We start from the raw sequence: 144,179 nt of genomic DNA, 5'->3' as shown, positions 1-144,179 counted from the left end.
CCGAACTTCGTCATCGAGTCTATTTTCCAGAGTTTTATTTATAATACCACTCAATTCCCTTTATAGATTCCATTATGATAACTCCCCCCTTTTTTCTTCTAGCTGATATATAGTTATCCCCTTGACATAGTAAATTATAATTAAAAATTTTAAAACATAACTATGTATAGATTACGTAACTATTAAATTAATTTAGTAGAATCTGTTACTTCCTTAATAATTTCCAAACGATATTTACAATAGATCTGTAACGGGAAATCACACGCCGAAAATAGAATCAGTGTCTAGATTCAAACACAAAAACATATTCAACTTGCTAGAACAGGTTTACATTGGCGAAGAATTTGGAATATATGTTTTCCGGGTTTCTGATTCTAATATATCATAATACCAGAAAGATCTAGATATTATTAAAATATTTCGGTTCTTCTGCCTGAAGGTTATATTTCAGGATTTTGAAAAAAAGGGGAGAGGGAATAGAAAGCGACTGTTTGAAGTGATAATTGAAAAATTCTGTGCATTTAACATATGAAGCTCTATAAGGGAGACTTGTCCCCCTCCCCTGTAAATAAGCGACTGTCTTAATGTTATATTGAAGTACATTGGAAATTTTGCAGTTTTAATTGTTCAATAGGTGAAAATCAATAAGCCCTGGAATTTTCAGAACAACCCATTATTGGGTTGCTGCCACGGAGTTGGTCGGGTTATTAAACGAAATTTTGCAGTTTTGTTATTATTTTAAATATCATCTTAGATAGGTTCAAACTGTAAAGAGCAATAAAGCTCAGCAAAATAAAATCTACAAAAAATTATTATGACCAAACTTGTCAATTGATGTCTTTTAGGAGTTATTGCCCTTGAAAGACAATTTTACACAATTTGTTAATCAAGTTGCTAACATTAAAAACTCGTTTTAATTGCTAAATTTTTCTGTTTTTGTTTTTTTATATATATTTTGTCCCTTTTTAATGGACGGGAGTATCGGCCCTGCTCGACCCTTTAGTTTTAAACTAAATTGATTTTGTATTATGATTATAATATTATAAAAACAAGAAAATGTCCCTAGTACACGGATGCCCCGTCCTCACTACCATATTCATATTCTAGTTAAGTGGATCGTGAAAATGGGGTAAAAGCTCTAATTTGGCATTAACATTAGAAAGATCATGTTATAGGGTACATAGATATAGGAAGATGCGGTGTGAGTGCCAATGAGACAACTCTCTATCCAAATAACAATTTAAAAAAGTAAACAATTATAGGTCAATGTACGGCCTTCAACACAGAGCCTTAGCTCACACCGAACAACAAGCTATAAAGGGCCCAAAATTACTAGTGTAAAACCATTCAAACGAGAAAACCAACGGTCTTATCTATATAAAATAAGAAAGAAAAAAAACGAGATATATACTAAGATTGGACTTCAACTTCATCAAAAACTACCTAGACCAAAAACTTTAATCTGAAGTTGGACAAATGGACGTATGGACGGACGAATGGGCGCACAGACAAGAAAACATAATGCTCATATAAATGTGGCATACAAATGTATTGTTTATTTCAATTAAACACTATTAAGTTAGTCTAAGAATCTTTTCACTTTCCCATCGCACTTTGTCCAGTCTTCAACAAGCATGCGCATCCTTAATAGTCACGTCACAATGTAGTTGACGTCAGCATTCAGTGCATGAGATTAACGACGTAAACACTGACGAATCAAAATGGGAGCTACTTGTGGAAAGAAATGCAATTCTGACAGGAAGCAGCAAAGAAAAGACTTAGAGATTGCTTTGATAAGGTTTGTTCAGAGACTTAGAAACATATTTAATAAGAACAGAGTTGTACCTTTCAGTGAGCCAGGATCACGTTCTGTATCAAGTGTAATAATAAGTAACTCGACAGTAATATCACATATTATAAGAATACGCCGGAGCATACATCTCTCCACGATAGAAATAAAATGTCAAATGGTATTGAACAAGCCCTGTATAGATCTAAATCCAACACCACTTCTTGATAATGTTGAGTTCAACAACGACGACTTATCTTCCGCCAGTGAAAACCCGAATCTTGTACGAGACATTCAGGGAAAAGGAGGAGAAACAAAAGAGACCAAGGTAAAGGAGATAATCAGCGATATAAATACATATTATGAAAAATTTGAAAAAGACGTTGATGTACTGTTGTCTGGTACAAATGATACACAGGACAGAGCCCGGAGACCTAAAGCAGCGAAGGGTGAACATTAGAACAAGTATGACTATAATGTTGGCAGTCAACTCAAATATGGATATTAGTTTACCGTGAGAAGTTATCCCACCCTCAAACACATCCAATGCCTCAAGACCACAGTTGACAGCCCCTGAGTTACCAACTAAAGAAAAAGTTTATTTGGACAGTTGGATTGACCTTCATCAAGAAAGATAATTTGAAAAAATAAAATGTTATACTTTAATACCTTGTTTGTCTAAGTTTGTATATATATATGTAAGAAGATGTGGGAGGAGTGCGAATGAGACAACTCTCGATCTATCTCAATCTCGATCTCAGCGGCTTTAAACGTTTTAAAAGATAGGTACCAACCTTCATCCTTACCGTGAACATTAGTGTAACATCACAACATAGAAAGACACAGTATAAAATATCACTTGAAATGGCTTACACTAAATTAATAGACTAGTAAACAAACAAGTTATACACTGAACGAATACATTTGATCTATGACACAATGCAAAAAAATACAAAATCAATAACATAAGAGGTGAGAAAATAAACAATTTCAGAATCTCAACTATAACGTAACGGTACCCAAATTGCACCGAGTACCCAAATTGCACCTATTTAGCAAAACTAGCAGCGAAAATCTTACAAGATTTTCTAGAGACTAAACAATTTGTTTTTTTTATGATTTGATACTAAGCACATCTTTCAACATAGGTAAACTATTTAGATATGCACAAAACGTGCACAGTATCTTTCAACAGATGAAGTATTTACTGAAAAAGCAAAATGTACTGAAATGTCGCCATGCGACGTCATCAAAACGTCATTTTTTTAAAATGAGCAAATACAATATATGTTACAAGTATCCATTTAAAAAATAATGAAGAGTAATCATGGACTAATATCCAATTGTTCAAAATATTTAAAGAAATTAAACAAAAGCTCTGTTATTAGACTTTTAACGATGTGAATTTAAGCATGGAAGCAATTTGGGTACTCCTCATCTCAGAATCATTGATGGTTTGGAGGTCAGTTTAGACCAATTTTTCTATGATTCCATATGGAATAAAAATCAAATTGGTGTACCTTTATAATAAAGAAGGATAGGGCTACAAAATAAACACAGAATGGACATTTTTGTTTTCATCATAAAAAAATGTTGATGAAAAAACTGTCAAAATAGGTGCAATTTGGGTACCGTCACGTTATCCTTGAAACTGATATAACGATGAAAACCTTGAACAAAATGCCGCCAAATAAAATAATTTGCACAGGCAAAAGAAAATTATTTTGTAGAGTAAATTTATCAAGGATTACAAATAGAGAGACGGGATATTACTTTTAAAAAAAGGGAACAATAAATGACAAAAAAAAACAACATTACAAATTGTATCAACAGGTCAAATTATTAACACGAAAGTACGATTTGGAAGTACTCGCAGTTACTGAAAGCTCTAGTTAGTATAGCCTGGAAACCCAATCATACTGCGTCGATAGCGGAGCTAATCAGTAGCCAGGACCCCAGGCTATAGTTAGTAATAAAAAAAAATCATCCATCAGACACTAAAATCACTAATAAAAACACATCCAAGGGATTTAATATATTAATGCCAATGACAGTCAAAGAAGACAACATGACTTGTGCAATGCCAGGAATAAATGTATCAACCGACAGTAGGATCGTTAGGAGCTTATGGAGCAACCATTTGATTTTTATGGGGGGGGGGTTAGGATGAAAAATTTTGTCCTGCATTTTTTTTTAGCTGTAATCTCTGTCCTGCCTTTTTATTTTTTTACTCTGTTCGGTCCTGCCTTTTTTTTTTTAGTTTATCCTGACTTTTTTTTTACCTAAATTGTCGTCCTGACTTTTTCTTTTTGCAAGTGTCTCATCCTGCCTTTTTTTTTCAAAACTCCTGTCCTGCCTATTTTTTTTCAAATTTCATCCTAGCCCCCCCCCCCCCCCCCCCCCCCCCCCCCCATAAAAATCAAATGGTAGCTCCCTTAGCTCATTTTGAAAAATGAACGTGAGTGTGTAGTCATTTATCCCGATTGAAAAGAATACTATAATTTGCTGATTACAAAAATCGATATTTTTGCCAAAGTAAACTATATTCAAAGATTTAATTACAACATAAGATAACCTTTACTAATAAGTGTGTTAAAAGGTAAATTAGTTTACACAGATCACATAAGTAGTGATTTCCTCATTTTAAGTACAACATTACCGTAAAATTTAGGATGTGAAATACCGTTTTTAATAATTTATCTATAGGAACAGCAAATATTTGTATCGATGAAAGAATTTAGTTTTTACGTTTTTTATATATAAGTATATATTATTCTGAAGAACCTATGTTGATACAATGGTATACAGAAATACATACACATACATATATCATAAGACAGACGATGAGGTAATGGCAAATAGAGAAGAAAAGAATGCATAGGTTGGAAGGCTTACACTTTATCCAGAGATAATCTATTTGTTTATTTATGATTCTGATGACCTTACACAACTTTTTAAGTATTGATTGTTCTGAAAAATTCATAACTGCTCTGAACTTTGGAGTATTAATGTTGGTACAGAACTTTTCATCTATACATTCTTAACTTTCTTCTTAAAAATATGTACATTTTAAAATATAGTGAAATCCATCTCTAATTTCATTTCTATTACACAAGTTACATGTTCGATTTTTTTCTCTGGGTATGTTTTCCATCTACCAGATTCAATTGCGAGCTTGTGATTTACGGTTCATAATCTACAAAGAGTCTTTATCGTCTAGCTTGTTAAAATAGTTCTCGAAAACAAAACTTTCTTTATAAATGCAAAAAATAATCGTTTTTAAGTACTGTTATTAATATTTGAACTCCAAGTTTGGATAAATTGGTCCTGGAGACTCTAATTGTATATTTCAGCCAATCATAATTGTAAAGAAATTAATAAGTCCATAGGTAGGAAGGACCACATGCATTACAAATGTTGGGAATATAATTTAGTCATGAAGATCTTTGAATCATTTTCTTATTTCAGCAATAGCTTAAACACAATGTAGCATATTTTTTTCTTGTTTGCCTTTTAGTATTGTTATCCAACATGATATCATTCTGATTATTATATCAATATTAAGAGGGTATCGACCGAATTCATTTCGTAAGATTTCGTGCATTGCGTTAGTAGCCTTTTCTGCTAAATAACCCGTTTTAAAACTCCCAGTTCTTAAGCAATCTACCCCTTGATAATTAAAGTCTTGAACAATATCGATGTTTGAGTTATCTATACTATTAAACGAGAAGACCTCATTTTGTGTATCGCTTCTCTTCCTTCCACGATAAATTAATCATCATGCCTCTGTGTTCTATAGGTAACATATGTAGTCTCATTTGTCATCCATTCTTATGATTATTCAGATTGAGATATATTTGGAGAAAAACGACAAAAATGGAGTCCGGATATTGATTCCGACATCAGACTGACTTCTCGTCATAGATAAGACTTCCGGTTTGAAACATCCACAAGTACAACCAATCGTATGATAGATAACAAAAATGAAAAATAGATAAGCCAATCAGACCGTTCTCCATATAATGGTGTTTAGATCGCAAGAACCACAACTATTATATATATCTCCTTAGATCACCTTATCTATACGTAAACTACGATTATACTACTTTAATAAATAGAGACTCTCTGTATTCTGTCTACTGTTTTCTTTGAAATGTTTACTATTTAAAAGGGGTCATACCAGTGATTTCGCGGGTGTGTTCTAGTTGATTTTATCAAAGGAGGCCTGGAGATCAGTCGCCGTTTCGCCAAGTATGATCGTGCCGTCAGCATAAAGTATAACAAATAAATTCAGATAAATATCTAACTTTGTTTCAATGCCTTTGCTTATTGTTTGTATTGTAAAAGTTTTTAGTAATTTATAGAAACGATATCCCTGACTCAATAATTTATTGATTGATTACTAGTTGCTTAACGTCCAGTGGCAAATAGTTCATGCATTTTCAGGACGAGGACAAATTAACAATAAATACAATAGGTAGGTAGTAATAAAAGAGACCATCTATAGGATGATGGTCGGGGCAATTTGGACTGCCACTTGAAAATGAGGATAAATTGGATAGGGACAGAAATTCTGCCTTGCAACAGGTCACCTACGGATCCCTAAAATAGCTGTCGCAAGGGTTCTTAACGTACAAAGACGGTGGCACTCTCTTTACACGAGGCATCGGATTTAATATGTACACTATTGATTGTGTTCGTTAAAATCATCTCTTTTCTGGTAAATTTTAGTAGGGAGTTTCTCTTTAGAAAATGAAATATCAAAATCTAGAAAAGGACAACTTCTGTTGTTTAAGTAAGATTTAGTTAGAGAAGTTTCCTTTGTGTAGATTTCGATAGTATTGATTATTTAACGAAAAATTTCATCAAGATAAAGGTAGGTATTGTTTATTGCATCAACAAAGGTATCAATGGTGCGTTTTTATACGCCCGTAAAAATTTTGACGGGACGTATTATGGTATACAAATGTCCGGTGTCCGTCTGTCTAGCTGTCTGTCCGGCGTAAACATGTCGCACCGTAACTTGAGAACGACTTATCCAAATTTCATGAAACTTAATATAGTTGTTTCTTATGATGGTCAAATGATCTGTATATTTTTTGGTGAAAATAAGATAAATACGTTTTGAGTTACGGCACTTTGTAACTAAAACCAGGGGGGGGGGGGGGGGGTCACATGTCGTACCGTATCTCAAAAACGATTCTTGATTATGGCTTAAAACTTTAAACACTTCTTAGTTATATTAATCTTAATATCTGTATACTTTTTGGTGATGATTCAAAGTTTCATTTTTGAGTTATTGAGTATTTTGTAAAAAAGGGGGAGGTTTTTTTTACATGTCGCGCCATATCAATATCTCAAAAACGATTTATGATCATTGCTTAAAACTTTACACATGTCTAATTTGTTATATTAATTTAAAGATCTGTATACTTTTTGGTGATGATTCAAAATTTCATTTTTGAGTTATTGAGTATTTTGTAAAAAAAGATGGGGTTTTTTACATGTTGTGCCGTATCTCAAAAACAATTTATGATTATTACTTAAAACTTTACACACTTCTTTGTTATATTACTCTTTAGATCTGTATACATTTTGGTTTTGATTCAAAATTTTATTTTAGTGATATTAAGGTTTTTGTAAGAAAAAAAACAGGGTGGGGGGTTTCACATGTCCTGCCGTGTCTCAAATAGAATATATGGTTATTGCTTAAAAACTTTCTCAGAAACTATTTATGATTATTGCATAAAACTTCCACACAAGATATCGGGCGTATCATGCGCTCATGGCGCAGCTGTTTATTTTTGAGTTTGATCATAAACTAAGATTCATAGCAATCCAGGAATAAATCTGCTATTAGAGGGGCACATTTAGTACCCATAAGAATACCTACTACCTATCGATACGCTTTATCGCCGAAACGTACATATATTGTTCAGGTGTTTCTGGCACACTTACCTTTTTTCTGTAACGTCTTTAAACGAGTAACAGCAAATAAATTTGCAAAAGATTTTTCAAAAGACCATTTTATTAAGTATGAGAACTCAAGTTTTCCTTGATAAGGTTGTGTGGAAGCGTAGTGTAGAGAGTAGAAAAATCAAAACTCAACAGAACAAAAAAGACCATCAAAAGCATGTATTTTATCTAAAACCTCTAACGAATTTTTAACGCTTCAAAAAAAATAATATCATTATGTGCATCAGATTTATTACAAAAGTTGATAACACGTTTTTTGATAGTATGAATTGAAGTAGTCATATAAAGCACTAATTGATTAGTAGTAGAACACTTACAAGATACAGAGACTGATAATGGGTCTGCCATGAAAATACTTCAACAGAAGCCATACAAACAAGAAAACTTATTTAAGATTATATAAATTATTGTATTATTTATTTTGCATTTTTTTTACCCAGATATTTTTCTTTTCCTAATATTTGTTCGTTCACTCTACTTGTTTTTCACTAAAATGTAATTTTTTTTATGTAATGTCACTGGAAAACGGGAGAGTGAAAAGGCTCTCCCGTTCACTGCTGACTTTACATTATTTTGTGAAGTTAATATAAAACAGGTTAGTCACTTTTTGGCATTGCACAGAACCACTTGTGGATATCCAGGCGCATTTTTGTCAAACAATCTGGCTGCAGAGACATTATAATTGTTTACCATATATTTGGTAATTTATAAAATTATAGAGAACTTGATCTAGTATTCATATACTGAAAAATTGCACTAAAATGAATGGCATTATTGCTACGACTGGTTTTAACTCTTTGCCATAGAAATCGTACAACTACTCGAGTTTGCTTTTGACATTTTGAATCTATGAAAATTTTCTGAAATATGGTTCCTCTATGAAATAAACATAATAGTTTTTGAATAACTCGTCATTATCGTGATATATGGACTGTCCGTAGGATAGTGGTATTGACTGTGACAGCGATAATGACCTCACCTTGACTCAGTCAGTATCACTACCTTAGTCAATACCACTGTCACGTGGGCAGTCCATATATAACGATAATGACCAGTTATTCAAGAACTATTATATAAATATATAAGTAAAACATCATTGTATCTCTGTAAATTAACCTCAGTTTTAGGCATACCTAACAAATGATCTTTTTCTAAACCATTAATGCTTTGCAAATAAAAACGAGTAGAACAAACTAAACAGCTAAATAAAACAACTTTTATTTACCTCGAGAATGTTTTTGTAGAACTGAAAACTTAAGTTTTCGCATTCAAACTTACTTTACTTTTTCTCAATATCAAAGGGATCGTTGTTTGTTTGTTTTTTTTGACATTCTGAAAATTTAAAAGTAAAAGTTCCCAAAATTTCTGAGCCATATGTTGAAATTGGCTGTATTGTGTTGTCAAAGATATATAAACAACTATCAATTTTTGGGATGCTTTCACCGAAAGTACTTTTTACCCCCTCTGAAAATCATTTTTAACCGGATTTTTGTGACAAAAGTATCGGTTATTGATTTTAAGATGTACGGCGGTCGGGCGGGTGGGCAGGCGGCCGGGAGGGCGGCAAACAAATGTTGTCCGTGCATTTACTCATTAACTATTCAACCAAAGCTTTTCAAATTTTAATGATGACAAAATTGAGGTCAAGTTCAATAATGGCGATTTTCACTTTTTCTGTTCAGGAGTAATGGTTCTTGAGAGATTGAAAAATTGTGTTTCCAGTCATGTTGTTGCATTTACTCATGAACCGTTCAACCAAAGCTTTTCAAACTTTAATATGTTGTTACTGATGACAAAATAGAGGTCACTTTTGATATTGACGATTTTCACTTTCACCGTTCGTAGCGTTCGTCAGTTATGGTTCTTGTGATATTAAAATGCCAGGACACAAATAAATGTTAATAAATCCGGTTTGCTGTCGGTCTGACAGCCTCGTGTTGTTTTTCGTTTCTTGATTTGTGTATAAACCAGGCCGTTGGTTTTATCGTTTGAATTATGATACATTATTTGTAATTTTGGGCCTTGTGTAACTTACTGTATATGCAGTATTGGTTTTGCTCATTGTTGAAGGCCGTGTTCATTATGACCTATAGTTGTTGAATAAATGTGTACAAAACAACAGCAGGTGTTTCCAATTTCCACATACAAGTAGTAAGTATGAAAAACATAAACAGTCATTTTTTGATAAGAACACTTTCCAGATGGAACAATTCAATTAAAATATTGATCTCTGATTACGTATGACGAAATCAGAGATCAATATTCTAATTAGATTGCATATGGAATATACTATCAGACAATATCGGTGTGCCAAGACAAAAGAGAGCTTTAAACTTTTGGTTACACCGTTTCCATTGGTGCCATATAATTATTCAGATGCCGCAACAGCATTTCAATAAATGCTATACAAGTAGCTCTTACGATTAATATGAACGGTGGCTAATATTCCACTGTTTCATAACAATCAAGACTTTATTTTTAGAATTTAACTTCTAAGAACAAACGTAATAAACCTGAATTTTATGTTAAAGTTAGTCTCTGGTAAATCTTTTGGTGAAATTAACCCCTTGTTTAATGGGAACTGAAAAGCTAAGTGGCTGGGGTTTTTTTTGTGTCGTTGGGTTACTGCATCATTATCGTGTATAATTCTCGTTTTTTTTTTCTTCATAGAAACTTACTATAGTTTTTTTATTTGATATTTATTGCCTTTTTAATGAACGGGATATGCTCGATTCTTTAGTTTCAATCTATATTGGTGTTTTGTGATTATAAATTGATTTAGTTAAACATTACTTTGGTCACATTATCTTTAGCTTTTCCCGTGTCCCATTAATCATTGTCTGTCCAACCTTCAACAAGCATGCGCATCCTCTATAGTCACGTTACAATGCAGTTGACGTCAGCGTGCAGCAACAGGGAGCATTTCGGGATCGCGCAAAGCTCGATCTGTTGCATGAGATTAACGACGTGAAAAACTGCAGCATAAAAAATGGGAGCTAAGTGTGGTAAGAATTGTAAATCAGGCAGAAAACAACAAGAAAAGGAGATTGCTTTGATGAGGTTTGTACGGAGACTCAGACGTATCTTTAATAAGAACCGAGTTGTGCCCTTTAGTGAGCCGGGATCTGTATCAAGTGTTATAAGTAACGCAACAGTTATAACACGAGATAATAAGAATAAGAGCAGACGTCTCTCTAAGGAAGAAAGAAAGTTTCAAACGGCACTGATCAAGCCCTATATAGATTTAAATTCAACACCACTTTTAGATGTTGAGTTCAACAACGATGACATGCAGGGAAAAGGAGGAGAATTAAAAGAGGCCAACAAAAAGGAGACAATCATCGATATAAAAACATATGCAAAATTTGAAAAAGATGTAGATGAACTGTTGGCTTGTACAAATGAAACACCAAACAGAAGTCGGAGACCGAAAGCAGCGAAGGGTGTCAGAACATGTATGACTGTAATGTTGGCAGCCAACTCAAACATGAATATTATATTACCAGGAGAGGTCTTTCTATCCTTAAACACATCAACTGTCTCAAGACCACAGTTGACAGCACCTGAGCTACCTACCAAAGAAAAAGTTTACTTGGACAATTGGATTGAGCACCAGAACAAGAAAGATAATTTGAAAAAATAGAATGTTATACTTTATTCCTACGTTTGTCTAAGTTTGTATATAATTGAAAACAAATAAAATGTTATGCTTTATTCCCTTGTTTGTGTAAGTTTGTATATAGATATAAGAATATGTGGTATTTGTGACAAGTGCGACAATTCTCCAAGTAAGTCATCATTTGCAAAAAAAGTACACCATTATATGTCAAAGTATGGTCTTCAACACGGAGTCTTGGCTCATACCGAACAGCAAGCTATAAAGGGCCTCAAAAATTACTAATGGAAAATCAATCAAACTGGAAAACCAACGGTCTAATCTATATTAAAAGAAGACATGACTTTGAGCAGCAACCTAACATAAAGATAAGCACATCTCTTCGTAAAACAGAGTTTGTGGGAGTAGATAAAAAGGTTTACTACATTTGTTCGTCAGGCTGTCATGTACGGTTGATATAAAAAAAAAAGTGGTATGCTTGTTTATAAAACTGAACTCTCCACAATAGACAAAATGACACAGACCTTAACAACTATAGGTCACAGTACGGCCTTCAACAATGGGCAAAGCCCATACCGCATAGTCAGCTATAGAAGGTCACAAAATGACAAACGTAAATTATTCCAAACGAGAAAACAAACGGCATATTTTATGTACAAACAAATGAACGAAAAACAAACAAAAGTCATGTAACACATAAACAAACGACAACCACTGAAATACAGACCCCTTACTTTGGACTGACACATACATGTGTACGTACAGAATGTGGCGGGTTTAAACATGTTAGCGGGATACCAACCCTTCCGCTAACCTGGGGCAGTGATGTAACAGAACAACATCGAACTATAAAAATCAGTTGAAAAAGGTTTAACTCGTCAGATGGATACAAATATAAATACATCAAACAAAAACAGAGTGAACGTGGCCGGGTACTTGTATATCCCAACAACAAAAAGACACTAAGTACTGATATGAGAGTACTCGAAGTTACTGACAGCTATTTCAAAGCCACTAACAACTAATAAGAAAATAAATCATGCATCTAAGTTTTGCATTTAGGTAAAGATTAAAACAAACTATGAGAAAAAAAGAATGATTTACTATTATTGGATAGTTATGATTGTCCTTGAAAAAAAAGATTCATCTTGATGACCTAAATTAATTCTTGTTTAAGTTTTGCATTAAGATACAAAATCTAATCAACTACAAGTCTTAGAAGAATGATATCTTTTAAATCGCACATCTTTGATAACAAAGGACCTTGAAAAAAAAGCTGGTCGCCTCGACCTCCTTTTTACGCACAATTAATTCTGATTAAAATTTGTGTTAAGGTCTAGCTGAAAGCAACAACACATAAAAGAGCATTACTGTTACTGACCATTTCTTTGATTTTATTGATGGTCCGCACAAAAATTTTGTCACCAATACTGAAGCACAAAAAACATGACACTCGTTATAATATCATTATATGATTGTAATATAATTATATTAATGGAGAACTACTCTTATACTTGTTTTAACGTGAATTCTTCTCGTTGTTATTATTGGCGTTCTTATTCTTCTCACATACAAGCTTGTCTATAGTCGTTCTGGGGATTTCTGTTGGTTTTTTGGCAACTAAATACTTTTCCATATCCCATGTGATAATCAATGCCGGAGGTGGACAATTTCATATCTAAATATTTTTCGTTATCTGATAAGGTTACAGTTGACGGTGGATTTTATTGTTTTTTGGAGGGCTTCAGTATATGGACCACTCACGGGGTAAAAATTGGAAAATTGTCGAAACAATTGGACGTTTATGTATAACATAGTCCTAATTATATACTCAAAAGGATTTAATACAATTCACAAAATAGTTTTTGCACTAAAAATTGCTGTGTCATGCCTTTTTTTTTTTTTTTTTTAAATTGATTATCGTATATATATTTAAGTAAAACATTGGTTTTGCTCATTGTTGAAGGCCGTGTTGTGACCTATAGTTGTTGAATAAATGTGTACAAAACAACAGCAGTTGTTTCCAATTTCCACATACAAGTAGTAAGTATGGCAAACATAAACAGTCATTTTTTTATAAGAACACTTTCCAGATGGAACAATTCAATTAAAATATTGATCTCTGATTACGTATGACAAAATCAGAGATCAATATTCTAATTAGATTGCAGACGGAATATACTATCAGACAATATCGGTGTGCCAAGACAAAAGAGAGCTTTAAACTTTTGGTTACACCGTTTCCATTGGTGCCATATAACTATTCAGATGCCGCAACAGCATTTCAATAAATGCTATACAAGTAGCTCTTACGATTAATATGAACGGTGGCTAATATTCCACTGTTTCATAACAATCAAGACTTTATTTTTAGAATTTAACTTCTAAGAACAAACGTAATAAACCTGAATTTTATGTTAAAGTTAGTCACTGGTAAATCTTTTGGTGAAATTAACCCCTTGTTTAATGGGAACTGAAAAGCTAAGTTAAGTGGCTGGGTTTTTTTTTGTGTCGTTGGGTTACTGCATCATTATCGTGTATAATTCTCGTTTTTTTTTCTTCATAGAAACTTACTATAGTTTTTTTATTTGATATTTATTGCCTTTTTAGTGAACGGGAGTATGCTCGATTCTTTAGTTTCAATCTATATTGGTGTTTTGTGATTATAAATTGATTTAGTTAAACATTACTTTGGTCACATTATCTTCAGCTTTTCCCCGTGTCCATTTATTAAAAGTCTGTCCAACCTTCAACAAGCATGAGCATCATCTATAGTCACGTTACAATGCAGTTGACGTCAGCGTGCAGCAACAGGGAGCATTTCGGGATCGCGCAAAGCTCGATCTGTTGCATGAGATTAACGACGTGAAACACTGCAGCATAAAAAATGGGAGCTAATTGTGGTAAGAATTGTAAATCAGGCAGAAAACAACAAGAAAAGGAGATTGCTTTGATGAGGTTTGTACGGAGACTCAGACGTATCTTTAATAAGAACCGAGTTGTGCCCTTTAGTGAGCCGGGATCTGTATCAAGTGTTATAAGTAACGCAACAGTTATAACACGAGATAATAAGAATAAGAGCAGACGTCTCTCTAAGGAAGAAAGAAAGTTTCAAACGGCACTGATCAAGCCCTATATAGATTTAAATTCAACACCACTTTTAGATGTTGAGTTCAACAACGATGACATGCAGGGAAAAGGAGGAGAAACAAAAGAGGCCAACAAAAAGGAGACAATCATCGATATAAATACATATTATGCAAAATTTGAAAAAGATGTAGATGAACTGTTGGCTTGTACAAATGAAACACCAAACCGAAATCAGAGACCTAAAGCAGCGAAGGGTGTCAGAACAAGTTTGACTGTAATGTTGGCAGCCAACTCATACATGGATATTATGTTACCGGGAGAAGTCTTTTCATCCTCAAACACATCAACTGTCTCAAGACCACAGTTGACAGCCCCTGAGCTACCTACCAAAGAAAAGGTTTACCTGGACAGTTGGATTGAGCACCAGAACAACAAAGATAATTTAAAAAAATAGAATGTTATACTTTATTCCTACGTCTGTCTAAGTTTGTATATAACTGGAAACAAATAAAATGATATATGCTTTATTCCTTTGTTTGTCTAAGTTTGTATATAGATATAAGAATATATGGTATTTTTGACAAATGCGAGAATTCTCCAAGTAAGTCATCATTTGTAAAAGTAAATCATTTTATGTCAAAGTATGGTCTTCAACACGGAGCCTTGGCTCATATCGAACAGCAAGCTATAAAGGGCCCCAAAAATTACTTATGGAAAATCAATCAAACTGGAAAACCAACGGTCTAATCTATATTTAAAGAATACATGACTCTGAGCAGCAACCTAATATAAAGATACAAACATCTCTTCGTAAAACAGAGTTTGTGGGAGTAGATAAAAAGTTTAATACATTTGTTCGTCAGGCTGTCATGTACGGTTAACTGATATATATATATATAAAAGTGTTATGCTTGTTTATAAACCTGAACTCTCCACAATAGACAAAATGACACAGACATTAACAACTATAGGTCACAGTACGGCCTTCAACAATGAGCAAAGCCCATACCGCATAGTCAGCTATATCAGGTCCCAAAATGACAAACGTAAAACATTCCAAACGAGAAAACAAATAAACGAAAAACAAACAAAAGTCATGTAACACATAAACAAACGGCAACCACTGACATACAGGCCCCTGACTTTGGACAGACATATACATACAGAATGTGGCGGGTTTAAACATGTTAGCTGGATCCCAACCCTTCCACTAACCTGGTACAGTGATGTAACAGAACAACATGAGATCGAACTATAATGATCAGTTGAAAAAGGCTTAACTCGTCAGATTGATACAAATATAAACACATCTAACAAAGTGAACGTGGCCGGGTACTTGTATATCCTAACAATAAAAAGACACTAAGTACTGATATGAGAGTACTCGCAGTTACTGACAGCTATTTCAAAGCCACTTACAACTAATAAGAAAATAAAATGTTGATGAACTGTAGGCCAGTACAAATGAAACACTGGACAGAAGACGTAGACCTAAAGCAGCAAAGGGTGTAAGAACCAGTATGACCATAATGTTGGCAACCAACTCAAGCATAGATGTTAGGTTACCGGGAGAAGTCTTTCCACACTCAAACACATCTACCGTATCAAGACCACAGTTGACAGCCCCTGAGTTACCTACTAAAGAAACAGTTTATTTGGACAGTTGGATGGAACGCCAGATCAAGATAGATAATTTGAAAAAATAAAATATTATACTTTAATACCTTGTTTGTCTAAGTTTCTATATAGATACAAGAAGATGTGGTATGAGTGCGAATGAGACATCTGAGCTCCCGTTACGTTATGCATTATTTTCCTTGTTTGTCTAAATTTGAGTGCCTGCTTGCAAATACCACTTCGGAATTTTAGCTTTTATAACTGTCTTGCCTCTCCGAAAAAAATGTGTAACCCTGTCACAGTAACACATATCTATCCGAAGTATGTAGTCTATATATAATTCAGTGGTTAAGTTTTCTAAGTCATATTTGGGTTTTTTTTCGTTTATTGATTTGTACCAGGCCGCTCGTTTTTTGTTTGTTCGGATTGTTATATCGGGGCTTTGTGTTGCTTGCTATGTGTTGTTGGTTTTGTTCTTTGTTGAAGAGTTACTAACATCTTTATAATTTGGTCCTTGGTGGCGATTTTTCACATTTGCAATCTTACCCGATTTCTTATTTCTAAAAATAATATCCGTGAACGAGACATCAACCTTCAAAATGCTTAAGACATATAACACAATTCGAAGCAATGAGATATATGTTACGATGATTGCCAATGAGACAACTCTCCACAAGAGACCAAATGATATAGTACATGTAGCTTTTTTTTTTTATTAATTTGACATGGTGGTTATTACATTATAACATTTATATATAGATGAAATGTTATGCATGACTGTTGATTTTTATCTTTAACTTCGATTTATGCATAAATGTTGTTTTCAGAAACAATCATCGAAATCAGTTCTATTTTATTCAGAATGGAAGGAGCACACTCATAGTTAAATCAACTAGATGAATTTATAAGTATAATAACAAATGTATACTCTAAATGCATCATAATAGTTGCGGAAACAATCTACTTGAAACAAGGGTGTATCCCCTTAAATATTTTTAACAATGGATAAATGAGGCTGCATATTTATTTTCTCACGCAGATAAACAATTAGTTATTTAACATGTAATTGAACTAAATGTTTGGATGTCGGAAGTAACTGTCAATGTGTTTGTAATAGTGGTAAAATGCTTGCTTTTAGCAAGATATATAAGGGTAGAAAAGTTGAACACCTCTAAGATGGAATGACACAACACCAGTCCATAGATTTAATCACATAATAACACTGTCACAAAATGAAAAGATAGGATAAATGAGTTTTAACTCAGGAAGAATATTTTATATATATTGAGGTTATTATGGTAAAAACTGATGAACAACTTGCTACTAAAAGCTGACACAAAACCAATAAGATAATTATCTCTACTTGAACGATGATGCATATAAAAATTCTAGTTTTGATTGATGGTTGCTTAATCAACGTCCATCGGCAAGTATTTCATGTATCTTCAAGACGATATAAACATAATGCATGATTAAATTACAAGACAGAGGATACTTGTAATGAAATAGGAAGAGTAAAATTGATGTTTCGTAGCTGCTCGAATTATTTATCATTTAATCGTTACCTCTTTTCGTTACCTCTTAGACACTGACAGGTAAAAAAAATTCCAACCGAACCTGAATTACTAGTAATTGTATCCATTGAAATAAGAAGATGTGATATAAGTGCCAATTAGCAATTAGACAAATCTACATCCAAGTCACAAGTTATAAAATTTTAACAATTATAGGTTAAAGAACGGGCTTCAGCACGAAGCCTTGTTTACCATTTTTATTATTTTTTTAGAATATATGAATATTTTTGCTCCCCGCTTTAGTCTGACTGAAAGAAACAACCACTTATTGCAAAACCAGTCTGCATTAAATAGACGTGCAGATCATTTCGAGGTAAAATTAACTAAGAAACGTTAGGTCTCGCACAATAATTCGATATATCAAACTTGTACAAAATGTAACTACTAGTATATACTATAAGACAAATCTGCCACATTTCCGATTTTTTCTACTGACTGTAATACTATCATTGGCATGGTCATTATTCTGTTAAGTTTGTATGTAGCGGCTAATTTCGATTAATTTAAGTCACCTTTTCGCATTTACATCTAAAATGGGTAAAAAAAAAAATCCACAATTTTAAATGCTATGTTCGATGATACTTGTCCATCATTATTTTTTTTTTAAATGGAGACATCCCATATATCACTGCATGTGATACACTGAAACCAGTCTCAATATTCTTTTCCCCGTGCTATGAATTCAGCAAAGTCCGTGCCAATTTTTTTCAGACTTGTAATAAGCAAAATTCAAGATATATCTTGCTTTGAGCCTCTTGTTTATTTTTGAATAAACGACAAACTTTAATATTGATATCTGATCAACTATTTTCACTCGTTTCGACTTGTCATTTAAACTCCACACTTATATTTACATATTTCAATTTAATATATCTATTTATATCTATTGATTTCGATATACACAAGACATATATAATTCGCTCGCATAAATGAACCTTCTGCGTAAATAAATGTGTGTCTACTAGTACTACTACTGACAATTTAAAGAATGGATGGTCATTTGTCTGCACGCTTAGGTACAGTGAGATGTAGCAATCACAGAGGACAGAGACCGGAATATTTTTGTTGTGAACAACTCATCTGTAGCCTTTGTCAGGTAGGACATTCAAACCACGAATCACTTTGTACAATTGAAACGAAAAGAAACGACATTCAAGAAAGTGTACCTTATTTTCTAACGAAACTTGGCGAAGTAAGAGCTAATACAGATCGGCAAATTTCGAACTACGAATCCATGCTCGAACGGAACTCAAGAGAGCAGACGAACAACAAGAAAAATATTCATAAAAGGATACAAGGAGTAATTGATTATTTAAAGAAAATAGAATCTTCCCTAAAAGAAGACTGTCAAAAAAGACACGAAAAAGTGAGTGAAATCTTGAACAAGATTATTGACGAATGCAAAACAACTTTGATTGAAGTTCAACAAATAAAAACGTCTTGTGACCGGATTCCATCGTTTAACTCTGCTTTAGAAACTGTCCGTGTTGGAGTTCGAGTAAATCAGCAGTTGGGAGAACTCGATTCAAAAGACAATCATCAACCTCTACCACAAATCCCAGAGTTCATATCTCCTCACAATCTGCCAGGTAATGGATTACTCAGAAAAATTATTGGAACTATGAATGATGGACTTGATATGGATTCTGACTGGACAACTGATGAAAATGAAAAATTTGAGATCAAAGAAAAATTCGAATGGAAGCAGAAACGTATAGGAATATCACCTCTAGGAAGAGATAGGGCGTGGTTGTATCCTATGGATACCGGTGGGAATATTTTCTTAATTTCACAAAAAGGTGAATTGGTAAAAGAAATAAAAAACGAAAAACGCAGAAAAATAGAGAAAATTCATACAACGAATCGTATGAATGCCTGGGTAACAGACATAGAAAAATGTAGCATTAAAGTATTGAGAGAAACCGGCGAACTTGAACATAGATTTCATGTTGCACCTTTTCACCCATTTGGAATATGCCCCACAAAATCTGGGGAGGCAGTCTGGATTTGTTTGGCTGATAAATCATCGTTTATTCCAGAGTTGAAAGGACGGACAATGGTAGCAAAAATGACCACTTTTGGGGAGAAAGTGTGCGAAATTGAATCTCCTGGCGGCAAAACACACTTTACATTTCCGTATAGATGTACTGAAAATATTAACGAAGATTTAATTGTCGTTGATCGAATCAAAGAGACTAAAGGACAGATTTTTATTTTTGATAAGAGTTGCCAACTAAAATGCGGTTACATTGGAACTTCTGTTGATCGGGAATTCGACCCACATGACGTTTGCTGTAACAGTAAAGGGAACATAATCATTTCGGACTATTCTAATCATGCAATACACATTTTGTCACTAGATGGGGTTTTAGAAAGACTTTTGAAAATGGACTCAAAGGAATTCTTACATCCGTTGTCAGTAGCTACTGATGATATTGACAGGGTCTGGATAACGTTTCACGATGGGAAATACAACGTAATAATTATCAACAATTATGTTAATTTCCTTGAAAGAGGAACATAAAATAATAATGTAATGTTCTAGTAAAACAATTAATATTTGGCCTTATTCGGAACATATATAGTGCAATTTTAATTATTCAATTAGCACCTAAAATACCCTTGATAACTTTCAAACTATGTTTTTGTTGTTGTGACAATAACTTCCCTGCATCCTGTTAATTTTTTCAAACATTATTAATTGCAATTCCTGGTACAATTCTCAATAAAAGGCCACATTTGAGATCTTCTACTTCAAATATATAGTGGCCGCTTTCAACAAACTGAAGAGTATGTCACAGGATGATAAATTAAAACAAGACATATTCATTTTATAGCTGGCTATGCGATATTGGCTTTGATCATTGTTGAAGATCGTACGGTGACCTATAGTTGTTAATTTCTGTGTCATTTGGTCTCTTGTGGAGAGTTGTCTCATACTAGCAGAAAGTGTGTTAAAAAGAATATGTCCCCGTCTTAAAACAGCTAGATGAAAACAAGGGATATAAAAGGTTCCTCTGTACAACTTCACAAATACTTTGAAACTATATACTGTTGACCAGTAGTCTTTAATTGGCGAATCAAATAGTTTTGTTTATTTGGTTTGTGCTGATCTGTATTTTCAATAGTTTTTCTAGTGATTTGTGAATTTGTTTGTCAAGTCTTTTTGCTGTCATAGTGATGCCAATTTATCTCGACTTATTATATAGTTGACTATGCGGTTTGGAGAGTTGTCTCATTGGCAGTCATACTAAATTTTTTTATATTCAGAAACCCATGGTACCTTCATATCTTCCACCTCTTTTTGTTTAAGTGAAAACATACTGATATTTGGAAGACTTATATATCATTATGAATCATAAAAAAAAAAGTTTTTAAAACCTGACAAGAGAGATAACCATTATTAACAATCAAATATATACTGCATGTTTATTATTCCAAGAGTAAACCAGAACTGTGTCCTTGTACATTATATGGCAAACTTTATTTTTCTGTGCTTGCTACTAAGATTTCATAATTCAACAATTTTCATTTCACTGCGATGTGCTGTTCTTTTATTTTAAATTGAGATATATGGAAAAGAATGCGAACAACCTATGACACGTTCATCATATTATACAAATTTGAAATCATAGGCGGATCCATATGTTCAATTCCCCGTTTTCGACCTGGACATGTTTCCTGAGAAGGGCAAAAACAATGCACCAACTTACTACATAAGAAATTAAAAAAACAATTAAAAGATCAACAGACCAGGTGGTTTAGAATTATAAATCGATTCTTAAAAGAATCAAGAACTGAACAAAAACAAAACAATATCTTTATATATATAAGAGGATTAAATAATGTTTTGATAAATCGAAGAAGATAGGGATGATTCTGAAGGAAGACTGTACATATTAATAACGGTATAAACGGTACCAATTTTGCTGCACCAGATGCGCATTAGGAAGTGATGCTCGAGTTCAAAATATTTGAAAATCCAAATCTTATTTATAAAAACTAAACACTTATAAAAGTAGGATTATTAAATGCAATTCATCAAATACTAATATTTTTAAAAAGGTTGCAATCATAAATTTGTCAGTAATGGAATAAAGGTCAACCAACATATATAGGAAATTGAAACAAAAGAAACGTAAATCTATGCAGGCGCGGATCCAGAGGGGGGGTTCCGGGGGTTGGAACCCCCCCTTTTTTTGGACGATCAATGCATTTGAATGGGGACATGTAATTGAAACCCCTCTTTGTCCTGGGTTAGGACCCCCCCCCCCCTTTTTAAAATAGCTGGATCCGCCCCTGCTATGTATCAACCACATATAGTTTTTGAAGTAAAAATCATGTATTAGAAATAAGTGATTTGATGACTTTAAGAAGGTGTATGTGCTTTCCGTACAAATGTTTCCCTATTTTGAAAGAACTCAATCAGTAAAATATCAAATGATAAAAGAGATAAGTGTATAGTTCAACAAGCCAATAACTAAATTTTAGCAAAATGTGTGACGTAGCTCTCATACATATTAAACTTGACCTTAAATGTTATAGATGTAAGAAGATGTGCAATACAATGTAATTGTGATGGGACCACCTAATGTTGACGTATTTGTTCGTTTGATTGGTTTCTTATTGATGTTTTCCCTGCATTCCTCTGTATCCATAACAAATTAGACCTGACCATTATTAAACCAGGACAAATGTCTAACACCTCTTAACTAAACATTGCTGTTCCTATGGTCAACATATCAAATTGATACAAATGGATATTGTTTTGTTCTGACGTTTGTGCTATTGTCACATCTTGTTATCTACTGACAAATTATCCATATATTATGGTGTTTAATTTCTTTTAATTAAAAATCGATGATGTTATATATATGGAATCGATGTATTCTTGTTGGGTTTATTATGTATATATACTATATACTTTTAATGTAAAACAAGGCGAGATAAAAATTCGGGATGATTTAGATCCAAAAATGTTATTTGAGACTATTAATTAAAAATTAAAGATGTCACACTTTTAAAAACAGTTCCTTTTCTTTAATAACATCAGAGACATATATATTTGTATATATTGATAACATTGTATGCCCAAAGCACAATCATACATGCAAGACTTGTTTGGCAATACGTTGTTTCAACCCATATATTTTCCTTTAAAATTGGAGCTCACAAAAGACTTACAGCACACATAAATAAACGAACTTTGATTTTCAAGTCTAAAAGATGTTTACTACATCATACTGGACTGAAATCAGGAAATCAGGAATTACAACATGGGATTTAGTACTTTAATATCAATTCAGCAAAATGAACGTATATATGCATTATTATCACATATTTTGTACTGATATGTACGTTTTTGCATGGCCAATAATAGCCGGAAGTCAAGGTTGGTTATCAGCCCTCGGGGCCGATATCGATATCAGCCCTCGAAATCCATATCAAGCCCCGAGTTTAACTTCCGCTAATCTGTCAATCAAAGGCTATTCGTAAACAAGTTGAACACAATGAAAAAATTTAGAAAGTAACAAATGTGCTGTAGAAGAAAAAAGTAGAAATCAACAGTGCAAATCACAAAAGTTCCCGTAAAATTTTGACGTCATGTAGAATTTAGAAAATATATGACGCCACACTGAGTATCGATATCGGATTCTTCCTAAGCATTTTTTTAAATTTGTAATGTAAAACTTTAAAGTCGTTTAATATTTGCAATTCTTAGAATTATATATTTATTGTTAATTATTTCTGAAACTTTTCACAAAACGTTGTTAACCTACTGTGATACGAACTTTTCTTTAACTCACATTGATATATTTATTTTTCAAGTTCGTTGAATATCTTTAGATTTTTGATGAAATATCAAACATAATTTGGTGTAAGCTATTTGTTTTCTCCTGCTTGAAAATATGTGATAAATAGATTATGACATGTCATTTTCCATATGGCCCTGGTATCAGCCCTAGACTCCCATATCAAGCCAAAGACATTTTAAACTATATGTACCGTAATAATCTAGAATCCTAGTTCTTTTTCGATAGGTGAATATGCTGTTTTATTCAAAATCCAAAACATATAGAGAAATATACATTTGTACTCAATTTATATCAATATGGAATAATCTTTTACATCTTATCTGTTTCTTGACATTACTATACCAGCACCAAACGTCTATTTTGACAATGAACGTTTCTCCATTTGTGTTCCAATACGCAATTAAGAGTCCAAATCTAATACAAAAGATTGAAGGACAAATAAAACAAAAAGGACCAAAAAAAATCTGATATGCAGGAGAGAAATGTAAAAAATAAAATATGACAACAGCAAATTTCATTAACCAGATATCAACAGTTGTATTCCAGAACCAAGTACAGGCTACTTGGCTTGTGTTACACTCAGGGACTAAGGGTCTACCAGCAGAGCTATCTACTCAATAATATCAAAAAAATTTACAGTACCAATTTGACTGACTCTTCAGTTATGCAAGAATCTAAAACCTAAAAGAGCTGATAGCCCTCCCTCCCCCCTAAAAAAAAATCCTATAGATTTTGACTGCATGTAAAAGAATATTCCATTCAAATAGACAGAAGGGGAGGCAACCAAAAGTATTCCTTTCATGAAACCTTCATGTATGGGGTTACATGTATAAAGGAGGGACAAAAGATACCAGAGGGACAGTCAAACTCGTAGATTGAAAATAAACTGACAACGCCATGGCTAAAAATAAAATGAAAAACAGACATATAATAGTAGAGAAGACACACATAGAGAACTAAAGACTAAGCAACACGAACACCACCAAATCTTGGGATGATCTCAGGTGCTCTGGAAGGGTAAGCAAATCCTGCTCCAGTGGTTCATTTTGTTGACTTTGTATATCTTCATTTACTGTGGTATCAATCATCAAGCCAAAACTACTAGTTCATATGTTTTATTAACTGAAAAAATAGTAGTAAAATAACATTTGTTTCTTGAATTGGAGACCAAGGATGTTTTAACTTGTTTGGTAAAAATTGGTCAGAATTTGATAACTTTATTCAGAATTTATCTGAAATTACATGCTTGCTTTTCAATAAGTGTAACAACTACCCTTTCCAGGCAACTTTAGTAAGGTTTTAATGCATATTTTTTTCATTTCTCCCCTGGATGAAGTTTGGATTCTTTACTGACTGCTCATCCAGTCATAACAAGACTGGATACAAAGGTCAAATAACTAAAAGCATATATCATAACTACTACATTTATTAACAAAGAAATAATTAATAATAGCTACTAATAACAAAGACAGAGAGGATAATACTACTAATCTGAGAGATCACAGAATATGTATATATATAGAATATCAAATACAATAGAATATCATAAACAAATACTATATATTAGAAATATTCGAACCAATTGTCTTTTTTTGATGAATACACCAAAAAGTGACCAAAGGTAAAAATAAAATATTTGACAAAGGCTTAACATTTCAATAAATATGTTTCATACTGTCTAAATAAAGGGAGGGTTTATACTACTAAAGGAAGTCTGGATGATGACACATTCGGAATGTAATAAAATTAATACATTGTTTGGTCCGTGGTTGCTAAATTATGCCGCCTCAGCACAAAAAGGGTATATATCCATGATATTAACAAATCCATATTGAAACAGATACACATCACAGAAGAAATAGGATGATATGCACACAGCTGCATTTAGAGATTGTGTGATAAACCTAATGATATCTATGTTATCTTATCATCTTATAGTAACAAAATAGTGAACTTTGCCACAAAAGAAAATGTCATGTATGATTTGTCATATGCTGATTATGTGGTAATTATTAACAATTGCTGCACACACTTTTTTTTAAAAAGCAAGAGGAAATGAGACAAAAATAGTAAATTATACATATGCATGATGGAATAAAAGAAGTTGTAGGGTGTAAATAATTAACATAGCAACCCATCATAAACAAAACCATAAATGATAAGGAATTGTGATTGTGAAGTCTTTATGAACATATGGTCTTTGGAATTTGTATTTCTTTATTTTTATTTTTGAAATGTTTATATGCCTTTGGTATTTTTGTAATTCTTTTCAAAAGGTATAAATGCATTGCAGAGAACATTTTTATTCTACATTTAAACTGACAACAACATAAATATTAATCTTTTTTAATTTAAAAACTTCAACAACAAATCAAGTCAATGATTTCAGAATTATCTTCATGAATATTACTACAATAAGCATGAACATTTGAGATTTCTAGAAACAACTTACTTTTGCAGACTTTTTTTGGCATTTAAACATTCTATTTGATTGTGCAGCAATTTATGTTGTCTTTTTTTAAAGCTTTGTTCTTGTATTTATATAAGACCAGCTCCAACTTTGACATAGTCATGATGAAGCACATATATATTATTTTTATACTTGAAAGTTTGTAAAATGAATTGCTAGTCATAATTAGTTGGTTAGCAGTGTTACAATAAAATAAATAAATATTGTTACTGACACTAATACTGCTAAAACAAAATTAATATTTGCAGACTTTGAATTTCAGTTACAAACAAAAACAGACTTAGTTAATTTCATCAAAACATAATGTTCTTACATTAAAGTTGCCACATACAAAACAGTATGTGGCTTGCACATATAAGTTGCAATAGCAAAATGCTGTAAATGTTTGTTTATTTTTCCAGTATCCAGTTTCCACAAAGTAAGTCACAGCATATAAGCTGCTATTAAATTTTCGCTATCTTTTTATAATTTATATTCCTAGTATTTCGCTATATCTAAATGTATTATACATGTTAATCACTTTGAAGATGGTACTATTATTCGTACTTCTGATGTTCTATGGCAACCCAATATCAACTACACTTAACCCAGCATTATAAATTGCTGCCTTTCACTGCCGGCCAGTCATACATCTGTGGTATAAAGCTTTCATAATCTGTACTATACTGGTATGCCCGAATGGATTTATCAATGTCTTCAGGTTCAGGGTACTTTAAAGCTAAACCATTTTTGTAAGCATATTGAGTCAGTCCTACGGCTAACTTTGTAGAAACTTCTCTGATCTTAGATAATGGAGGATACACTCTTCCTTGAGCAAGTTCTTCATCTTTCACCATTTCTGATAACATCTGTAATAAAAAATAGGTTAGTTAGAACTTATTAGTAGAAATACAAAATCTTAAAAGAGGCAGAAATCTGAAACAATTCATGATATAGGTAAATTTCCAGAACTGAAATCGTGCAGACGTTTCCTCCTTTTTTTCTTTCACATGTTTGATATTCATTTTAGTTAAAAACATGTTCAAGAACTGCAAAGTAGAGGTTCATGAACTGTGTCTCATTCATAAGGCTAGTGAAAAATATTTACAAAATTCAAAATAAAAATAGCAATGCATACCTCTGCTGACTTAAGAAATATTTCCTCTGTAACTTTTCTGATGTCACTAAGAATGATAGCCAATGCCAATCCAGGGAAGATATAAGCATTATTTCCTTGGCCAGGTACAAGTGTTTTACCATTAATTGTAACTGCATTGAATGGACTTCCACTGGCAAAAACACATCTTCCCTGAAATAAAACAATCCAATAAATTTAACCATGTCATATGTTAATGAGCTTTTTAGATTTATAAAATCTTGTCATGGGATTGCCAAACTATCCATCAAAGTTTAAATGAAGTGGATGTTAGCAATTTAAGGCAACCAAACAGGCTTCAACAATGAGTAGACCCCATAGTGTAGTCGGCTAAAAATGGCCCCTGACAGGAAAAAATAAGAAACAATTCAATCGAGAAAACTTAGTTCTAAAAATTTGAATAATCAAAAGTAAAATGCTGATCCAGAATATTGATTTTAAGGTTCTCTGATGAGTATCCAACAATATATTTTATCATTAGTCTTAAAGTTTTATAGTCATTCCTCAAATATAATTTGTTAGGTACAGTAGGCATCAAATGCGGTAATCAATTTATCATTCACATCATTTTGATTAATTTTAACATCATAAATCATGTGAGATACTCCATTTCCTACCCTCTGAACTAGTACTTTCTCACCTGTGTAGCTGTATAAGCCTGTTCTGCAGTACATTCAGCTTTACTGGTAGGATTACTCAGGGCAAAGATGATAGGTTTATCATTGACCTCTCCCATAAATTTTAATATTTCTTCTGTGAATGCACCCGTAACTGCTGCTGCCCCTGTTAATAATTATTGTAGAAATACAGTAGACTATTCAAAACAATGCTTAAGGTGGTACCTAATACTACAGGGAGATAACTGTGTAAAATAAGCAGAACGTTTTAATTAAGTTGTGTTGTAAAAGGAATACTAAGTTTCTCAATGATCAAAATTGGTGTTTGTCAAACTGCTATATAACCAGTGTTTTTTTTCTGACAAAACGGTTGGTTCAAAACTTTTGAAATTTTTTCATATTTTTGTTAAAGGGTCAAGGGTCAAAGTACTTTGACCAAATTTTATGATAATTGAACGAGCCGAATAAATTTTAGTGAAAGTGTTGGGTACCACCTCTATATTATTTTTTTTATTTTTTTTTTGCTATTCTCTGACCCTATTTAAAGGATTAGGGGAAGTAAGTGGTATTTTTTGCTGCTTATTGAAAGGTTAACCAAGAAATTAGTCACCATATTGGGTCAATAACAAAAGAAGCTGTTTTCTCCATGAGTACCTGTCTATATGGAACAAATGGTTTCAAGGTGATTAAACAAGGATATTCTACGCCAAGGTATAGAATGCTTTTTGGAACTTTAGCTTTTCAGTGCTCTTTAATTTCATGCAGAAGAAAAGCGACTCTGGCATACATGATTATCATTGATAAGTTTAGTATGATCAATACCCTGGCTCATTGAAATATCACTGACAATAAAACAGGATTTTCACTTAAAAGTTTGCTACCTTTCAGGAAGTTTATCCTTTCAAAATGGGAGATGATAAGTTTGCTTTAATACAAGTCAGAAGTTGTTGTATGTCATCTCTTTGGTGATTTTTGAACATATTGTTTTTTAATCATTTTTTTTTTAACTTTTGTGTGACCTAAGGCCTTGACTTTAGGGAACTGTAAGATGTAAGATAAAATTCACAAATTATGGGTCAGATTATAATAAAAAATAAGGAAACCTTAAATAAGCAACCTCATTTACCCAACAACCTTGTATAAAGTGACCTTATAGTGGTTATATGTTGCCTGCTGGTATAGTTTCTGTTTACTTTCTGGTGTGATTATGTTCTAGCAATATTGTCCCACACAAAACTATTGTTAGTACTCATGACCATAACCTTAGACAATGCAACCTTAGACAATGTGACCTTAGACAATGAAACCTTAGACAATTTGAATCTTTGGCTCATTATTGTGATAAAACTCAATATTGTTACAATCATATAAGAAGCAATTAAGAAAGCACCAGAAAACCACTCTTTTCACGAATTTCAATTTAATTTTAGCAACCTAGAATTTGACCTTTGACATTGTAAACTCATAAATAAAGGGACCTTCTTCTGTTCATATGTGACCATATATCTTAGTCGTATGAAGTATTTCAGTTATAAAGCATCCAGTAAAAAAAATTACTGTATGTCAGAGACAGACAGGGAAAAACTTGACTTTTCCTGTTTCTTTGTTTGGTTAGAATATATTCAAATCAATATTTATGAATATAAAACATTTATTAAACACTTAAAAAGTACGGAATTGAAACAGGATTATTTAACAATGATAAAGCTTTAATTTTTGCAGATATATCAAAAATACTAAAATAGCCCTTTCAATTTTGAAAATGTTAAACTGAGCACTTCTATTGCAAGCAAGCAGGTTATAATGACTAACCAATTATTGCTGTAGATTTTACTGTTTTAATTACTAACCTATAACTGCTGTAGGTTTTACTGTTTTGATTACTAACCTATAACTGCTGTAGGTTTTTACTACATGTATTTTAATGACTAACCTATAACTGCTGTAGGTTTTACTACATGTATTTTAATGACTAACCTATAACTGCTGTAGGTTTTTACTACATGTATTTTAATGACTAACCTATAACTGCTGTAGGTTTTACTACATGTATTTTAATGACTAACCTATAATTGCTGTAGATTTTACTACATGTATTTTAATGACTAACCTATAATTGCTGTAGGTTTTACTGTTTTAATGACTTCTGTTAATGTGCTGATAGGTTTAAAGTCTCGTGCAAATAATTCTTTGTGTCCAGTTACACCACCTGCAGGTCTGTCCTGTAATTTAAAAACTTGGAAGTAAAATAAATTCAAGATGTGGTATGGCTTCCAATGAGACAATTATCCATTTAAAAGACAAAGATATATATATTATTGTTCACAATAACACCATAATTAAGATCAGTTGCCACTTGTCAAAGGTCAACTTTTGAGCAAAAAATTATCATAAGAAAATATTTATGAATTTGTATCCAACTTTACGATTGAATTTGATAAAACCATTCAATAAGTATCCTAGTTCTCCAAAAGTTTTCAGTGTTTAACACTTGGCACTGATATCAGGCAAGCGTTGTTGTGTTCATGCTATTAAGTGAACATCTGAATTTGTTGATTTTAGTTTTTTAAGGGGAAATCAAAATATTCTATAAAAAATTTAATTACTACATGGACATAATTTAAGCAGCATATAACAGCTGAATAATAAGAGAAATTAGGTTTTTTTTTTTGCACTTTTCATGCCAGCTTGTTTTATTCCATAAGAAAGTATTCATTTCTACTCATATTAAAATAAGAAAATGTTAATTTCAAAATGACTGCCAAAGAGAAAAATGATCCACAAGGAATCAAAGGAAATAGATGTCAACCGTATTCATATCATAAAACTAGAGGCACTTAAGAGCCTGTGTCGCTCACCTTGGTCTAAGTGCATATCAAACAAAGGACAAAGATGGATTCATGACAAAAATTGTGTTTTGTCATGAATCCATCTGGTGATGTGTTTGTAGATCTTACCTTACTGGACATTCTTGCTACTTACAATTTGCTCTATCCATAATAAACTTACCCCTTTAGTTACAGAGGAAAATATTTTGTAAAAATTTACAAAAATTGACCAAATTAATGAAAACTGTTAAAAATTGACTATAAAGGGCAATAACTCCTAAAGGGGACAACTGACCAATTTGTTCATGTGACTTACTTGTAGATCTTACTTTGCTAAACCTTATTGCTGTTTACAGTTTATCTCTATAATAGTATTCAAGATAATAACCAAAAACAGTAAAATTTCTTTAAAAAATACCAATAAGGAGGGGGGGCAGCAATCCAACAACCAGTTGTCCAATTCATATGAAATTTACAGGGCAGATAGATCTTGACTTGATAAATAATTTAACCCAGTCAAAATTGCTCTAAAAGCTTTGGTTTTAGAGTTATAAGCCAAAATCTACATTTTACCCCTATGTTCTATTTTTAGCCATTGTCGCCATCTTGGTTGGTTAGCCGGGTCACCAGACACATTTTTTTAACTAGATACACCAATGATGATTTTGGCCATGTGTGGTTAAATTTGGCCAAGTAGTTCTGAGGAGAATATTTTTGTAAAAGATTAAAAAAAAATTAGGAAAAAATTGGTAAAAAATGACTATAAAGGGCAGTAACTCCTTAAGGGGTCAACTGACCATTTTGGCTAGATAAATTATTTTTAGATCTTACTTTGCTGAACATTAATGCTGTTTACAGTTTATTTTTATCTATAATAATATTCAAGATAATAACCAAAAACGGCAACATTTCCTTGCAATTACCAATTCAGGGGAAGCAACCAAACAACCAGTTGTCCTATTCATCTGAAAGTTTCAAGGCAGATAAATTTTGACCTGAACAACAAGGTTACCCCTGTCAGATTTGCTCTGAATGCTTTGGTTTCAGAGATATAAGTCAAAATCTACATTTTACCCCATTGTTCTATTTTTAGCCATGGCGGGCGGCCATCTTGGTTGGTTGGCTTGGTCATTGGACACATTTTAAAACTAGATACCCCAATGATCATTGTGGCCAAGTTTGGTTAAATTTGGCCAAGTAGTTTCAGAGGAGAAGATTTTTGTAAAAGTTTACGGATGCTGGAGCAGGACGACAGATGCCAAGTGATGAGAAAAGCTCACTTGGCCCTTTTGGCCAGGTGAGCTTAAAAAGCAGTTATTTATCCAATAGTTCTCAATTTTTAAACTGCTTACTTTTACAATCAAGCCTTTAGAATCTACCATCCATATTTTTTTCAAACCCTCCTCTTCAGGGATGCCTTTAGCTTTCATTGCCATCACTAGCAAATGGGCTATTCCTAATGATGCCTGAAAAAAAATTATGTGAAAGACAAGTGATCATAGAAAAATAGTAAATAAATCAAATAAATTTCTTGTAAAAAAAAAATCTTCATTAAATATTCTGTAAGTTATAATTTATACATGATTTATTATATCATGATATAAAAATTTACTTGATACAAATGCTCTGAGTTAGGAACAATTATATATTAAAATACTCAATTAATTTTATTGTGTTGTGTAATATGTAGTTCTGTCATTAAAAGAAAGGGATTTAATATATTATAGTTACCTCCCCTTCCCCTTGGAATACAAATACAGTATCTTTAAGTGTTTTCTTGTCATTAAAAGGAAGGGATTTAATATATTATAGTTACCCCCCCCCCCCCCCCCCCCCTTCCCCTTGGAATACAAATACATTATCTTTAAGTGTTTTCTTGTCATTACAAAGGAAGGGATTTAATATATTGTAATTACCTCTCCTGCCCCTTGGAATACAAATACATTATCTTTAAGTGGTTTATTGTCATTAAAAGGAAGGGATTTAATATATTATAGTTACCTCCCCTGCCCCTTGGAATACAAATACATTATCTTTAAGTGTTTTCTTGTCATTAAAAGGAAGGGATTTAATATATTGTAATTACCTCCCCTGCCCCTTGGAATACAAATACATTATCTTTAAGTGGTTTCTTGGTGATTTTGATAGATGACAGGATACCAGCTACTGCAACTGATGCTGTTCCTGTAAAACGAAATACATATATATTTATTCTTATTACATAAAACCCCATCATTGCTTCCAGTAAATGTGATGATAGTATAGTTAATCTAAGAATTCAAATATTGAAAAATATTCAACAAGTGACCAAACAACACATTAATTCATGAATGCCCTTATAAACGTATTGAAACGCCTATTTTTGTATGACATTAGAGAGTTGAAATAACCATGTTTTTTCCATATTGATAAAATTTTAGTAGGTTCTTTTATTTGAATGGGATTTTGAATAAATAAGCATATTTACCTGCGGAAAACGTATATTCACCGCACAAAACATTGCATGTTTTAGGTGTATGATTTGAAACATTTGATGTACAATTGGTTTTGGTAAATAATTGCCATAACATACATTTCTCTCGGAATATGGAATAAAACAATTACTGTCTTTTGTTTCGGTAAATATGTGGTTTAATTGACTTTTGACAAACTGATATTCAAGCTGGCTGTTGGCCTCAGTGAATATCAGTTTTTCAAAAGTCAATAAAACTACTTATTTACCTCATCAAAAGACAGTAATTGTACATTATTTCACACGTGAAATTATCAGTTTTTATTTAACTGGGAAATAAATGTAATTCATAGCAACTAATTTAGTTATATCATTTAAATTCAGTATAGAAAGAATCTGCTATTTTACTTTAAAAGACCTTGTGGTCATGAAAATTTGAGCATGATTTGCAAACTCAGATTCAGAAATCTACCTGTCGAAATCCTGGATTTAATGTTTCAAGCTCAGACTGTATTACTGAGTAAAATTTGATGAGCAAAGACCCTATAATCATGTAGTTTCTCGAAACAGACTAGTCCTGAATATGTATGAATTATATCTCATGAATGATATCCAATAGAATCACAGATTACAAAACAATCATAATGACCTGAACGAGACTTCAAGAAACACTGTACTTTTTAGTATTGTATTTCAGAACAAGAATGTGTCCAAAGTACACGGATGCCCCACTCGCACTATCCTTTTTCATGTTCCATGGACCATGAAATTGGGTAATAATCTAATTTGGCATTAAAATTAGAAAGATTATACTATAGGGAACATATTGTACTAAGTTTCAAGTTGATTGGACTTCAATTTCATCAAAAACTACCTCGACCAAAAACTTTAACCTGAAACGCCCACTTTCATTTTCTATGTTTAGTGGACCGTGAAATTGGGGTCAAAAGTCTAATTTGGCTTTAAAATTAGAAAGATCATATCATAAGCAACAAGTGTACTAAGTTTCAAGTTGATTGGACTTCAGCTTCATCAAAAACTACCGTAACCAAAAACTTTAACCTGAACTGATGCACAGACGACCGGACGGACGAACAAATGGAGCCACAGACCAGAAAACATAATACCCCTCTAGTATTGTAGGTGGGGCATAATAAAAATATAATGAAAAGTTTCAGAAAGTGTGGCATCTAAAAAATATTACAAGTCATTTGGGAATTGTTGCAAATAAAGTTTCATAAGCCATAATGACACAAATTTGACTTACCTTGAATATCATCATTGAATGTACAAAAGTCATGTCTGTATTTTTCAAGGAACCTAAAAGCATTGTGATTGCCAAAATCTTCAAACTGTACCAAAACATCTCTTCCAAATCTGAAAAATTAATTAAACAAATTGTAAAAAACAAGCAACAAAAGTAAAAGTTAGCAGATTTAAGGTAATCATGTTTTGAAACTTAGTTGAAACAGGCAACTTTTTTATTTTGAAGTTTAACTTGGCAAAAATGAGAAACTTTTTGATTTTGAAACTTAAAAGTCACACAACATTAAAAGAAAGCGAGTTTTTATAAGGGGAGATAATTCAACATTAATTTTACAAGTTTAATTTTAGTGTCTTTTGTATGTTTTACATGAATCATTTGTTTCAGATAAAACTTTAATGAAGAATTTAGACTATTTTATCCATGTAAATCGTGCAATCTTTAATTAACTATTGCTTTATCTATTATCCAGTCAGATTTATTTTCTTACTATTTTAAAAATTCTGGACTTTACATTTAATTTAAATGAACAAAACAATTCAAATGAAATTGTAAAAACAAGAATGTGTTCATAGTACACAGATGCCCCACTCGCACTATCATTTTCTTTATGTTCAGATGACTGTGAAATTGGGGTCAAAACTCTAATTTGGCATTTTAAGATCATATCATAGGGAACATGTGTACTTAAAGTTTCAAGTTGATTGGACTTCAACTTCATCAAAAAGACAACAACTGCCTTGACCAAAAACTGAAGCGGGACAGACGGATGGACAAACAGAAGAACAGATCAAGGATGCACAGACCAGAAAGCATAATGCCCATAAATGAGGCATAAAAATATTTGATATTTATCCCAAGATTGAATAATTTATGAATATGCATATATATATATTATCATAAACAACTTAATCAACTGTAAAAGATTAAAAGTATATTAATTTCAAAACAGCCTTTACCTTTTTACAACTGCGTCCATGAACTCATCAATAAATTCATCATATTGTGGACCATTATCCCTCCTCATTCTTAGGCCAGTGTAGAGAGGATCTTTTAGGAGACTCTTTTAACAAAAAAAAGAAAATAATTATATAAAACATACTTATTCTTTTTTAACTAATTGATATATTTTGCATATCATGCTTCTTAAGGGGCGACATCAAAAGTTAGATGTAGGATGAAAAACTTTATTCAAATAGTTTTTTCACTGATCCCCTAACCCCCTCAACTTAATATGGGAAAAATTGATTGGCCATAAGTCTATATATAAAATCGATGTCTATTTAACAAAACTTGCAGCAATTTTGACCCCCACCCCAAACTATTTGAATTAAGTTTTTTATCCTTCATTGATTTTTCGATGTTGTCCCTAAGTGATATGGGATTTTCACAGACAAGTAGAAAGAGAATGTATGAGCCTATATCATTGATGTTGCATTGGAAAACAGCGATAATAGATTATCAATGTTTCAAACTTGAGGATGTTTTACACTACATTTTATAATAATAATGTCCTTTTATGAGATTGAAGTTGAGAAGCTATTAACCCACTTAAAATCATTCCAGAGAAAAAATAAAACAATGCCAATTCTCAATTCAATGTTATTTCTTAATCAAATATCAATTATGTGTTTCAATCTTATTAACTGATTGTTGGTTGTTTAACACCCAGTGTATGTTTCAGTTAAAAATAGCAATCATATATAAAACTGAAATTCCTGACAAAACTAAAAGATTGTGTTCATAAACTAAGGAAAAATATAAAAAAAATACTTAATTTTTATTAGTATTTTTATCACAAAATATATTATGATTACATATTTCAGCTAAAAATTTGATTTATCTCCCCTTGCACAATTATCTGCTTTAGCCATGATTTGAAAAGTGTTTATTTTTTTGTAGGTCAAGAATTAAATAAAAAGAAATTATGCTGTTATCCTTGGTTTAAGAATCCATTTTTTCTTTTATTTTGGGACTTTCTTCATCATTTGATATATATTTCACATTTACTGACGAGAAATTTTCAAATTTGTGCACATGTAATTTACCCTGTTATTCAGCAGTAGTTTTTTTTTAATTTGTTTTATTAATAATTGCTCATTGATCATAAATTAGGCTGTTGGTTTTCCAGTTAGAATAGTTTGATATTTTATAATGCTGTTGTCTTTTATAGCTTACTACATGTAAATGGGATCCGTTTTTGTTTGTTTTTTGGCTAAAAAATTGAGTACCACTGTGTGACTGCCACATAGATGTTAACATCCTTGTACTGTGGTCCCTGGCAGATAGTTCTCTCATTAGCAATTATACAAATGCCATATTGCTTTATTTTCATATAGGATGCATCTTTTACCATTTTCTTATTTCATACTCTACCAGAACAAACTATTTATATTGTCCTACCTCATTATTTGTTCCTACATCTAGTAATATTGGCAGACATTGATGTGGTTGTATTCCAGCTAATGCTGTGTAGAGTGACAGCTTTCCAACTGGTATACCCATACCATAACATCCTAGATCTCCTAAACCTAATATTCTCTCTCCATCTGTTACTACTATTGCCTGTTTTGGAAATAAACACAAATCATTTGGAAGACTTTTTCTCAATAAATTAAATTTAGCTACATTATATGTAATGTCAATATTGTAGCATAAAATGTAACGGAATGAGTTTAACAAATAATAAAAACTCATTTTAATTTCTGATACTTTGTGTAGCAGTATTTCCCTATAGCATTTAGGAGTAGATATCCTTTATAAAGGGTTGCATTTTACAGCATATCAAAAGGTTATTTTAACTAATATACTAATAGCTTTTAGGCAATGTTGATCTTGTTGTTTGTTGATCTGTTTAAGGTCATTTTAAATTTTATATTCTCAGCATAAGATTTTAATATTTGGTCTGTAATAATTATCTAAAAAAGTTATTTGAAAAATTTGGAGTAGTAACACAAATATTTGCATAGCCATACATTGTACAAACCTTCACATCGTCTATAGGCCAGTTACACATTACATCATACACATGTCCTTTGTCATTTATTGTGATATACAGTCCTCTGAAATCAAATAAATAATATATTATATGTACATGTAAGAATTTTCCAAATCTGTTCCAATCTAATATGTAAAACTCTGTCATATTTTTCTAACATTGCAAAAAAAAAAATTTCCTGTTTATAAATCAAGTAATGTAAAAAATAAATGAAGAATGTGTCCATGGATGGACAAAGAAATGTACAGATAGACAAAGGTAACACTTATTGCCTCCCTCTGGTGGAGGCAGACATAGAAAAGATGAATTGAGGGTAGCATGAATTTTTTTCAACCTCCTGCTTGAAATGGCCCCTATTTCAGAATTCCACTATTGTGCTGATTGTATTGTATGTATTTTTGGTTAATAACAGGTTATCAAACATATGCATACAGAAAATAACAAAATCTGAGCTCCATATTAAAATTTTCTATTGCTTGTAATATAGTCATCTTTGTATTTTATCTTATCAAAAGACACTAATTCATAAATACCTTGGTTTTCTGAAAATTAGGCCATACTTCAAACAAGCTAAACCAACAGTTGGTGTATAAATAATAGGCATCATCAATTCTGTGTGTTCACTGACCACTCTGTAAAACAATTTCTCGTTCCTGTCCTGAAGAGCCATCAGATAAATGTATCGGTCAAGGTCGTTCTGCCAGCGATTAAAGTTCTCCATAATGGTGATTACTTGTTCTGGTTGGTCCATCACTCTGGGAGGTAACAAACCATGAACACCAAGGATTTGTCTCTCTTGTAGAGTGAATGCCATACCCTGAAATATATATGACACTGGAATCAGAATATTCAAATTTTACATAGATTTAGAAATATTGCGGAGTCTGCATCGCTCACCTTGTAAAATATGATATATAGATATTTACTTAAATACCTTTATTCATTCAGTTATTTTTGCTTGTAACAATTAATTTCCTATGTAGTGCCAATTTAAAGGGTTTTGCATTGATGATCATTATTACTTTCTTGTAGATCCAATCTTGCTGAATATTTATTCTTTTTAAGTTTTTCTCTATAGTTTTTGACCCCAATTTTAATATCTTGTGCCTTTTGTGGTGAAGATCTTTTGGCTGTGAAATGTCTCCCTTTATCTTAAATATCTTGGGGTCTACTGAATATTTTGTTAATGAGGACTTATTTAAAAGGAGTAGGTTCAGTAAGACCCCTTTTTGGCCCCAAAATATAGCAGTTTTACAAAATTGTTAAAATGTATACTTTTAGTGATTTATTGGACAGTAGAATGCTTCTGCTACATAAATATGGGCTGTTTTTGACAATACGATGTTCATATATAGAGTACTAGCACCATTAAGTCATGCTAAATTACTGAAATCTTCACAATTGTAACATTTTGGTTAAATTTTAGACGGTTTCCGTGTAAAAAGAAAGTGGCCGCATTCATGTTCATCCAAAATATTTAAATGTAAGTTGTATTTGATGATAATTCATAACATATTTAAAGGTTGAGGATGAACACGGATGCGGCCACGTTCATTTTTTACAAAAACCATCTCAAATGTGACATTTTTCAGCATATTTGGTAGATTTTTCATATTTGAGCTTGAATCGGAGCGTTTTTAATGGCTAAATTAGTTAAAATCTTTCACATAAATTAATTGAATCAAATAAAATAGACACTTAAGTGTTTAAAAAGTGGTCAACATCTTTCGCCAGATGAACCTGACATTTGAGGCCAAAATTGGTCCTTACCGGACCTACTCCTTTGTACTTGTAGATCTATATGTAATTTGCCAAAAGACTACATAGAATTTTTCTATTAAGTCTGTAAGAATACAGACCATTGTTTTTTCCATCTACAACTTTTAATAGGATAGTTTTCCTAAAACAAAATCGTGTTTATACACTTCGTCAAAAAGTGCATATCTTTCATTTTAGCCGTGAATTGGACAAAATGAAATAAGTATATGCATTACCCTAACAAAAGAATATTTTGAAAAATGTAGTCTTGGACCCGAGTCTAAGATTTGCCTCACATTCAAACTCATAGGGCTAAGTCTGTTAAGAAGTACACATAAAACTGATTTTTGTCCTTTTGTAACATATATGAAGGTTTAAATATTAATTACCGGTATATTGACACTGTCTGTCCGATATGTAAACTTTAAACATCATTTTTCTCTTTCTCAGTGACAAAAAAATGAGATATCTGACACGAACTCAATTATATGTATACAATGTACTAGCTTATGACTATAATTGAACTACATATATATACATGTATATATTTAAAAATAGCAGACAAAACTTTCAAAAAAATAAATGTTCAGCTAACATTGCTGACATGGCTAATGAAAGTTAAACTGACTGATTCATGACAGATCACTTTATTTTAGAATTAAACATAGCCAACGATTTATTGCTTTGCCAGTCCAATAATTACTTTCTCAAGTGCTAAGTATCAAATTATTTATTTTAGTATTGAATGGCCAAAGAAAATCAATTTTTAAAAGATTTTCACATTTTTTGGTGGCCATGTTAAACAAGGTGAATGCATTTAATTGAGACATCAATTGCTTGATGCATTGATTTTAAATAATTTTGGAATATAAAGTAATATAATTGGTCTTCAACAAATAATAAACTAATTTTTACTGAACTCTAAATACTATAAAATTAAGAAGTTTTGTATCATCTGATTAACTAGTTTAAAGACAATTCTTCTTATATTTTGTTATTTCTAGATTTTCTTGCTATCAATTTATTGACAAAATAGCCAAGAAAATTTCAATTGACCAGTATTAAACAGTGTTGACCACTGTGTATTGACCAGGTCGGTAAATACCATTGGTAAAATATTGGGGGCAGAAATTAAATTTTCTTGATTAATATTATTTCTATTTCTAGACAAAATCTATATCCTGATTTTAACTTTATAATTATATGTTTAATATACATGATATATGTTATCATTTATGCATGAACTTGTTATTACATATTAATATTCAACCCTACCTTAGTAACAGATATATGTTTAGTTTATTATTTATCAAATTTACCATGCTATCAATGGAAATTACACCAATTCAAATAAACATCTCTATAATTATCTACTGCCTAAAAAAACCTAGTTAAATTCTATAAAAATTCTGTTTTCTTATTCTTTTTGAAAAAAAGGAGGGGCAATAAAACAAGAGCTAGTTTGGTATATTAAATCATTTGTTTGCCTAATGAAGACTGAAGCATGTATACCAGAACTTTCCCTTCTCCTCCAATTTGCACCTGCACCAAATCTGATCATATATGCTAAATTATGTACATGGATACCATTACATTCTTTTGGATATAGATCTAGACATATGTCATGGTGTGTTATTTGGCTTACATTTGTGTTAGTGTTATTTTGGATAAAAAATATGTTTTATTTTAAGAAAGAAAATTTTATGTTTGTATTTAGTAAAATTTTATTTAATGTGTTTATTTAATTTTACCTATGCTGTGGCATTAGTACTCAAAATGTCACAGTTTGCTCAAAGCACTTTATTTTGAAATATTAATTGTAATTAGCATATATGTCACTTTGAAAGTTTAAGATTTTATCAAAACATTATAGGATTAGGCTTTGTTAATTAATGTCTATTTTTGCTAATGAGAGTATTATTAACGTGTCGGGACAAGTTGAGTTATTTCGGATTTTAGTATAAATATTGTTGGGAAATTTTGTAAAGGCAGTCAGTGTTTCGGAAGCGTAACCTCACACTACTCATGTCATTATACTGGACCTATAAGACTGTCTACCAGTCTACCAGTTACCGTGTAGTGTGAGACAAAATTTATCTCCGACTCATAATTTAACTTTAGAAAATTATACTTTTGAGAAACTTTTATTTTGAGACTTTTACATTCTGAAATTGATATTAAGTACATTTTATGATTTAGTAATTTTGGCATTTATTTTATATTTTACATTTTTAAAGAGAAATAGTTTTACTTTGGATTTGTTAAGATAAGATAAGATAAGAAATTTTATTTTAAGTCGGGTTACATTAAATACAAACATAAGCTCTGTAGAGCTTTTTGCCGACATTAATAACAATAACAACACACATATTAAGATACATAAAACACACATATGAGACATACAAAAGATAGCTATATTGCAAGTAAAAAGTTCATAAATAAAAAGCATAGCACATGCAAGCAAAGCACTAAAACTGTAACATAAGCACATGCAAAGCATTTTTTTTGAATTGATACTCTGTACTTTAATTAGATTATTATTATTTGGCATTGTTTATTGATTGATTTGTTATCATTCATTTAAATCGTTATCGTTAATTAAATTATGAAAACCTTCCTTGCGTTTTAGCTATGCCTATCAGAACATTAAGTCTAGCGATAGACTGACCCCCTGTCCCTTGGTTCCAGCACATACGAGTTAGCTCCCCCTTATCTAACAGTGCTCTCGAGTGGACCTTGGTGACACATACTTGTATACAATTTTTTACATGTACATTTTTCAGCTTTTTTTCCCTACAAATTAAAATTATGATGCAACATTTTGCAGAACTTATATGATTTTATGTATATATAATGGCAGACAAATTTGCCTACAAATGAACATTTTATACTCTTGGCAAGTCTTGCTTATTATGGAAACAGGAAAATCTAATGGCTAATTGTTAAACATGTTAAACAGGGTTTAGTGACATGCAAGTACATATAAGTCAGATACAGACAGGACATATTGAACTATTGAACCATATCTTGTTTATCTATTGACCATTTGGACATAAGAATGACCTAGAAAATTGACACACTGATTAAATTATATCATTAAATATTATGATACCAGCCTAGAGGGGGGATAGGAGGGGTCTTGATCCCGAAATCCCGGACTTGAAAAAACGAAATCCCGAGGTCCCGAATTTAAATAAAGCAAATCCTGACATCCCGAAATCCGAAAAAAAGGATTCCCGATCCCGAAAGGGTCAATCCCGAAATCCCGAGCTTAAAAACACCCGATCCCGGAGTCCCGATAAAGGTCCTATCCCCCCTCAGCCTAGCCCTAGCAATATATTAAAGTGGTCATTGTTAATTTTACTGATGCATTTAAATTCAATATCGGTTCATGTTTCTTGTTTTTCAACAATATAAGCATAACAATATAACATTTGTTCTTATAGTTCCATTCATTTTTTTTGCAAATTCATCTCGGATGATATTTTTAAAAGTCAAAATTGAGAACAAGAATGTTTAAAGGGTATTTTGCAATTGCCATTGCAATAAGCGACTGATAAAAAAGAAAACTTCCGCATTAAACACAGAATATTATATTGTACCTTATTTAAAAGAGGGTCTCTCAACAAATCAACCCCTCTGACCCTGGGTCGGGCAATTTTTTCATCTGTAGCAGACGCATTTTTGTCCATGTTGTTTGTAAAATCAGCTGGAAATACTGCCCTCTGGAAATAAAGAACAGATAACTCATTTCCCGCGAATTTTGTAACATTTATCATAACCTAGTACCATGACTATCTTAACACAATAGTACCACAGGAATAAATATTACAGTATATGTTTCTAACAGAATAAATGGTATAGAATATTTGTTCCAACAGGAAAAGATATTATGACAATGTTTACAAATAACGAAGTTTCCATTAGAACTTCTGTTAGGCCAAGGTTTTATCTAACAATACAAATCCTTGGTTAGTCGGAACAAATTATACGTTGACACTGACGATGGTTTGAATATAGGGTCTACAGAGCAGAGAATAACTGAGGGCAAAAAGTATAGGTCCTACACTGAAAAAATATGATCTACAAAAATAAATATTTACGGCACACATAAATGAAAGGTCACTGATAGCTTACCATATAACAAAGGTCGTTTTGCATAATTTTAATGTCCAATCTTATCTTTTCTGTAAGATGTTTTGGATACTGTTGTTTGTTCATTACTAGTATATATATATTTTTTTGCCTTCGGTGCTGCCCTTCTTTTTTTCAAAGTTAATTTGTTTCTACTTTTCAGTGTTTTTTCATCATTTATTTCCCTTATATCTTTTCTTTATGTTTAGTTATTTTCGAAAAAAAGAAGGAGATGTGAGTACATGTACGTCAACGAGACGGCAACCAACTTCAACAAAAGCCATTATGAGAGGGCAACCCACGAAAGACAGGTCACGTGTTTATACAAAATTCAAGCCAGCCAAAATGGTCCACAGTGTCAGATGTCAAACTAGTAAAAGTCGTGCATACCAGAGTTAACAGAAACAATCAAACTGATATCTTGGATTAAAATTGATCAATTTTTTATTTCCAGAAATGTTCTTGGAAATTTTTACAACCGGACTCGTAAACTTAAAAATGCCAACATAGCTAAGTAACAAAATAGACTGTTTTTATAACTGTGCTGTGCCGTGAAACCCATGCTTAGAATGGTGACATAAATGCACTAGGTGTCACGTAGATGAATTTATCTTGTAAATTGATATGAAGATAAAGTATACTATTCAGGAGATCGTGTTTTTTTCTTTCATCGGCTTTAATTCATCCCTGCCGGCGCTCAAAGCAACTGTTCAAATCTATCGTTATTAGAAGTAAATAACTTTGACAGGGACCCCGGTTTCGATTCCCGACTGGTACATTGTTGCGTATATCTTGAAAGGAAAATCAAGCCCAGCTAGCTGTTATATTCGGCATCTAAACTGAAATTTCCGCGTTAAATAAAAAGGACCACTATGACAAGCCTTTTCAACACAAGATTTACTGTATAAAATACGCATTTGTGCAATGTATACATCATATATATTAAGATTCAACCTTGAAATAAAAAATATAAAATCCGACAAGAATTGTATACATAAACGTATTTTGGTAATTAAATAGATATAGGAAGATGTGGTATGAGTGCCAATGTGACAACTCTCCATCCAAGTAACAATTTATAAAAGTAAACCATTATATGTCAAGGTCTTCAACATGGAGCCATTGGCTTACACCGCACAGCAATGGGCCCCAACAATTACTCGTGTAAACCCATTCAAACAGGAAAACCAAAGGTCTAATATATATAAAAACGAGAGACGAGAAACACTTTATATGAATCAGAATATCGCATCTCTAGCTACCAAAACTGACAACTAACCTTGATCAATGCTGCTCCGATTTATATCCCGTGTCTCCTTTACTTTATTTTTTACACAGTCGATGACTAAACAGTTTTTAAATTTATACAACAGATTGCATGACTATAAACTATAAAGATACCACTGTAAGATGGACGGATACTCTCAAGTGTCCAGGAAATACTTTTCACGGTAAACTGTGACAGACTGAAGTAAAATTGAATAATTTACAATATACGATTGTTAATTTATATAAACTTCCTTACTATTATTCATTGAAATCATAATTTACATCAACTATTACATTAAGGAAAACTTTACTAAAACCATGATTTACATCAAATAAAATTTACTGAATTCAGTATATATACAACAAATATTACAACAAAGAAAAACGAACGAGGGTGTCTGTGGAAAGGAATGAGAATTGTCCTTCATTTCTGCATTCTTTATATGTATAGGCTAATTTTTGTTTATTTTTCCCGCTATGTTTTGCCTATTATTCTCTTTTCTTTATAAATCAGCACCCCATTATTCTGTACTCTTCCGCCGGTATTTGGTCCATATTACTGTTATACTTTTTTAAATTTTCGTCCGTCCGATATTCTCTGTTCTGTGACCCTCTATACAGACCCTTGATAATCATGAATATAAATGAAGTTATCTCGCTTTATCCAGTTCTTACAATGAAATTTGGCTATAGAAGGTCCCGAAATGATTCATTTTGATCAGTGCATCTCCGTTTTGTTTGTTAATAAATTTTTATATAAGATCCTAAATTGTAAATAATTGTATGCACACACCCTATTTTGGCCAAAAGTGCATCAGAAATAATGACCATTACTTGCGACAACCATGCAAATGGCATAATATTGAGCAGAATACTTCAAATCGAGTTTGGCTTTGACCTTACCATCACAGATACAAGTCTAACATTTTCAAAGAAAGTGTGTTTCCACAATTCTGCTAATTTCAGAATATTATAAATTTTTGTTAGCATCTGTCTGTCTGCCATGTCGCCATTACTTTTGCTATCTTTTGTCTGTCCGGCATGTCACCATTAATTACAACTATGACGTTACCGTGATTTTTAACCCAAACGTAGGTTCTTGAAATTTACATGACTCACCGGTTCCCTTAAATTGTCTTTTTGAAGAAAGAAAAAGCATGTTGGGTATGAAAGAAAAAAGGAGTTTTTGCGACACGTTAGATTTGTTACTTATCAAGTTTTCTTTTAACGTGTGGACAGCGTATAACACACCTGCAAGCGATCCAAACCCGAAACTGTTTTTGTTAGATATATTTCTATGTGTATCCTTCTGATGAGTTAACCGTGCCTTTTTCAACTGATTTCTATAGTTGGTTCTTATGTTGTTCTAATACACCACTACTCAGAGTTAGGGGAAAGGTTTGAGATCCCGCAAACATTTTTGACCCCACCACATTCTGTATGTCTGTGTCTGTCCCAAGTCATTAGTCTATAATTAAGTGGTTGTCGTTTGTTAATTGATGCATGTGTTACATATTTGTATTTGTTCCTTTGTTGTACATAAATAAGATCGTTAGTTTTCTCGTTTGAATTGTTTTACATTTGTCATTTCGGGGCCTTTTATAGCTGAATATGCGATATGGGCTTTGCTCATTGTTGAAGGCTGTACGGTGAACTGTTGTTGTTAATTTGGTCTCTTGTGGATATTTGTCTCACTGGCAATCATATCACAGCTTCTTTTTTTATATAGACGTGCATGCCCCTGAAGGTATTTATGTATCCTGAATAATGAAGCGGACACCCCTTCAGTTGGGGTAATCTAACCAAACGAGAGAAGTCGCTTTAGCGCCTACAGTATTTTTTAAGACTGCCATCTTTGTACATATGAATAGATGTAAAAATAACTTACCATTGTGGTTTCAAAAAATATTCCTTCTTTTAAACACCACCATGTAAACTCTTACGACGGATTAAAACAATTGTTGATACCAGTAATAGTGTGCATTGTAAAGATTAATTATTTGTACTGGAACTAGAGCTTAATGTCACTAAAGTACTACCATAAAGTTGTTTTATATTGATACATTTTTCGCATGTTTTGATATTTAGGAACGATTCTTGAGACATCCAATATTGAAGCATTGCTATGCTTCAACTGTCCTGATATTAATAGTCTTCCTTTATTGGAAAAAATCTTTTCATGAAATTAATTAATTTTAAGAAACTGATTTCAACTTCTTTTTCTCCTAGGAAATTGTTTTGCTTTTGGATTCATAATTAATTAAAACGGGAAATATGTTTGATCTAAATTAACGGAGAAAATAAGATAATAATAAGGGATATTTGGAGGTTATTATTTGTCTGTTTGTCTTTTTCTTTTTTAGCCATGGCGTTGTCAGTTTGTTTTCGGTCTATGAGTTTGACTGTCCCTTTGGTATCTTTCGCCCCTCCTTTAATGATACTGCAAACCAACGACTCGAGGAAAATGACAAGAACCGCCTATTGTTCAACATATTGCCTTCAACATACTGCCTTCAACAATAGATGCATGTATATGCAAACGGCAAACACTAAATAAAATTAAAAGGTACAACAGCGTTTTTAAAGTTGGTAAGGTATTGATGGCGATAATATTGTCTTTGTATTACTTACATCTAGTTTGAAAAAAAACACAAAAAAAAACCTGACTAGATGTCAGTAACTGCGAGTACTCAAATATGTATATTTGGTGTCTTTTTGTTGTTGGGATGGACGAGTACAGGGTCATATGTCCACGTGTTTTTGTTACATGTACATGTATTACATTATTTGTATCCATCTGATGGTCTAAGGTAGGCTAGCAATGCACAGTTAAGGGAAAAAACTTTAAATCTACACTCATAATTTTTACCCACCTCTTTCCCTTCCTTTATGACAAATACGGCTTTATAGTTGTGTTATGCATGTGTATACTTATGGAAAGAGTATCTTCCATATGTTTGATATCCAATAGTTATAATGGTGAAGTATATTCTCTTTTTGGTGAAACAATCTGCATTTATTTGAAACCAAATATTGCAAAAAAGGGGGATAAAAATATCTAAAAAGTCCCCAAAATTATGTCCAAAAGACAATTTCTAGAGTGATAACTTTCCCGAAACCATAGACATTTATGTATCAAGAGGTAAAACAAAATCATATACATTTCTGTTTTTTTTTTAAATGTGAACTTGATGATTTTTCTTGGATTAACGTTAATTTTAAAATAAAATGAAGAAGAAACTATGCTTAAGCTTACCATCTATAGTATATTACAGTAGCACTTAAAAGTCTGTCTATAATGATACAATGACTTTCAAGTGTATTTGAATGTTAAATATTAGTAATAAAAATTGTGACAAATCTTGTTAAACATCACTTTTTATTAATTTTTGGATACATGTATTAGTTATGTTTGATCATATGAAAGTAATTCAACGTGATTAAACATTTTGAAATATAAAATTGCTTGTTGTCCTATTCTTAACAGGGGAAATCTGTCTTTACTGATCAGGAAAGTCACTTGAAATTATATTAAAAAACACACATATGAAGTTGTCCACTGGCCCAAGTGAGCTATTGTAATCACTTGGCGTCGATCTTCATCTTTCATATACGTCGAAGTTTCCCTTATATACCTTTGTGTTATATTAAGGTATATAGGATAATTTTTTTTTTGGAGACAAGTGCCTGTGTGTGGACGCTATAGCTAGAACATTGAGCGTTCGGGTTAAATGTTTCTAGAAAACAGATAACCAGAAACTAATAACAGCAAAAACATCCCATTTGCAATCATACCACATCTCCTTATTCTTATATTGAATTACTTAAAAGTGCTACATCATGAGCAGGATTTGCTTACGCTTCCGGGGCACCTGATATCGCCCCTAGTTGTTGGTTCATGTTGTTCAGTCTTCAAGTTAGTTTTCTATGTTGTATTTTGTGTACTATTGTTTGTTTGTCTGTTTGTCTTTTTCTTTATTTAGCCATGGTATTGTCAGTATATTTTCGACTTATAAGTTTGAATGTCCCTTTTTGTATCTTTCTCCTCCATTTTTTATACAATCAACAGACTACTGACTTTTATCTTGAAAGCTATAACAGATAGACAGAAACCGTTAATAGCAAATATGAACAACAATTTACTGAAATATTTTTGTTCAATTTTTATATTTATTGTCCTTTTATTAATTACAATTCTCAGTGTGTTGTTGAGCTACTGCATTTAAATGGGGGTTTTGTTATCAAAAACTTAGCTTTAAACCCTGTTATCTAGAAAACAAAACTAGAAGACACTGCAAGTGAGCACTATGGCAAAAAGAAATAACAATAAGTCATATGATCAGAATTGTCAACTGATCGCTCAGTGGAGTAATGGTCCTTTGATGATTTGTGTTTTGTGTGTTTACTAACATTTTTGTCTATATATTATCTTGAAAAATATGGATTGATAGATAGAAGATATGACCAATTGAATACTTACTTAATAAACACAGAAATTTAAAATAAATCGTTTCATTCGTTTTTGGTGTGATGATGGATTAGTGATGAGCCATGTCATTAAAAAAAAAGGGGGGGGGGCTTTGAGAATGTTCTGATATAATTATATCCTGATTTCTAATTTCGAAGATGACTATCATGATCTGGGTAATGAAGAAAAACACAACTTAATTGCTTTGATTTTACTTAAATTCACTGGAAAAACTTTTATTTTTGAAAATAAGTAGCTGTAAATATATTTATATGGACTTCATCTTAAAACTCACTAGATCTAATCATATAGTAACCGGATGTTTTATTCGCATAGAAACAATAGACAATCAATGTCTTGAATCTTATATGTATCTGAGATATGTCAACAAATTTAACAGTTTTCACAACATCGATCTTTCGTTAAACTTTCACCATTCAGGAATAAATCGTTAAAGTAAACAGTATTTGGTATTAAAAAGATTTACACATATCTACAAATTTCTCCCATTACAAGACAATTTAATCCCTTACTTTTCCATTTATCCTAGTATATCTTAAAATAGTCATAGCCGGCTAGTAATGGCCACGGAGGCTTGGAAAAATCATCTTTATGTCCAGGATTTAAGACTTGCATCTGAACTATTCGCACTTGAACAGGTATACTTTTTATCTAACATATTGACATTTCAGAACAAGTCGGTCTTTGTAACACACAAGGGTTCGCGTTTGATGTTGTTTCCTCTTATTAGTTTTTCAGTATATATGGCCGTATACAAAATATAGTTTAGCCCTTGTTATTTTCGTTCAGTACAGTATATATTGAAAATATTTTTTTTAAATGTTTAAGTAAACACTTTGCATTAAATCACACCGTCTTCCAAAACAATGTCAATGCAAAAGAAGACAATGTAAAGATTTTAGTACAGAACATCATTCCTTATAAAGATCTTTCAACTGTTTCTGTTCTCATGCATCCATGGCTTTTAAATATCCAGCGTTGTTCGTTGTTAGTGTAGGTATATCCAGAAAGCGCTTCGGACGTATGACATTTATAAAATGTTGTTTTCATTTTTATTTTAATAATTACTCAAGTTTTTGATTTGATCAATATTGCAGGTTTTAGTCATAAAAATGCATTGATAACATTGTAAGATGTTCAAAGTATGCCAAAACAATGTTCAGACAATATAGAGTACCAGAGACATATAATACATGTATTTCTCTGAGAGAGAGTACTGATGACTACTGATATGATGCCTCGTTCACACGTTTTTTCAATTTGAATTGAATGCGAATCGAATTCGTTAATCGCGTTCACACACTCTTCTTTTTTAAAATTCGAATCGAATTCGAATTGGCTCATTCGCACTATCCAATTCGCATTAGAAATGCTTTTTCGTCAATACGAATTAAACTGTGGTGTGGAAACTTTCTAAATTTTAATTCGAATTAAATCATAATAAATAAATTGATAATGAGAATTTAAAGTTAAACGGTGTTTCCGGACAGTAGAACGAATTTCACGACGAGCACTGCAATTTGAATTTGAATCTACGTTCGGACATAAAGCGTTTCGAATGCGAATCAGTTAATGAATTCATGCCTACGGTAAGGCTGATTATACTTTGAGAAAATCATGGTAGTGTGAGATATAAGAAAAAAATAATCAGGATTTATACCAGGATTAGGAATAATTGTGTGCGTCAGCCGCGTCAGGTTTCGTCTACAAAGGACTCACCAGTGACGCTTGAATGAAAAGAAAAGTTAAAAGGCCAAATAAAATACGAAGTAATTAGTTGAAGAGCAAATATACTGAGGACCAAAAAATCCAAAAGTTTTTGCCAAATACAGCTCAGTAAAATTCAGTGTGAAATAAGTTCAACCGTAGGCTTTTCATAATTTTCCATTTTTAGCCTTCCTTAATTTTATATTCTCGTACATATCGTGATGCCAAGAATGGTCATGGCATCCACGATGATTAACCTTAGTGTTTACAGAAACATTGAAAAAATCCACCAACATATTAAGCTGTTAGTCTAGAGGTCAAAATTCTGACGATCTGTTACCTTATTTAGGGTATAATATCTCTGTACCATGGATTTTTGTTTATGAGAATAAATATACATACAGATCTACAATGACAGATGGTCAAAATATGTTTAGCTCTAAATAATTCGACTTGTAGTTTTTACTGTGATACGCCACCAATAACAATTCTACATTTGAAATAAAAAAGTAAAAACAAAAATTAAATAAATATGGGACAATTCTTGGTGACAGAATATCATTTCATAATATAAAGTCCTGGATTTATATTCTTACCAGGGGTTTGCTTCAAATCATACAAACTGGATCTCTGTTTATTCATGCAAATTATCAGAAAAATATCTTGCCTCCATCAATTCATATCAAGTTATGAATTTCCAACGGCCTTTTCTTTGGATTTTCAAAAAAGTAAAACTATTAATTCCACGTTTGGCCAATATAAATAAATACATTTTCCAGTCACTGTTTGGTGTTTTGTTATTAACTTTTATCTATTTGATTTTTGATAACATTTTGCTTGTTCTTATGCCTTCTTTTTTATATATACTTGTGCACATTAGAACAGAACAAAAAACAAAGACACAAACGGCAAAACAAAAACACAAACAAAAAACTTATAAATATACAAACAAATTTAAACGTGACATATAATTGTATTTCTTGTGACACAGTTGTATTTCTTACATCAAGTTGCTTCAATGTGTCTAGCGGTTCAGTTAATTTTAATATTCAGTAAAATAGTAGCAAAGTATTATATAGTCAAGATACTTCAGTCACGTTCATGTATACAAGTCCTTCATCAAAGTAGTATGCTGGTACTGTCACGGAATAGAAGTTTCTTCATAATAAAATTTCCAAAAGGAAAATATATTCTGGAATATTATTTCCACAGGAATAAATATTGCATTATATGTTCCTAACGGAATAAATGGTATAGAATTATATTTGTTCCAACAGGAATTATAGATTATCGTTGGTTATCTCAACGAGATTGCCGGATTTTCTCGCTTGAGCCGGTCACGGCGAAAGCGAGAAAAGCAATCGAGTTGAGATGAACAATGATAATCTGTTTATCGCTATTTTACCTATGACGATGTTGTCAATGTCATGTCAATTTCATGTCAATTTCATTAGCAACGCCACCTGTCTCTTTAGTTTCTAGCGATAATTTTCCATCTCAAGCGAGTAGCATGATATGAAAATTATCACAAAAAAAGATCAAAGGAAAAATGCACAAAATAGCGATAATAGATATTATGACAATGTTTATAACAAACTTTCCATTGGAACTTCTGTTAGGCGGAACAAATATACGTTGACATGCGCAGCAGTCACCTGTTGACAGTACACTACAAATGATGAAACAACATTTCAAGTCTCTTTATACTATTTTATGGATAGCAACCTAAGTTTTCCAGAACCCAAATGTAAATTCTATTTTTCTTAAAATCCATTTACATAATAATACTGCGAATTTGGCTATCCATTAAAGGAACAATATATATTGATACAAGAATAATTTCAGTATATTATCACTCAATTGCTAAACGGCCATATTTACGTTCGTACAATCTCAAAATTTAAATTTCACGATTAATTAAAAGACATAAGTACCACTTATTAAAGTGTGCATAATAATTGGCAATTTGCAAAAAACTTTGTGAAAATTTAATCACTATTGATTGCGGATTTCAAGGCCCATTAACGGATAGATTACTTGGCTTATTTAATTTCTTTTATCACATTTAAAACTTTTTTCATTTTTATTAAGTTGTTTGGAAAGATTATAAGTAACATAAATATTTACAACTTAACCGATTGATAACTGAGATTTCGATAACTAGGAAAAAAGTATTGACATCATTCTTTTACTGAACACCATTTCCCCGCGGAAACGTCACAGCACGCGATGAAAAACTGGAAAATCTAACCGGAAGAGGAGCACGTTTTCACATGTCACCTTGGGAAAAACGACGTTAGAAGATGATTCTGTGTTATTTTAGATGAGTGAAAAAGTTTTATAGGTATATGGCGTTCATATCAGCACCCACACTTTGTGAAATAACTTATGATATATCCGAAGAAGAGAAACGTTACACACCTTTTCGATATCAATGCCGGTCCGCTCCTGGGACACGGACAAATGTTCAAAGCCCTTCAGGGTACAGTGAAGTAACTAACTATAGTCTTCCAACAGGATTGACCGTAACCTACTATGAATATCTTCGTTCTCTCTATGATTCAAGGATACACAGTGCAAACAAGGCAAGTAAACGACATCTAGGTTCGCTCCTAAAATAGTTTTTACTCGATACTACAATAAGATATGACTGTCCACTTTCAGTTTTATGAATGAACTGCATTAGATAATTTGGGATCATTGGGGGAAAGAAAGAAATTATGACGTTACGGGGGTGGATCCAGCCTTTTAAAAAAAAGGGGGGAATTCCCAACCCAAGATAAAAAGGGGGTGTTCCAACTGGTTCCAGGGCATTTGTCCAAAAGATTGTTAGTCTGAAAGGTCATTGGTCCGAAAGGCCGTCTATTTACTATAAAGATTTGACAAATCCGTAGGGGGAAGTAGGGTATGCCGAGTACTAAATATTCGGTTTTCTCTGGTTAATTTCGGCCATAATTCGCGATTATACGGCTTCATTTCGGGTGCACCCTCATTTTGGCACAACACGGCCGACCTTTCGGACCAACGAACTGATCCCATTCCAACTATATGTTTATGTCCCGGTTCAAATGCATTGAACCTCTAAAAAAAAAGGGGGGTCAGACTTCAATCCCCAGTCCCAGAATCACCCCCCTAGATCCATCACTGCATCATTTTTTCTGGGGGGGATGCTTAATTTTAAGGACTCTTCACTTAAATTCTAAGAGTTTATTAAATTGCAATACATGTAGTTTAAGAGTTGATCTGACATCAGTGGCGCATCCAGAAATTTTCATAAGTGAGGGCCAACTGAATGCTTAAGAGGGGGCCCGCTCAGGTCATGCCTCAGTGATTCCCTATATAATCAACAAAAATTTTCCCAGAAAAGGGGGCCCAGTCATATTCAATTATTTATATGATTGTTTTGAGAGTTGATGATGAGGCCACAATTAAAATTATTTTGGTTTGCCCAAACCCTACCCAAAGGTTGAGACAGTGGGTAGGTAGGTAGGCATTTTCTTTTTTTTTCAAAAAAAGAAATTGAAGTATTGGGTGTTTATTAGTATTCATGCCTATCTGATTAAAAAATAACTTCTTCAAATCAGGACAATAAAAGAATTTGAGTAGGCAGCTTTTTTCTGGGTAGGTAGGGTTTGGGCAAACAAACCTATTCTTTTTTATGGCCTGATCGATAAATTAAATTAACAATCTCTTGTTTTAGATGGTCACAACTGTATCGGTCATATTCAATTTTCAATAATACTTATATTATAGTTACACAATTCAATCAACTGTTTAAATCTCATTTGCATTGAGACTCGGTTATATATATAAATACCATCATATTATGATCATTTGAGAGTTCATCAATCCAATGAGTTGTCAGGACAGATAATAAGATACTTTTATTTTATTTGTTTATGTTGTTAGGTTGCATACCCATCAATGTGCATCTAAAATATCCTAGATATGAAATTTTATATCAATAGAATTATCAAATTGTTGACCTATGAAAAAACTGATATTGAAATTTTCAGGATTTGTTTGGAAAGAGCAAACATGGTTTTATCTTCTGCCAAATCATTAATTTAACTTGCATGTACAGTGTTTTTACAGACTTCTTATCAATAAAACCTTTTGAGTTTTTACAAATGTGACTTGCAAAAGTTGAAAACTATATTTATTTATAATGAAAAATCAGATAGTTTTATTACAGCAATATTAGGATTTTGCTTCTCATTTCTAAATTAGACAAATATATATCATATAAATAAAAAATTCAAGGATCACAAATCTATGGACACTTACGGATATTCTTGAAATAAGCAGAAAAATTAAATTCATTTGACTTGATGAAATGTGTGTTCACATTTTTATATTGACTACATTGTATGTTGCTTTGGACTGTTCATTTATTCTTAAGTTATTAAGAACAGCATTTTGTTTTACTGAAAAATCACATGGCTATGAATTTGAAAAAATGTATATATTGCCCTTTAAAGTTTGCTGTTCGGTGAAAGCCAAGACTCTGTACTTTGACCTGTAATCATGATAATGGTTTACTTTTACAAATTGTGACTTGGATGGAGAGTTGTCTACTTGGCACTCATAATATATATTCTTATATCTACATGTATTATATATATATATAGACAGCTAACAAATAATATCAACCAGCAAATTTAATGTGTAAGTAACTGACTGGATCATCTTGAATAGACAATTCTTTGCAGATAAGATTTTTTTTAATAAAAGTCTTAAGTCATTTGCTATAAATATGTTACAATTTAATTCTATTCATGTGCAAAGGCTCCTAGCTTAGACATGTATTTACATTTGACTTTAAATTCAACTGGACAGTATTCATATATTTAATTGCAAGTTGTTCATGATTTAATATCATATATGTACATAAAGTCAGCTTAAGAAGTTCTTACACCTTTCTTTAGGTGCTTTATGATTGAACAATGGTCAGATTTAATACATTTACTGTAGAATAATTGTGTAATGTTTAATAAAAACCTTGAAGTGCCCTGTAAATATTTAAACTTTTAAATTGATGTGATTATAAATGAAAAAGCAATGAATTATATGTGTAATTATCAAAATAAATACACCTTCTGTATATTTTAATGTTTAATTGGTGTATTTGATTTTGAACATTTTTAGTTTTTATTTAGAGTTCGTGTTCAGTTTTGAATGATCTTGTAGTGCTTTCATTTTTGGTCTTATTTTATTATTATGAAATTGAATTTATATAATGAAGTGTCACTTTAATTTTTAGTCTGGTTCATATATATGGTGTGGGGTAAAACATGTCAAATGGCGCAAAAGATAATATCAGTTTTCAGTTTTAATTAAAAAATATCCTTCTGATTTCTTCTTTTCTTTAATGAAATACATTTAGTGCATTAAAGATGGATTATGTTGATAGTACCGTACCGTCTTGTAGTCTTCCTGATTGTAAAAAAATCAAAAAAAATCAAATGAATTTGTGACATTTAAAGAAACAATAATACGGGTCTTACATAAGAAATTTTAAAAGTTTAAAAAATTTGTAAATTGAAATGTACTTGTTTTCTATTATCAAGTTTGGTTGAATAAGATTAGTTACAAATGACAAAGTATTTTGTAGTATATCCCTGTTTACTTGTACCTACATGAAATAGTTGATATAAATCCTGGTCTTTGTAGGAGTATTTTGACTGTTATTTTTATTTGATAATTGAGGTCATTTTTCAAGAGGCCAGTGTGAGCTAATATTACCATAGGTTTGCATAGATCTATAGATGGAGCTAGGTTATAAATTATAGATGAGAGAAAACTGTATAAACTTATGACTCTACTTTTCATCTTTGAATCTATACTGTAGAGACAAAAACTAATTAATGGAGGAAAAATTAACAACAAGACAAGATTTTGGCTCTCATGCAAATATTCTTGTTGCACTGATTAAGTAATTTTTGTTGATGCAAAAATGCTTGGTGAGCAACCAGCTTCATTTTAATTTCTTTTTAATCATTTAAGTCTAGAACTTAAAATTGATAAGTATAACTAGAAGTCAGAACAGCAATCGTTAAGGAACAAAATAAGCTATAAATATTGAAATGGTATTGCTCTTATTAATCCTTTGAGACATTTGATTTTTTATAGGACCGCAAAAATTAAAAAATAATTCTGGACGTTTTTCGACAGCGTCCTCAGCATCGTCAGCATCGTCCTAAGACACTTAGTTTTCAGACATTGACTAAATTAGTTTAAGTGAATAGATCTCTATGAAATTTAAAGACAAGGTTTGAAACCACAAAAAAAAGATTGGGATTGATTTTGTGGGTTATGGTCCCAACAGTTTAGAAACAAGGGGCCCAAAAGGGTCAAAATAAGTATTTTTCTAGTTTCCAGACAATAACTTGTGTGTTAGTGCATGGATCTTTCTGAAATTGTACCACAAGGTTCCATACCAAAAGGTTGGGATTGATCATGGGGGTTATGCCAATATGGCTTAAACTGTTCAGGAATTAGGGGCCAAAAAGGGTTCAAAACAATACTTTTGAAGTTTTCTAATACTTTGTATTAATTGCTTATTTCTTGACCAATTTCAATGGGCTTTTATTCTTGAATTTTTTGGGTTCATTGTTAGATGAATTTTACTGTGTATAAAGTTTTTGGAATTTGTGCCAAGTTTTTAAATTGGTCCACATGAGGTCCGAAGTGTCCAAAATTAAACTTTGTTTGATTTCATCAAAAATTGAATTTTTGAGGTTCTTTGATAGGCTGAATCTAAACATGTATTTAGATTTTTGATTATGGGTCCAGTTTTCCAGTGGTGTAAAGTGGGGTCCACAAAAATTGAATATATGGGGTTCTTTGATATGCTTATTCTAACCATGTATTTAGATTTTTTATTTTTTGGGCTCCATTATTAAATTGGTCTAAATTGAGGTCAAAAGGGTCCAATATTAAACTTTGTTTGATTTCATAAAAAATCTAATTTTTGGGGTTCTTTGATATGCCAAATCTAAACATGTATTTAATTTTTTGATTATAGGCCCAGTTTTCAAGTTTCCAAATTTGGGTCCAAAATTTAACTTTTTGTTTGATTTAAAAAAAAAAAATGAATGTAAGAGGGCTCTTTGATATGCTAAATCTAACCACGTATTTAGATTTTTGATTTATTGGCCTATAAATGTTATTAAATTGGTTAATACTGAGGTCAAAAGGGTCCAAAATTTAACTTTGTTTGATTTAAACTAAAATTGAATTCTTGGGGTTCTTTGATATGCTGAATGTTAACATGTATTTAGATTTTTGATTATGGGCCCAGTTTTCAAGTTGTTCCAAATTGGGGTCCAAATTTAACTTTGATTTCAACAAATATTGAATGTATGGGGTTCTTTGATTTTCTCAATCTGACCATATATTTTGAATTTTGATTTTTTGGTCCTGTTATCAAGTTGGTCCACATTGAGGTCAGAAGGGTCCAAAATTAAAATTTGTTTGATTTCATAAAAAATTGAATTCTTGGAATTCTTTGATATTTTGAATCAATCCACATGTATTTAGATTTTTGATATTCGACCATAATAGGTAAAAAAAAAACAATTTTAAGTTCATAAGACCTCATTCATTCTGTGCCAGAAACCTATGTTGTGTCAAATATTTTATCACAATCCAAATTCAGAGCTGTATCAAGCTTGAATGTTGTTTCCATACTGGCCCCAATTGTTCAGAGTTGGACCTCTGCTGTCGTGTCAAGTTGCGCCAGAGGAGCATTTTATTTAAAATGGTGGGAAATTGAGGCTGATTTAGACTTTTACCTAAATATAATTTCCATTTTTATTATTTGGAACTCAAATCAAAAGTAAAGTAAAAAAAGAATTTACGTAAATTTTGGTAAATTATATGACCTTTTATTAGCTACTATTATACAAAAAGAAAAATGGGTATCATGGGGCAAAGTATTTCACCAATATAAATATATCATAATCAGGTTATATAAGAAAAAAACAAAGAAGTCAGAACATTTGACAAAAATTCTTAAACCTCAACTAAGTACATCATTAAGTCGTGTTCATTGCCTCAAGATAGCTAGCTGTGAACACTGTTATGGTTATACATGTTATAAGAATTAATTATTGTATTTATTGAATAGAATAAATGGAGGTTGTGGTTTTTTTCTTGAGAGAAACTTTATGTACAGAAGAACATGATTTTAATTTTTTCTCAAATGGAAATTCTTAATATGTAATTTAAATTGGACAATTTAGCTTTTGAAGTAACAATGAGTTGAAAAAGGAAATAATTATCACACAATTATGTTTGTCATTGTTAAAAATCTTTAAAAATTTGTTATTTGTTTAAAATGCTTTTGACTTTAAAAAGTGAATAAAAACATTTTGAGAAACAAGACATGATTAGGAGTAATACTTCGCCAAGCTTTCAATATTTTTATATAATAAATCCTGGACATATTGAATTTTGTGCCGATCCTGATTTTCCTCAGTTTGAAACAAAGGTAAGAGTTTTCTCCATTTGATTTCCACATTAGACCACATGTATACATGTACAGTGTATGTGGTTGTCAATGGTTCATTATAGTATGAGTTTAATCCAGGAAATTATTATTCAGTATTTTTTCTTATACAATTTTTTTTTCTTATACTTATTTAATTTCTCCAATGACAATGTGGGGACGTGGGGTATGTGAGCGTGCTCACTAAGGTTCTTTAATTTTTTTATGAAATTAATGTAGAAAATGTAAGGAACTATATCTTTTTCCTACGCATTGACAATTTGTTTTGATCCGACGTTATCGACGTCTTGACAACGCCTATTGTTGTATGACGTCAGAGAGTGAAATAACCACGTTTATTTCACATGTGAAATTATCGGTTTTTTATTTAACTGGGAAATCAATGTAATTCATTGCAACCAATGTAATAATGTCTTATATTTGTTTTATGTAAAGAAAATTTCTATAGAGTTGTCACGAAATAGAAGTTCCTTCATAATATTAGTTCCGAAGGGAATAAATATTACAGTAGATGTTCCTAACGGAATAAATAGTATAGAATATTTCCAACAGGAACAGGTATTATGACATTGTTTGTAACAAAGTTTCCACTGGAACTTCTGTTAGGTGGAACAAATATACGTTGACAGAGTAGGCTGTTAGTTTTCTTGTTTAGATTGTTTCATGTTTATATGTCAAGGCTATTTATAGTCAACTGTATGGTATGGGTTTTTTTCTCATTATTAAAGCTGTAAATTTGTTATTAATTTTTTACATCAACTTATTTGAACTTTGGTGGTTAGTTGTCACATTGGCAATCATACCAGTTATCCTAATTTTAGCTCACCTGGGCCAAGGGTCAAAGTGAGCTTTTCTTATCACTTAGCATCCGTCACAATTTTTGACTTGTTTCTCTAAAACTAAAGTAAAAGTATAATGATTGCATCATTTCTAAATAAAAATATCAGGTGAGTGGCTCCTTGGAGCCTCTAGTTACACAATGTGATTCAATTGAAAAACTTCTCTTTATGGTGATTTTTCACAGTGATCTCTCTGTATACACTGAACCACAATGATTTATTTAAAGCCCCCCCCTGAATGGTGGTTGCCCTATAGTGATCATGGTGAGACTGTCTGTCCATCTGTAACAAATTGTGTCTGCTATATATCTAGAGAACCTTTATTATTTCATACTTTATACTTGACATGTATATTAACCAACACCATGAGAGGGTGTGTCATAATGTCTGTACAACTTCCTAAGTCAAAGTTTAAGGTCAAAAACTTTGGTTTCAGTTGACAATTCATATCCTATGGGAAAGTTTGTGTCCATAGATATAGGAAGATGTGGTGTGAGTGCCAATGAGACAACTCTCCATACAAATAACAATTTAAAAAGTAAACCATTATAGGTTAAAGTACAGCCTTCAACATGGAGCCTTGGCTCGCACCGAACAACAAGCTATAAAGGGCCCCAAAATTACTAGTGTAAAACCTGATAATAATTCAAACGGGAAAACCAACGGTCTAATCTATATAAACAAAACGAGAAACGAGAAACACGTATATATTACATAAACAAACGACAACTACTGTACATCAGATTCCTGACTTAGGACAGGTGCAAACATTTGCAGCGGGATTAAACGTTTTAATGGATCCAAACCTTCTCCCTTATTCTGAAACAATAGCATAACATCACAACAAAGAAAAACATACGATAAAATATCAATTGGCAGACTTAACTCAATCAAAAAACGTATGATTAAACAATGAACGAATAAATTTGATCTGCGATATCTGAATACAAATGCACAGTTAAGGTTCATCATAACCTTTTGGCTAAAATGGCCTTATATGGCTAAAATGGCCACTCTATATAGTGAAATCGTTATGATTTCAAAGTTAATACTTGACATGTATATCAACCAACACCAGAGGGTGTGTCATTTCATGTATGTATGTACAACTTCCTAGGTCAAAGGTCAAGGTCACAAACTGGGTTCAGTTGACAACCCTATGCCCTATGGCAAAAATAAAAAAATATTACCACATTTTATACACAAAGAGGCCTACAGAGATGGTTCCCATCTCAATGTATAGTATAGCAGTGTTATAAATCAAAGTGCCATAACTCTTAATTACTAACAATTCACCCTGGTTCACAGTGATTCATTCAACACCAGTAAGAATAATTACTTGATTTAATCCTCTTGTGTCAACTGTACATCACAGTGATAAATCTTGTAAGGACTGATGGTATTCTTAATGAAAAATTATTAAGAAAAGCAGTTTGAAAATCAGGAGTGTCCAATTTAAACAGCTTTGTCTGATTTTGCTGCTCAACATCATGTAAGACATATTTGAATTTAAAATCATCAATAAAATTGAGAATGGAAATGGGGAATGTGCCAAAGAGACAACAACCCGACCATAGAGCAGACAACAGCAGAAGGTCACCAACAGGTCTTCAATGCAACGAGAAATTCTCCCACCCGTAGGCCCATCTTCATTTTTCCTGAACACATCTTTTGGAAGATGAATGTGTGAAAGTGAAAATATTTTGTATTTATATCCACAGGTTTTCAGCTTCAATAACTAGTCTGTTCAGTTTGTCGCTGGATATGAAACAGTCATCCATGAGATTTCATAAGTTTACTGTTTTTGTTGTATCTAAAGACAATATTGTTTTTTTTTAATTACAGAAGGCATACAGACACAGCAGTGCACATCCTTCTTCAGGATCTCATGTAGGAACATCTATAAGTGGTAATACCACAGATGGCTCACGTAGGACTGGACGACCTAAGACTGCTCTGCCTTATGTATCTCCAACATTACCCACAGTTCCACAGTCTCCTGGGAGAGAAGCATGGGAAGATGGTCATTCACAAGATGATAAGCTAGTGTGGTCAGATGCCCTGAATAAATGGCTGCCAGAAAACCAGGTATGATTGAGTTGTAATTCCAAGCAAAATTTATTTTCTTTGACTGTTTTTTTTGGCTAAAAGATATATCCATACATTTAATCATGTTTAAACAATATCAAATCAGTGAGAAAAATAAAAAAATAAAAAGTCTACCAAACATAAAAAAATTGTCAACATGCAGCCATCTATTAGTTACAGAAGAAACCATACATTTGTTACTCAGTTACAACTTGTTAGTTGAAGAAGTCAACTATAACAAATACTTTTTGAACAACAATGTGTTGGAAAATCCTTTTTGGTTCTGGTGACTGTTCAAGTTCAAACTCTTTCAAATGTGTTTTACTAGATTAAACATATCTGCCTTCTGTTATCCTTAAATAATAACCAGGATAGCTGTCTTTAACTTGGATCTTTCGGCCAGAATGAGTGATAACAGAGATAACAGAAACCAGTTTTTAAGGAATAATTGAATCAAACTTTCTTACACAGTGTAAATGGATCTGGTTATAATACAAATTGTATTTGTTTTTAAGGATTTCATCATTAGGCCAAAAAAAGATATTCTGTTTCATGTCTCCCTACTCGTTTACACATTTTCTGAACATTTTTGGTTAAGCAAAGTTAAAAGCCAAGACATTTCCATATATCATGTACATGTATGTCTACGTGAAAAAAAAAGAAAACATGATTTATCATTGAGGCAGAAAACCTGTATATATTTTGTATATAATTAAGACCTGCAAACATAAAAAATCATAAAGAAAACGTTTAGTCAAGGCATCTTGAGATAGAATAATTCAATAAAAGGGAAGGTAGGTTAACACAAAACACATTTAATTTTTAAAATTTGGCCTTACTAAGTGACTGCTACTGTTTTGCAGATTACCAATTGACAAGACATTGACAATTTATTTACCTCAATTGATTAATTGTTAAAAAGACAAATACATGTACTGAACACAATTTATCAAAAACGATTAGCTTCGTGAGTACAAGATAAAGAATGCTTAAAATTGATAAATGTCAACATTTTAGGGATAAAAGAAAGATTTTGTTGACATTTTTGGATAAAAGAAAAGATGATCAGTTATCATGTTCCGATCACTTGGAAGTAATACTACCAATAAAATATTTTTAAAGCGATTGAATGATTTAAATTCTAATAAGACTTTTGTGATATGTTGTTAGGCGCATTCTGTTGTATTTGTTTTAGAATAGTTTTGTATTTGCACTCTTATGTAAATGAGTTCGTTTTGTGTAAGGGTCATAGAAAATAAAGACCAGACGACAGTCAAATATGTAATAATGCAGGTGTGTGTTTTCATGGTGGGAGATATGAATTAAAATTATGCATTTCACATGTTAATTAATCTTTATTTATTGCATATTTATTCTGACGAAATTTGAATGATTAACGAATCTGGGAAAGAAAGTGGTTATGCCTTTTCAAGGTTTTGCATGTTTTGTGTCGAGAATATTTTATTATATATAACAAGTGGTATGGTTATAGAATTATGCAATGAAGAAGACAATATTATTTGAATATACAATATTTATGAGCTGAAAATGGAAATATTTGCTGAAAAGGCTGTGATATTATGTATTTTAAAGGGGATGATAAGAAAGTATTTTTACTTTTAAGTTTGTTTTTTCCTCAAAATTTTAACTCTTTTTTCCAAAGACCAAATTTTATAGTTCTATAGCACTTTTTATAGAATGGTAACAGATCTTTTCTGTGTTTCCACACTAATTAATTTGATTTAGCTGTATTTATATTGAAAGCAACATTTTTTCCAAATTAAATACTCTAGATTTCAAAATAAATAAGAAAAAAGTGTACACAATCTAAGTATGGTAAATATATGGATAAATAAATGCAAATAAATCTGTTAAGTTAAAAACAACATAAAAAATCCTGTTCTTTGAAAATTATAGAACTCATACACTTAACATGTATTTAGATAGTAACCAGTACTTTGGTTTTAAATTGGTTTAAGACCAATTGACATTTTACAAACTGCGCTTCTTTAAACAATGGCATACTAAGTATTTGCAAATCCTTATAATTTATTTAAAGAACGATCTATTTATATTTTAAATGGTGAATTTCTCTTGAAAAATTTATGTGATGTTTTCTTAACTATTCATTCATTTGACTAATCTTTTAAAACATCATAAAAAGGGTTCTACTACTTAAGGGTTACCAGGCTCTATCATTTTTTGGACCCAGCAGTAATTAATTTTCCTTGCATTGCATAAATTATTTTTTCCCCTTTACCAATCCCAAGAACCATTAGTTCCCAAATCAAATTTCAATTTATGTAAAATTTATTTAAATCAATTAAAATTCAATCCTCAAAAAAGACAGATTTCAGATAACGAGATAATTGTTTTATGAGATCTCATAGAAATAACAGACCGTTATTGTGACAAAATTAATTTCTTATAGATGTGACGAATGTTTATTTTCACATAGAAACACTTAGATATGTCTTCGAAATCAAAGCTAGTACATACAATATCTTTTTCATCTCGGACAACAAATAAATTTAAATGAAAAGGAAATTAAAAGTTTGCATTTAAAATTTATTTAATGTTAGGAGCAAACAATATGAAGAAATGAGAAAAAGTGAAATTGTAAGAATGACATTACAATGAATCTAAACTAAATAAAATTTTATTGTTTGATTTAGTTCTGTGATACCACAAAAATTTTTGATCATTCACAATCGAGGATTTGAGATCTATTGTGTGCGAGTCTTTGAGGAAAAAGATAATTAAGTGATAAAATTTTGATATTAATCAAGATTCCAGTGTCATCCTTTGTAGGGGACTTACGAAATATCAATGTCTTTAATCCGTACTATCTTTATGTGTGTTGGAACATCTTGTCCGTTGTTTAGGATTGTATAGTGAAAGTTAATAATACAAACACTAACTTTGTTTTGACAATAGCATTTGAGTGGCTTTTCATTACTGCGGTACCATCGTTTACTTTTCACTAGTGATATTAAGGGTCTGAGAACAAATACATGGACACCGATTTAAATTTAAAAAAAATGCTGGTTTAATAATTCAAGTGTTACAAATAGTGGTTTCATGCATTAGGAACATGTTCCATTTGTTAAAGGAATATTAGATTGATATCTTACTTTTTGACTGGCAAGAAAGTTTTTTTCTATTGTCATTTTAAATCATAATGGGAAAGGGAGTTAATTGCGAATCGAAAGAGGAAGGTTGGATTCCTACTAAGCACAGACACAAACATCCAACTAAAATAAAGAAGAAAACTTTTGGGTCAACGGAAAATGTCCAGATTAGACAATGCGGGACGCTTGATGGTATTCAGATTAATGGACAGAAGATGACCACTCCTCGGACGCTGAATGGAAATGAATATGAAGACGATAGCATTGAGGTTGTTAAAAAAGAGCAACAGTTTTCTTCTTCCTTGGTCACATCTATGCTTTTAGCCAGTATAAAGGAATTAGCTTCAGAAAAATATAAGAGTGATACGGATTTAACAATTGATCATATGCCCTGTGCAGTCTATGGAAGGGTACAGTACTTGCTTTCTTTTTCTGCTTGTTTTCTCCTTTTCTTCATTTTGCAAACTTTTTTTCTTGCATTGCATTTTTTCTGCCCAGTAAAGTGAAGGCACAGTATATGTAATTTGCCAGTATTTCTGTATATGAACTTTTTTTTTCCTCATATATAAATATATATATATATATATATATATAGCATTTATACTTTCAGTAACAAAAAATATGAATAAGTTGGAATTTCATAAAGTTGTAATTCTTTTTCTTTTATTAAGATGATACATCAAATTTTATAAAGTTTGAAAAAAATAGAAAGAAGCATGAAAAAATAACAAGAAGCATGAAAAAAGAATTGCAAAGCATTTCAATTTGAAAATTTCTTCTCTAAATTGGATGGTGAAATGGTTTTTTTAATGAATATGCTGTCCTTCATTATTATTTAGGCTCTAAATTTGGTCAAAATGTTTTGCCACAGTGTTGTCCAGTTTGTTGTCTGAATTCCCTAATTCTAAGCTATGAATGTGGATTGTGCTTTTGGTATTTCCCCCCTCGTTTTTAGGCAAGAAGAATAGCAATTAATAATAGCCCTGCTCCTTTTGTTATAATATAAATTAATTTCAAAAAAGATTTTCCTAACTTGTTAATGAAAAAAAGCAATGTGGAGTAGAGGTCAATTAAACAGCAACTAAACAACATTAAAGACCAAAAGACATCTATACGCCAACATAAAATCTCAACAAAGACAATTTTCATCACAATTTGTGAAGCCTTAAAATCTGCCTTATCAAAAAAAAAGAGTGAATAAATTAAGCAAAGGCCAACAAAGTTTGCCTTCAAACCAAAATCTACCCCTTATCCTTTCTTTTCCTTTTCAGAAGTGCAAACATTCCTAAACTCAACAATTGATTCAATGGTTGCTTTGATTTTCAAGTTACAGAAGTCTGTTTGTTTTGAAATGTTTCAATATATATATTGAACCTAGAAATATTTATTGTTAAAAGATTTTAATATTAAGGGTATATATAATTATATAAACTTTAAACTCATTATAAATATTGAGTGGAATTTAATTTGATACATTTAAGACTATTAATGTTTCAAATTGGTGTTGAAATTGAAATTTAACAGTTTGAAAAGGAAGCCTATTAAATTTTGTTTGTCCTTAGGTTGAAGCTGATCTCCAACTTAATTTAAAGTCATCAAATAATTAAAAGATTTCATAAAGGTCAATAAACGCATGGAGACTGTCTGCAGATGGTCATAACAATTCTATGAAAAAGTGCAATTCAGGTGGAAATAATAGTTTTTTGTTTGATATATTAAAAGTGCATGTGAGTAAATTCTCCTGGGAAAATAGTTTCTTAAAGTAGGGGTTTTATCAAATTAAATTTATTGACATTTTTTAGCTAACCTTGACTAAAAGGTCAATTGAGCTTTTCTCATCACTTGGCGTCCATTTTCTTTGTGGTTGTCTTCTGTTAACTTTTACAAAATCTTCTTCTCTGAAACTACTGGGCCAAATTTAACCAAATTTGGCCACAATCAACACTAGGGTATCCAGTTAAAAAAATGTGTCCGGTGACCCCCACCTGCCAACCAACACGGATGACATGGCAAAAAATATGACATAGGGGTTAAATGCAGTTTTTGGCTTATATCTCTGAAACTAAACCATTTAGAGCAAATCTGACATGTCGGTGGAAATTTTCATCAGGTAAAGACCTATTCGCTCTTAAATTTTCTGAAGAATCCGACAACCGATTGGTGGGTTGCTGCCCCCTGAATTGGTAATTATAAGGACATTTTGCAGTTTTTGGTTATTGTCTTGAATATAATTATAGATAGAGATAAACTGTAAACAGCTATAATGTTCAGCAAAGTAGGATCTGCAAATAAGTCGACATGCCAAATTTTCAGTCGACCCCTTTAGGAGTTATAGTCAATTTTTAACAATTTTACGCAAATTTTTGTAATTTTTGTCGAGCCTGTAACCTTTGTTGCAGAAAGCTCGACATAGGGATAGTGATCCGGCGGCGGCTACGGCGGCGGCGGCGGTGTTGGCTCACTTCTTAAAAGCTTTATATTTCAGAAGGTGGAAGACCTGGATGCTTCATACTTTGTATATAGATGCTTCATGTTACGAAGTTTCCATCAGTCACATGTCCAATGTCCTTGACCTCATTTTCATGGTTCAGTGACCACTTGAAAAAAAAGTTCAAATTTTTTGTAATGTTGAATTCTCTCTTATTATAAGTAATAGGATAACTATATTTGGTATGTGCGTGCCTTGCAAGGTCCTCATGTCTGTCAGACAGTTTTCACTTGACCTCGACCTCATTTCATGGATCAGTGATCAAGGTTAAGTTTTGGTGGTCAAGTCCATATCTCAGATACTATAAGCAATAGGGCTAGTATATTCGGTGTATGGAAGGACTGTAAGGTGTACATGTCCAACTGGCAGGTGTCATCTGACCTTGACCTCATTTTCATGGTTCAGTGGTTATAGTTAAATTTTTGTGTTTTGGTCTGTTTTTCTCATACTATATGCAATAGGTCTACTATATTTGTTGTATGGAATGATGGTAAGGTGTACATGTCTAGCGGGCAGATGTCATGTGACCTTGACCTCATTTTCATGGTTCAGTGGTCAAAGTTAAGTTTTTGAGTTTTGGTCTTTTTATCTAATACTGTATGCCATAGGTCAACTATATTTGGTGTATGGAAATATTTTATGATCTTTATGTCAGTCGCGCAGGTTTTATTTGACGGTGACCTCATTTTCACAGTTCATTGCACAGTGTTAAGTTTTTGCGTTTGGTCTATTTTTCTTAAACTATAAGTAATGGGTCAACTATATATGTTGTATAGAAGCATTGTTAGCTGTACATGTCTGCCTGGCATGGTTCATCTGACCTTGACCTCATTTTCAAGGTTCATTGGTCTTTGTTTAGTTATCTTGGTTAATGTTAAGTTTATGAGACAGTTGTAATAAAACTAAGCTTTATACTTAGGACTATCAACATAATATCAATGATTAGTATAGAAGGCGAGACATTTCAGCGTGTGCACTCTTGTTTAAAATCTTCTTCTTTGAAAACTGAGACAATTTTAACCATACCTGGCCATAATCATTATAAGGGTATCTAGTTTAAAAAATGTGTCTGATGACCCCGCCTTCCAACCATCATGGCCCACATGGTTAAAAATAGAATCCAGGGGTAAAGCACAGCTTTTGGTTTATATCTCTGAAACTGATGCATTTTGAGCAAATCTGACAGGTGGCAAAAATGTTCATCAGATTTAGAGTTATCTGCCTTGAAATTTTCAGACGAATCTGACAACCTGTAGTTGGGTTGCTGCTCCTAAGTTTCTAATTTTACAGAAATTTTGCAGTTTTTAGCCCCCCTTGCCCAAAGGGCAAAAATTTTCTCCATTGAAACTACATAAACAGATCCAACCAAACCTGGCCACAATCATCATTAGGGTACCTAGTTTAAAAAATGTGACTGATGACTTCGCCTTCCAACCATCATGGCCGACTTTGTTAAAAAATAGAACATATGGGTAAAATGAAGTTTTTGGCTTATATCTCTGAAATTGTGGACTAATCTGACAACCCTTGTTTGAGTTGCTGCCCCTGAGTTAGTAATTTTACGGAAATTTTGCAGTTTTTGGTTATTATCTTAGATGTCATTAGAATATTTAATATCTAATACTATTAATTATGATTAACCTTAATTTACATGATTTCCAAAGCATCAGTAAAAACAAGTCAGCTACACAGGCTCTTGAGAGCCTCTAGTTTTGGTTTCCTCAGTAAAGTTCAAAAAGGTATTTATATATACTGTTCAGAAGTCTGCTGTCTTCCAAAAAAGCATTTTTGATGTTTGCCAGCCTGGTTTTTATAGGCTGGTAAAAACATGGGTATATGGGGGAAAAAGTGTAAAATTTTGGGAAACAATTTACCAAAAAACATGATTTGGGAAATGAGCTACTCAGAGCATTCCTAAGAGCTCAGAGCATTCCTGTGTCACCCCCTTTTTTCATATTGGGTAATCAATATTGATATGGAATACTTTTTTCTTCTTCTAAAATTGGGAGTGTAGAAAAACTTTTTCTTGTACAACAGGTTTTATATATATCAAGAAGAAACTGCATGTAAATTATAAAAAAGAATTTTTTCCTGTTTCTGATTTGAAATAAGTTTATATATAGCCACTTGATACTGGTAATAATAACAACATTTATGTTTTCTCTTAATATCCCCATAATAAACAATTTTAGATTGAGTTTGTTCATGAAAAAAAATGAATATAAGCTTTTTAGTGTAACTCATCAAGATCAAGAGGAACATGTTTTAATGCCCCTGTTCCTTTCATTTTGAAATATTGACAGTCCTAGAATTAAATGAGATTTCTGTCAGACTTATATAAATAAAAGGAGAAAGACAGTTTTGTGCACACCAAACACAGCTACCCAATAACAACAATAGACATCTAGATGTATCTTATGGTCACAATTGGTCTTGAACAACAAACAACTGTCTACTAAATGATATGTTAAATTCTAAATCATACTGAATTAAAAAGAATGTGAATAAATTATAACACGATACAATGAAAGATCTCCCATGAATCAAAATCAGCCCCACAGATTTTCTTTTCCTTTTCAAAAATCCAAACAATGCAATGCTTCTACTCAAAAGTATTTAACAGTTGCTTTGATGAAGTTTGTTTGTACTTAAAATGTTTCAATATATTAACCCTAAAAATGTTTATTGTTACAAGATTTTATTATTAAAGGTATAGAACAATTATGTAAACTTGGTAAACCATATACTCATTTTAAAAACTGAGTGAAATTTGATTTGATACATTTAAGCCTATTAACCTTTCAAATTGCTGTTTAAATTGAAATTTAACAGGCTGAAAGGGAAGCCCTTTAAATCTTGTTTGTCTGTAGCTCAAAGCTCATCTTTCTCTTGATTTAAAGTAACCAAATAATTAAATGATGTCTTGAAAGGTCAATAAATACAGGGGTTATTTGCTAGAGTGTCATTTTAGCTCTTGAAGGTGTCAAAAAGACAATTTGGGGTGAAATTTTTCATTTTTTGTTTGCTTTTTCTGAACAGTATGTGAAAAATGATGCTGAGAAAAGTTAGTCGAACTGTTATTCAAAAATACTTTAATGGCATATTTTTTACTTAGCAAACAGAAAAAATTTAAGAGTTGCTAAAAAGTACAGTTCACATAGTAAAATACTGTCCTCAACAAAAGCCAATAATTTGAAATAAGTCTCAATTCATGTAAAACAATATTTTAAAAAGTGACCCTAAAATGTATATTGACACTTCATAATGATATCACTTTGGATTTTTATTGTAAAATTCAACAAATTGGATATTTGAAAAATTAACTTTTTTTCAACTTGTCCTGCATTGTTAAAGGTTACTTATAGGCTTTATTATATGTATTTGAAAGTCTTAAAATCAACCCATTGAGATAAAAAAATAAATCTTAAATATTTTTATGTCATTTCATCCTATTACTGTAATTTTTTTTATGCCCCACCTACGGTAGTAGAAGGGCATTATGTTTTCTGGTCTGTGCCTCCGTTCGTCCGTTCGTCCCGCTTCAGGTTAAAGTTTTTGGTCAAGGTAGTTTTTGATTAATTTTAAGTTGAAGTCCAATCAACTTGAAACTTACTTAGTACACATGTTCCCTATGATATGATCTTTCTAATTTTAATGTCAAATTAAAGTACTGACCCCAATTTCACAGCCACTGAACAAAGAAAAAGATAGTGTGAAGCTCAGGTTAAAGTTTTTGGTCAAGGTAGTTTTTGATGAAGTTGAAGTCCAATCAACTTGAAACTTAATTAGTACACATGTTAACTATGATATGATCTTTCTAATTTTAATGCCAAATTAAAGTATTGACCCAAATTCCATTGAACATGTAAAATGATAGTGCAAGTGGGGCATCCGTATACTATGGACACATTCTTGTTAGGTATTCATTTTTTCATTGCTATAACATTACATTTGAAAGACAAAATCGTTCATTGTTTGAAATTTTTCACTATCTGTTTAACATATTTTCTTCACCCAATATCTTTTTGATTTTAGACAATGGGGTTCTGGATTTAACTTCATCTAATTCAGTTCACCATTTCAGAATCTTCAAAGGAGAGTGAATCTTCAATTGATTTGCATTTTTTCCAAAATTAGAATAACATTACATCATAAATTTTCCATTATTTATGATAATGTTGACTTATAATGGTTTTTTTTTTAAAGTTTTACCCAGTAGGCTTCAGATGCTGAAAATTTGAATTGGAAATAATTTCTGTTCATTATATATATCTAATGTTATGATTATTTAATATATTTCATAGGCAGAATTTGAATTAATGGTTGGTATATTAGTGTCATGAGAGATTTTGTGTATAGCTATCAGATCTACCCTCTTGTTGCCATTATGAAAAATTAATATCTTCAACTCATGTTGTAGTAATCCATCTAATTTTAGTTTTAGATGTAACAATAGGTAGATAGATTTAGATTTAGAAAACATATTATATTCTTGCTTAATTTAGATCACATAGATCAGTTTTCTTCTTTTCTAGTGAAAGAGAGGTGTGCACAAGGGAGAGAATATTTTGATTAATGGAGAGACACACTAGGTTTCATCTTTGCAAAATTGTCATCATATGGATTTTAAAGCTATACAAACTTTTCAGTTATCTGTTTTGGTATGTCGGTGACTTACATGTTTGCTGTATTTTTATGCCCCACCTACGATAGTAGAGGGGCATTATGTTTTCTGGTCTGTGCGTCCGTCCGTCCGTCTGTCCGTTCGTTCGTCCGTCCGTCTGTCCCGCTTCAGGTTAAAGTTTTTGGTCAAGGTAGTTTTTGATGAAGTTTAAGTCCAATCGACTTCAAACTTAGTACACATGTCCCCTATGATATGATCTTTCTAATTTTAATGCCAAATTAGAGTTTTTACCCCAATTTCACGGTCCACTGAACATGGAAAATGATAGTGCGAGTGGGGCATTCGTGTACTGAGGACACATTCTTGTTTTCATATCTCATAAATCTTCATAAACATTGAGTACATCATACATTGGAAGTTTTTGTCATCTAACTGTCTAATGGAAAAGCAGAGTGTATCTTTCATCACTAAGGGAGATAATTTGTAATGTACCGTTAAATATTATCTCCCCTTTATAGATTCATTTGGTATTTCTAATCCAGTAATTTGAAGGGGGAAATTGTGATACACCAATCCTTATACAGCTATTTCCATTTTCAGCATTACTATTGCTTATGTTTTCACAATATACATGCAAGAATCTTCCAGTATCTTTTTGAAACTGTGTTTGAAGTGGACATGTTCTATAAAAGAGGTCACATTAACTTGAAACTTGGTACACATGTTTATTTTATTGAACTACATGTGCGAAATTTGGTTTTTGACCAAGATTTCAATGTTCAATGTGTCCGATTATCTTTCTTTATGTATTAAGATTATAACCAATGGCTGATTATAATGAGATTTCATTTCAGTTAAACAGCAGGCCGTATGTAAGTTTTGTAGGGACAGCACCAACAGTGGAGAAACTGTATACCAATCTAAGAGAGGTAACCAGATAATTTCTTCCATCACTCATTTGCTTCAAATATTTAATACCTTTATGCTAACTCCCTGTTTAATAACTATTGCCAGTTATATTAGTGTAACATTATTTCAATGACAAATTACTAATTTTGGTTTAATGGTGTTTCAATTGATTTCTAGAGTGTACAGGTTATGTTTTTCAATTTGTATCATCTCTATGCATCTACCCTATCAGTTTGTTCATCTGTCCTCCATGATGTTAAATTTTTGGTTAATGGTAATTTCTCCATATATGTTGTGTCAATTTAATTTAGATAAAAAATAAATCCTATGCAAACTTTGATATCTTAGTCCATCAAAATTTTCAACAGTTTACTAAACTGGAAATATATATACTTTGAAGATGTCCTCTGTAGGGGAAGAAATGTATTATACCTCAATCATTTTGCAGCAGAAACATGAAGGACCTGATGGTGCTTGTTGTGACAGATATGACGATCATATGAAATCATATGAACAAAAAGCCAAACATGGAATGGCTCCTAAGCAACTACATCCAGAAAATTCTTTTATAAATCGTCTAATGGTAGGAGGAGCTAATGCATGCACATTTTTGTTTTGTTCACAGAGAGTGGTTACCAGATCTAACAGGACACCAGTACTTGTGCAATTCAAGCATATAAAACAGAATTCATTTTGTTGGAAATGTAAAAGAACAATTAAAATTTAGTTATTGAAAATGCAGTAAAACTTTAATCCTACATCCTATCATATTTGACATGACTTTTTATCTTTAAATGTCCATATTTGGGGATTTTAGTAAAAATCATTGTCAAAAGCAACCAAAATTATCACTTACCAATAGTTCAAACCAAATCAAATTTCTGTTCTTATGAAACTAGATAGAGGCAATAGAATTTTTTTTAACCTGAAAATTGTGCAATTAATCAAAATGGAACAAATAGTATCATATAATGAATGCACAGATTCTTATTTCAAAAATAAAGATTATAGTTAGATAGAATCATTGGTGATAATTATTCAAATTCAGGGTTTTTTTTTTTTTTATTTGTTGCAATGATTTGAAAAAAAAGGTAATGGTACAAACAATATGTGACCTGCTTATGACAAACCAAGTTAGAATCTTGGTCACGGCACCATAAATATGGTGATGATTTCTAATTATCTGACTCCAACAGCTATTCATGTTGTACTTGTTTCCCACAAAAACATAAGAGATGTCACCCATATGACATTGATCTTGCATATTTGATAGATCTGTCACCTTTTATGTTGGTATGTAATAGATACAATCATAATCTGATGACATGCACAAGTCTGGTGTTCTGATTGGTCAGTTACTTTAAGATTGAATGTGGTTATTTCACTGGATTTTTTTTTAGTTTATTGATTGCATGTTTTTGATTTTAGGTAGATGTTGTATTATCACACATTTTACAGAGGAACCTTTTATAGATTATTCAAACTTTTATCCTTTTGTTGATTAAAAAAATGTTTAACAATTTTATTGCAGTATACTAGTTGATATTAATTGCTTAGAAATGTTATTGCTTTATAGACATACCACTTGCACTATTGTAGCTAGAGTCTAGGCAAAATTATTTAGTCATAAGCAAAAAAATTAGTATTTAGCAACAATAATTTATGATTAGCAAAAATAATTAGTGATAGCAAAAATAATTAGTGATTAGCCAAAATATTAGTAGTGACTAGATACAGTTTATATTGTTATTTTTTCTACACAACTATGGCCTGTTTGTAGATCATGTTTTTTTTCAGGAACAAATGATGTTTCTCTACTTTCAAAATTAATGTACCTTAAATATGCATCTTTGGAATCTGTTGTTGGATCAAGAAGTGTGTATGACATTTATTTCAAAAATACACGTAACATAAATAAATAGAATGAGGACATTTTCATTTTTGAAAAAAGGGGTTTTATGCCCCCGCTTGTTTGTCCATCCCATGAATATTTTTAGTCGCATCTTTCTCAGATACTACATTACAAGGATTTCTGAAATTTGGTTCCAGGGTTTATATGATTATGTCAGCTATTCTGTGTGATGTGTTTTCAAAATAATCGCTCAACAACTTCCTGTTTACCTTATACCTTTAGTGGGGGGTCTCATCACGATTCACAAGTTTATTTTTTTGTCAATACAATTTTACAGAAAAAAAATTTCTATGATCATGGATCACCAAAATATATAAAAAAAAAATCTGTAGAAAAACGAATCATTTAGTGAAAATGCGCCGATCATGAAGAACGAAAATAACCCATCAGACCCCTCAACTATGATGGTTCCTGAAATTTCGGGAAGATAATCTCAACTTTACTACTTGGAACACTTGATACTTGGAATTTTAAGGTCTTTTCCTATATAATGATTAATAGTTTAAAACTTGAGTTCATGTTAAAGTTAGAATGGAGAATCTTAATTTATTGATTTTATCTTTTAAGAAATTAGAAGGATTTTGATAACAAAAAAAGGTTGGTTTCATACCGAAAGAAATATATAACTGCCCTGCAATCTTCTTTTTTTTCAAAATTGATCATTTTTATATAAATGGGAACTAATACACAGGAGAAATGCAAATTGGACTCCATGTTCTCAAATTGAGAGTTTTTGTAGTAAAGCCACTGTTAATTTCTTATGCATACAATGTATTTGTATTTGGATTAAGTAGAATTTTCATTTTGACAAAGTTTGATAAAGTGATTTATTCTTCCTTGATAAGAGAATCTCACAAGTTCTACCATATGTTTCTTTTTTTAATGTATATAACTTATTTTATGAAAGCTTAAGCTGATAAAAATATTTGATTTTTTTGTAGCAAATATTATAATATTTATATTAAATTAAAGAAGGATTTCATTGAAAAAAGTAAAACCTTTTGTTTGAAAACTGCAGCTAATAAAAATACAAGTAATACATTTATACTTTAAAAATGATGTCCATTTGTAAAGAATGCTTATGCAGATAAAGCAGTTCTGAGAACAATGTATTTATTGATTTCAGATTTCTCTAAAGTCAGTAAAATTTTTAAAGTTTTCAAATTATAGAACTTTAGTAGATTCAAAGTATGAAATCCAATTTATTAAATTTGCAATTTAAATCTATAAATGGCTAATGTTATATAAAATCTTTGAATGCTTTTTCAGGCTTTGAGGAAAAAAGAAGCTCTACGCAAAAAGGCTCAAGAACAGTTGGAACAGCGACGTCAAAGAAAGGCACATTCGTCACCTCTGCATTCATCTATTAATGAAAGGAGTAAGGCTATTTTTTTGTTAAAAGTGAAGTATACATAGATTGAGTTATTTTGGTTTGTTATGAAAGTTTGTATTCATTTAGCATAATTTTGAGCTGTATCTGAATATTGAAAAGGATGCATGTGGATTCACCTTTTGATTTCTGTAGACAACCAAAAGAATAGAAAGTATTGGCAATGTATTTTTCTTTCATGCACCATCCTAGGGGGGGATAGGACCTTATTTGGGACTCCGGGATCTGGTGTTTTTAAGCTCTGGATTTCGGGATTGACCCTTTCGAGATGTCGGGATTTAAATTATTTAAATTCGGGACCTCAGGATTTCGTGTTTTTAAGCCCGAGATTTTGGGATCAGCACCCATCCTACCCCCCCCCCCCCCCCCCCCCCCCTTTTTCATCCTAGTCACATACTGTAATTATTACTAACTTTACTGTGACAATTAGTTTTGAATATTTTAAGATTTGGTAATAATATTGGTCATTTAGAAAAATCTGAAATGTCAAACTAGTTAAATTAAAGACACACTCTCTAACGTAAAATTATGATGGTATATTTTATTAGTTAGAATTATCTCCCCTACACCTGCATGATTTAATCATTTCTGACATTCTCCTGAATAATGAAAGTTTATGGAGTATAAAAAAAGCATGAATTTGAAAACCTATTAAAACCAAGTTATTATATTAATATTTATTTTTGTTCAGCTTTTTAGCTCACCTGGCCCGAAGGGCCAAGTGAGCTTTTCCCATCACTTTGCGTCCGTCGTCCGTCGTCGTCCTGCGTCCGTCGTCGTTAACTTTTACAAAAATCTTCTCCTCTGAAACTACTAAGCCAAATTTAATCAAACTTGGCCACAATCATCATTGGGGTATCTAGTTTAAAAAATGTGTCCGGTGACCCCGCCAACCAACCAAGATGGCCGCCATGGCTAAAAATAGAACATAGGGGTAAAATGCAGTTTTTGGCTTATAACTCAAAAACCAAAGCATTTAGAGCAAATCTGACTGGGGTAAAATTGTTTATCAGGTCAAGATCTATCTGCCCAGAAATTTTCAGATGAATCGGACAACCCGTTGATGGGTTGCTGCCCCTGAATTGGTAATTTTATGGAAATTTTGCTGTTTTTGGTTATTATCTTGAATATTATTATAGATAGAGATAAACTGTAAACAGCAATAATGTTCAGCAAAGTAAGATTTACAAATAAGTCAACATGACCGAAATGGTCAGTTGACCCCTTAAGGAGTTATTGCCCTTTATAGTCAATTTTTAACCATTTTTCGTAAATCTTAGTAATTTTTTACAAAAATCTTCTCCTCTGAAACTACTGGGCTAAATTAATCCAAACTTGGCCACAATCATCTTTGGGGTATGTAGTTCAAAAAATGTGTCCGGTGACCCGGCCATCCAACCAAGATGGCTGCCACGGCTAAATATAGGACATAGGGGTAAAATGCAGTTTTTGGCTTATAACTCAAAAATCAAAGCATTTAGAGCAAATCTGACATGGGGTAAAATTGTTTATCAGGTCAAGATCTATCTGCCCAGAAATTTTCAGATGAATCGGACAACCCGTTGATGGGTTGCTGCCCCTGAACTGGTAATTTTATGGAAATTTTGCTGTTTTTGGTTATTATCTTGAATATTATTATAGATAGAGATAAACTGTAAACAGCAATAATGTTCAGCAAAGTTAGATTTACAAATAAGTCAACATGACCGAAATGGTCAGTTGACCCCTTAAGGAGTTATTGCCCTTTATAGTCAATTTTTAACCATTTTTCGTAAATCTTAGTGATCTTTTACAAAAATCTTCTCCTCTGAAACTACTGGGCTAAATTAATCCAAACTTGGCCACAATCATCTTTGGGGTATGTAGTTTAAAAAATGTGTCCGGTGACCCGGCCATCCAACCAAGATGGCTGCCATGGCTAAATATAGGACATAGGGGTAAAATGCAGTTTTTGGCTTATAACTCAAAAATCAAAGCATTTAGAGCAAATCTGACGGAGTGAAATTGTTTATCATGTCAAGATCTATCTGCCCTGAAATTTTCAGATGGATCCGACAACCGGTTGTTGGGTTGCTGCCCCATAATTGGTAATTTTAAGAAAATTTTGACGTTTTTTGTTATTATCTTGAATATTATTATAGATAGAGATAAACTGTAAACAGCAATAATGTACAGCAAAGTAAGACCTAAAGATAAGTCAAACATGACAAAAATGGTCAGTTGACCCCCTAAGGAGTTATTGTCCTTTATAGTCAATTTTTAACAATTTTCATAAAATTTGTAAATTTTTACTAACATTTTCCACTGAAACTACTGGGCCAAGATCATTATAGATAGAGATAATTGTAAGGAGCAAGAATGTTCAGTAAAGTAAGATGTACAAACACATCACCATCACCTAAACACAATTTTGTCATGAATCCATCTGCTTCCTTTGTTTAATATTCACATATACCAAGGTGAGCGACACAGGCTCTTTAGAGCCTCTAGTTTATTCATTATTATAACTTTTGACATGTACACTTCAAAATTTTCTTAGGACAAAAGGTGAGATTTCAAATGCCTCGGTCAACAAAAGTATCCCCCAGATCTCCAAGAGATTCAGCAGTTAAAGAAGATCAAGATTTCAATAAACAATGGGATGATGAAGCCAACATGGAGGATGTGAAGAAAGAAGAGGAGATAACTCCAGTAGAAACAGACGTTAAAGGGTCCAGTAGTTCAGAAACAGATGGGGATCAAAGTTCAAAAGGTACTGTTTATATATGTTAGAATATAAAAGAAACTGTACACAAAAGTAATGAGATGAGGTGGTATTGCCAATGAGACAATTCGATGTTCTTTTCTTTAATTATCTGTAAAAACTGATGACTGAAGACTAGTTGATATGATATGCAGATTCTTCTAAATAAAGTCAAGCCAATCCAATTGAATATTTGTGTTCAGTTTGCACCAAAAAAAAATCCAACTAGTCTGAAGACCAATATTCTGACATTTTTCTTATTTGTCCAAACAAAGTTTTGCAAAAACTTACTAGTCTGAGGCATCAAACTAGGGTCTAACCATGCAGACTGTGAGTTAATTCCCAAAAGTATAGAAAATTTTACTTTTTCTCTACAACAAAAGTTGATGAGGGGATATCGTAGTTGGTGCAAGTAAGGCATATCTGTTTTTACTTTTAATCAAATTTTACATCATCATATTCAATTTTTGCTCATTGGAACAAAAAGCGAAGACCACTGTACCTCTGGGGAATGAGAAAGTATTATGTAGTAAGGGAGTTCCCCAGAGGAACGAGGTCTCCACTGACTTAAGATTTTCAGGTCTATATATACATGGTCTAATGATGGTTGATATAATGTTTCATTTAGAAAATTTAAATATTTGTCTCCTTTTTTTAGCAAATTGATGATCATTTATAATAAAAATGGCAGAAACCATCCAAGTTCTATATGAAGCTTCCCTTCATTGTTTTACTGAATATTTTATATCCTCATATTTATGATTTAAAATATGTAAATAATCTTTTTTTTTTATTTTGTAAAGGGAGTTAAAGTTATTAAAGTATCATGTTTTACAAATCATGTTTATATAAGTTATCAATTTTTAGATAAAAGTGTAATCAGTTGGTAATGTATTAAATAAGTTAGGTATTAAGCTAAAAAAAAAATAATCTACTTCATGCCCTTATGATACTTCGTTTATGCAAAATTTCACAATTTATAAGACTCTCTTGTCCTAAACTAGCCTCCTTGTTTTTAGCTCACCTGGCCCAAAGGGCCAAGTGAGCTTTTCTCATCACTTTGCGTCCGTCGGCGTCCGGCGTCATCTGTCGTCGTCCGTCGTCTTTAACTTTTACAAAAATCTTCTCCTCTGAAACTACTGGGCCAAATTAAACCAAACTTGGCCACAATCATCATTTGGGTATCTAGTTTAAAAATTGTGTCCGGTGACCCGGTCAACCAACCAAGATGGCCACAATGGCTAAAAATAGAACATAGGGGTAAAATGCAGTTTTTGGCTTATGACTCAAAAACCAAAGCATTTAGAGCAAATCTGACATGGGGTCAATTTGTTTATTAGGTCAAGATCTATCTGCTCTAAAATTTTCAGATGAATGGGACAACCCGTTGATAGGTAGCTGCCCCTGAATTGGTAATTTTATGGAAATTTTGCTGTTTTTGGTTATTATCTTGAATATTATTATAGATAGAGATAAACTGTAAACAGCAAAAATGGTCAGCAAAGTAAGATCTACAAATAAGTCAACATGACCAAAATGGTCTGTTGACCCCTTTAGGAGTTATTGCCCTTTATAGTCAATTTTTAACCATTTTTCGTAATTCTTAGTTATCTTTTACAAAAATCTTCTCCTCTGAAACTACTGGGCCATTTGAACAATAAGATAGGTTTAAACTATCATATTGCACTTAGATTGAACAAAAGGCGAAGACCACTGTACCTCTGGGGAATTGTAAAGTATTAAGAGTAAATTTGAGTAAAGGAAGATGTCCCCAGAGGAACGAGGTCTCCATTCTATTAAGATTTTAAGGTCTTTATAAATATGGTCTAATAACGGTTGATATAAAACATTTATTTGGAACATTTCCATATTTGTCTCCCTTTTTTAGCAAATTAATGGTCATTTTCTACTGAAATGTCAATATCACCAAAGTTCTATATAGAGTTACTCTTCAGTATTTTACTGAATGTTTTATGAGTATTTCATAGCTGCATATTAAAAAGTTGTAATATATAAATAAACTATGTTTTGTTATTTTGCAAAGGGAGTTAAAAATTACAGGTATATGTTTTACCATTCATATGTTTATACAAGTTATTGATTTTAAGATAAAAGTGATATAAGTTTGTAAAGTATGTAATCAGTTAGGTAATAAGCAAATAAAAGCAAAACAACCCTTAAATACCTTTTATGGCTCTATGCAGAATGTTAAGTGATAAGAATATATCCACAATTAAATTTTTTCAAAAATATGTTTAATTTGTCACAGCTTTTAAAAAATCCAGTTTGATCTTTTAAGCATCCCCATTCTCCTTTTAGTCTCTCCTATGTAACTTTTTTTTAATCACAGTTTTGTAAGGAACAACCAGTTGGTGGAAAACTTACTGTTACCAGACTATACTGTGTAGTGTGTTTTCACATTCGTTGCTCTTCAAATTCTTATATATTCCTTTATGAAACGACCATGTAGCATTTTCACATAATTTTCGTATCAGACCTCCTTGAAATTTGGTATAATATAAAAAAGAAGATGTGAAATGAGACAACTATCCACAAAAGACCAAAATAACACAGACATTAACAACTATAGGTCACCGTACGGCCTTCAACAATGAGCAAATTCCATACCGCATAGTGAGCTATTAAAGGCCCCGATAAGACAATGTAAAACAATTCAAACGAGAAAACTAACGGCCTTATTTATGTAAAAAAAAATGAACGAAAAACAAATATGTAACACATAAACAAACGACAACCACTGAATTACAGGCTCCTGACTTGGGACAGGCACATACATAAATAATGTGGCAGGGTTAAACATGTTAGCGGGATCCCAACCCTCCCCCTAACCTGGGACAGTGGTATAACAGTACAAGCTTTGTGTGAGAATGCTATAACATTAATTTTCATATCCACAAACTTTACCATAAACAGGAATAATATTAGTGAGCAAGAGGTCTGTATTCAACTTGTTTAATTTGCTTTCAATTTAAATGATAAATGAGTTGATGAAAATTTCAACCAGTATTCCAAGAGACAGAAGAACAAACGGGTAAAACATCAGACACACTGACTGAAAAACATAATGCCCCACTCAAAATGCCCCTTAAAGTGGGGCATAATAAAAAGGGAGACCAATATTCCTTTGGGGAATAGTTCATTGAAACTTATTATGTGGACCCATTTTATCGAATTTTATGAAATCCCCAAAGAAACAAGGCCTCCACTATACTAGAGGTTTTGAGCTCTTAAATATATGATCAGGTTATAATTGAGTTCAAGCTTCATTCCAAACATTTGAATATTTGACTCAGATTTTTGGCAAATGTTAGTTCAGTTTATATAAAATTCTCACTTTATCCCAAATTCTGTAGAGTTCTACATACTAGTTTATGAATGAATGTTAAAAATTTCTTTTGTCAGGCTAAATGTGTAAATAAATTGATTTGCTATTTTTTTAAAGGGAGTTAAAAATGATACATCCATGTCGCATCTCTGTCATTGATGCAAAATATTGATTTTTAGGTAAAAGTGTAATAAGATAATTTATAGTGTGTTTGAGTTTCTTCTAACATTTGAAATTTACATGTTATATATAGAAAAGATCTCTTTCATTGATTTACAGTTTTCAAATTTGTTGAATAAAGTTCAATACCATGGGACGCTAAGCAACCAAAAGTCTATCTTAAGTTTTAAAAATTCCAATAAGGCAGAATGCTATCTATCTTGAAGGAGATTGTTGGTCTGACATTAAATAATGAAGGTCTTTTTTCTATGTTTTTTATTTATTTCTTTGACATGGTTCATTGGATACCTATATGTGTTTGACTGTTGTGCTGGCTGGAGTTTTCTTAAAAGAAATCAGAAGATGTGGTATGAGTGCCAATGAGAAAACTCTCCATCCAAGTCACAATTTATAAAAGTAAACCATTATAGGTCAAGGTACGGACTTCAACAAGAAGCCTTGGCTCACACTTAACAGCAAGCTAAATAGGACCCCAAAAAATAACTAGTGTAAATCATTCAAACAGGAAAAGCAACAGTCTAATCTACATAAAAAACGAGAAAGAGAAACACTTATGAACCACATCAACAAACGACAACTACTGAACATCAGATTCCAAAGTATGTCTATCCAGACTTAGATGTTTTGTGTGCATGATAGAAATTATTCTCCAGTTGGCTTTTAATCCCTCTTAGTGGTTTTTGATTGTCATTGCTGACAATTGTTAATTTATTACCAGTAGAATAGAAAATAGTTACAAATCTTTCTTCTGAATATTTAGTACACATCCATATTATAATTGATTAAAAAATAATAATGGGTTTAACCTGAATAATACAGTTCACTGAACAATGAAATAATATAGTGTGAAATAAGTCCATTCTCTAATTTTCAAGCTCTTGTTTTAGGTAGCCTACAATCAAGTCATGATCACTTCAAAACAAACTAAGAACACACAGTATATGTTTTCAAATTCACTGACCATGAATGTGATAATTTACCTATTGTTTATATCATAAGTTTAAGAAAATTGTCAGGAAATTTCAGAACAATATATATTAAACTTCCAATTTTGAATCTCATTTTTTCTTAAAAACAAGCATTTTAACCATTTGTTTAATTTAATGATTTAATAATATATTTGGTAATACTAGGTTAAAGTAAGTAGATTTAATATTAAGAATGGAACTGGGGAATGTGTCAAAGAGACAACAACCCCACGAAAGAGCAGATAACAACCATGGCCACCAATGGGTCTACAATGCAGTGAGAAACTCCCACACCCATAGGGGTGCTTCATCTGGCCCCTAAACAAAAATGGATACCACTTCAGTGAGTGATAATTGACGTCATAGTAAACTCTGAAATATACACAAGAAACTAAAATTAAAAGTCATACAAGACTAACAAAGCCAAGGGGCTTCTGACTTTGGACAGGAGCAAAATGTGGTGGGGTTAAACATGTCGTTGGACATTTCTTGTGATGTTTGTGTTAAAAAACTACCAAACCTGACAACAAAAGTTAGAAAAATACAAAAAAAATTGTATTATCAATGTAATTGTTGTGTTTACATTGATTTCTGAAAGACTAAATGCTTGTTAGTTTACATGAATGTATGCTGTATTTTTCAGATGTGAAAGAAGAGTCTAAGCCATTAGAGAAATCCCAATCAGAAATAGATAGAGAGAATGCCAAAAAATTACTGGCTGAATTGGAAGCAAAGAAGAAAAAAGAAAAACAAGGTATAAAAGATAGAACTTGAAATATGAGGGACAAAAACTTTTCATATCTAGTTTTGATACATATTAAAAATGAACACAAAGATATGATTTGAAAATTAGGGGCCATATTTTAACCTTATCGTACATACTCTTTCTTTTATGGTTGAAAAATTCTTTATGGTGTGATAAACATTGAATTGGTCTATGGCTGTTGTCTTAGGCAAATTATTTAGCTGAGTGCAAGAGGAAGCAACAACTAACATTACTACAATGAATGAGTGCAATTAGGACACATGAATGATGAGATTTATTAAATGCTATGACTCACTTTAAATGTTGGAAATCGAGTTGAATTTCATTGAATTTTAGGGGCAATTTTTACTCACTTCTTTTGAAAATAAAAACAACTAAAGCTACTGTTAAAGATACTGGTATTCATCCCTGTCTTGACTTCATTGAAATAAACAAATGTCTTATTTTAGAATTTAAACTATGGTCCTCAATGATTACTTTGCTAGGTAGTGTCCTTGTATGAGACGTCTGGATTAATTTGAACACCAAAAACAGTGATAATCTCCTAATACAACACATCATTTAGATTTCTCAGTTATAGCTTATATCACCTTATATTTTTCCTTATTATTTAATTTCCATTTTTCAATAAAATAGTTATTTTAACCATTTTAAGTTGTGATAGTACCGATACCAGTTGAGGCTATCAAACCTCCTCAAGTTCAAATAATGCAGGAAAGTGAAATAATTGAGGAGGAAGATGAGGACGAGGAGCAGGAGGGGGAAGTAAAAAAGGAGATTGATGATAAAACTCCTCCTACTAAACTTCCCATGATGCCTCACTCAAAAGCTGGTAAAACTTTGACTTCCCAGCATGCAGCAAAACCAAAGGGAGGTAACCACAGTCCTTACTTGGTGTTGTTTGGTGTAACACTTGTCATATGTGTGTTCCCCACTATGTTTTCTCACTGTGCTGTCTATTAATAGCATGTAATACATGTGTAAAATATAATTCATGCAAATTGAATGTACAATGCTTTTGTATATTGCAAGGGCAACAATCATTGTGGTGCAGGTTTCTGGTCAGCTGTAAGCCTTTGTTATATACACCATTGCACTACTCTGCTTAAAAATAATTGCTGGTGAAAAGTTGATGTTGTGTGTACGAGTGTTTCAGCTAACAATTGACAATTTAATACATATCGGTGTTTTGAACCCATATATGAATACTCTGACATCTATCCTATAATTTCCTTATATATTCCCTTGTTATCCTACATGTAATTTAATTAATGAACCTTCTCCACAATAAAACCATGAAAATCATTATAGTTTTGATCTATTTCCCCTTATCATAGAATCCTGTAGGAAAATAGTTCTGAGTTTTATATTTGTAATTATCAGGGTATGATTCTTAAGTGTTTTTTTTTCTCTTCTTTTTTCACATACATGTACGTAATGTATAAATTAGTAATTATTCATTTCACCTTTTTGTAACAAAATACAATACTGGGGTATGATAATTCATTGGTAATGGAGTTATATTATTGAGATAAGCTTAATATTTGCCGTCCAAAAGTTTACTTGTGGTGTGAAGTTCACCTCACTGTCTAAACTTGAGTTCCTGATTAGTTTGCCTTTCCATGTTGGTAAAAAACTTAATTGTTTAAATTTACTTTATCTATAGAAGCATAAGAGGACAAACTTATCTGCGGGAATGATTTGAAGTGAATTGGTGTCCCATAAATTTGGTGAGGGGTATGGGTAATTTTTTTAAGCCCCTGTTGGGTCCAGGGCAGAACTCCCATTTTATTTTTTACTTGAATACTTAAATCTGCTGGAAGGTAAACATGTTGATTTGACAAGGTTTACCTTTTTTTGACCTCATTTTCTTGGATTATTACTTATTAAATGGACAGAATCCTATCTGAAGTTCCATCTTTAGATCCAAGTGTGTTTGATGATATATGTAACCAAACCTATGGTAATGGTAATCTTTCCATATCCTGACAACAGTTCTTATATTTTGTTGGACAATTGAATTCGTGGAAAAAGACATCCATGAAAAACCATGAGAAACCACTAATTGGTATCCAAGAAATAAAAGTACTTTCACAGTATTTTATTCTGATAAAACTTTGCTGTTGTTTGTAGTGACTGTACTGAAGTACATGTATTGTTTTCTAGATTAAATTTTACTCAAAATTTGAATTTTAGGTTCACATGGTAATTAATATCATTTAATTTTCTGTCCGTTCTTATGAGCTTTATACATTTCACAAGATTTTCTTTGAATAGTAGAAAAATTTCCATACATTAATTTTTAGGTTACTGGTATTTCAGAGATAGAATGAAATCTTCTAGAACCAGAAATTAAGTGTAATAATGTACAGAATTTCATGTCTTCAGCAGGTTTAATTTTGAGGAAAAGTCTCATTATTGAGAGAGAAAACAATTCCAAATTGGTCATGATTTCTAATTTAGAAAATAGCAAATTTTGAAATATAGAAAAGCAAACAGATTTTGTCTAGCAGTGACTCTTTTCTAAAATAAGAAACATTCAAATTTTAAGGAAAAAACAAAATAGAAAAGGATTTTAGCTTTCTTTAAACAGCCATATTATTTTATAATTTAATAAAGTTATGTTTTTTTCACCTCAATCAGTCAGATGGTTGGATCAGGTGAACGGTAAGTGGAAAAAGTTCTTGAAAATACTTCAGTAGAAAAATTGGTGAAAAAGACTTTCTTACATCCACTTGATTTAAAACTCTTACATTTCCTCACATTTGTTTTTGTATTAAAAGATCATTTATTTCTTCAAAATAAGGATTTTTTAGCTTTGAAAATATCAACCTTGCTTTTATATCCATTTTAATTGCAACTATTCCATAATAGATATTAAAAAAAATATCAAAATATTAATATTTTTAAATTGCTATTGTAGAAGGGAGATAACTCTAATATTTTTGGGATTTTTATTTTTTTATTTTTGTTGTTTAAATGCATTTTCTTTGCTTACTAATAAAACTAATATGAAATTTGCGATTAAATTTATATAATGATATTTGAAAAAGAATAATTAGATGAAGATAATGATACTATGAATTAAATTATTCTTAGAAAGTTAAAATTCAAATGAATTATTGCGAGATATTCAAGTTATAGTCTTGTGTTTTAAAACAGAAACAGTTAAAATGATGTTTTATGATAACTATATTATAATATGTTACTTTATTTTTCAGAACAAAAGAAGATTAAAAAAGGTAAAGAAATGAATTCATCATGATCTTGCAAAAATAGTACAAGATAAAAGATATGCAAACGGACAAACATAAGAAATTTGTTTAAAAATCATCCTAAATATTAAAATATACAGGTGTACACTCCATAGTTTAAATAGAATTTGAACCACTAGCAATGACCAAGAATAGAAGATTCCATTTGTTTCATGTTTTTGTCATATAGTATTCAGAGTTTTGTCCCTTGCCCAGTTTCTAATCTGAAAAAAAATGTTTCGAAAAACTTAGGGGATCAGTGAGTTCATGGTTATCTTATGCTATAGCTTTTGTTATGTAGGATATTGACCCTTTTTATCATACAAATAATAGTTTTTCAAGAAGGGTCGCGGTCTCTTAGCTAATGAAAATGGAAAGTGTTCTCGCTTTGTAAGTTAATTTATTCAGAATAGCCTTGCATACCAATCAACAAATTTTATCACACACGTGATGTCACACGTTAAGTAGTATATTGTGTAACCTTGTGTGTGTTTACAAAGCTCCAGGAGATTTGGCTATTTATAGATAAAAGTTACCTGTGTTCCAATATGCATGATTAATGACCAGGCAAAATCTAATTGCTAAAATAAAGAGGACAAATTTGATACTCTACGGGATTGAAAGACATCTACTAGGTTTGGATTGTCCTAACCAATCAATGAACTTAAATTATTCACGTCCCGTAATATCTTCCAATCGGGTAGTAAGAAGCATTCAGTTTCAGTCTGTTGTCTTTCAATTCTTAATAACGTCTCCGAGGAGACGTTAATAAACATTTTTATCTTTTTATAGCTCCTAAAAAGGAGGTGGAGGTGAAACCAAAAGAGCCTAAAGAAGTCAAACCAAGTCGTTCTAAAACGAAAGTGCCAAAAGTCAAAACTAAAAGTAAAGATCATGTGAAAGAGGAAAGTAAGTACAATATGACACATTCTGCCTCTATTGAGGAGAGTTCAGGTCAGTAATAATGTACGACCGTCAGAAGTATTCAAATTGAAAGTGGACTGGCATGATTGTTAGTCATAAAAAAGGCATGAAAGGATAACAGAAATGTTTATTTGTTATACTGTCTCGCACAGTCTCTAATTACTGTCTCTATTCTTTTATTATTTTTGGTACCAATTTTTGTTGTTTGAGGTAAATTTGCAATTTCCTGTATTTTGATTTCTTGGTTTTGCCTGTCTGCATATGTTCATTTTGATAATTTGTATTTCGTGGAAATTGTGGTTGCCATTTATCCATGAAATGCACTAAAAATTGGAATTCATTGAATTATAATGAACTCACAGTAACATATGGATTTTCTATATGTTCCAATTTTTCCAATGAAATAAAAGTTTTTTATTGACCTGTTTAGAAACCATTGAAACAATTGTCTATAAGTTTTGCCTAAATCAACAAGAATTAATACCTTCATAAATCATGGATCTTATAGAACTTATAGTATATTGGTTAAAATATTTTTGGTAAAAAAGTTGCTCATGAAAATTTGAACGAAAAAATTGATGAATATACAACCTTGATGAATGTCAAGTCAAATTGTTAAAGGTTGTCAAAAATCCTGAAATGTATTGAAAGTTGCATAAGCAATTGTATAGAGAAAAGCTTTTGTGTTGTATTCATCACAAACATATTGTAATGATTTAGTTGTTGTATGCTTACCTACGGTGGATACTGAGGGATCATTCAAGACTATCAAATACCCAAAGTCAAGGACAAGCAAGATCCAAGACCTTGTAGATGAACAACCAAGTTTTGTTGATGACTACAAAGTTCCTTCCAATGTTGTTGACAACAAAGCTGTACCTTTCGTTGCAAAAAAAGATGAAAGCTTGGAATTCAGATCATCCCAATTTGAAAAAAATGCCAAAACTGTACATGTCCCTGGTCAGTTAGACAATTTGCAAAATGGACAAAAGATAGATGAGTCTTTGAGAAATGATATAAAACCTTTGGAAAAAGATTCTAACTTGAATCTAAAAGTGAAAAAAAGAGTCAGAATTCTGGAAATTCCTGTGGAAGAACCTGAAATGTGTGTCTATGTGGACCCAACTAAATCATCAGACGAACATGAGCATGTTGTTTCCATGCCGTGTCTAAAGGAAGTGTTGGTAAAGGGAGGTAATTCACCAATGTTGTCAACTCTGTAATGTGAAGTATCAAGCCTAATGGAATTGTTTGTTGTTACTTCATATACAATTGTATTTTGTATTTCTTTATGTGTTGTAAAAGCTCTTTATATATTATTAAGATTAAATTGATATGTATTATTTTTATGAATTTTTTTTTTAGCTCAGCCTTCAAATGATTAAGAGACAAATATCATATTTGAATACATCCATTTAATATAATCAATATTTAATATTTCAATTTTTTTTATGCCCCACCTTAGGAGCATTATGTTTTTCAAACTCTGCATCTATTCATCCATCTGTCCTTCCAATCATCCATCTGTCTGGCTTCAGGTTAAAGATTATGGTCAAGGTAGATTTTGATGAAGTTGAAGTCCATTCAAGTAGAATGTTTGAATTCATTTTTGGGGTTATGGTGCCAACAGTTTAGGTATTAAGGGCCTCAAAGGGGCCAAAAACTAACATTTTCATAGTTTCTGGACAATAACTTGTGTGTAAGTGTATGGATCTCTCTTACATTGTACCACAAGGTTCCATATCACAAAGGGAAGGCTGGAATTGAGTTTTGGGGTAATTGCCCAATTCATATGGAAATTAGGGGCCCCAAAAAGGGCCAAAAACAAGCATTTTCCTAGTTTCCAGACAATAACTTTGTTTAAGAATATGGATCGCTCTGAAATTGTATTAAAAGGTTCCATACTACAAAGGAAAGACTGGGTTTGAGTGTGGGGTAATTACTCCAAGGGGGATTCAAAAATTCTGGGGTTTCAATTGTTTTAAGGGGTTCATTTTTTTTTTTTAATTTTAAATTAACGTTTTATTTTTAAAATTTTCAAGAAGAATCTTTAATTACACAATATTGTGCAATAGATTTGTAAAATCTTGACATTTATTTTCTGTCAGAAACCTATATTGTATCAAAAATTTGATCACAATCCAAATCAGACAGAATCAAGCTTGAATATTGTGTCCAAATTTGCCACAACTGTTCAAGGTTCAACCTCTGAGGTCGTATCAGGATGCGCTCAGCGAAGCACTTATTTGCTCATAGATAAGAAATGTGCACTTTTTGAAACATCTGAATGGTTGATTATGAATATAAACTCTGTGATATAATGACAATTAACTAAGATTTCAGTCCATACTTTACATATCAATTGATTGTTCTGTAAATATATATATATATATATATATATATATATATAGACTGTTTGTATTAGACAATTACTTGTTTGTTTTTAATAATCTGAAATAAAAACTATGTAGTGAATGTTGCATGAATCGTCTATATTTTCAATTATTTCAACTCTTATGAATAAATATTTATATATTTTGTTGTTTTTATATCAGATAGTTAAAGGATAGATTTTGATCCTAAATCAGTTGTTAATCAAAAACATAATATTATTTCTCTTGTTAAATAAGATTTATAAGATTTGGATATTGTGTCTTCTGTCGTAAACGCCTTATAACCATTTAATTACATTTGTACAAGCTCAAGTAGATAAATGAATTTCCAGTTTAAAAGTTTGTCTCCTGCGTAGAATTATTTTTAGTTTTAATTGTTATGTTGTATTTTATTATAAATACACCAAGTGAACACAAGGTATATTTAATCTTAAAGATTTTTTATGGACGATTTTGAGTAGTTTGTTAATTATACTACTTTTAATTAAAATCACATTGGTACTTTTAATGTTTAGATGTTTGAAATCAGATGCTATTTTTTAATGCCTTTGAATCATGATTTGAACTTTGTAAGTACTGCATGGACTTTTTCTTTTATAGCTGATATTTCATTTGTATATATAAAAAAAAGAAGTCTCAGATTTATATTTTAAATATATTGTTTATATTGTTTGCCTGTTAGATTACAGTAAAAAATCTGACTAAAATTAAAATAGATTACAGTAAAAAATCTGACTTAAAATATTTTAATTTATCATTGTAGAAGACGATTTGGAAGAAACTGGTACCTTGATCAGTGAGGACACAACACATTCTTTAGCTACTATAGAGGATACAAAGACTGGTCCCCTTTCACTGACTGTCTCAGCTGACACAACTCCACAGGTTAGATATAGTGGGCACAATTCCTTGGAAATAATAAACAATAGTTAATATTTTTACTTTTTCAAGTTCACGAAAGAAAAGGCTAAAAATTGGATATCATTTCATTTAAGTCTACAATTGTAAAACTTACAGACATTTGTTTGCTGATGGAATTAGAATATTGGGAAAATGGAATTTTATTACAAAAAAGTTTTGGGAAATAAATATCTGTCTGATTGCTTGTTTTTCCGACACAGGCATTTGATTGATTAACTGTTGGTGTTTAACACTACTTTTAGCACTGTTGGTATATCATTACAGCCAGTTTGGTGGAATAAAACTGGAAATTCTTGGGAATTAATATTTATTAGCACTAGAAAGTGTAAAAATTATAAAGATATGTCTGATTTTATCATGTGAAATAGATGGTGTAGAAAGTATTTTATGTGAACAGTATTTTGTGGTATGAATTTTAGAGTTCTAGTTTGTAAGCGGAAAATGTACAATGAAACACTGGGAAGATGCTGACAAAAAACCAACCGTCTCTCTCTATACTGAGATATCAATGTAATGTTTGTTCTAGCCAAAATAAAACCTTGAGTTTTGTTGAATGTGTAGTTTATTGCAAGTTGTATTTTTTGCATTTTTATATAGTAAAAACATTGGATTAATTTTGTAATTGCACAGTATTTAATCTTGTCTATTTGCATGACAACATGAATAGGCTGTTTAATAATTATACATAAATGTATATAGTGTTTAGGAACTCAATTTGCCTTGAACAATTCCATTTTAATTTGAAGTATGATTAGTTAACAAAATTAAAATTTTGGTTTTATTTTTAATAAATTCTATATTTTATAGCGTGAAGAAAGTCCCTCACCACAGGCTAAAAGGAGAACAGTTGTTAAGAAAGTTTTTGTTCCAAAAATCAAACCTAAAGTAGAAAGAGAATCTACACCAACTCCAGAGTTAGAGGAAGAGAAATCTTTGACACCTGAATTAGAAGAACCAGAAGTAGAAGAGACACCTATTGGTAAGCTTTGACTAAACTTAAAGTTTATATTTAAGGTTCTGTGGGTACATTTATTTTCGTGGGTATCAGTCTTTCATGGATTGAGGAACTCTTGTTTTTTTTGTGGATATTTGATTATGTGGTTATGTCAGAGTGTGAACCTGATGGCAAGTTTGTAATTTGTTGAACATTTAAATTCATGGTTCATCTGTTTATGAAAACCACGAAAAATTGGTATCCCACAAATAATAATGAATCCACTGTATTCCTTTAAGAAAACCTTAACAAATTTTGGATTAACTTGTTGAATTTGATTCACTCTTTAAAATTTCAAGTTGAACAAAAACTTGAAAAGTAAAACATTTTAAAAGAAAAATTATAAAGGGGTCTAAATGAACAGCCAATTTAGAATTGATTTAAATATTAAAATGACAAGATGTAGTATGATTGCCAATAAGACAACAATCAACCAAAGTTCAAATGTAGTGTATGTATATAACAGTAAAGCCTTCGATAATGACAAAATTCCATACTGTATGGTCAGCTATAAAAGGTCCTAACATGAAAAATATGAAACAATTCAGTCGAGAAAAACGAACTGCCATTTATAATAAAACAAATATTACAGAAATGAACCAACAACAACCACTGAATAGAACTTTTGCTAAAATACATTATCTGTGAACTGGAAATTTATAAACAAAATTATTATTGAAATGATGTCTTTATTGAAAAACTCTACTAGGCACATGTTACCATTAAGCCTTGTAGTCTACCATTAGAAGTACCTACCAAATAATTAAGAAAAAAACCAAGGATATGATATTTGTCTGACATTATTTGTTTCCAAAATATCCTGCATCAGGCACCATAGAAAGATAGATGTAATATGTATAGATGTAATATGTTGTAAAAAATACATCTTAATTCAATGAAAATAACTTTTTCCCATTATAGTTGAAGAGCCAGCACTTCCAGTTGTAGAACTTGACGAGCCACCATTGCCAGATCCTTCGCTATATAAATGTAAAGATTCCAAATCTTCAACAAAAAATAAATCTATATTAAAACCAATACTTAAACTTGAACAAAAACTAAAGAAACAAAGACAGTTTAAACGGGATACATCTTATGAAGAAGAATTACGGCGACAAGAAGAAGCTGAGAGACGACGACAGAAGCAAATGGAGATGCTTGAAAAGATGAAGAATAGGAATAAACGAACGGGTGGAGAGGCTGAAGCTGAGGAAGAGGCCAGGAATTTTGATAATTGTAAGTTAATGTATTAATCTGAATAAGCTGGTCCTAACATCCTAGTGACTTTTATTTGGCTAGTGGTTATAGGGTAGATAATTGTTCTAGACTAGTGTTATTGATGAAGATTGATTTTGATAATAAACTTGTCATCCACTTTTAGTAACAGGTTGATGATATTATTCGATTTATTTCACTTGACTGGGCGGAGTTTAACCGGTTCGCTCACAATAAACCAGTCCATCTATAGATAGGTGTTTTAGGAGAAACTCATCAATGAAGTGTCCAGTCATTGTTTTTTAAATTCCTTTGATGACACTGATAGGTGATTAGAAATCAGTAATAATTATAATGGCTATCATCCTTATCACACACATCTTCAAATAGACTCCTTATGCAAATTAAAACGTAAGCTCCGCCCGATCAGTTGAAATAACATTGGTAATACCAGGCTGTATTTTGAAGTTAGAAATTATTTTCGCACATGACTTTGAATATTATAAACTCAGAAATTATTTGGAGTTTTTATTTTATATCTGTCTGCAAATGTTTTTAAAAAATTGCAGTAATAATTGCACACAATAATTTCAGTCTAACAATTGTGACATGGACTTGGACTTAATCTAGGATTGAATGTATAAAAAAGAAGCATGTTGACAATTGACAAAAAAAAACATTGACACTCTAATAAGTGTATTCTTAGATATAAATTTTGATAAATTACTTACCATGTTCAAATTTATGGGCTAAAATTAAAGTGACTTTTAACACATCTTTAATTTTAAAAATTAAAAAGTTTTGATTACACAGTATTGAAAGTTATAGCAGCTTTTTAGAAAAAGTGGCCAGATTTGTTGGTTTTTGATTTTGACTAATAAAATTTAACATAGACTTGTGCCTGCTTGCATTGGAATGAAATACAAGATTTTGGATTAGAAAAGTAGAAAAGATCCATAGGAGATAAAGAAATTCATTTTGATTAATTCTTTTACTTATTTAAACCATGATTAGGTTAAATTAATTATCTTGCCTCAGAAACCATTTATTTCTAGTGAACATGTATATTCTCCTTCTACCATATATATGTGGTTTAGAAACCAGTCGAGTATAAGTCTTCTTTTTTTCTAAACAACTGAAAATGAAAAAAAAAAATGGTAGAAAAGGGGAGATAATCAATATATATTTTTTTTATGATAAAAGATTTCAGAAAACCAGTTCAAAAAAAGAAAACTTTAAATAAGTTTGAAAAAGATGGTAAGTGAAAATGTGAGTTCTGGCTTGTGGGGTTTTAAAACTAAGGCTTGAAAATGTACTTAAGTGTTCATATACATATTGTGAGCTGGCTTTTTTTCTTGGATGTTTTTAGTGAAATCAACTTTGAACTATTCTTGTTGACTTTTAACTGATGGCACCATGTCATATTCAAGCTTATGTGTGATTCATTTGTGATAAATATGGTATTTCAATTTGAACTAGAGATTGTGTGCCTAACTTTCTTCTTTGTATAAATGGTAAGTTTGTTTGAAACTTGAAAATTTTATAAGCAGTATACATGGGTGTATTCTGTAGCTGAATATAGAAGAAGAAAAATCTTTATAAACAAAAGTATAATATTCGGTGTTTTGATATGAACAACAAGTTGCATTGTATATATTTAAATATCAATTTACCAGTTGTAGTCTTGCAGAACAAAATGATTTTATTATTTTATTTCATAACAATGAATGTAGGATATGTCAATCCTCACATTTTCCAACATGCTACCTTCAAATAACTTTGTATGCATCAAATGGATATAAAAAATTAATTCTGATCCTTCTGATCCTATATTTCGTTTAAATTTTATAACCAACCACCCATGTCATTCAGTTATACTTAATATGATCTTGGTTATTATTGAGTAAATTCTTTCATTTTTAAATGTGATAAGCACATCACCAGAACTATAGAAATTGTCCTCCTGTCTAAGAGAACTTGTAAACAAATAATATTAGACTTGTCTTTTTTCTTTCATTAATATCTTCAAAGATTACTTCATTAAAAAATGTTTTAAAAAAAGGGGAGATAATTAGATATAAATATTCTTTATGATGGAAAGGTTTCAGAAAAGCTGTTCAAAAACAGAAAGCTATAAGTTTGTTCCAAGATGATGGTGAGTGTGTGAGTTGAGGCTTTAATGTGTTTTTAAACTTCAAAAAGCTCTCGACTGGTGTTTGATCTGACTTAACTTGAGTTTTCAATAAAAAAAGCTTTAAACTATGTATATATCCATGAATTCTTCTATTTGGTGACTTTGAATTGATGGCAGCATGCCATAGATCTACTTTGTGTGAATCTTTTCTGTTGATTTATTGTATAATCTTATTTCTCACTGATTCAAAAAATGTATGCTTAGCCATATCTTGGTTTGAAAGGTATGTTTGGAACTCGAAAATCCAGATAAAGAATTTAATATTTAAAAACTTGTGCAACAAAGACAAACAGTTAGCTAAAGTTAGAAAGCAGGGAAAAAAGGATGGTTGGGAACAAGCATTTTAATATGGAAAAATTCAAACAAACAAAAAGAGGTTATGAAACATGTTTTTGTTGAGCCTGCAACTTAAGTTGCAGAAAGCTTGACAAATACTTGCTAACCTCTGACAATGAGAAATCATGTCTTGACATGACATGACATGTCAAAAAGTGTGTGAAAATGTGTGACGTAGGTGCAGAATTTTTAATATGAATGTGGTAATGTTCATAATTTCACATTGCTATTGCCAGATCAATACTGGGTAGTTCATCAGAAGATAGCTGGTATTATATGAGAACTGATGTCACTTTTACAGTTCTCAGAGAATATTTTCTAACAGCTTCATTGTTTAAATTAATGCTTCTGAATTTGACTCTGCATTTTAGACAAATATGTGTAATTGTATCTTTCAGATAGCATGTTCACAATGTGTAAATATTGTCATCAACTTTACAATTTTTTTAAAGAAAATATGTGGCAGATATTCACTTCCATACAAATGAATTATATCTATTGGAGTGTCAAACAATTGTTTTTGCTTTTGGGAATTTTATTGTTATTAATTTTACCCATTTTTTTTTTTTTTTTTTAATTGCCACATATTTACTTGAAGAATTGTTGAAGAATATTGTGATTTTGAATACTGACTTCACTCTAAAAGCGACCAGTACTTTGCTGATCAATTTGATCAGTTTAATGCAAGAAGCGTCACACACATATTCTAAAACATAATAAATATCTTAATTTCATTTCATCTTAATTTCATTTTTGCTTGATATGTTTGCTGGTTTGCTGACAATTGTTTGCTACATAGCCATGTATGTTGGCCATGTAACTTCATAGTTTCTTGTAAAAATTATATGCCGCATGCAATAACTGATGATATTACACTGCCATGTTTGATGCTGAATCTAATGAGGTTTGATTTGATTTTTTTTCTCTCTTGACTTTTAATTTGAATCACAGTCGCACTGCAGTTTTTGGTTGGAGTCACCCACACAAGTCATATATAACTTAATTTGTGTTTCTAGAAAATGTACAGATTAAATTTTATGGATTATTATGTTTGTATGAACAAAATATTTTTTTTCAAAACTTGTTTGATTTTGAAGTCATGATGACCTTCTTAATTGTACTTTATGTTCCATTGGTAGGTAACAGGACACCAAAGTTATATTTAAGCATTATTTTGATAAAATCATTCATAAGCTGCTGAAAAAATATTGATTTTTTTTTTAGAAATTGATTCATATGCTTTTGTAACAAATCTTCATACTTACTTTTAGATGGATTCTTAGCAAAGTACTGTATATTTAACAAGCTAACCTTGGATGCTTACAGAAGGACATTTGATTCTGTAAGTTAACTATAATTTAATTATTTATTTTCAATATAAATAAAAGTAGACATTGGCTACAAGAAACAACAGGGAGACATTGGCTAGCACGAAACCAGTGGTGGATCCAACCATTTAAAAAGGGGGGTTCCCAACCCAGGACAAAGGGAGGGTTCCAACTATATGTTCCCATTCAAATGCATTGATCGGCCAAAAAAAAAGGGGGGGTTCCAACCTCCAGAACCCCCCTCCCTGGATCCGTCAATGGAAACAACATAAACAGCAAACAAAGGTCATCCAGTTCACTATATATATGAGAACCACAATATGTTTAAAATGTAGATTTTTCCTGTTTTAAAAATGTTATGATCTCCCAAACAACTATTTTGTGGATTTTGATTTTGCCTTATAAAATAACAATAAAAACAAATCGGTTCAATCTCTAGATGAAAAACAGCAATAAATTTGCTTTGAGTTTCTTTAAAGTGTGTGTATGGATTTTGTGTCATGAAATGATACCCAATCTTCTTTTTATTTATTCATAGGTTGATGAAGAAAGAAAAGGGTGGATAAAAGGTGTGGATGTGATGATAGGTTTACGTGGAATCAATCAAAAAATCTCCTATGAGGAAGAGGAATATTTATACAGGGTTTGTACAAATATTTGTGACTGTTGAAATTCAGAAATTATTGTGAGGTTTTTATTATTGAGAATAATGCTATCACAATAATAAGAACTTGCATTCTAATATCTGAAACATATATCTGCATCCATAGCTTTCAAAAATCACAATAATTCATCTTGATACCATAGATGTAATACCCATAGATGTAATACATGGTTATTACATCTATGCTGATACCTACTTCCAGCTGTTTGCTGAAACATTGATGAATTATTGAGAATAATGCTACTGAATGAGTAACTCAATAATAAGAACTTGCATTCTTAATTTTGTGAAAGAATTTGGAACCATTTCGTCACACATTTCACCAGAAATACTGAATGACTTCATATTTGGTCAGTAGCTTGACAGTGATGGGTTCTTTCCAAATCTGTCAGACACTGACTTCCTGCGTACAGAAACTTTGAATTATAAGTAGGGGTACAATAATTATGCTAAGTAGGATAATGCATGCATTCTTGTTCTAATAGGGATTGTATGTTCATTTTATTGTGAAACTTTAATTGGGTGTTTATTTGTAACCAGCAAACTGTTATTAGTATTCCAACCTAACAATACAAAACTGCCTATATAACTTATATTGATTTCATAAGAAAAGCTAATAGTGAATGGCTTCCCTACAATAAGTAGTGGGATGCCCTGAATCTATACAAAACATTAAACATTATGAGACTTGTATAACTGAAACCTACACCAAATTCTCTAATCAAAATCATAGTGTATTTTGGCCTTAAATTATGTATTTTGAAAATAAATTGTGATATCACAATTTTACCATTATAATGAGGAAACACATTTCAGACTCAAATCCATAATATGTCCACGGTATATCCATTACAACTCACAATTGATATATTTTTCCGAAAATAAAAATTTGAGTTGTCTCCCATTAGACAATTTTATTTTTTTATTGTTAAATAGTAATCAGCAGTTTTCTTACTTGATAATGTCAGAGAACAAGAACATTTATCATTGAAGTCCTAATGTTATTTTCTTATACCTTTACTTTATATAAATAAAAACGATAGAAAATTATCCTGCATTTTTTTTGTGTGTTTACTTTCAGGTAATGGAAATAACAGGGTACAATATTTCACAAGGTGCAGATTTTAAATTGTTTGCTGTTATGGCTGCTCTTTCATTAAAAATCAGTTCTTTAGAGTAAGTACATGTATATTATTATACTTCACGTTAAAATGCCATATTTTGATTGGCTAATACTAGGGTGATAATTTACTCTATCACATGGCTGAATTTTTTTTTTAATGTCACCCTCTCACCCAGACCTATCAAAATCTATTGTTTAAAGGACAATGAATTGAATTTACATCAAGTTATTAAAGACTATGCTTAAGTTATACGTCTTGGATCATTCTATTATTTGACTGTCAAAATACAAATAATAAAACATCTTGCCTATCTTCTGTTGATTTTTCTAATACCTGTAATGTTGTTATGTACGTGACGTCATAGAAAATACTTTTGAATAAAATTCATCTGGAAAAGACAATAATGATAAGACAGTCAGTATAATAAATTAAATAACACATAGCTGAGAGGGTGATAGAGCAGATTGGTACCCCTTGAAAAATCATTGTCAACCTTGGTTTTGCCGTGTTGACCATGTTTTCTTGGGGTACCAGTCTGCTCTATCACCCTATCAGCTATGTTTTATTTATATAATGTTCTACATAAAGCTTCAAATTTATAGTTTTAGTAAAGCTTATATATATTAATTACTGTTCAATTTTTAAAGTATTCAGCTAGATGTTCTTTTATTCAGTTCAAAACTAGATTTCGCTAAAGTTATTCATGAAATGCAGATTTTGACCATCCAAAATTTCTATATTGATTTTACACAAACTAATTCTTCATTTTAGTTCTTGGATGAGGAATATGATAGGCAGCATGGATTTTAAGATGTTAGATACTAAAATGTATATGTGTAAGGTAAGAATAACATATACAGTGTTTCAAATTTACTTACTTTTCTATAATGACTAATAAAAAAATTGATAGGTTAATATCAGCAATATCTCAGACAAGTTCTGTAATGGTGGATGATCGACTTTTTTTAAAAGAGTTATGCCTCTAAGAAATATTGAATTTAAGGTAAATGGCCTCGATTGGTGCTCTCACAGATACAATTCTTACCTGATTTTATAATGATTATACAATAGGTTAATATCAGCAATATCTCAGACAAGTTCTGTAATAGTGGATGATCGACTTTTTTTTAAAAGAGTTATATGAAATATAAACATTTTAGCTTAAGTTTTAAAGCACAACACACAAGATGAAAGAGATTCAAAATCATCAGGACTTAAAAATCTTCAGGTTACTGTTTGATTTTTTTCAATTTTTAGATATTATAAAATTTTACATTTTTAGATATTACAAAATTTTACATTTTATGTGCAAAGGGAAATAACTCAATTAACACTATTGCTTAAATGTTGTGTAAAATATGTTATACATCTAGAATAACTTGATGTTTGTTTCTTTTTGCCAGAAATTGTGGGAATGTAATGTAGATCCAGACACGAACAAGATTTCAATAGACCAACTGTGTATAGAACTTAGAGCTGGTGGAATTAGTCAGAAACATGAGATAGAAGTGCGAGAGAAATTAGGACATTTAAAAGCATTGGATTTGTTAGACTTTCTGACTTATATACCTTTATTTATTCTAATCCATGAATCTGTAGTTGACAATCCATTTGATGAGAGACGAGATAAATGATAAAAAGGAGAAAAGCATTAGCGCCATTGAATTTTTTTGTTATTATTCTAATCCATGAATCGGTAGTTGACAATCCATTTGATGAGAGACGAGATAAATGATAATGAGGAGAAAAGCATTAGCGCCATTGAATTTTTTTGTTATTATTCCAATCCATGATTCGGTAGTTGACAATCCATCTGATGATAAATGATAAAGATGATGGAAGCATTAGTGCTATTGAATTCTTTGTTATTTATTCTAATCCGTGAATCTGTAGTTGACAATCCATTTCATGAGAGACTAAATAAATGATAAATATGAGACTGAGAAGCATATAAGCAAAATTTATTTCTTTGGTAATTCCTATTGGATGAGAAATAATAGTAACATGATCACAGCAGTAGCCACGGCACCTTTGTAGATTTATCTGACAAATCATTTAGAAATAAAATGATGAATGTTAAAAAATACACAACACTAGCAGCACCTTTGGAATTGGACAAGGACAATGAGGAAAGAAGTTTGAAATTTGAAATTTAAAACAGAAACTAAAAAAGAATGCATAAATTCATCAGCGAAAAGAAATAAAAAGATTCTAGGGTTTGTTAAACAAAGTACAAACAACCTTATGTCATAGGTAGAATATACGTTGTTGAAGATGTTAAATATTGGCTACAATTTGGTGTTTTATTTTAAAATGTTACACAGCATACTTTGGACTTTGTGAATGTAAATATTGAAGAAGAAAAAATATTCATGTCCTCTGACAGTAGTAGGGAGTATTTGTTTGCCATTTGTTTTACAGTCAATAGTGCTTTCTTTCGCATACCTGCCAACTTTTCAAAATGGCCATAGGGGTTTTGCATGCAAGATGGCTGTCATAGTCATAAAAAACCTTCAAGGGGGCCTGCAAATACATTTTAATGTTGTTTTTTGATCCCTCACATGTTTAACCCCGCCACATTATTTATGTATGTGCCTGTCCCAAGTCAGGAGCCTGTAATTCAGTGGTTGTCGTTTGTTTATGTGTTACATATTTGTTTTTCGTTCATTTTTTTTAAATAAATAAGGCCGTTAGTTTTCTCGTTTGAATTGTTTTACATTGTCTTATCGGGGCCTATTATAGCTAACTATGCGGTATGGGCTTTGCTCATTGTTGAAGGCCGTACGGTGACCTGTAGTTGTTAATGTCTGTGTCAATTTGGTCTTTTGTGGATAGTTGTCTCATTGGCAATCATACCACATCTTCTTTTTTATATATATTCTTCATACTTTTAAGCCTAAAGACATTGTAAAATTAATTGTTTTGTTTAAATTGTGGACAAAATTGCTCTTTCAAAATTTCAATTTGGGAGCCTCCATGGGGGAAATCCCCTGTAAATAGTGACAGTTGGCAGGTATGCTTTCGTCATGTTAATGCCTATATATATAATGGTTAAAGTTTTGATGTACAGTATTAGTTTATGAGGAAGCCTGTTGTCTGAAAAAGTGTTCAAAGGACATATATTCTTGTTTTTTTAATTTGAGAATACATGCATAGAAGAAAAAATGTTTTAAAAATTCATCGTAAAACTTTGATCCTATAAAGAACTGTTATATCTATATTTTATTTGATTCCTGAAATTGTCCAAATTTTATGTGTTAAGTAATATATGTGTATTGGTAAAATTGCATAATGTAGATCTTTCTTTGTGATATTTAATGACAATTGTGCAATATGAAATATGGAGAAATTACATAATTTAATATATTTTATATGTGGAGGTACTAGTAGGTTCATGAAAGGTCTATACTACCCCTAAAATCCAAAAAATCTACAGATAAGTCAATTCAGATGGCTTAATTACTACCCCTTAAATAAAAAAATCTACAGATAAGTCCATTCAGATGGCTGAATTACTACCCCTAAAATCAAAAAAATCTACAGATAAGTCAATTCAGATGGCTGAATTACTACCCCTAAAATCCAAAAAATCTACAGATAAGTCAATTCAGATGGCTGAATTACTACCCCTTAAATAAAAAAAAAATCAGAGGTAAGTCAATTAAGATGGCTGAATTATTCCAACAACTCTTTATTGTGGTTATTGCCCTTTAATGAAGATTTATCCCATTTATTTTGGATTTTACCAATTATTTTGATATCTTTTATTTTGATATCTATCTGATTGAATAATCAACACAAAAAGTAGGTTTTGGCACATTTCATTTTGAAGTTTAGATGAAAGAAGAAGCATTATTTTAGCTGACTGCTGAGTTTTAGTTTAGAAAAAAATAAGTCAGATTCATAAAAAAAAATGTTTTTTTGTCAGGTGTGTATCATACCTTTGCAAAAATAAGATTTTACTCGACATGCAAACTTTACATAGGTTAAAGCTTTTTTGATTGAATTATGAAATGTACATCAAATTGAAATTTTAATATAAGATATCTTCATCAACATGACTCAACTATTTGCTGCTGGCCATTATAAGCAAGTGAGCATGCAAGCAACAATCAATAATATAATATATCATATGTCTGAATATATCCATATTCTGAATAGCAAACGAACAGAAAAAATGTTCCATTTATGAAAATTTGTACAATTTAGAATTGAACAACTGCTTATTTTTGTTGAATATTGCATTCTTTAAAGTTTAAGGTCAAAGAAAGACCTTTACTGTGCCTACTCCACAAACAAATGAGCATTTGCGATAGTATTAAACTGTGATAAAATGCAATCAGAAATTGTATAGACTTGAAGAGTATTATTATGATTTATGTTGATCATAGGAACCGTCAAAAATAGATAATAAAAAGTACTTGTATTTTTGTGTTGCTATATTTTAATTTCTTGTTTCAGTATATCTTTTTTGGAAAAATGTTTCTATATGGACCACTGAATGGAATGAAATCAAATTGGCCTGAATGTTTCTTATGAGATGCGATCCCATAAGGGTCGTTACTTTGTTGACAATTTGTTATCTTAGAAGGCTGCTCTTTGGTCCGGCTGTTGTCTCTTTGACACATTCCACATTCCCATTCTCAATCTTATTCAAATACATTGCTACTTGGATGGAGAGTTGTGTCATTGGCACTCATACCACATCATCTTATTTGTATAATTGTTCCTTATGAGGTGTTGGCAAAGTGCTGTTAATTTGTTGCCTATATGTTGTCTATGTGGGCCTCAGAAAGGGTGCTTAGTTTAACATGCTATGGGAAATATTTACAAATGTCATCTTGAACAAAAAAAAGAATTGGTAATGGTTTGAATGTTCCTTATGAGGTGCCTATTTCTTTAGATCGACATCTGTCTATAGCTTTATTCCTAACCAATGCAAATATAAGGTAAAAGTCGTGAGTCAGATATTTTATAAATCAAATATCTGGAAAAGGAGCTCCATGACCTATCAATATTTTTTATATGCTCGTCAAAATTTTGACGGGACGTATAATGGTATACCAATGTCCGGTGTCCGTCTGTCCGTCTGTCCGGCGTAAACATGTCGCACCGTAACTTGAGAACGACTTATCTAAATTTCATGAAACTTAAAAAGTTGTTCTTTATGATGGTCAAATGATCTGTATACTTTTTGGTGAAAATAAGATTTAAACTTTTTGAGTTACGGCACTTTGTAACTAAAACAGGGGTGTGTTTTTTTTTCACATGTCGCACCGTATCTCAAAAAGGTGACTATGTGGAACGCATCTATCCAATCGAACTAGAATACTACAGATACAATTAAGTCGGCTTCATATCTTGACTTACATCTAGAAATTGACAATGAGGGTCGGTTGAAAACAAAACTTTACGACAAAACAGATGATTTCAGCTTTCCAATTGTGAACTTTCCATTTCTAAGTAGCAACATTCCAGCAGCACCTGCATACGGGGTATATATCTCCCAATTGATATGATATTCCTGTGCTTGTATTTCCTGTCATGATTTTCTTGATAGAGGTTTGCTGCTCACAAGTAAGCTATTAAACCAAGAGTTCCAAATAGTGAAGTTGAAATCATCCCTTCGTAAATTTTACGGACGCCATCACGAGTTGGTTGACCGTTATGGAATAACCGTTTCACAAATGATATCGGATATGTTCCTTACGTAGTAACTACAATCCCCTTCCCTTTCATGAATATGACCTACCGAATTAGACTATTTACCGGATTTGTAATCACATAAGCAACACGACGGGTGCCACATGTGGAGCAGGATCTGCTTACCCTTCCGGAGCACCTGAGATCACCCCTAGTTTTTGGTGGGGTTCGTGTTGTTTATTCTTTAGTTTTCTATGTTGTGTCGTGTGTACTATTGTTTTTCTGTTTGTCTTTTTCATTTTTAGCCATGGAGTTGTCAGTTTGTTTTAGATTTATGAGTTTGACTGTCCCTTTGGTATCTTTCGTCCCTCTTTTACATGTCACGCCGTATCTCAAACACGATTTATGATTATGGCTTAAAACTTTACACACTTCTTTGTTATATTAATCTAAAGATCTGTATACTTTTTGGTGATGATTCAAAATTTCATTTTTGAGTTATTGAGTATTTTGTAAAAAAGGGGGAGGGGGTTTTTACATGTCGTGCGGTATCTCAAAAATGATTTATGATTATTGCTTAAAACTTTACACACTTCTTTTTTATATTAATCTAAAGATCTGTATACTTTTTGTTGATGACTCAAAATTTTATTTTTAAGTTATTGAGTATTTTGTAAAAAAGGGGAAGTTTTTTTTTACATGTCGCGCCGTATCTCAAAAACAATTTATGATTATTGCTTGAAACTGTACACACTTCTTAGTTATATTAATCTAAAGATCTGTATACTTTTTTTGTTTTTTTTATATTTCAACAAGAATGCACATACTGAAATGTCTCGCCTTCTTTAATAATCATTGACATTATGTTGACAGTCCTAAATATGAAGCTTTATTACAACTGTCACTTAATTTCATATTAACAAAAAAATTTAAATATTGACCAATGAACCATGAAAATGAAGTCAGGGTCAGATGAACAATGCCAGGCAGACATGTACAGCAAACAATTCTTCCATACAACAAATAGAGTTGACCTATTGCTTATACTTTAAGGAAAACAGACCATAACACAAAAACTTAACATTGAGCAATGAACCGTAAAAATGAGGTCAAGGTCAAATAAAACCTTCGTAACTGACATTTATGCCATAAAACATTTCCATACACCAAATACAGTTGAGCTATTGCATATAGTATTAGAAAAAAGACCAAAACTCAAAAACTTAACTTCGACCACTGAACCATGGAAATGAGGTCAAGGTCAGAAGATACCTGCCAGTTAGACATGTACACCTTACAATCATTCCATACACCAAATATAGTAGACCTACAGCATATAGTATTAGAAAAAAAAGATCAAAACTCAAAAACTTTACTTTAACCACTGAACCATGAAAATGAGGTCAAGGTCAGATGACACCTGCCAGTTGGACATGTACACCTTCCAATCCTTACATACACTAAATTTACTACTATTGCCTTTTAGTATCTGTGATATGGACTTCACCACCTAAACTTAACCTTGTTCACTGATCCATGAAATGAGGTTGGGGTCAAGTGAAAACTGTCTGACGGGCATGAAAACCTTGCAAGATACGCATATACCAAATATAGTTATCCTACTACTAATAATAAGAGAGAATTTAACATTACAAAAAATTTGAACTTTTTTTTCAAGTAGTCACTGAACTATGAAAATGAGGTCAAGGACATTGGACATGTGACTGACCGAAACTTCGTACCATGAGGCATCTATAAGCCAGGTATGAAGCATCCAGGTCTTCCACCTTCTAAAATATAAAGCTTTTACTGAACTAAAAAAAACTTGCCTATTATTAGTATGTTAAGATAAAAATAACCCCCACAGAAAGATGTTAATTCTCTGTTTCCATTTACCGTTTTCGCCATTTAGCAACACCCCAAAGAATAGCCGATGATCCACAATATTGTGTACAATTTCAAAGGATTGGATCAAGTGGGACTATAATTATCATCCAGAAATCAAAGAAATAGCACTTTCAAAGGCAAGCTGCATCTCTTGAACAGTTATTGTGAAAAACAAGAGTGCACACACTGAAATGTCTCGCCTTCTTTACTAATCATTGATATTATGTTGATAGTCTTCAATATAAAGCTTCACTACAACTATCACATAAACTTAACATGATCCAAGAAAATGAGGTCAAGGTCAAATAAACCAAAGAACAAATACATGAACACCGCACAATCATTCAATGCACTAAATATCATAATATAGTTGACCTATTGCTTATATAAACGTTTCTAAGAAACAGACTTAACCATAAAAACTAAACATTGATCAATGAAACATTAAAATGAGGTCAAGGTCAGATGAACCATGCCAGGCAGACATGTACAACATACAATTCTTCCATACAACAAATATAGTTGACCTATTGCTTATAGTTAAAGAAAAACAGACCAAAACACAAAACTGAACACTGAGCAATTATCCGTGAAAATAAGGTCACGGTCAAATAAAACCTGTGAGACTGACATGTACATTATAAAATATTTCTTTGCACCAAATATAGTTGACCTATTGCATATAGTATTAGAAAAAAGACCAAGACTCAAAAACTTAACTATAACCACTGAACCATGAAAATGAGGTCAAGGTCAGATGACACCTACCAGTTGGACATGTACACCTTACAGTCCTTCCATACACCAAATATACTAGACCTATTGCTTATAGTATCTGAGATATGGACTTGAAATGAGGTCAAGGTCAAGTGAAAACTCTGACGGGCATGAGGACCTTGCAAGGTACGCACATACCACATATAGTTATCCTATAACTCATAATAAGAGAGAAATTAACATTAAATTTTTTTTTTTTTTTTTTTTATTTAAGTAGCTGCTGAACCATGAAAATGATGTCAAGGACCATGGACATGTGATCAACGGAAACTTCCTAACATGAAGCATCTACATACAAAGTATAATGCATCCAGGTCTACCACCTTCTAAAATATGAAGCTATTAAGAAGTTAGCTAATGCCGCTGCCACTAGATCACTATCCCTATGTCAAGCTTTCTGCGACAAAAATCTAAATTGACCACCTATTTAAACGTTTCAAGCTGCTGCTTTTGTTTTCATCTGTCCATAGTCAGGAACCTGATGTTATTTGTTTGTTGTTTGTTGATGTGGTTCATAAGTGCTTCTCATTTCTTGTTTTTTATATAGATTGGACCATTGGTTTTCTTGTTTGAATGGTTTTACACTAGCTGTTGAGTGTGAGCCAAGGCACTGTGTTTAAGGCCGTACTTTGAACTAAAATGGTTTACTTTTACAAATTATTACTTGGATATAAAGTTGTCTCATTGGCACTCATACCACATCTTCATTATCTATTTGTTGTAATAATAAAAAAACAAAAGAAATATTTGGAGTACAAAAAAAATGGTATCAAGTTTTTTACATCATAATGTTCTATCTATTCCCTCTGTTATTATGGGTAACTTATATATTGAATGTATTTAGTTAAAAGAATATGTTAATAAAGTTGCAAAGTTTTCAAAATAAAATAATGTAGAAATAAAAATGTTATTGTCTATTGTTTTTCTCCGGTGAAGATGTTATATATTCCTCGTACTGTTACTTGTGTCATCCAATTATCCTCAGAGAATTATATCTGCATACTATTTGCTGGCTTGAGCTTTGAACTGGTCCCTTGTATGTTTAATAGTTATTGGTAGTCGTGTATGTTTGTTCTTCTTCCACTAAATAGCCATAGTGGTTTGTACTGTAATTCTTCGGTCCTGATCAGTGGTTTTCACACATATTACATTGTCATCTGAATCTTCTGGACCGCTGAGGTGTAAGTCTTCTCTGTCAGTACATCTATGGTTGATTTTTCTGGTTTTCTTTTGTGTGTTAACCAGAGTTGATGCTTGGTATTTAGATGGTGCTGCTACGATTCTAAATTTCCTGTTTAGTGCAGGATTCTATCTGTGGAATCCATTTGACTATTGGTTCTGCTGTGGATATAGGTGTTGTTGTTTTCTCCATGAAGTCTTGAGTGTTGCTATTTTTTTTCTGGTGTTTGGTTGTAATATATTTCTTGGCTGCATATTTCCTGGTGAATTTTGCTAGGCAGTGAAGACATTGAAATATTGTTCCTGTGAAAAGTTCCGTGGTGACTTCAATAATCTTCTCAAACATACACTAATTTTGTGTGAGTTACATTTTTGTGTGTTATAGTTATCCACACAATCATTTTATGCAGTAGAAGCTACCTGGAAAAAAAATACAGATTCTTTTAAACATATTTCAGTCAAAACTAAATATGAAAATAATTGAAACACTATTTAATGCAAGAGAATACTTAACTGGTCATAACAAATTAAAAATACATATAACTTTAAAAATCTTTTACTTTTTTTTTTAAATGATTTGGTGACATTATTAACTTTTAAAATACCAGTCTTAATAAGCAAAATAGGATGAACAAAACTTTATTTGATGTCTGACATTTGTTTTTCTTTATAATTGATTTTTCATTCATCAGGCCACTAGTTTTACCCTTGAAATCTTCACATTTTTTCATGTTGTGAACTTTTATAGTTAACAATACAGTATATGTTTTGCTCATTGTTGAAGGTGGTAAGGTGATATGAGTTGCTAAAATACTTGTCATATGTATCAATTGTCTCATTGCATTGGCAATCACACCACATCTCTTAATTTTTTTATAGTGTTAAAAATCAACATTGACATGCTATTAGATAAATAGTTCATAAATCTATCTACTGATTCTCACCATAAAGGTCAGCTCCAGTGGCCATACCCAGCCTCAATTCTAATGTACGAGCTGTAATGCTAACCTGAAATATAAAATGCTTCATCATCAAAAATTAATTTTGTTTAAGGTAGATCATCGGTATATGTTTCCGAAGATAGAATTTTCTTATACTTTGCCAAAATGAAGATTTTAATTAACTATGCACTTTTTTAAAATACAATAAAAAAGATGGGTCATCGAGCTATTTATCAAGCTGAGTTGTTGAAAATTGCCTAAAATTGCTTAGAATGATCATGAAAAAACACAATTTGCGCATAAAAAAGAAATCTATTCGATAGGATTTTGAAATAAATTGTGAGAAGATAGGTTTATTATAAGTAATAATAAAAAAATGGTGTCACTGGACCTGTTTTCTTGCTACAAGTAAAAATAAAAAAAACATTCCTATCAGTCTAGTTTAATTTTTTACTAAAGAGTTATCTCCCCTTAAACTACTAAGTTGAAAAAAATGATTCTTAAACACAAATGTTTGGTATTTGATGAAATTTTGAATAAATATAATAAATTAGCAATTTTTGCTCATATAAATAGACAATCTAACCAATAAAATTGCACATCTGTCTACAAATTTGCAGATCTGAGCAATTAACTAGACTGAATGTGTACTGCGATAGTACAATCCAAGATGGCGGTATACCATGAATATACCTTATATTAGACAGCTATCGAGCAACAAAGCAATTATTGATGCAATATATCATATCCTTTAATTTACTCATATAATAATACTGATAAATGAAAGTAGACTTCTGACCATCTCTTATAATCCTAGAGCAATATTTCCACAGAAATTCTATAAAACATATGAAATTTTTTTTTTTAAACAGGAAAAATATACTGGTACTTACCTTAATATTGTCTGCATAAGACCATCAAGTGTTTTGCCAGCACCATGAAAACATCTCACAGAAAGAACCTACAAAGGAATTAAAATGGATTGATTATATATTTTACAAATCCATTTTTGTCAATATAAAATAAAAAAGTTGTTGTTTGCTTCTATAAATTTTTCGTTTTTTTAGTATTTAGTTAATGTCTTAATCATATCTCTGGCATTGGTTTTCACATTTTTATTGTTTCACATTTTATCAGTTTGGGGCCTTTAATAGCTTACAATACAGTATACATTTTAATTATTGGTGAAGGCCTTAAAGTGATCTTTAGTTACATAAATCCTTGCCATATGGTCTCTGGTTGATTAATGTCTAATTAGTAATCATGTCACATCTCTTAATTTCTATATAGCAGAACAAATTGGGTAAATAAAAAAAAAAGAGATTTCAAAAATATTTTTTTTTTACTTTCCTAATTAAATGTATCTTGATATTTCAAAATTATCCATACTCTTCTGACATAAAAACCTAGTTGAAAAATTCATTGATATATGTACTTATTCCTACCATAAAAGTCAGCTCTTTCTATTTCTAGCCTCAATCCTTACAGACAAGCTGTAATACTAACCTGAAATATAAAAATGCATCGTCATTAAAAATTAATTAACAGGATCATTGTTAGTATCCTATATATATATATAAAGACAGACGGAAGGCATGAAATTAAAGCACTAGTGACAATATTTTAACGAACTGTTATTATTTGATGTGAAATGTAGTTTGTGAATTTAAAAAAAAATTTAATATATACATTCTGTATACCATATTTATTTACTTTTGCTATATATATATATATATATATTATCAATAGAAATAGTCTGTACATTTGTAATAAATGTTAGGAACATGCGGATTAGACAGCTACCCAGCAACCCAACAAACTTTTATGCAATTACATCACATCCTAAAATTTACTTATTAGTATATAATGATGCTGATAAATGATAGTAGACTTCCAGTGGCAGACCCAGGGTGGGGTTTGGGGGGTTGGACCACTCTTTATCTTTGATGATCAATGCATTTGGATGGGGACATGCATGATGTACTGGCTCAAGCGAGAAAATCAATTACAGAAACGGACATGTGTTAAAAATGTACTCTCTATTATCCTAATAGTTTCTGATGATATTAATAAAATGTCATTCAAACTATTTTTATAAGGATGCCTGCCAGTGTATCAAAATTGTATATTGTCAGTTCAAGTTTGTGAAAATTGCATTCGTTTATCACAGAATGGTTCAGAATGCAAATAGGGGGGAAAAATGGTGCCAATTGCATTCTCATTATAAAACACTTCATATCAATTAAATCAAACTTATTTTGGTGATTTTTATCTGACCAAATATAACTACTTTATGCTAAAATTTACAATTAGAATTATGTGGTTAATTTATTGAGCAGTTCCGATAGTTTTCAGTCTGATGTGACAAAAAAATCCAGAAATCTAGTGAAATCTCAGGAAGTCTTGTGTCCGAGATTTAATCAACTTTTTACTGAATAACCTATCAGATACTTTCCCATTAGATATACTGTTCCCAGGTTAAATAGTTTAAATGTCTGATTGATACTAACCATACCTTTCAGCTCCAATGGTCATTATTGCATGCATCAATCCTAAAGGACAAGCCGTGGTGCTAACCTGAAATATAAAATGCTGACCTTCATCTTAATATTTTTTTTTAAATGATAATTGTATTATACTATTCTTACAAATTGTACAAAGCAATAAATGTGTTAAAGATGTTACAAACATATGGATCAGATAGATAATCTATCAACAGCAACCCAGCATTTTTTTCAAAATTACATCAGATCCTTAAATTTACTCATGCTACGGTAGTGATTAGAGAGTAGACTTCTGAGCAAGACTTGTCCATGGATATTTGAAAGTGGGGGCAGAGAATGATTTTTTTTCTCAGAGTGGACAGAGGAGAAAAATTTTGGACCTTATTTTTGCCAAATAACATAAAATATATATGAAATGCACTAATGTAATGGTTCCTGAATCGGAGCATGTATATATAATTGTTAAAGTGTCAGGGTTTGACATCTTTTTTTTATGCCGAATACTCTCAATTAATTGTCTATGGTATACTAAAATGATTGGATGGATCTTAACAGCAGAAGACCATTAACGAGAAATTCCAATAATAAATATTGTAGGCTTTAATGTGGAATACAAGTTCTGATAGGTGGTGTATGGTACATCAATCTAATTAAAAACCGATCTCTCATCGCTCTTGTTTCTGATATGTCGCGTGGGAGATCTAACGAAACCCGCTTTGAGGTCACATGTGAGTGACCTCGTAGGTGTGTCTTTTTCGACCAATGAAATTGAGTCTTCCACGATCTTGGAAGTTTAACGTAAGGCAAAGGGATGTAACTCATTTTATTTACGACGAAATCGTCAGTCAAAATAATTTATAAACTTTTTTGATTGGCTTATTAATAGGTCGTCAACTCATTTGCATATCTTTATAAATTCATAACTTTTAGTTCACTCACATGTGACCTCAAAGCCGGTTTCGTTAGATCTCCCACGCGACATATCAGAAACAGGAGCGATGAGAGATCGGTTTTTAATTAGATTGATGGTACATGAATAAATATGGTGCTTGAACTTGATGGCAAAATGTAGGTCCCATGACGTCACTTAGTTACTCTGACTAATGGATATATATGATACTACCAAATGCTATCCAGATTAGGCAGTAAAAATACTATACCAAATATACATGGTACTAGTATAAATGTACATGAATGCAAAACCTAAAATGAAAACATATAGTCACTGAAGAACTCTCATTTTCAACAAATAGTTAGACTAGACTGGATTCATTGGAACCATTTTTCGCTGATTTTTCATGGCATAAAGGTCAATTATTTTAATATCATAATTGAGTTTAATGTCTCTGTGATTCCGAATTAATATAAAAAGAAATCAGATTATGTGTTTATTTAATGAATTTGATAAAGTGTCATATTCAATAGCAGATGATGATTTTTTGAAAGGTAGGGGGCATACACCCATTACGCCCTTACCTGGTCCCTCCCCTTCTTGTTAGCCATCAAGAATAAGAATAAGAATAATAATTCTATTATACATTTGTTACTGTTGATTCATTATTATTTGGTGGATATCACTTTCCTGGATTTTGTGGGAACAGGTGAACCACAGATTTAAATGTTCAAACAATAGCAAAGGAGTAGGTCCAGTAAGCCCCCTTTTTGGCCCCAAAATATAGCAGTTTTACAAAATTGTTACAATGTAAACTTTTAATTATTTATTGGAAAGTAGAATCCTTCTGCTACATAAATATGGGCTGTTTTTGACAATACAACAATCATAAATCGGGTACTCAGGATCATTAAGTGATGCTAAATTACTGAAATCTTCACAATTTTAGCATTTTAGTTAAATTTTAGACAGTTTCCGTCTTAAATGAAAGTGGCCGCATTTGTGTTCATAATACATAACATATATAAAGGTTGAGGATGAACACGGATGCGGCCACTTTCATTTTTGACAAAAACCATCTGAAAAGTGACATATTTTGGCATATTTGATAGATTTTTCATATTTAAGCTTGAATCAGAGCGTTTATCAGTTAAAATCTTTCATATAAACTAATTGAATCAACTGAAATAGACACATAAGTGTTTAAAAAGTGTCCAAAATCTTTTGTCAAATGAACCTGTAATTTGAGGCCAAAATCGGCCCTTACCTACCCCTTTATATAGGTTTGTATGCAGAATTTGTCAAAACAACAAAATCAAATATTCATGAAAATACGGGCATTCCACAATCCACGAAAATAAATGAATCTACAGTATTCTTTTCAAAAATGGAACAAAATACTAGTACCTACCATTGATTTAGCTGTATTTGACCACCAAGTCTTATTCCCAATACCATAAAAACATGTCACAGGATATAGCCTAAAAAATAATTAAAATGGATACATTATTTATATTACAAATTCATTTAATCTGTTGTCAACATAACATTTACTAATATTCTAAATATTCTTCTACTTTCTTACAGCATGTACATAGTAGTATTATAAAACATCAACATAAGTTTGTAAAATTAATATAAAAGATGCAAAACAAAACATAATCAAAGGGTTTTATGATTTGAATATCAACTGCACAAAACTTATATATTACAGAGTTATCTCCGCTTGAATAAATAAATCTTACTGTAATTATAGTCCCTCCCCCTCACCCTTATCGTTTCTTGATTTAAATTTTATCTGCTTAAAAATCATCTGCATATCTTACACAGTTATCCCCCCTTGAATGAATATTAAAGTCTTGCTGTAATAAGTCCCACCTTGTCATAATTCATGATTTCAATTTCAACTGCTTAAAAATTATCTGCAAATATTACAGAGTTATTTCCCATCGATGTAATAAGTCTCCCCTTGGTTTCTCATTTCTGCCTCAGGATTTACTATTGATATTTTAATAATGTTCCTGATATCTTACAATATTAAACTAGTACACCAATTCTCCAATGGTGCTAACAGCTTTGCATGCAGAAAATAAGGAAGCAAATCAGTTATGTCTCAATTTCAACTTTTTATCAAATATTTCTATAGAATGTATAGAAACTGTTTCACTTAAATAAACTTGCCTTTATTATTTTCTTGGTAAAGACTCAAGACTTGGTTGAAGATGCATTTTACCATTTTCCATGGAGCTGGTCTCCTGGTTGCTTTATGATAATCGTTTTCATCACAGGTTTTATGCTAATCTGTTCACTGAATTTATTTTATTTTACGAAATATCCTTTCCATTGAACACTCAAAATTAAATTGAAAGTAGTCACCAGAATGTATCTCGCATTAATCTGTAATATGTGACTTCCATCACCATTTGACAAAAATGTATGCATAGAAATTTCCATCAAATGTTGAGCAAACAGGTGAAAAAGTTTTATTCAATACTGAACAAAATATTCAGGAAATTAAAATGTAAAAGTATGGTCACCCTCCCTCAGTCATATGGCGATCCAAATTATGTACTTAAGGAACATTAATTATTTCTAAACTACCCTACAGAATGACGATCATGAAAGTGCTGGAAACTTTTAATAGAGCAGGGATACAGGCATGCCTTCTATCTTGTAAATGAAGTTATGGTGGGCGAAATTGGCCATCTTTTCCGGTGAAAGACCTATGGCAACTTGAGTAGTTCTCAATGTAAAATACAAATAATTTATTTAATTCAGACAAAAATACCAGATGTGATTTTAAACTTTCAAAATTTACCAAATGTGTGGTACCCAATAATTTCTTCCACCCATTAAACTTTTATTTAAAACTATGTTTACATTCTTTAATTAACATATAAGATCTGCATGATAAAAGCTTAGTTATCATGCATATCTTATATGTTAATAGTCATACAAAATAAATTAAATTAAAAAATGAGGGTAGTTATGCCCTTTGTCGTCAGACGTCAAACGGTCATATTGGGCTACCATAAGAGTCAAATTGGTTAAAGTTTTACCATGATTCTTCAGAAGTCTCAAAAGAGGGGAGAAAGACATCTTCGCTAGCCAAGGGTTACGATCCCCTCCCGCTCTCTGAAGAGAGTGGGAGTGGATGAAGAGAGCGGGAGTGGATCGTAACCCTTGGCTAGCGAAGATGCTCTTAGTCCTATGTTGGGAACCCCCCTTTTTGAAATGGCTGAATCCGCCCCTGGATGATGATGATGATGATAGCTTTAGATAACTCAGAATGAAAGTTTGTTTGGGTATTGGAAATTTTTAATATACATGTATTGATTTTCCATTATTTTCTTTTTCTTTAGTCAAAATATTTTGTGTCAACTTTAAGAACCAATTCACAAAATATTTTTTTTTTACAAGATTTCAAGTAAGGATTAATTTATATATATATAAGCAATGTAATTGAGTTGTTTTTCAACATGAAAAATTTAAATCAAAATACGTTTTTGTTAATTTCCAATCGTGGCATTACCTTGTTATCAAGCAGATACCCAGAAACACTTTTGAAGAAGCAGACGTAAACAAATATTTTTATTTTGATAATTTTTTCCTATACTTAAATTTAATTTAAAATACAAAATTTTTTGTTTTTCTGACTTTTAAATTTCCAAAGCAAATCATATTTTAAATGTTAGTGTTTACTGTAAAATAATTTTGAAAATATAAGAAATTAAAAAAAGGCATTTGTGCAGATTCAAATTTCAAAACAGCTTTATTCTCATAACAGCTTTTTTTTAATCTTAATGACTGTGCAAATATCAAATATGTATCATTTCAGAATTACATTGTACGATACAAACCATATGCAGAATACAGAAAAAAACATAAAACCAATCAAAGGACAATTGAAACAAACAGAAGATCAAACCAAACACTACTGCAAGCTTATACACCATTAAGAAAATGCTCAGCAACTGTTGTTAAATATTAGTTAAGACGCAGCGCTCAAAGAACAATTTATTTCTGAAATGATGATTTGATATTTGCTTAGTCTACATCAAAACATTCAAGATAAAGATTAAGGTTCTGCACATAAACTTTAAATGCATTTGACAAAGATCCAGTTCACCGGTAAATAAATTTCTGACAACAACAATGTGTTGAAAGTAGAAAATATTTTAGAAAACATTTCATTATAAATCTGAAATTTTTATTTCACTGTAAACAACATACAAAACTGCATGTTCTTTTCTGAAAATCCATCTTCACTAACAATAAAAAAATCACAGATAGAGCTAACAAGACTATGTTAAAAAATATTTTTCAAAATATCTGTCAATCATTGGATCAAATGCTAGAGGGTAGTAATGCCCTTTAACAATTTCAACAATCATTTTCGGCTACTGTTAGTGTCAAATTGGTTAAAATTTTACCATGATTCGTCAAAATATCCTTATCGTGATTCGTAAGAGGTCTCAAATAATTATTGTTACTGTCATTTATGGAAAAATTAATGTGATTCATCAAAATCAGTCAATGTTTTTATCCTGTATAAGAAATTTTATCGTCATACACCAAAAATTACTGTTAACGTCATTTGGCAATTTTTTTTACCTTAATTCGTAATGAAGGTCATTATGACCCTCATGTTAAGTAAATACTTAAGAATTGAATGCTGCTTTTTGTAAATTTATTGGGGTGTAAAAGCGTTGACCGAAGTACATTTTGTATGAAGCGCGGAAGCGCTTCATACTAAAAATGTGCGCACGGTCAACGCTTTTACAACCCTATAAAGTTACAAAAAGAAGCATTCAATACTTATAATTACATTTTTTAGCTAGTATCATGAAAACACGATTTATATCAAGTTTTCATTTAATTTACCTGTGCACTTTATTGTGGGACCTCGTGTCATCATGAATGATAAATGTTATTGTCTAGTACAATTGTTTCAGGAATAGCACGTGATGTGCAGTTAGCCAATCAGAATAACGTATTATTATGAAACATACATCTAATGTAATTATAGAGAAATGTATTACAATCTGATAAACGTTATTCAAAGTCATTGCAACTATCATCATCAGTCTGCATTGGACACTCTAATGTAAATTAATTTACCACTGGCACATTCAGGGAAGGGATGAAGGGACGTACGCACCCCTTTGATAATAAATATTGGAAAATATATACTTTTTTAGAATAAAATCATAGAAATGAAATTTTGCCTCACTTCATTTAGCAACATTATTTCAGTGTTATGAAATTAAGCCAACCTTTCAAAAATTCTGGATCATCCCCTGTTTACATCTTAAAAAAAGTAGGTATTCAACCCTCAGCCAGCCCCGGGTTTATCTGAGCAACCATCATTGGCATATTCATCTAGATATTTTTCAAACTATCAGAATAATGGCTTTGAATATTAACTTGTAGTATAAAAAAATCTTTTAATAAATAGCAGTGGCATATCAAGAACCTTTTCTAGGGAGGGGGAGGGGCTACTCCAGTCAGGCTTCAGTGATTCCCTATATTATCAGAAAAAAAATCCCACACATATTATAATAACTTATTTCAGAAATTAAAGTGGGAATTTTCAAATCATCAGACCTAAAAAACAAAACATTTATAAATTACTGGATTATATTTTGATCTATATATAATGTAAATATATATTTGGAATAAAGATATGAAATTCCAATAATCTGAACCAAACCATATTTCTTTCCATATAATATCTAAATTTACACACAAGAAGAACTGATTATTATAAAATATTGGAACAAGAATGTGTCCATAATACACGGGTGCCCCCAATCACACTATCATTTTCTATGTTCAGTGGACTGTGAAATTAGGGTTAAAACTCTAATTTGGCATTAAATATTAGAAAGATCATATCATAGGGAACATGTGTTTAAGTTTCAAGTTGATTATACTTGTACTTCAACTTCTTCAAAAATTACCTTGACCAAAAACTTTAACCTGAAGAGGGATAGATGGACAAACGGACAGATGAGCAGACGCACAGACATGCAGAAACTTAATGCCCATTAACATATTTTGAGAATAATTTGCCATTGATTCAATTTAATTCTTTCAATGTAAATCAACAATTGAGACTATTTGTTGTATCAATTCAGAAATTGATGGATAAAATTTAGAATGGGAATGGAGAATGTGTCAAAGAGACAACAGCCTGACCAAAGGACAGTAAACTGCCAAAGGCTACCAATGGGTCTTCAACATGAGAAATATTAGTTCCTTCAGTACTTAAGCACATTTTTAACGACAGCAGTGCTGTTTATCAAATATAAGAATCTTAAATTTGCTAAATGATTCGTGCAATATAACATTTTACTTTTTCAACCACTTGCTCAACATGGGAAGAAAGTGACCCCTAAACACATAATGATGTTCACTAAAACAAATCATCTTGATAGAAATGCACATGCTGAACTGGAATGATGTCTTATGTATCAATTAGTAGAAATATACTGCTTCACATAGTGGTTTCACTATTTCATTTGAGTTACCTCCCCTTCTCAATGGGTGATGTTTTCTTGTTCACTACTGTCATGCAAGATACCAGTGTTTTTTATGCTTAATGTGACTCATATGACTGTTACTATAAATGATAATTATTTTGTTGTTGAAAAAGGCTGATGCATCAATTAAATTTTGCTTCTATTTTCTCACAACGGCCAGCGAGACTGTCAGGTGCAGTAACCATCTTCATAGTTTAGTATACACAGAAAACACAAGACATATGTCCTCAATAATATTCACCACAAATGGCATCAGTTCATTAAAATAGCATACAATCTACAAAAAAGAAGCACATATTAAAATATGAACCTAACAAATAATAATTATAATGCATACACAAATTTCTATACTGAAGATTAATATTGCTTTACACAAATATGTTTTACTCATTAGATGGTCTCTGACCTTGTTGATGATATGAACTTTTCTGGTGCATGCACCACTTTAAATACTAACTGAACTTCTTACTCTATTGTTATTACAATTAGCTAGCTTTCTATACTCAAAAATTCATATGCCTGCGTACATAAATATATCTATACTTGCATATTCAATAATAATAAAAGTTTGCAAAATCTCTTTTTCCATCAGTATACAAGATGGAACTTAATTGATATGACTGGAATACCATACATTTTTTAGGTCACTTTAACTTAATTGTTGCTGAAACAGTGAAACCAAACATAGCCTTATATAATCTGAGAGATATTGCTCTATTTTCCCTTTCCAAGAAGGTTACAGAAAAAGTGGTAGGGTTCATAGGATCTATTTAAATATGAATAAAATCCAATCCATGATTCTAGTGTCCTTATATCAATGAGATATCTGCTTTTGAAATAAATAAAATAAAGTATGCTTACCAATCCCCTTACATTTCCCTCTGCAGCTTTCAGAATATGCTTTATATTTTTATGTGGAATGTCGTCTTATGAAATAAATTTGACTGTTTTAAGAAACAGAATAATACAGATTTGAGAACTTCCTAAATAAAAGATTACACTTATAAACAAAATAAACATCAGCTTTAATATCATTTATGTGTTGGATGCAATATAAACTAAGTTTATTAGAAGTGAGAACGAAAAAATAAAAGACATTAAGATATACAATTCAAAGTTTAATGGTGTCAGATCTTATACATGTATTTTTCATAGGACTCTGGATTCACACTTTTTATTTGCTAGAAAAGGGATTGAATTCATAGAAAAAAACAAATATACTGATTGATAACTTCGATTTAGATGCATGATTGTTTTTTCATCAATTTTAAGTGGCTTGAACTAGCTGTCAGTTACTGCAAGTACTCTCAGATTAGAACTCAGTGTCTTTTTGTTGTTGGGATGTGCAAGTACTAAGCATCGTCCACACTGTGTTTTTGTTAGATGTATTTCTTTTTGTATCTAATGATGAGTTAAGCCTTTTCAACTGATTTTTATAGTTTGTTCTTATGTTGTACTGTTATCCTAGGTTAGGGGAGGGTTTAGGCTGTTATTTTTCTCGTTTGAATGGTTTTACATTTGTCATTTCAGGGCCTTTTATAGCTGACTATGCGGTATGGGCTTTGCTCATTGTTGATTTTTTTTAAAACAAAATCAGTTAATTGAAGTTAAAACTCACTTAAAAGATTATAATTTTTATTATTGATGAAAATTTAAGAGATCTATACACAAGTATCCAAGAAAGCACTCAATGCATTATTTTCACTAAAAAATATATGTCTAATTTTCATCATGTCCCTGTTGATTTATTGTGTAAATTATTTGATTCACTAATTAAACCCATAATTCTATATTATAGGGATATCTGAGGTTTATGGAAGATTATTACTCAATTTTTAGAGCCATAAACAGAGCCACCTTGCATGAAACTAAGTGTGATACTTTATCCTTGACAGATAGATTTAGTTTTGATAAAGTGCATCATAAATTTGTAAAACTGTTCTTTGAATTAAAAAAACCTTATGTAATATATCTTGAAGGTCTGAGTTAGGGCGGTTTCCACTTGACTCCTTTATATAAACTCAAGTTTTATTATATTTTTGTAGAATTGACTGCCACAAATAAACCCTTTTGTTAAAGAAGCTTTTGCGGTAAATAAGTCTAATTTCTGAAGATGGAATATGTACTTGGTATACTTTTGCCAAGCATATTTTTAAAGAATTTAATAAGAATATCTTGATTTTAGGTAAAGTAATTGCAGGAAACCTAAATAAAAGAATTCTTCAATTCAATTAAGTGACTTAATACAGTGACCCCTGTAATTGAGGGGTGAACATGAGGTGATTCCCACTTCCCTCCCCTAACCATTTTTTTTTGTGAAGCATAAAATATCCCTTTTTCTCTATCCTTGTCACCTGTTCCTGCCCAACTCTCAATTCCTTCCAACCTACCTCCTACTCATTCCCAGGCATCGAATCTAGAAACGTGTCCACCAAGTGGCTGATCTTGGAATCCAATAGGTACAACCTCCGGGGTACAACAGAATCTAAGGGAAATCTTCATTATTAATTAAATACATTGTCATATTCATTAATTCTCAAATTGAGGGTTGTAATGTGTACGAATTGTCTGCATCAGGTAATGGAAAATTTTGAAAATTTGACCTACATGGTCAAACAAATATTTTTTTCTATATATTGTTGATAGCTAAGATAACTTCAAGTGAAATAAATTTAATTTCTTGAATACAACCAAAATTTGGAAATTTTACTATATTTACTTATTATTTTCAATAGTTCAATAGATTTAGTTCCAATAATTAAAATTGTTTTGCAGAAAAGATGGGAACATGTCCATGACAATACAAGCCAAGGATACAGCTTCTATCAACATGAGTTCCTAACAAATGTTAAACATGACAATACAAATTAACAGACGAGGAATAACCTTTACTGTATGTCTGCATTTTATGTGCCATCTTTATCTTGTCACATATGTTTTAACATTTAAATTGAAATTTTCAGTGAAAATGAATGAAATAAAAATGCATTGTTGAGGACCCATTGGTTGATTTCAGCAGTTTTATACTTTTTGGTTTGGTTGTTGTTTCTTTGACACATTCCCAATTTCCATTCTCAATTTTATTTGTCAATTTGTACCCGTCCGACTTTGTAAACATAATAAATACTTACCACTTTTCTGCTGTGCCTGAATTCATCCATGGTATTTGGTTGGGTTTGTGTTTTCACAATTTTGATTTCTCAGTTTTCTGACTTGACTCAGATAAAGCTATATAACTAATCTTGAAGTCCCTCAACAGCCCTAATCAGAGAAAAAACATACACATGGCATACTTTAGTATAAAAGTCAAGAATGATAATAATGTTAAATACAACTGTGTAAAATGTTATGAAAAATAAACATGAGGAAATATAGTAAACATTATTTGCACAACTGGTTTATTTTAATAAATTCGTTGATCTTTTATTTTGCATCTGAAAGAATTGACATGTAATATTTCGTAATGATATGGGCATATTTTCCCACAAAAATAGGCAAGAATGGTGTTGATACTTAATAAAGTAAGTTAAGTTGATTTCATCTGTGTGTTTTATCCAATTAACATCAATACCACATTTTATTTAAAAAAAAACTATTATTACAAACAGACTTGGGGTAATTGTAATTGTAATCGTTAATCAGCTGTAATTGATTACAATTTTTCAAGTAATCATTGTAATCATTAATCAGCCAAAAATCTGATTACAATTGTAATTTAATTTAATCAATTACTTTTCAAAATGCCCTGTAATCCTGATTACATTTTGATTACATTCTGATTACAATGAAAAAAATCTTGAACTGTGTTTATGGTCAATAAATGAACCTTTTTGTTATTCTTATTTAATAGATATTTAACAAGTTAAGATAGTTTGGTTTACTTTATCAAGCATGTTAATTGATTTGTCTACTTCAGTAAAAAATAAACTGTTACAATATTAAAAAAGTCATCATTAGCCTAAGAAGGCCTTAGTAAAAGATATTGTACATATATTCACAATTTAAAGATGTACATATATATAGTTGATAAAAAAAACCTGTTATATTTAAGCAATATTATATATTTATCTTTAACCCTGAATTATAATCTTTTGTTAATATTGTGATTATTGTAAACTTGGAATTGACAGGTAGGAAACCAATTAAGGTTTGTTTTTATTGCAATTTCCATTTGAGTATAGCTGTAGGACAATATATATGATAAAAGATTAATCAGACATGTGAAAATTTATCTAATTAGCAGAAACTAAATTAAAAGTTGGACAATCTTGTTTAATATAAGCAAATGTTTGTATGTACTTGGACTGGACATGTATATTGCATTGACTTATAGTACTTGTATTTTGTTTACAATTTGTTTAAACAATTCTATTAAATGTTTTCATAATTTTTATCTGTTAACTTTATTTCATCCATATTTTAACTTCCAAAAACTGCAACTTGAAATACATATAAAGTCTGGAAGAGGTCAGAAGACAAACAGCAAACTCATATTCAATTGAAGTCAAAATGATTCAGTGATCAATGATGATAAAGTGTAATGGGTGACACAATGTTCATGTATGTCTGTAGTGAACTTTTGTGGTTTATTAAATAGATGAAGTTTGAAGTTATCATTTTAAAATATATAAAACAAATTTCTTTTTAAAAAGAACCAACGTTATATTAAACGTTAATTCATTCTCATCATTCAAATTTTTAATTTTTTTGTAATTCATTGTAATCAGATGTAATCATGATTACTTTGCCAATGTAATCATTAATTTAATCAGACACTTTCAGAAATGAAGTAATCATTAATTTAATTTAATCGTACAAATGACAAAGTAATTGTAATTTAATCAATTACATTGAAAGTAATCGGACCCATCTCTGATTACAAAATGTTAGAGAGTGCACTCACATACCCAATTTGTCACTGGATAAATAAAATGAATCACAATTTCCTGTTGGTATGCACATCTACATATATCAGTGTGTCCTTATTATCTACAAAGTTTCATGAAATTCTGATGTGTAGTTTCAGAGAAGTTGCAATGACAAACTGTTGCAGTAGTATTTTGAGGCAAATAAGTTCAAAGGGGCATTACTCCTAGAACAAAATTGAGTAATAATTTCCTGTAGATATAATATCTGAATGATATGTCCATATTATCTACAAAGTTTCCTGATATTCTGTTGTGTGGTTTCAGGAGTTGCATTGACAAACTTTTGCAGTAGTGTTTGAGGCAAATAAGTTCAAAGGGGCATAACTCCTAGAAAAAATGAACAATAATTTCCTGCGGATATGCACATATACATTTTATTAGTATGTCCTTATTATATACAATGTTTCATGAAATTCTGTTTTGTGGTTTCAGAGAAGTTTTGATTTCAAGAACAGGACTGACTGACTGCCTGATGGACAGATTGATAGACAGACTGACGTGTCAAAAACAATCTGTCCTTCGCAACTTTGTTGCGTGTGGGATAATTACACACACAAGACATAAAAAGACTGTCAGAAATAACAAATACAGTTTACCTATAAATCTGTAAAAACTCTGTAAAGGAAACTGTCAATTCTATCAAATCAGGGTCTCTAAAAGATGTCCGTTCATCTGTAACAAAAAAATATGTAGAAGTCTGTTGAAGAGGAAATAACCTAGAGGGCATCAGCATACACAACAACCTTAACATAAACATACCTCTGCATGCTGTCCTAGACTCTACCTAAAAGAAATGGGGCAGAGAGGGCATAAATGTACACAACAACCTTAACATAAACATACCTCTGCTTGCTGTCCTGGTCTCTTTACCTAAAGGAAATGGGACAGAGAGGGCATAAATATACACAACAACCTGAACACAACATACCTCTGCTTGCTGTCCTGGTCTCTTTATTTAAAAGAAATGGGACAACGAGGGCATAAATATACACAACAACCTTAACATAGCATACCTCTGCTTGTTGTCCTGGTCTCTTTACCTAAAAGATATGGGACAAAGAGGGCATAAATATACACAACAACCTTAACATAACATACCTCTGCTTGTTGTCCTGGTCTCTTTACCTAAAAGATATGGGACAAAGAGGGCATAAATATACACAACAACCTTAACATAACATACCTCTGCTTGCTGTCCTGGTCTCTTTACCTAAAGGAAATGGGGCAGAGAGGGCATAAATATACAAAACAACCTTATCATAACATACCTCTGCTTGATGTCCTGGTCTCTTTACCTAAAGGAAATGGGACAGAGAGGGCATAAATATACAAAACAACCTTAACATAACATACCTCTGCTTGCTGTCCTGGTCTCTTTACCTAAAGGAAATGGGACAGAGAGGGCATAAATATACACAACAACCTTAACATAAAATACCTCTGCTTGCTGTCCTGATCTCTTTACATAAAGGAAATGGGACAGAGAGGGCATAAATAAACACAACAACCTTAACATAACATACCTCTGCTTGCTGTCCTGGTCTCTTTACCTAAAGGAAATGGGACAGAGAGGGCATACATAAACACAATAACCTTAACATAAAAATACCTCTGCTTGCTGTCCTGATCTCTTTATCTAAAGGAAATGGGACAGAGAGGGCATAAAAAAACACAATAACCTTAACATAACATACCTCTGCTTGCTGTCCTGGTCTCTTTACCTAAAGGAAATGGGACAGAGAGGGCATAAATAAACACAACAACCTTAACATAAACATACCTCTGCTTGCTGTCCTGATCTCTTTACCTAAAGGAAATGGGACAGAGAGGGCATAAATAAACACAATAACCTTAACATGAACAAACCTCTGCTTGCTGTCCTGATCTCTTTACCTAAAGGAAATGGGGCAGAGAGGGCATAAATAAACACAACAACCTTAACATAACATACCTCTGCTTGCTGTCCTGGTCTCTTTACCTAAAGGAAATGGGACAGAATGGGCATAAATAAACACAATAACCTTAACATAAACATACCTCTGCATGCTGTCCTAGACTCTACCTAAAAGAAATGGGGCAGAGAGGGCATAAATGTACACAACAACCTTAACATAAACATACCTCTGCTTGCTGTCCTGGTCTCTTTACCTAAAGGAAATGGGACAGAGAGGGCATAAATATACACAACAACCTGAACATAACATACCTCTGCTTGCTGTCCTGGTCTCTTTATCTAAAAGAAATGGGACAAAGAGGGCATAAATATACACAACAACCTTAACATAACATACCTCTGCTTGTTGTCCTGGTATCTTTACCTAAAAGATATGGGACAAAGAGGGCATAAATATACACAACAACCTTAACATAACATACCTCTGCTTGTTGTCCTGGTCTCTTTACCTAACAGATATGGGACAAAGAGGGCATAAATAAACACAACAACCTTAACATAACATACCTCTGCTTGCTGTCCTAGTCTCTTTACCTAAAGGAAATGGGGCAGGGAGGGCATAAATATACAAAACAACCTTATCATAACATACCTCTGCTTGATGTCCTGGTCTCTTTACCTAAAGGAAATGGGACAGAGAGGGCATAAATATACAAAACAACCCTAACATAACATACCTCTGCTTGCTGTCCTGGTCTCTTTACCTAAAGGAAATGGGACAGAGAGAGCATAAATATAAATATACAAAACAACCTTAACATAACATACCTCTGCTTGCTGTCCTGGTCTCTTTACCTAAAGGAAATGGGACAGAGAGGGCATAAATATACACAACCTTACCATAACATACCTCTGCTTGCTGTCCTGGTCTCTTTACCTAAAGGAAATGGGACAGAGAGGGCATAAATATACACAACAACCTTAACATAACATACCTCTGCTTGCTTTCCTGGTCTCTTAACCTAAAGGAAATGGGACAGAGAGGGCATAAATATACAAAACAACCTTAACATAACATACCTCTGCTTGCTGTCCTGGTCTCTTTACCTAAAGGAAATGGGACAGAGAGGGCATAAATATACAAAACAACCTTAACATAACATACCTCTGCTGGGACAGAGAGGGCATAAATATACAAAACAACCTTAACATAACATACCTCTGCTTGTTGTCCTGGTCTCTTTACCTAAAGGAAATGGGGCAGAGAGGGCATACATATAAACAACAACCTTAACATAACATACCTCTGCTTGCTTTCCTGGTCTCTTTACCTAAAGGAAATGGGACAGAGAGGGCATAAATATACAAAACAACCTTAACATAACATACCTCTGCTTGCTGTCCTGGTCTCTTTACCTAAAGGAAATGGGACAGAGAGGGCATAAATATACAAAACAACCTTAACATAACATACCTCTGCTTGCTGTCCTGGTCTCTTTACCTAAAGGAAATGGGACAGAGAGGGCATAAATAAACACAATAACCTTAACATAAACATACCTCTGCTTGCTGTCCTGATCTCTTTACCTAAAGGAAATGGGGAAGAGAGGGCATAAATAAACACAACAACCTTAACATAACATACCTCTGCTTGCTGTCCTGGTCTCTTTACCTAAAGGAAATGGGACAGAATGGGCATAAATAAACACAATAACCTTAACATAAACATACCTCAGCTTGCTGTCCTGATCTCTTTACCTAAAGGAAATGGGACAGAGAGGGCATAAATAAACACAATAACCTTAACATAAACATACCTCTGCTTGCTGTCCTGATCTCTTTACCTAAAGGAAATGGGGCAGAGAGGGCATAAATAAACACAACAACCTTAACATAACATACCTCTGCTTGCTGTCCTGGTCTCTTTACCTAAAGGAAATGGGACAGAGAGGGCATAACTATACACAACAACCTTAACATAACATACCTCTGCTTGCTGTCCTGGTCCCTTTACCTAAAGGAAATGGGACAGAGAGGGCATAAATATACACAACAAACTTAACATAAACATACCTCTGCTTGCTGTCCTGGACTCTTTACTGGACTCTTTACCTAAAGGAAATGGGACAGAGAGGGCATAAATATGCACAACAACCTTAACATAACATACCTCTGCTTGCTGTCCTGGTCTCTTTACCTAAAGGAAATGGGGCAGATAGGGCATAAATATACACAACAACCTTAACATAAACATACCTCTGCTTGCTGTTCTGGTCTCTTTACCTAAAGGAAATGGGACAGAGAGGGCATAAATATACACAACAACCTGAACATAACATACCTCTGCTTGCTGTCCTGGTCTCTTTATCTAAAAGAAATGGGACAGAGAGGGCATAAATATACACAACAACCTTAACATAACATACCTCTGCTTGCTGTCCTGGTCTCTTTACCTAAAAGAAATGGGACAGAGAGGGCATAAATATACACAACAACCTTAACATAACATACCTCTGCTTGCTGTCCTGGTCTCTTTACCTAAAGGAAATGGGACAGAGAGGGCATAAATATACACAACAAACTTAACATAAACATACCTCTGCTTGCTGTCCTGGTCTCTTTACCTAAAGGAAATGGGACAGAGAGGGCATAATTATACACAACAAACTTAACATAACATACCTCTGCTTGCTGTCCTGGTCTCTTTACCTAAAGGAAATTGGACAGAGAGGGCATAAATATACAAAACAACCCTAACATAACATACCTCTGCTTGCTGTCCTGGTCTCTTTACCTACAGGAAATGGGACAGAGAGGGCATAAATATACAAAACAACCTTAACATAAACATACCTCTGCTTGCTGTCCTGATCTCTTTATCTAAAGGAAATGGGGCAGAGAGGGCATAAATAAACACAATAACCTTAACATAACATACCTCTGCTTGCTGTCCTGGTCTCTTAACCTAAAGGAAATGGGACAGAGAGGGCATAAATAAACACAACAACCTTAACATAAACATACCTCTGCTTGCTGTCCTGATCTCTTTACATAAAGGAAATGGGACAGAGAGGGCATAAATAAACACAACAACCTTAACATAACATACCTCTGCTTGCTGTCCTGGTCTCTTTACCTAAAGGAAATGGGACAGAGAGGGCATACATAAACACAATAACCTTAACATAAAAATACCTCTGCTTGCTGTCCTGATCTCTTTATCTAAAGGAAATGGGGCAGAGAGGGCATAAATAAACACAATAACCTTAACATAACATACCTCTGCTTGCTGTCCTGGTCTCTTTACCTAAAGGAAATGGGACAGAGAGGGCATAAATAAACACAACAACCTTAACATAAACATACCTCTGCTTGCTGTCCTGATCTCTTTACCTAAAGGAAATGGGACAGAGAGGGCATAATTATACACAACAAACTTAACATAACATACCTCTGCTTGCTGTCCTGGTCTCTTTACCTAAAGGAAATTGGACAGAGAGGGCATAAATATACAAAACAACCCTAACATAACATACCTCTGCTTGCTGTCCTGGTCTCTTTACCTACAGGAAATGGGACAGAGAGGGCATAAATATACAAAACAACCTTAACATAAACATACCTCTGCTTGCTGTCCTGATCTCTTTATCTAAAGGAAATGGGGCAGAGAGGGCATAAATAAACACAATAACCTTAACATAACATACCTCTGCTTGCTGTCCTGGTCTCTTAACCTAAAGGAAATGGGACAGAGAGGGCATAAATAAACACAACAACCTTAACATAAACATACCTCTGCTTGCTGTCCTGATCTCTTTACATAAAGGAAATGGGACAGAGAGAGCATAAATAAACACAACAACCTTAACATAACATACCTCTGCTTGCTGTCCTGGTCTCTTTACCTAAAGGAAATGGGACAGAGAGGGCATACATAAACACAATAACCTTAACATAAAAATACCTCTGCTTGCTGTCCTGATCTCTTTATCTAAAGGAAATGGGGCAGAGAGGGCATAAATAAACACAATAACCTTAACATAACATACCTCTGCTTGCTGTCCTGGTCTCTTTACCTAAAGGAAATGGGACAGAGAGGGCATAAATAAACACAACAACCTTAACATAAACATACCTCTGCTTGCTGTCCTGATCTCTTTACCTAAAGGAAATGGGACAGAGAGGGCATAAATAAACACAATAACCTTAACATAAACATACCTCTGCTTGCTGTCCTGATCTCTTTACCTAAAGGAAATGGGGCAGAGAGGGCATAAATAAACACAACAACCTTAACATAACATACCTCTGCTTGCTGTCCTGGTCTCTTTACCTAAAGGAAATGGGACAGAATGGGCATAAATAAACACAATAACCTTAACATAAACATACCTCAGCTTGCTGTCCTGATCTCTTTACCTAAAGGAAATGGGACAGAGAGGGCATAAATAAACACAATAACCTTAACATAAACATACCTCTGCTTGCTGTCCTGATCTCTTTACCTAAAGGAAATGGGGCAGAGAGGGCATAAATAAACACAACAACCTTAACATAACATACCTCTGCTTGCTGTCCTGGTCTCTTTACCTAAAGGAAATGGGACAGAGAGGGCATAAATAAACACAATAACCTTAACATAAACATTCCTCTGCTTGCTGTCCTGGTCTCTTTACCTAAAGGAAATGGGACAGAGAGGGCATAAATAAACACAACAACCTTAACATAACATACCTCTGCTTGCTGTCCTGGTCTCTTTACCTAAAGGAAATGGGACAGAGAGGGCATAACTATACACAACAACCTTAACATAACATACCTCTGCTTGCTGTACTGGTCTCTTTACCTAAAGGAAAGGGTCAGAGAGAGGGCATAGATATACACAACAAACTTAACATAAATATACCTCTGCCTGCTGTCCTGGACTCTTTACCTAAAGGAAATGGGACAGAGAGGGCATAAATATACACAACAACCTTAACATAACATACCTCTGCTTGCTGTTCTGGCCTCTTTACCTAAAAGAAATGGGACAGAGAGGGCATAAATATACACAACAAACTTAACATAAACATACCTCTGCTTGCTGTCCTGGACTCTTTACCTAAAGGAAATGGGACAGAGAGGGCATAAATATACAAAACAACCTTAACATAACATACCTCTGCTTGCTGTCCTGGTCTCTCTATCTCAAGGAAATGGGGCAGAGAGGGCATAAATATACACAACAACCTTAACATAACATACCTCTGCTTACTGTCCTGGTCTCTTTACCTAAAGGAAATGGGGTAGAGAGGGCATAAATATACACAACAACCTTAACATAAACATACCTCTGCTTGCTGTCCTGGACTCTTTACTGGACTCTTAACCTAAAGGAAATGGGACAGAGAGGGCATAAATATACACAACAACCTTAACATAACATACCTCTGCTTGCTGTCCTGGTCTCTTTATCTAAAGGAAATGGGACAGAGAGGGCATAAATATACACAACAAACTGAACATAACATACCTCTGCTTGCTGTCCTGGTCTCTTTACCTAAAGGAAATGGGACAGAGAGGGCATAAATATACACAACAACCTTAACATAACATACCTCTGCTTGCTGTCCTGGTCTCTTTACCTAAAGGAAATGGAGCAGAGAGGGCATAAATATACACAACAACCTTAACATAACATACCTCTGCTTGCTGTCCTGGTCTCTTTACCTAAAGGAAATGGGACAGAGAGGGCATAACTATACACAACAACCTTAACATAACATACCTCTGCTTGCTGTCCTGGTCCCTTTACCTAAAGGAAATGGGACAGAGAGGGCATAAATATACACAACAAACTTAACATCAACATACCTCTGATTGCTGTCCTGGACTCTTTACTGGACTCTTTACCTAAAGGAAATGGGACAGAGAGGGCATAAATATGCACAACAACCTTAACATAACATACCTCTGCTTGCTGTCCTGGTCTCTTTACCTAAAGGAAATGGGGCAGATAGGGCATAAATATACACAACAACCTTAACATAAACATACCTCTGCTTGCTGTTCTGGTCTCTTTACCTAAAGGAAATGGGACAGAGAGGGCATAAATATACACAACAACCTGAACATAACATACCTCTGCTTGCTGTCCTGGTCTCTTTATCTAAAAGAAATGGGACAGAGAGGGCATAAATATACACAACAACCTTAACATAAAATACCTCTGCTTGCTGTCCTGGTCTCTTTACCTAAAGGAAATGGGACAGAGAGGGCATAATTATACACAACAAACTTAACATAACATACCTCTGCTTGCTGTCCTGGTCTCTTTACCTAAAGGAAATTGGACAGAGAGGGCATAAATATACAAAACAACCCTAACATAACATACCTCTGCTTGCTGTCCTGGTCTCTTTACCTACAGGAAATGGGACAGAGAGGGCATAAATATACAAAACAACCTTAACATAAACATACCTCTGCTTGCTGTCCTGATCTCTTTATCTAAAGGAAATGGGGCAGAGAGGGCATAAATAAACACAATAACCTTAACATAACATACCTCTGCTTGCTGTCCTGGTCTCTTAACCTAAAGGAAATGGGACAGAGAGGGCATAAATAAACACAACAACCTTAACATAAACATACCTCTGCTTGCTGTCCTGATCTCTTTACATAAAGGAAATGGGACAGAGAGGGCATAAATAAACACAACAACCTTAACATAACATACCTCTGCTTGCTGTCCTGGTCTCTTTACCTAAAGGAAATGGGACAGAGAGGGCATACATAAACACAATAACCTTAACATAAAAATACCTCTGCTTGCTGTCCTGATCTCTTTATCTAAAGGAAATGGGGCAGAGAGGGCATAAATAAACACAATAACCTTAACATAACATACCTCTGCTTGCTGTCCTGGTCTCTTTACCTAAAGGAAATGGGACAGAGAGGGCATAAATAAACACAACAACCTTAACATAAACATACCTCTGCTTGCTGTCCTGATCTCTTTACCTAAAGGAAATGGGGCAGAGAGGGCATAAATAAACACAACAACCTTAACATAACATACCTCTGCTTGCTGTCCTGGTCTCTTTACCTAAAGGAAATGGGACAGAATGGGCATAAATAAACACAATAACCTTAACATAAACATACCTCAGCTTGCTGTCCTGATCTCTTTACCTAAAGGAAATGGGACAGAGAGGGCATAAATAAACACAATAACCTTAACATAAACATACCTCTGCTTGCTGTCCTGATCTCTTTACCTAAAGGAAATGGGGCAGAGAGGGCATAAATAAACACAACAACCTTAACATAACATACCTCTGCTTGCTGTCCTGGTCTCTTTACCTAAAGGAAATGGGACAGAGAGGGCATAAATAAACACAATAACCTTAACATAAACATTCCTCTGCTTGCTGTCTTGGTCTCTTTACCTAAAGGAAATGGGACAGAGAGGGCATAAATAAACACAACAACCTTAACATAACATACCTCTGCTTGCTGTCCTGGTCTCTTTATCTAAAGGAAATGGGACAGAGAGGGCATAAATAAACACAACAACCTTAACATAACATACCTCTGCTTGCTGTCCTGGTCTCTTTATCTAAAGGAAATGGGACAGAGAGGGCATAAATAAACACAACAACCTTAACATAACATACCTCTGCTTGCTGTCCTGGTCTCTTTACCTAAAGGAAACGGGACAGAGAGGGCATAAATAAACACAATAACTTTAACATAAACATACCTCTGCTTGCTGTCCTGATCTCTTTACCTAAAGGAAATGGGACAGAGAGGGCATAAATAAACACAATAACCTTAACATAAACATACCTCTGCTTGCTGTCCTGATCTCTTTACCTAAAGGAAATGGGACAGAGAGGGCATATATATACACAACAACCTCAACATAACATACCTCTGCTTGCTGTCCACGTCTCTTAACCTAAAGGAAATGGGACAGAGAGGGCATAAATAAACACAACAACCTTAACATAACATACCTCTGCTTGCTGTCCTGGTCTCTTTACCTAAAGGAAATGGGGCAGAGAGGGCATAAATAAACACAATAACCTTAACATAAACATACCTCTGCTTGCTGTCCTGATCTCTTTACCTAAAGGAAATGGGACAGAGAGGGCATAAATAAACACAACAACCTTAACATAACATACCTCTGCTTGCTGTCCTGGTCTCTTTACCTAAAGGAAATGGGACAGAATGGGCATAAATAAACACAATAACCTTAACATAAACATACCTCTGCTTGCTGTCCTGATCTCTTTACCTAAAGGAAATGGGACAGAGAGGGCATAAATAAACAACAACCTTAACATAACATACCTCTGCTTGCTGTCCTGGTCTCTTTACCTAAAGGAAATGGGACAGAGAGGGCATAAATATACACAATAACCTTAACATAAACATACCTCTGCTTGCTGTCCTGATCTCTTTACCTAAAGGAAATGGGACAGAGAGGGCATAAATAAACAACAACCTTAACATAACATACCTCTGCTTGCTGTCCTGGTCTCTTTACCTAAAGGAAATGGGACAGAGAGGGCATAAGCATACACAACAACCTTAACATAACATTATACCTCTGCTTTCTGTCCTGGTCTCTTTACCTAAAGGAATGGGACAGAGAGGGCATAAGCATACACAACAACCTTAACATAAACATACCTGAATGGTTCTTTACATTCTCTTTTGTATAGGTAAAGAGATAGCTTACTCTTCATTGTCATTGAATACTGCTCTGTTCTGTTCATCTGTAAGGTCCTCTAAAATATCAGATAATTATGTAATATTTGAAAGGATGGAAACACATAACTTTGGTTTTTTTAAAGTTCTCTAAACAGTTTTATGTTTAACATGTTTTAGAAACTCATATCAAAATTAAAACCACCTGAACTTTGATAAGAAATAATGAAGTTTAGACAAAAGTGCACACGCTGAAATGTCTCTCTTTCTTTACTACAAGTAACGCATTAACCTTACATAATTTAAGAAAATGAGGCACAGTCATACTACACATCATATATAGTAGACCTATAATTGCTTAATACAGAATTTAATGCATGGACATGACCATGAACTATTTAATACCTTGTTCATATTCACTAATCCATTAAATGAGGTCGAGGTTAGATGAAAACTGTCTGACATGCATGAGGACAAATTGCAAGGTACACACACACTAGACATAATTTTTCAATCAGTTTAATTGATGTCTGGAGCTGGCATGTCAGTTAACTGCTAGTAGTCTGATGTTATTTATGTATTATTGTCATTTTGTTTATTTTCTTTGGTTAAATCTTCTGACATCAGACTCGGACTTCTCTTGAACTGAATTTTAATGTGTGTATTGTTATGAAAGGGTTTGAGGGTTGAGATCTCACCAACATGTTTAACCTCGCCGCATTTTTGCGCCTGTCCCAAGTCAGGAGCCTCTGGCCTTTGTTAGTCTTGTATTATTTTAACTTTTAGTTTCTTGTGTACAATTTGGAGTTTAGTATGGCGTTCATTATCACTGAACTAGTAAATATTTGTTTAGGGGCCAGCTGAAGGACGCCTCCAGGTGGGGGGAATTTCTGGTTGTATTGAAGACCTGTTGGTGACCTTCTGCTGTTGTCTGCTCTATGGTCGGGTTGTTGTCTCTTTGGCACATTCCCCATTTCCATTCTTAATTTTATAGCTATCCTTTTTACTCATAAGAGAGAAATTATATTACAAAAAATCTGAACTTTTTTCTAAGCAGTCACTGAACCATGAAAATGACAATGAACATTACGACAGATGGAAACCTCATAACATATGACATCTATATACAATCTATGAAGCATCCAGGTCTTTCATTTCCTTAAATATAGAGCTTAGTAATTAGTTTACATCACTGATCAGAAGTTGCACTGTCTGAGGCTCCTTAAAAACCAGTGTTTGTTAAAGTTATTATTTTTATTTACTATTGATTATTGTAGTATATAGAATCGAATTCATAACAGTGTGGCTGTGGAAATCGATTGGCGCACTTTAATATCCCATTGACTGGGACAGATTAGGTGAACGATCGTCTATAACGCCCATTGCTCACGACGTCCTTAGTATAGACATTTAAACTGTGAGGTCACCAAAGGTTCTCAACCCCTAAATAAAATAATTCGAAATACTAATAAGGAATTTGTGTTTTGAAAACAGAATGACTTAGTGGCTTTAAAAGTTAAACATGTGTTGATTGATTATCTTTTTTCGGACGTCAAAGCGATTTAACAATTGCGATTGTCGAATTATGTCATCTTTTAACTTTTATCTGGTCTAAAAATTTATTTTAGAACGAATGCATAATCCACTTTCAAAAGTTGTGCAAATACATAACATATAGACAAAATATACTTCTGCCCTGTCTTTTTCGTACTTGAAAGTTATTGGATAGTGGATTAAACCTTGTGAAATTTGCATGCATTTACAGTATTGTATTGGTAAAACTGTTCTGCTATACTGCTACAGTACTATACTTGTGAAAAACACTTGGCAACAGAAACGCATTCATATTATTTATATTCAAATCGACCCAATTTACATAGAAATGGACGACTTCGTGCATTTTGTGATCGCAAATAAAATATGTTCCGGACCATACACGTATGGTCCAAATACTCATATGGCCCGAACACATACATGATATTCTGTGCGTTATAGGTCGTCTATTCATTTTTTTTCTTTTGTTGATGGATTTGAAGTCTTTCTGTGAGTGATTATTTGTTTTAAATGACTTTAAACTTACTTGCAAATAATTTAAAACCAAGACTTGAATTAAATATCCAAACAAACCATGATTTATTTAAACATTGAAAAGGCTAAAATTCGCCAGGTCTTTAATTTCAACTTACTAGTGAGTTGACTAAAGTATTATTGCGGACCATTTTCCAATTTTCATGCGATACCTTTTTTTTTCTTTCGCTCAACTTTCGTGTTTGTTTTTACATGCCAAGACCTCTTGGAGCTTTCATTTTATAAAGTGTGTATTTTTATAATGGTTGAAGGCCATACAGGGACCTATAGTTTGCTAACGCCTGGTCCCTGGAAAGAATTTGTATGATTGTCTATCACACCACATATTCTTTTTTTTACATGCAGTTATATCTATGATAAGAATGAGAATTGAATTGTCATAGAGACAACAACCCAACCAAAGAGCAAAACAAGCCCAAGACAACATGTAGATCTTTCGTATCAAGGGAATTGCTATAAATATATTTATTTCAGGTTAATAGTATTAGGCCATACTCAAGTTGTAAATAGATCTTGTCGTCAACTTTTGCAACCAGCTTCTATGTTTCTATAATGCACTGTTCATCTTTTTTGGCCTCGACCTTTCCATTGGGCAGACAATTTTGTTTTCGACTATTTTTAAAAGATGCATTTATTTACAAAATCATACAGGACGCATTTGTTCCTCCTGTCCCAAGTAAGGAGCCTCTGGCCTTTGGAAGTCTTGTATGTTTATTAATTTTTGTTCATTTATTCGTTTAGGAGTTAAGTATGACGTACATTTTCACTGAACTAGTACACTTTTTATAATAGTTTTTCGATATCGCTCGGGCAAAAATAATCATGAATATAATGCCTACCCATGTTAAAACTACAATAAAGTATAGTTTGTATCAATTATTTCTTAAACCTAGCTACCATTTTTTTTTATCTGTGTTGGATTTGTGTGGCATTAAAAAATACAAGAGTATAAACTACACAGTGCAACTTCCAACAAGAATTCAAGATTTATTGAATTTCAAATGCGACCAAAAGAAAAAATTTGCTCGCAGCGGAAAAATTCAACAGTTTGATTTTCAATTGAAATAAAATAATTGTTATGAATTACACACCGTTACTTTTTCCAATATAAATATTCGAAGTATATTGTTTGTTGTTTCCTTTGTAAATTTACATTATTTTTAAAAAGACCACTTTGTGACTTCGATATTTAGTAGACTATAAAAGCGATGTTCATTATCTTTCTTCTGCTGTAAGTTTAATTTAGTTATTTTGCCATGAATGGCATCTGGTATGTTTTTAAATTTGAATTAAAGAACCTTAGTGAGCACGCTCACATACCCCACGTCCCCACATTGTCATTGGAGAAATTAAATAAGTATAAGAAAAAAAAATTGTATAAAAAAAATATTGAATAATAATTTCCTGTCAATATACATAGTATGTCCTTATTATTTACAAAATTTCATGAAATTCTGTTGTGTGTTTTCAGAGGAGTTGAGATGACAAACTGTTGCAGAAGTACATTGAAGCAAATAAGTTCAAAGGGGCTTAACTCCTAGAAAAAAAATTGAACCGTAATTTCCTGTTGATATGCACATCTACATAGTATGTCCTTATTATCTACAAAGTTTCGTGAAATTCTGTTGTGTGGTTTGAGAGGAGTTGCGATGACAAACTGTTGCAGTAGTACATTAAAGTAAATAAGTTCAAAGGGGCGTAACTCCTAGAAAAAAAATTGAATCGCAATTTCCCGTCGATATGCACAACTACATAGTATGTCCTTATTATCTGAAAAGGTTTCGTGAAATTCTGTTGTGTGGTTTGAGAGGAGTTGCGATGACAAACTGTTGCAGTAGTACATTACAGTAAATAAGTTCAAAGGGGCGTAACTCCTAGAAAAAAAATTGAATGGCAATTTCCCGTCGATATGCACAACTACATAGTATGTCCTTATTATCTGAAAAGGTTTCGTGAAATTCTGTTGTGTGGTTTGAGAGGAGTTGCGATGACAAGAAACAGGACTGACGGACTGACGGACGGACGGACTGACGGACGGACGGACGGACGGGTCAAAAACATTATACCCTCCGCAACTTCGTTGCGTGGGGTTACGGGGTATAATAAAGGGGAGTCAGGTTGTCTTATATGTCAATGATACACACACCAAAAAAACGACAAAAAATAAAATAAGGTGCAACATTCATTCTCCATCAAAAGAATGAATCACATGAATGTATTTTTGTAAGAAAAATACCAATTTCGTGAGAAGTTGTGTGTTGGACTTGAAGAGCCAAGGCAAATTGACAAATATCTGAATGAACGGATCTATTTATGGTTTATAACAACAACAAAAAAATGATTTTCTTTGTCATCTGGAACTCTTCACAAACAAATTAAAGCCCACTATGGTTAGCATTGAATAAAGAGAAGGTCACTCTTAAATGATTTAGTTCTCTTAATCAATAAGATATTTTGAAAAATAACGCGGGTCCCCATTACTTAAAAGTTGTTTTTTTTACAATGAATAAACTTTTTTTTATCATTATTTATTGATATCAGCTCTGAACATTATCATTCTTAAAAGTGAAACTGTAGTAAGTGATAGTAAAAAAATTATTTAAAACAAATTCCTTAAATGATTTGTGAAAAGAAAGTTTCATTTTATGTATCAAATTGGTTAACAAGTGATTATCTAAATCCCCACTTGAAGGCCTCCGATAGACTGAGTGAGAATCATCGCCAACGACAAACAAGTTGTAGGTGAATTTTTTAGTATAATTACTAACAAACGTTTTACCGTCGACCACACTGTTATGAATTTGATTCTATATACAGTATACCTGTATATATTGGGTCTATCATTGTTGAAGGTCTAGAAAAGTAACACTGTCTGGCTTTCCTAAATGCATCTCAATACCTATTTAGATGACTGAGTCAGTCTATAGTACTGCAAGAAGTGAAGTCGAAATGTTTAATATTAAAAAAGGCCAATGATTTTTTTTTCAGAAGTTGTTCTTAACCAGTCCAAAAACAAGAAAAATTTGGAGTGAAACTGTTAAAAAGTTAACATTAACCATAATTGTAGCTGCATAAGGGGGAGGCAAGGCAATCCCCACTGCCCCACCTCTGCTCTTGAAAAACTTTTTAATCTAAAGACACAGTCATCACGGCCGACACTCGGCTAACCAAGAGTTTGGTCGGTTAATCTATATTGAGTATGCGGCTATATCGGCGGTTGGTCTGTTAATCGGGTTGGCTAAAGTCTGTTAATCAGGTGTTATCGAGAAAATCATTGCAAGGTCAGTATGTTTCATTGTATAACTTAATTATATTTATATCATAAAAACTATTCATGTCTGACAAAACGATTTGGAGTACTGAATCCAGTGTTGTAATTATTTTTTTTTCTAGCTTCAATAAACGATCTATAAAATGAAAAGGCGAGTTACTCATCAGTAAATTTATACACATTTAACACACACAAAATGTACACAAAAATGACAAGTTGGTTGAGTTTACTTGCATGCAATATTTTGAACATCGAAAAAAGACAGGCATTATGTTTGTTTACCATATTAACATCAATATGTGAAAAATCTACACGAAAAACTGTATTTTGGTGACATAAATCAATTTTTGATAAAAATGTGGTCTGTTAATGGGTCGGATGTATAAAACTCGGTCTGTTAATTGGTCTGTTAAGAGTTATGAATGACATTACATGCATAATTTAATTGCTATATGGGGTGTTATCTGAATAAAGGGATAGACTCAAGATTAGTGGCTAGAATATATGGAAACAACACATGAACAATGAAACATAAGTTTAGACAATGGAATCTGAAAATTGATAGAAATGGTTTCAAAAAGTGTAATATCAAAGTAATATTAATTTCAAAAGACAATACATACCGGAAATAAACTCCTCATAGATACCAGGATTGAAATTTTATATTTACGCCTTATATTTACGCCAGACACGCGTTTTGTCTACGAAAAACTCATCAGTGACGAAAAAAATGTTTAAAAGGCCAAATAAAATACGAAGTTGAAAAGCATTGAGGAAACACAACTAATACCGGCGTCACACATCAGCGTATTGCACTGGCGTGTTCAAAATAATTTACGCTGCCAATACGCTAGTAATTTTGGATACATTTAACCTGTCAATCATATTTGTAACGTGTGCAAAACGAGCTTTAAGCGTGTATTGGGCGTACTAGAAACGTATGTTGGCATATGTTGTATGTTTTTTATGCTGCATACAAATTTCCTGGGATTGTAGCGTTCATCAAGCGTATTTACTTTCCTTCATTGGCTAGAGGAATAGGGGGAGGGTTGATATCTCATAAACATGTTTATCCCCGCCGCAATTTTGCGCCTGTCCCAAGTCAGGTGCCTCTGGCCTTTGTTAGTCTTGTGTGATCTAGTATACATATTTTTTAAGGGGCCAGCTGAAGGACGTCTACGGGTGCGGGAGTTTCTCTCCACATTGAAGACCCATTGGTGGCCTTGGCCTGCTCTATGGTCGGGTTGTTGTCGCTTTGACACATTCCCCATTTCCTTTCTCAATTTTACCTTTGTATTTCGACGTACTACAAACCTATGCAACGCGCTTTGAACGATTGCTAAGCTTTCCTATGGCATGCAACTAACGTATACCGACTTTGTCAATTTTCTCTGTACGTTTGGTGCACGCCGGTCTATACGCCAATGTGTGACGCCGGCATAAGGTAATCTATTCCTGAGGTAGAAAAGCCTTAGTATTTCAAAGAAAAACATGGAATTTAACCAGCTGCATTGCAACACATGACAGATTCATAGATGTTACAGACTTTGAACAGACAAAAAAAAAATAAGGCTGATTGATAACTTGGCGTAAATAATAAATTCGTGCGAATTCGAGCAGCCAATCAGTCCATATAACGCTATATTGAAGTGACACACCCTTCAATGAAATGCAAAGAAATAAAATTAAAATAAAAGTTCTCTTTCTATAAAGATACTGTTGCACCGTATTGTAATTTTTTCGTCACAAGTACATCTCATTTTTTTCAATGTGAAAATATAAACTAAAGGTAGTAAGACTATTGTCATGGCTAAATAACTCTTAACTGACACGATTTAAATTGTCCAACCCATTAACAGACTGTATTCCCCTAATATTCATTAAAATGTGGTATAAATCAACTTGTATAACAATTATGAAATATTTATCAATGACAATTATTTTTTTAGAACCAAAGTACTATTTTGTGTCCTTTAAGTCATATATAAAAATGTTTTTTAGCCTTTTATCCAAAATATTGCTATGCCTACAAGCATAAAAACCACATACTTGCGAGACGCCTTTTCGTTTTACTTAAAACTGCGCAGGCTATGCATTTCTTTTACTGGTGGAAAATGTTCCATGATAGATATCATTTTGTCAGACACTTTTCTTTTTTTTATGTGGTTCTCATAATATTGCAAAAATCTGTATATTTAACAGAGTTTAACATTAAATTGTGAGTTTTACTCTTAACAGACGTATAACCAACCCGATTAACAGACCAACCGCCGATATAGCCGTATACTCAATATAGATTAACCGACCAAACTCTCAGTTAGCCGAGTGTCGGCCGTGGTCATTGTATAGATATTTGGAAGATGTTTTACATATAAACCAATGTGGAGAACAGAGATGACGACATCATTTAGTTTCACATTGAACTATTATAAAATTACTTTAATTCTGCATGAAAAAATTGTGAAATATTTTTATTCTTCAAAAGCATTTTTTTCAAACTAAACTGTTTAAAATCCTTTACAGTTTAACTTGAAGCCACTCATTATACTAGTATATTATATTATAAATACCTTTAACTTCTCAAAAATCTCTTAATATAAAATGCATGTCTTTATTGTCTAAGTAAAGATCAAACTAATTTTGGAGCCAATTTCTAACCTTTTGATCACATGATCATATAAGTAATTAATCTGTTCACTCACATTTACTCACTTCACACTTGAGTAACTCTGGCTGTGTACAAAAATAATTTTATCTGACAAAGGTACTATTTCATCAAATTATGTAACAGAATTTGATTTAAGTATTTGGCAAAAGGGAAAAGTTTTAATCTATGAACAGTAAAACCTACAATCAAGAGGCCCCAAGAACCTGCATTATACTCTTGTAACATGTGTAACATACCGGTAATGCATATAATATTGACCAATGCATTTAAGTAAGTCTTTGTAAGAATCATGCAGAGGTTAATTCATGACATGTCTTTGAAGATTGAAAAAGGGAAAGTTAAAGTACCTTAAAGAGGGTGGTAAAGGGGGGGTGCTTGCACGAAAAAAACGTGAAATAAGACATAATTTCACCTTGA

At 32.2% G+C, this 144,179-nt stretch overlaps 4 protein-coding genes and 3 long non-coding RNA genes across 21 annotated transcripts; 2 read left to right on the top strand and 5 right to left on the bottom strand.

The window, feature by feature from the left end:
- Window positions 1-18,562: 18,562 nt before the first annotated feature.
- LOC139491624 (E3 ubiquitin-protein ligase TRIM71-like) lies at window positions 18,563-20,402 on the top strand. Its single transcript, XM_071279406.1, has one exon. The coding sequence runs from the start codon at window positions 18,651-18,653 to the stop codon at window positions 20,184-20,186; it is 1,536 nt and encodes a 511-aa protein (XP_071135507.1). The 5' UTR covers window positions 18,563-18,650; the 3' UTR covers window positions 20,187-20,402.
- A 4,486-nt stretch (window positions 20,403-24,888) lies between these two features.
- Window positions 24,889-44,769, bottom strand: LOC139491623 (NADP-dependent malic enzyme-like). Its single transcript, XM_071279405.1, has 13 exons — window positions 44,414-44,769; window positions 42,603-42,725; window positions 37,776-38,059; window positions 37,231-37,306; window positions 36,648-36,809; window positions 35,204-35,307; window positions 34,248-34,357; window positions 32,615-32,712; window positions 31,881-31,994; window positions 29,811-29,922; window positions 27,724-27,866; window positions 27,066-27,236; window positions 24,889-26,796 (listed from the first exon to the last, which is right to left on the bottom strand). The coding sequence occupies exons 2-13, from the start codon at window positions 42,690-42,692 to the stop codon at window positions 26,542-26,544; spliced, it is 1,719 nt and encodes a 572-aa protein (XP_071135506.1). The 5' UTR covers window positions 42,693-42,725; window positions 44,414-44,769; the 3' UTR covers window positions 24,889-26,541.
- A 4,673-nt stretch (window positions 44,770-49,442) lies between these two features.
- LOC139491622 (uncharacterized protein DDB_G0286299-like) lies at window positions 49,443-102,049 on the top strand. 15 transcript variants are annotated; one of them, XM_071279393.1, is made up of 19 exons: window positions 49,443-49,530; window positions 61,796-62,038; window positions 73,136-73,210; window positions 73,639-73,773; window positions 76,372-76,480; window positions 79,032-79,244; window positions 84,373-84,483; window positions 85,151-85,369; window positions 87,717-87,737; window positions 88,542-88,658; window positions 91,830-91,951; window positions 92,795-92,966; window positions 93,903-94,217; window positions 97,125-97,142; window positions 97,998-98,068; window positions 98,593-98,697; window positions 99,800-99,894; window positions 100,614-100,683; window positions 101,246-101,618. In XM_071279393.1, exons 1-19 carry the CDS (start codon window positions 49,453-49,455, stop codon window positions 101,474-101,476), a joined length of 2,520 nt encoding a protein of 839 aa, XP_071135494.1. In that variant the 5' UTR covers window positions 49,443-49,452; the 3' UTR covers window positions 101,477-101,618. The 15 variants fall into 15 exon arrangements, with proteins under 15 accessions (XP_071135494.1, XP_071135499.1, XP_071135493.1 ...); XM_071279394.1 differs by lacking the exons at window positions 49,443-49,530; window positions 85,151-85,369 and adding exons at window positions 52,805-53,184; window positions 87,139-87,162; XM_071279388.1 differs by lacking the exon at window positions 49,443-49,530 and adding an exon at window positions 52,805-53,184.
- Window positions 102,050-108,921: 6,872 nt separating this feature from the next.
- On the bottom strand, window positions 108,922-110,663 carry LOC139491621 (uncharacterized). The gene is made up of 2 exons (XR_011656595.1): window positions 110,273-110,663; window positions 108,922-109,748 (listed from the first exon to the last, which is right to left on the bottom strand). It is a non-coding gene; the product is annotated as an uncharacterized lncRNA (long non-coding RNA).
- Window positions 110,664-112,769: 2,106 nt separating this feature from the next.
- On the bottom strand, window positions 112,770-117,172 carry LOC139491620 (uncharacterized). The gene is made up of 3 exons (XR_011656594.1): window positions 115,847-117,172; window positions 115,077-115,146; window positions 112,770-112,846 (listed from the first exon to the last, which is right to left on the bottom strand). It is a non-coding gene; the product is annotated as an uncharacterized lncRNA (long non-coding RNA).
- Window positions 117,173-118,705: 1,533 nt separating this feature from the next.
- On the bottom strand, window positions 118,706-126,051 carry LOC139491618 (uncharacterized). Its single transcript, XR_011656593.1, has 5 exons — window positions 125,735-126,051; window positions 123,342-123,471; window positions 122,601-122,695; window positions 121,072-121,136; window positions 118,706-120,487 (listed from the first exon to the last, which is right to left on the bottom strand). It is a non-coding gene; the product is annotated as an uncharacterized lncRNA (long non-coding RNA).
- Window positions 126,052-126,137: 86 nt separating this feature from the next.
- On the bottom strand, window positions 126,138-133,722 carry LOC139492884 (neurofilament heavy polypeptide-like). Its single transcript, XM_071281036.1, has 18 exons — window positions 133,669-133,722; window positions 133,157-133,183; window positions 132,803-132,829; window positions 132,366-132,404; window positions 132,024-132,050; window positions 131,339-131,365; window positions 130,911-130,937; window positions 130,484-130,510; window positions 129,971-129,997; window positions 129,459-129,485; window positions 129,106-129,144; window positions 128,678-128,704; window positions 128,198-128,278; window positions 127,770-127,796; window positions 127,430-127,456; window positions 127,090-127,116; window positions 126,662-126,688; window positions 126,138-126,263 (listed from the first exon to the last, which is right to left on the bottom strand). The coding sequence occupies exons 1-18, from the start codon at window positions 133,720-133,722 to the stop codon at window positions 126,138-126,140; spliced, it is 690 nt and encodes a 229-aa protein (XP_071137137.1).
- Between the last annotated feature and the right edge of the window lie 10,457 nt (window positions 133,723-144,179).

Source organism: Mytilus edulis, chromosome 10 (assembly GCF_963676685.1).
Source record: "Mytilus edulis chromosome 10, xbMytEdul2.2, whole genome shotgun sequence".
NCBI classification, from domain to species: Eukaryota; Metazoa; Mollusca; class Bivalvia; order Mytilida; family Mytilidae; genus Mytilus; species Mytilus edulis.
The sequence above is the reverse complement of the archived record's forward strand: the minus strand, read 5'-3'. Positions and strand labels throughout refer to the sequence as shown.

What these genes read in the sequence shown, in the direction of transcription:
- LOC139491624 (XM_071279406.1), top strand. Translation starts at nt 18,651, where the DNA reads ATGGATGGTCATTTGTCTGCACGCTTAGGTACAGTGAGATGTAGCAAT.
- LOC139491623 (XM_071279405.1), bottom strand. Translation starts at nt 42,692, where the DNA reads ATGGACAAAAATGCGTCTGCTACAGATGAAAAAATTGCCCGACCCAGG. An exon ending in CTAATTTTCAGAAAACCAAG is followed by an intron (nt 37,307 to 37,775) that starts GTATTTATGAAT and finishes ATTTGATTTCAG; the next exon opens with AGGACTGTATATCACAATAA. An exon ending in ATTCAATGATGATATTCAAG is followed by an intron (nt 32,713 to 34,247) that starts GTAAGTCAAATT and finishes TTCGTTTTACAG; the next exon opens with GAACAGCATCAGTTGCAGTA.
- LOC139491622 (XM_071279388.1), top strand. Translation starts at nt 52,948, where the DNA reads ATGGCGTTCATATCAGCACCCACACTTTGTGAAATAACTTATGATATA. An exon ending in AATGGCTGCCAGAAAACCAG is followed by an intron (nt 62,039 to 73,135) that starts GTATGATTGAGT and finishes ATTTCATTTCAG; the next exon opens with TTAAACAGCAGGCCGTATGT. An exon ending in ACAGAAGGACATTTGATTCT is followed by an intron (nt 98,069 to 98,592) that starts GTAAGTTAACTA and finishes ATTTATTCATAG; the next exon opens with GTTGATGAAGAAAGAAAAGG.
- LOC139492884 (XM_071281036.1), bottom strand. Translation starts at nt 133,722, where the DNA reads ATGCCCTCTCTGTCCCATTTCCTTTATGTAAAGAGATCAGGACAGCAA. An exon ending in GACCAGGACAGCAAGCAGAG is followed by an intron (nt 130,511 to 130,910) that starts GTATGTTATGTT and finishes AATTTCCTTTAG; the next exon opens with GTAAAGAGACCAGGACAGCA. An exon ending in GACCAGGACAGCAAGCAGAG is followed by an intron (nt 129,998 to 130,483) that starts GTATGTTATGTT and finishes CATTTCCTTTAG; the next exon opens with GTTAAGAGACCAGGACAGCA.